Genomic DNA, 144,179 nt, shown 5'->3' on the forward strand with positions numbered 1-144,179 from the left:
TATCATAAAAAATTTTATACAATTATGTACACAAAATATTCTGTTTCGAACATAACATGGATAAAATATGTTGTATGGTATATATAATCTAATATAAGACCAATAACTGAAGCAAAACTAAGTGTTTTGCTTTGTGTAAAGGGCGATTGCTCACGTGACTGACAAGGAAAGATTAAGACTGTGCTGTGATTAATATTGTCTTTGCAGTCTCTAAGGCAAATCTGTCTCTTTTCCATACCTTACACAGGCTGATCGTCGCTAAAAATACTGGGTATTTCTGTTACACTTGTTTATGAAGGCGATAACATACCAGTCTTTACGTACAGTGTTGATCATCGGAAGCTCTATTTGCTGCTCTAATACACTGTTTCCCTCACATGATAGCTTCTATCTCTATCACATGACACCAGAGTAAATTTTGCTGATAACATGTCGTGTACACGTACGCATATAGAAGACATTGTGGTTATAATATGTTCGTGAGTTATGCCTGAGATCCTGACTAGCTGACCACTCTGTCCACAGAGCCATGGGTATCGACAAATACAAGGGACGTGTTGCACTGGTTACTGGCGCCAGTGCGGGCATCGGCGCTGCCATAGTGCAAGCGCTGCTGAAAGAAGGACTCACCGTCGTGGGAATAGCCAGGAGGGTTGACAAGATCAAGGTACACATACATACATACACGCATGTGTCCTAACTTGTATTCCTAGATACAGTCTTACAATGAGACCGTATAGCTGCCAGTTTGTTTATTATACTTTTAATTTTATGGAGATTCAGAACTGAAGGTCTTTCCGCGGCGGCGATGAGTTTGGCAGCACATTCAAATCTTGCATGCATGTGTTCCCTGGCCCAGCAGTGGTAGGATGGGAGTAGTAGTGCTGTGTATATGTTTGCTGCTGTTACTTGTGTTATTGTCTAGTTGTTGTGTGATCTGAGAGTGGTCTGAATGCTTACTATTACAGAGAGAGCGTTTTTAGAGGGCATGTGAGGCGGCAAATTGGATTCCGTTTTTCTGCTTCGAGGTGTCCACATCGTGACACTGTGCGTGATTTAATTCGCAAATTCCCGACTACAGGTTCAGTTCATGGTGCACCACGAACTGGTACGCCCACAATTTTGACAGAACGGAAGCTTCAGAGATTTATACCAATTAAATTAACAATCGACGGAGATGATCCTCCTTGGTACACAAAACGTGTTAGAACACCGTTGCAGAAACAACGAAACAAACATGCCAAATTTAAACAGACGCAAAATCCCCAAGATCGGCGATATTTTACAGAAGCTCGAAATTTAGCGCGGACTTCAATGCGACATGCCTCTAACAGTTTCCACAACGAAACATTGTCTCGAAACCTGGCAGAAAATCCAAAGAGGTTCTGGTCGTACGTGAAGTATGTTAGCGGCAAGAAACAATCAATGCTTTCTCTGCGTGATAGCAATGAAGATACTACCGAAGACAGTGCTGCCAAGGCAGAGTTACGAAACACAGCCTTCCGAAATGCCTTCACAAAAGAAGATGAAGTAAATATTCCAGAATTCGAATCTAGAACAGTTGCCAACATGAGTAATGTAGAAGTAAATATCCTGGGAGTAGTGAAGCAACTTAAATGACTTAATAAAAGCAAGTCTTCTGGTCCAGACTGTATACAAATTAGGTTCCTTTCGAAGTATGCTGATGCATTAGCTCCATACTTAGCAAACATATGCAACCGTTCGCTCAACGAAAGATCCGTACCCAAAGACTAGAAGGTTGCACAGGTCACACCAATATTCAAGAAAGGTAGTAGGAGTAATCCAGTAAATAACAGGCCCATATCGTTAACGTCGATATGCAGCAGGATTTTAGAACATATATTGTGTTCGAACATAATGAATTACCTCGAAGACAACAGTCTATTGACACACAGTCAACATGGGTTTAGAAAACATCGTTCTTGTGAAACACAACTAGCCCTTTATTCTCATGAAGTGCTGAGTGCTATTGACAAGGGATTTCAGATCGATTCCATATTCCTGGATTTCCGGAAGGCTTTTGACACTGTACCAAACAAGCGGCTCGTAGTGAAATTCCGTGCTTATGGAATATCGTCTCAGTTATGTGACTGGATTTGTGGTATCCTGTCAGAGAGGTCACAGTTCGTAGTAATTGACGGAAAGTCATCGAGTAAAACAGAAGTGATTTCTGGCGTTCCCCAAGGTCGTGTTATAGGCCCTTTGCTCTTCCTAATCTATATTAACGATTTTGGAGACAATCTGAGCAGCCGTCTTCGGTTGTTTGCAGATGACGCTGTCGTTTATTGACTAATAAAGTCATCAAAGACAAAACAAACTGCAAAACGATTTAGAAGCAATATCGGAATGGTGCGAAAAGTGGCAGTTGACCTTAAATAAAGAAAAGTGTGAGGTCATCCACATGAGTGCTAAAAGGAACTCGTTAAACTTCGGTTCATGATAAATCAGTCTAATCTAAAATTCAACTAAATACCTGTTGTTGTTGTTGTGGTCTTCAGTCCTGAGACTGGTTTGATGCAGCTCTCCATGCTACTCTATCCTGTGCAAGCTTCTTCATCTCCCAGTACCTACTGCAACCTACATCCTTCTGAATCTGCTTAGTGTATTCATCTCTTGGTCTCCCTATACGATTTTTACCCTCCACGCTGCCCTCCAATGCTAAATTTGTGATCCCTTGATACCTCAAAACATGTCCTACCAACCGATCCCTTCTTCTGGTCAAGTTGTGCCACAAACTTCTCTTCTCCCCAATCCTATTCAATACCTCCTCATTAGTTACGTGATCTACCCACCTTATCTTCAGCATTCTTCTGTAGCACCATATTTCGAAAGCTTCTATTCTCTTCTTGTCCAAACTGGTTATCATCCATGTTTCATTTCCATACATGGCTACACTCCATACAAATACTTTCAGAAAGGACTTCCTGACACTTAAATCTATGCTCGATGTTAACAAATTTCTCTTCTTCAGAAACGATTTCCTTGCCATTGCCAGTCTACATTTTATATCCTCTCTACTTCGACCATCATCAGTTATTTTACTCCCTAAATAGCAAAACTCCTTTACTACTTTAAGTGTCTCATTTCCTAACCTAATCCCCTCAGCATCACCCGATTTATCTTGACTACATTCCATTATCCTCGTTTTGCTATTGTAGATGTTCATCTTATATCCTCCTTTCAAGACACTGTCCATTCCGTTCAACTGCTCTTCCAAGTCCTTTGCTGTCGCTGACAGAATTACAACATCATCGGCGAACCTCAAAGTTTTTACTTCTTCTCCATGAATTTTAATACCTACTCCGAATTTTTCTTTTGTTTCCTTTACTGCTTGCTCAATATACAGATTGAATAACATCGGGGAGAGGCTACAACCCTGTCTCACTCCTTTCCCAACCACTGCTTCCATTTCATGCCCCTCGACTCTTATAACTGCCGTCTGGTTGCTGTACAAATTGTAAATAGCCTTTCGCTCCCTGTATTTAACCCCTGCCACCTTCAGAATTTGAAAGAGAGTATTTCAGTTAACGTTGTCAAAAGCTTTCTCTAAGTCTACAAATGCTAGAAACGTAGGTTTGCCTTTTCTTAATCTTTCTTCTAAGATAAGTCGTAAGGTTAGTATTGCCCCACGTGTTCCAACATTTCTACGGAATCCAAACTGATCTTCCCCGAGGTCCGCTTCTACGAGTTTTTCCATTCGTCTGTAAAGAATTCGCGTTAGTATTTTGCAGCTGTGACTTATTAAACTGATAGTTCGGTAATTTTCACATCTGTCAACACCTGCTTTCTTTGGGATTGGAATTATTATATTCTTCTTGAAGTCTGTGGGTATTTCACCTGTCTCATACATCTTGCTCACCAGATGGTAGAGTTTTTGTCATAACTGGTTCTCCCAAGGCCATCAGTAGTTCTAATGGAATGTTGTCTAATCCCGGGGCCTTGTTTCGACACAGGTCTTTCAGTGCTCTGTCAAACTCTTCGCGCAGTATCTTATCTCCCATTCCATCTTCATCTACATCCTCTTCCATTTCCATAATATTGTCCTCAAGTACATCGTCCTTGTATAAACCCTCTATATACTCCTTCCACCTTCCTGCCTGCCCTTCTTTGCTTAGAACTGGGTTGCCATCTGAGCTCTTGATATTCATACAAGTGGTTCTCTTCTCTCCAAAGGTCTCTTTAATTTTCGTGTAGGCAGTATCTATCTTACCCCTAGTGAGACAAGCCTCTACATCCTTACATTTGTCCTCTAGCCATCCCTGCTTAGCCATTTTGCACTTCCTGTCGATCTCATTTTTGAGACGTTTGTATTCCTTTTCGCCTGCTTCATTTACTGCATTTTTATATTTTCTCCTTTCATCAATTAAATTCAATACTTATTCTGTTACCCAAGGATTTCTATTAGCCCTCGTCTTTTTACCTACTTGATCCTCTGCTGCCTTCACTACTTCATCCCTCAGAGCTACCCATTCTTCTTCTACTGTATTTCTTTCCCCCATTCCTGTCAATTGTTCCCTTATGCTGTTCCTGAACTCTCTACAACCTCTGGTTCTTTCAGTTTATCCAGGTCCCATCTTCTTAAATTCCCACCTTTTTGCAGTTTCTTCAGTTTCAATCTGCAGTTCACAACCAATAGATTGTGGTCAGAATCCACATCTGCCCCTGGAAATGTCTTACAATTTAAAACCTGGTTCCTAAATCTCTGCCTTACCATTATATAATCTATCTGATACCTTTTAGTATCTCCAGGATTCTTCCAGGTATACAACCTTCTTTTATGATTCTTTAACCAAGTGTTAGCTATGATTAAGTTGTGCTCTGTGCAAAATTCTACAATGCGGCTTCCTCTTTCATTTCTTCCCCCCAATCCATATTCACCTACTATGTTTCCTTCTCTCCCTTTTCCTACTGACGAATTCCAGTCACCCATGACTATTAAATTTTCGTCTCCCTTCACTACCTGAATAATTTCTTTTATCTCGTCATACATTTCATCAATTTCTTCATCATCTGCAGAGCTAGTTGGCATATAAACTTGTACTACTGTAGTAGGCGTGGGCTTCGTGTCTATCTTGGCCACAATAGTGCGTTCACTATGCTGTTTGTAGTAGCTAACACGCACTCCTATTTTTTTATGCATTATTAAACCTTTTCCTGCATTACCCCTATTTGATTTTGTATTTATAAACCTGTAATCACCTGACCAAATGTCTTGTTTCTCCTGCCACCGAACTTCATTAATTCCCACTATATCTAACTTTAACCTATCCATTTCCCTTTTTAAATTTTCCATCCTACCTGCCCGATTAAGGGATCTGACATTCCACGCTCCGATCCGTAGAACGCCAGTTATCTTTCTCCTGATAACGACATCCTCCTGAGTAGTCCCCGCCCGGAGATCTGAATGGGGGACTATTTTACCTCCGGAATATTTTACCCAAGAGGACGCCATCATCATTTAATCATACAGTAAAGCTGCATGTCCTCGGGAAAATTTACGGCTGTAGTTTCCCCTTGCTTTCAGCCGTTCGCAGTATCAGCACAGCAAGGCCGTTTTGGTTAATGTTACAAGGCCAGATCAGTCAATCATCCAGACTGTTGCCCCTGCAACTACTGAAAAGGCTGCTGCCCCTCTTCAGGAACCACATGTTTGTCTGGCCTCTCAACAGATACCCCTCCGCTGTGGTTGCACCTACGGTACGGCTATCTGTATCGCTGAGGCACGCAAGCCTCCCCACCAACGGCAAGGTCCATGGTTCATGGGTGGACTAAATACCTAGGTATTACAATTACGAACAACTTAAATTGGAAGGAACACAGAGAAAGTGTTGTGTGGAAGGCAAACCAAAGACTGCCTTTTATTGGCAGGACACTTAGAAAATGTAACAGACCTACCAAGGACACTGCTACGCTACGCTTGTGCGTCCTTTAACAAATAAAAATATAATATAATAATAATAATAATATATAATAGTAATAATAATTTGTAAAATAATAATTTACACCGTGAATTTATCGAGCTTCGCACGTCCGAAGATGTACGGAACGTAGCCAGGGCTCATTATATTTTGTAGACAAAGTCTGCTATCTGACCTCAGCTTCAATCATGACAATGGAGTGACGGAAACTACTAAAACAGAGAAAAGCATACGATTAAATAAAACATATATTCATTACAACATATACATTGAGATATGAATGACACTTACGTAAAATTCTATCCAAATAATTGCAGATAATTCACAAATGAGAGCGACTTATTAATTCTGCGCCTCTTTTCTGCTAATAAATATCAATATGGCTAACTGTGGAGCCGCACAAAATATTACGTCCTTCTAGGACAACGAATGACATAAGAGTGTGCTGATGCCTACTGGCTGTGACAAGAGAGCGGTGTTAAATTCCTTTATTTTGCCTTCTCTTGTCTTAAAAAATCGATACATATAATCTAAGATAACTAAATTAAATTTGTCTGTGCGAGTGCAAATGGTTCCTTAAAGTCCTCTTTTAGACTACTGCTGCGTGTTGTGGGATCCTTATCAGATAGGACTGACGGAGTACATCGAAAAAGTTCAAAGAAAGCAGCACGTTTTGTATTATCGAGAAATATGGGAGGGAGTGTCACAGAATGATACAGGATTTGGGCTGGGCATCATTAAAAGAAACGCGTTTTCCGTTGCGACAGAATCTTCTCACGAAATTCCAGTCACGAACTATCTCCTCCGAATGCGAAAATATTTTGTTGACACCGAATTACATAGGTGGGAACGATCACCAAGATAAAATAAGGGAAATCAGAGCTCGTACAGAAAGATATAGATGTTCATTCTTTCAATGCGCTGTACGAGATTGGAATAATAGAGAATTGTGAAGGTGGTTCGATGAACGCTCTGCCGGGCACTTAAATGTGATTTGCAGAGTATCCATGTACATGTAGATGTTCACGACATTACAGACATCATGCTGCGGAGTTCAACAAATCAATGAAGAGATTATCGCAAGGTAGCTAAAATCTCTGGTTACGGCTTTTTGTGCACGTAGCAAAGAACTGGGGATGTATCCGTATAAAATTACTGTAGTGCACTAATTATGTTGTATGGACCATGTGAAACGAATAACATATTGTGAATGGTTTCAGATATTTGTTAACTGTCATGGAGTTGGGGTTTTAGATCGAACGTTTTTCACTGTTGAGGATTAGTTTCACCTATCTGGCTTCATTCATTCTCAAAATTCCAGAATTTTCTTATTAGAATATCCAAATTCCTTAAGTGAAACACTATTGCATCGAGAGAGAATCGGAGTGTGGTTTGCCATAACGCGAGCGCGAATTATAGGTAGTATCTTTTTCGATACTACCATCACTTTTGATATTTATTTCTCCCAGATAATTTATCCATTTATTGCTGTGCTGAACGAAAATGAGGTCAATGACTCATTATTCCAACAAGACAACGCTATTGCCCAGCAACGTGCTCGCAAAGGCGCGTTGTACTGAATACACTGTGGGTTGAGGCTGCATTGATGTCTGCAGTCGCTTTAGGGTGAAGGCTTCCTGTTTTCCAAGCAGCCTACTTTTGAAAAAGCCATCTGGAGTGTTCTCAGCAGTTACGTTGTTGTTCCAGAGGGGTCCAGTCTTCCTGAGAAACACATTTGAGAGAGTGCAAGAAAGAGTTGCATTGACATTAAATAAAAGTGTTCTCCATCGCAGAACGACAGGCCTATTGGAGGCGATGGGAGCATGCCTAATCTGTGGGTGGTCACCCCCTGACCAGGCAGGCGCTGTGTGGGGGTTGTGTCGATGTATTTCAGACGAACAATTTGCACTTGGAGCGGCCATCCTTTTATCTCTTGTTGTTTAGTTGACTATACACACTATTGTGTTGGCATAGGACCAGCTAGTGCAATGAGGCGTTCGGAGGAGCAGCTGGCCTTATGAAAAGGTCTGAGGTCTCGATTTTCGGCAGTTTGTAAACGTCTATCGATGAGAACACAGACTCAGACACCACCCCATCTGCAGCCTTTTGGGACGACGATTATCCCCAGCACATGTGTTGCCTTATGAGCCATTCATTAGGAGTGCTGGTTTACAACTGTGATGCATTTTTCCCAGCAGTTGAGGCAGCGTGTATTGGCTTCCGCTACCTGGGTTGCAGGGTGGCTTTTGAGCAAGCATCTGTAGCGAACTATGACATCAAACAACGATAGATATTGTGCTTAGCTGTATGCTTACAAGTAATACACTTCTTAAACTCTTCTCTGTCCAACACCAGCATCTCGGCAGTTGAACCTACTTTCCACCAAAATGAACAAAGATAGTACCTTACACCCCTGCCATTTTCCTTCCAGCTTGTAGGTGAAGGGTAGAGTTTGGGTGGTATTGCGAAATTTTTTCACAGCAGAATAATACCTGTTGTGTGACATCGTCAGTTTTAGCGAGTGTGCGATTTTTGGCCATCCTTTACCCGTGCTATGCATATACACTCCTGGAAATGGAAAAAAGAACACATTGACACCGGTGTGTCAGACCCACCATACTTACTCCGGACACTGCGAGAGGGCTGTACAAGCAATGATCACACGCACAGCACAGCGGACACACCAGGAACCGCGGTGTTGGCCGTCGAATGGCGCTAGCTGCGCAGCATTTGTGCACCGCCGCCGTCAGTGTCAGCCAGTTTGCCGTGGCATACGGAGCTCCATCGCAGTCTTTAACACTGGTAGCATGCCGCGACAGCGTGGACGTGAACCGTATGTGCAGTTGACGGACTTTGAGCGAGGGCGTATAGTGAGCATGCGGGAGGCCGGGTGGACGTACCGCCGAATTGCTCAACACGTGGGGCGTGAGGTCTCCACAGTACATCGATGTTGTCGCCAGTGGTCGGCGGAAGGTGCACGTGCCCGTCGACCTGGGACCGGACCGCAGCGACGCACGGATGCACGCCAAGACCGTAGGATCCTACGCAGTGCCGTAGGGGACCGCACCGCCACTTCCCAGCAAATTAGGGACACTGTTGCTCCTGGGGTATCGGCGAGGACCATTCGCAACCGTCTCCATGAAGCTGGGCTACGGTCCCGCACACCGTTAGGCCGTCTTCCGCTCACGCCCCAACATCGTGCAGCCCGCCTCCAGTGGTGTCGCGACAGGCGTGAATGGAGGGACGAATGGAGACGTGTCGTCTTCAGCGATGAGAGTCGCTTCTGCCTTGGTGCCAATGATGGTCGTATGCGTGTTTGGCGCCGTGCAGGTGAGCGCCACAATCAGGACTGCATACGACCGAGGCACACAGGGCCAACACCCGGCATCATGGTGTGGGGAGCGATCTCCTACACTGGCCGTACACCACTGGTGATCGTCGAGGGGACACTGAATAGTGCACGGTACATCCAAACCGTCATCGAACCCATCGTTCTACCATTCCTAGACCGGCAAGGGAACTTGCTGTTCCAACAGGACAATGCACGTCCGCATGTATCCCGTGCCACCCAACGTGGTCTAGAAGGTGTAAGTCAACTACCCTGGCCAGCAAGATCTCCGGATCTGTCCCCCATTGAGCATGTTTGGGACTGGATGAAGCGTCGTCTCACGCGGTCTGCACGTCCAGCACGAACGCTGGTCCAACTGAGGCGCCAGGTGGAAATGGCATGGCAAGCCGTTCCACAGGACTACATCCAGCATCTCTACGATCGTCTCCATGGGAGAATAGCAGCCTGCATTGCTGCGAAAGGTGGATATACACTGTACTAGTGCCGACATTGTGCACGCTCTGTTGCCTGTGTCTATGTGCCTGTGGTTCTGTCAGTGTGATCATGTGATGTATCTGACCCCAGGAATGTGTCAATAAAGTTTCCCCTTCCTGGGACAATGAATTCACGGTGTTCTTATTTCAATTTCCAGGAGTGTAGTTGAGTAATTAGGCCCGATCTTTATGATTAATTATGTAATTAGGACCTATCTTTACTTCAGTTCGTTAGCAAAAATTTCCTAAAAAATATCGCACATCTTTATTTTTAGTCTGGAATACCGTGGAGTACTTTTCAAAAGAAAATTCTTACCAGTCGTTACGAAAAAAAGTAAAACCTAACTTTACAAGACACTTTCAAGAAATATATGTTTTTATGAGAATATGTGAGAAAAAGTAAAACCGTAGCTGCATCTTGAGATTATCTTTATTGTCTCACACGACTAGTTTCGGCGGCACATTACCACCATCCTCAGGCCCACCACTGCCTAAAGAGTAATAGAATTCATTGGCGCAATTATTGTGGAATCGTTGTTACTAGTACAAGTGGGCTAGCTTTCCTCTCTACTCGACACCGTGTTGTCTCCAGTGCAACAAAGCCGAAACTAGTTTTCTCATATACTTCATCAGCAGGAGTCTCTCGGCCATGCAATAACATGGACATCGTTTTTTTATTACTTCTGTCAGAGGAAAAATCAAGAAACAGTAATATGTTTTCGGTAAAAAATTTAGGAAAACTCTAAAAGATTAAAGATATGTCTAGTAAATATTTTATTGCGAAAACGTAAAACTATTCATAGATAAAAAATAAAATAGCCCATGCAACTAAAATCGTCGTCACTGACGAATCTGCGTTGTCTTTGATCTTGTAGATAACTTCCAGAGTTGAAACTGTTATGAAAACTACAAAAGTAATTTTGGTAACATCTGAAACATAAATTAAAACTGTGTGCCGGACCGAGACTCGAACTCGGGACCTTGGTAGAGCACTTGCCCGCGAAAGGTAAAGGTTCCGAGTTCGAGTCTCGGTCCGGCGCACAGTTTTAATCTGCCAGGAAGTTTTATATCAGCGCACACTCCGCTGTAGAGTGAAAATTTCATTCAATCTGAAACACACATACTGTATCGAACGTGAATTATTTTCGAAAGTTTGCATATGTGACAGCGCACGAATATTTAATAGCCGCCTCGACGTTTCTAGTTCCAATGCCACGCCTTCATAGGACCGAGAATATTCCCCAAACGCCGGAGAGATTGTGCATATGGATCCGTATTACACTGAGGTGATAAAAGTCGTTGGATAGCGATATGCTCATATGCAGATTATGGTAGTATCGTGTAGGCTAGATAAAGTATGAAAGAGCGGAGCATTGGCCGATCTGGCATTTTTACTCACGTGATTCGTGTGAAAAGGTTTCCAATGCTACTACGGGCGCACGAAGGGAATTAACTTTCTTTGAACGTGGAATGGTAGTAGGAGCTAGACACATGGGACACTCCATTTCGGAAATCGTTAGGGAATTCAATATTCCGAGATCCACTGCGTCAACGAGAATACCAAATTTCATGCATTAGCTCACACTACAGGCAACACAGTGGCCGACGGTCTTCACTTAACGACCGAGAGCAGCGACGTTTCCGTTAGAGATGTCAGTGCTAACAGACAGGCAACACTGCGAAAATCAATGTAGGCCGTACGACGAACGAATCCGTGAGGACACAGGGGCGAAATTTAGCGTTAATGGGCTGTGGCAGCAGACAAGGATAAGAGTGTCATTGCTAACTGCACGACATGCCCATCAGCGGGGCTCTTCACCGTCTCGATTCTACCCTACACTGCTGGAAAACCTGGGCCTTATCAAATGAGTCTACATTTCAGTTGTTAAGATCTCATGGTAGGGTTGAGTGTGGCGTAGACCTGCTGAAGCCATGGACCCAAGTTGTCAACAAGGATCTGTTGGTGATGGCTCCATAATGGAATTGACGGGGTCCAAAGGTCCAATTCAGCAGATAATTGACTAGAAATGGTTATATTTGTCTACCTGGAGACGATTTCCAGCTATTCACAGACTTCATGTTCCCGTGTCAACGCGCTGTTTCACCGGATCACAATTGTCTGTGATTGGTTTGAAGAACATTCTGCACAATTCGAACGAATGATTTGGCCACCGGCATCGCCCGACATGAATCACATCGAATATTTATGAGACATAAAGTAGAAATCAGTTCGTGTACGAAATCCTGCACAGACAACACTTTCGCAATTACGGATGGCTGTAGAGGCACCATGGCTCAATATTTCTGCAGGGCACTTCCAACGACTTGCTGAGTCCATGCCACGTCGAATCACTGCACTACGCCATGCAGAAGTAGGTCCGACACGATATTAGGAGGTATCCCATGACTTTAGTCACCTCACGATATGTTAAAAGATGTTCTGTAGATACCCCACACTCAGTTTTGTGCTTGCTCGATCTATGCTTTTCAGATCTGAGAATGGAAACATAGTTTGCCGAACCCGGTTATAAGAACGAATGGTCTACTAAAGCTGCATCATGAAGTGAGTTGCTTCTGTTTTCATATCAGTCTAAGTCGCCTCTCTCACCCCACCCCCCCTCCCGAGTGAAATAATGTCGTTGACATATTTCTGTAAAGTAGTAGAAGAAAATGTTAAAACATTTATTATACGTGACACCAAGCGTTAGACAATCAGTGCCGCTCTGCTTTAGCTGTAACACTGCATTTAAAAGTCAAAGATATGAATGTGGAAACGAAAATTAATCAATAGAATCAAACGAATTTTTGATGTAATGTGTACCACTGACAGAAAGAGAATGAATGCGGTATCGAGTTTACATCTCGGTGATGTTGGAAATAGTCACATCCACCTTTTTTCATCTGGAAGTATCTGGAGATATGTTTTAAGCGATCAGATGCCTGATTTACCTTTGTCGAACAGTTACAGGCCAGCCTGTCCATCACGACCTAATGTAGTGTTGCAGTTGAAACCCACCTACTTTACTGTTGGCTGTATCGTGCATAGCCGAGCGGTTCTGGGCGCTTCAGTCTAGAACCGCGGGACCGATACGGTCGCAGGTTCGAATCCTGCCTCGGGCATGGATGTGTGTGAGGTCCTTAGTTAGGTTTAACTAGTTCCAGGTTCTAGGGGACTGATGACCTCAGATGTTAAGTCCCATAGTGCTCAGAGCCATTTGAACCATTTGTATCGTGCATCAGTACGCAAGGAGACGGTGGAGACAGAATGACTGCTTGAACGCAAAGCAGTGACTACTAAATATCTTTCATGTTGAAGATTTCCTTTAATTAATTTGTTTTCTTTGATTTGATTTGGATTTTGAACTCGTGCTGTCTTTTGGATTGGTTGTAACTAGGCTGTTGTTTAGCTTTGTGCATTTACAACTGCGAGAGAAACTATATATATCTACCTGCGAGAATACAACATGAATCTGACCCGGGTTTTCTAGTCTTTCTAAAAGAAATGTGCAAACTGATTAAATCCTGATATTTACAGTTAATATCTTTAATTAAACAAAGTGGTCCCTATACGTTAATGACCTGGCTAATAATACTGTTTATGAAATTGTCCCTGTGCGTAGATAATTCTGCAATGAAAATCTCGGTAATTTCGAAGAATGATTGCCTATCGAAGTCGCGTGGTCCAAATGATACATATCGAACGTGCCATCCTAAATCTATCATGAGACTCTGGTGGCGGGCGTTATGATCAGTTATTTGTGATCGTCAATTTTATCTGTTTTCTGTCGTTCCCTTAGTTGTTCAAAATTACATACCTCCGCCAATTATTTCTCAGTTGCTAGGGAAACCCAGAAGATTTATGTCGGTAGTGAGTGGGATGTCTGGTGTTCTTGACGTTTCTTCGGCGGATTCTCTCACATGGAATAATCTGATTCCATGCTTATCCAGCGTAGAAAATAGTTTGACTTTTTGTTGCGAATATGGAGCACTACCGGACGTGGAAACGAGGGACCGTGTAGACTGTGGTGGTGCGAAGTGTGTGAAACTTCGTAATAAGAGCGTCGATGCTGAAATACCGTTACAATTTCATTGCGGGCAGTGCGGAAAACGAACGAGTATAAGGAAGAATACATGGTTCGAGTCTTCTAAATTATCCATCCAGACCAGCGTAATTCTTCTATCTAGCTGGATTCGAGACTACACCTTGCAAGGAACAGCATCGGAAACTGAGTTATCTGCTAATACCGTGTGCGACTATTTCGGGTTTTGCAGAGAAGTGTTTTATGTGGTAGTGACGAACGACAGTGTACTGATTGGTTGGCCGAGTAAAGTTGTTGTAGTGGACGAATCTCACATAGCAAGAAGGAAGAACCAGAGAAGGCGACCTTTAAAGAGTGAAATCGATCATATTTGGATGTTTGGTGGAATACAAAGAGAGTCCCGAGAAAAGGTCACTTTAGTGCGTCTGATAAAGCACTTCCTACTGCCTGGTACTAAAGTCGTTACAGACTGGTTTAAGTCCTACAAGACACTCAGAGCAGAAGGATTCGACCACGACTTCGTCCACCACTCTGCAGAGTTCGTGTCTTTGGATGACCCCAGTGTCCACACGCAGAACTTCGAGCAGCTGTAGAAAACTGTGAAGTCTTCCATTAAAAGAGGAAGGCGTTCAGGACAGAGAGACGAACTATACTTGTTTCAGTACCTCTATTTCCACAAGTTGCGTTTGCAGGAAAAAGTTAGTGCATGTGACACTCTACCCGTATTCTTGCGTGATATTGACAGAGTTAACCCAGGCTATGGCAAAAAGGGAATTGATCCCGTAGCGTACACATCACATGGACTTTCACATGACGACAACACCGACGACGAGTAACGTAATTACAAGTATTTTTGTAACGCTCTTCTTTTGTCGTTGCTGTAGGGACCACCGTAAACATACTCATAACTCCCGCCATCAGCGTCGCATTATCGATTTAGGATCGCGCGTTCGATACGTATCGTTTGGACCACGCGACTTCGATAGGCAATCATTCTTGGAAATTACCAAAATCTCTTACCTCATAATATAATTGCTTGGAAACAAGGTGCTTAATGCTCTGCGTGCGCCAGCTGCAAATGTTTAACTACAGTTGCTTTGCTGAGAGCTTAGTGCAATGCTCCACAAAATAAGTAAACTATTTTATACATATTGTTGAATGAGACATTTCTTTAAATAAAAATGACTTGGATCGAGGATGTGGACAATGCTCTTAGGTGAAATATTCCTTTAACCAAGTGGTTTTAAAATATCTGGTATATTATCAGTTGTATGAGTGTTACAACACTCATTAACACTGACAAAGGGCAGCATTGATATCAGACTTTTACTCTCACAAATGTTAGACAAAGAATTGGTAAACATAAAAAAATACCTTACAGTGAAAATTAAACGTCTTTAAAGAAAAATCTTAAGTTCTCTAATATGGATGTGTCATTCAACAATAATTACAATGTACGCGCGATCGTAGTGCTACATAAATAAAAAAGTATTACCTTCGTTTCCTTCATACTATTTTCTAATCTCATTACGTCTCATTTCATTCTAAATCACTAACTGAATCTTTTTCCTCTGTTCCACAATACTGAAACACAAATAATTTTACTTAAACATCTTCTCGCTGCCAAGCAGCGATGACAAAAACAAGCACATCTTCCAGTGACACAGTTACTCTGACCAAAGACTGCACGCCAATAATAAGCAATACAAAATTGTCGCTTAGCGTTTGTGACATCCGAAGTATGTACAAACTCCATAAATGCAAATAACAAACTTCCAATAGACCTGTTTCAGTGTCATTGCCACTTTCAGGAGATGAAGTTTCGAAACTGTCTGTATTCGAGCTGGCTACGTTTGAGTGGACGTGTCATTGTACGAGTACTTGGCTAAAGAGGCGGTTACGCTCGACCATGACAAATACAGATAAGAAGTATCCGGTGAGTTCCTCGTAATCTGTATCAAGACGCCGCTGGTTCTCTTGTGACAGGAACTTGAGCTGAATGTCGCTCCCGGTAAACTTCACGCCATCGCCGGAGATGTGGGTGACGAAGGTAGCATCCTGTCTGTCTTCAAGTGGATTAAGGACAACCTAGGAGGTGTAGACGTCCTGATTAACAACGCTGCTACCCTTCCAGTCAACGGACCGATCGGTAAGGAAAATATGTATATAACATTTCATATTTCTTAAAACATTGGCGTAAATGGCTGTATACACTTGTACTGGTGGATAAGAAACGGTACGGCACATCGGAATTGGTCAACACGCTGCCAATCATTTAAAAGGATTGATCTACTCCCAAGCTGTGCAATTAATATCTGTCGAACTACACAAGAAGTCCCTAGACGTGTGGTGTACCTGTAAGTTAATGATCGGACAACTAATTTCGCTGAAAACAATTATTCGGACAATACACGCATAGACAAAAATCCAAGAATGGAACGTAATAAAATTCACTGTAGATCTAACAAAATAAATGACCGCTCGAAAAGGATGATCCAAGTTCTTGAGATGGTTGCAGTATTGAACTGTCTGTTCAACAGGGAAGAATTTTACATCGTTGTCATCACGTTCACTTAAGATGGGACAGTTAAATCAGTAAAACATTCCCAGCTGCCGTGGGCCCAATTCGAATTGAAATAGCGTGGCGTGGACTCTGGTCGGTGATGAGTCAGGGTCATGGTGCGAACGGGACGTGAGCAATTCACTGTGAGAGAGACGCGGGACGGTCGTGCTACGATTGGATCAGAATATGTCGTCTACATCATATGAAGATACTGATGCACTATATGTTTTTTAACTCTTGAATGCTGAGCAGCGAAGAAGATACTGCGCATATCCATTCTGATTGAAAAAAGAGAAGAAACATGGTATATTCGACGTAATGAAAGAACTGAGCATGTCTCCCAACCATTTCCAGAATTTTTACAGTGTTTCTCAAAAGCATTTCTATACTGTGCTACAGACAATGAAGGAAAGCATTCAGAGAAAAGCAACGAGACTAGAATGTTTTGATTATAATATTTGTTTTTTCATTTTATTCTCATTTGAACGGAAGCGTAAATGTTGGTTATTTTCTGAGAGATGTTTGGAAAAATGCCCTAATATTTCAAAGTCTGATCATCGATAAATATTTCACTGCTGCAGACTAGAAATGACAAGCTATAGATCATAGTTTTCTACCGTATGATACAGATTTTGCACTTATAGATAGGAACTAAATATTCTTTCACCCAGAAAACTGAAATCCAGTCATTGCCAACGCAAGGGACAATAGATTCCTTCGGTACAAGATGGGACCAGACGATTTCAACGATCTTAGTGCACTAGATGACGGGTTACGTAGAGGCACATTATGTCTGACTACGCATTTCATCTGACAATTCTTCAACACTAAGAGAAAGGAAAAGTTATAATATCCAGCAACCGCATATTTGTCAAGAGAAGCCGAGAGGCCCTGGGAAAAGAAATTAGCCGATAGATAACATTTCAGTTCTCCCTGTATCGTATGATAAAATTCTGTCAGTAAAAAAAAAGTGCCGAGAAGAAAGCCTTACTTGAGATGTGACAGTACACATCAGCTGAAAAACGGAATTTATATAAGCAAATACCAGTGACAGTACACATCAGCTGAAAAACGGAATTTCGATCAGCATGTACCAAGTGAATAGTGGATTTGCACGTCTGTCTGCCAAAACCCATTGATTGAGGGCGGTAAATGTAATGCTGTCTGCACCTGTTTAGTGTAATTGCAAGAGGTATAGTGTTAAATTTTTCCGTATTTTCTGCAGCTGCTCGTGCATATTTTTCAGTTAACGTTATGTGTTTTGATCTGTGTAGTTCACTTTCTTAAAATAAGGTTTCTATTTCTGCAATAAGAAGTACATAAAAAGCAGAGTGTTTCTGCAGCACAACGTTGTAACTGCACAGATTCAACGTCCAGAAAAATATTTTTCAAATATAACTTAAGTAATTGTCTAGTAACTGTTGCAGAAATATCCAAAATGGTGTTTTACCTCAAATACACTGCCTCCAACAACAAAGCCCAAATATGTAAGCATAAAATGCATAAGCAATTTGATAAGTATAAAATCATCTACAATATAGAATACTTTAGTTATAGCAATATCTGAATCCCATTTCTCATTCATTGCTCGCTGGAACACACGCCATTTGTTCGAGCCGTCCGCGGTGGTCTAGCGGTTCTAGGCGCGCTGTCCGGAACCGCGCGACTGCTACGGTCGCAGGTTCGAATCCTGCCTCGGGCATGGATGTGTGTGATGTCCTTAGGTTAGTTAGGTTTAAGTAGTTCTAAGTTCTAGGGGACTGATGACCACAGATGTTAAGTCCCAAGCCATTTGTTCGACAATATATGAACGAAAACAGTTGCTGGATGTTTCATTGTTCGGAAATTCCAGTTACAGGCTTCTAGGACTGAGTACATAATACGAGGATCACTCCAAAAGAAATGAACACTATTTTTGTAAAAATACAGTTTTCATTCTGCATGTGCGAAAGTTTTACAGTGTGTAGATACATCCTTCCCGCTTGTTTTCAAACTTAGTTCAACCTGTTCCCGTGAGTGGCGCCGTCACAGCATGTCTTCAAGATGGCTGCTACACTTGACATTCGTCAGAAGCAATGTACTGTCATAGAATTCCTGTGCTGTGAAAACGAGACAGTGGGAAACATCCACAAGAGTTTGAAAAAGGTGTATGGAGATGCTGCTGTCGATCGCAGTACAGTTAGTCGGTGGGCAAGCAGTTCACGTGATGATAACGGGCACGGCAATATTGAGGATTGTCCTCGGAGCGGCAGGCCTCGAACTGCACACGCTCCAGACAATATGCTGAGAGTCAACGAATTGGTGACTGCTGACAGACGTATCACAGTGAACGAATTGTCACGCTACGTTGGGATAGGGGAAAGAAATGTTTGCAGAATACTGAAAGTGTTGGCGTTAAAAAAGGTTTGTCCCTGGTGGGTTCCCAGAATGTTGATAGTGGCTCAGAAAGAAACAAGACAAACGGTATGCAGCGAACTCTTGGAACAGTACGAGAATGGTGGAGATGAATTTCTTGGAAGAATTGTGACAGGTGACGAAACATGGCTCCATCATTTTTCACCAGAGACGAAGAGGTAATCAATGGAGTGGCATCATGCAAATTCACCCAAGAAAAAAATTCAAAACCACACCATCTGCTGAAAAAGTTATGGCTACGGTGTTTTTCGATTCCGAAGGACTCTAGCTTGTGGACATCATGCCAAGTGGAACCACCATAAATTCTGATGCATATGTGACGACACTGAAGAAACTTCAAGCTCGACTGAGTCATGTTCGGCTACATCGGCAAAAGCAGGATGTTTTGCTGTTGCACGACAATGCACGGCCATATGTCAGTCAAAAAACCATGGAAGCGATCACTAAACTCGGATGGACAACACTGAAACACCCGCCTTACAGTCCTGACCTAGCTCCATGTGACTATCATCTCTTTGGGAAACTGAAAGACTCTCTTCGTGGAACAAGATTTGAAGATGATGACTCCCTTGTGCATGCTGCCAAACAGTGGCTCCAACAGGTTGGTCCAGAATTTTATCGTGCGGGTATATAGGCGCTGGTTCCAAGATGGCGTAAGGCAGTTGAGAGGGATGGAAATTATGTGGAGAAATAAATTCCTAAAGGATGTATCTACACACTGCAAATCTTTCAAACATGTAGAATAAAAGATGGATTTAAAAAAAAATGTGTGCATTTCGTTTGGAGTGACCCTTGTGTTTTGAACCCATCTGCGGAAACGTACCGATTCCGTGTTAAACCCATTTTAAAACATGTTTGCTAGGAAGGTATGCAACAGGGTAGTCATGGTGGGAGTTGCTTACGTCGGATTGGCCGATGTCATTTGATGTCTATCCTATCTCTCTGACCTGGTTCGAGCCTCATTCACTTGCCTGTGAGTGTTAGAGCGACATGGTTGAGAACACTCTCGTAGTCTTTCTCACCATCGTTACCCACAACATCTGACTCCATCGCATACCCTTTTCTGTCCATCCAACAAGATCGGGGGACTGCTGGGGAGTGTCAAAGACGACCTGTGGTTACGAAAACCAGGGATTTACAATATACCTTGTCAATGTGGCATGTCCTACATTGGCCAGACGACAAGAACTGTGGAGATCACGTGCAAATAACATCAGAGGCACACTAGATTAAGACAGGTGACTAAGTCAGCCATTGCTGAACACTGTCTAGAACTAGATCATGTCATGAAGTATGAGGATACCAAGATTCTAGCACAAACACCCAGATTTTGGGACAGTGTTATAAGAGAACCGATAGAAATTAAAATGGCTGATGATATTATGAACCGTGACACAGGGTACCAGCTAAGCAGAGCCTGGGATCCGGCTCTGGAATTGTTACAGGAGCAACGGGGCCAGCTGCAACACTACGCAAACAGAAGAACCAGAGACATGGAGATGGAAAACGAACCCCTGACGGACTGCCAGGCGCACCAGACCGAAGATGGAACACCCAGAAGTGGGACTGGTGGGCGCGGACCGCAGAGGGAACATCCAGAGCCGCAGCGGACGAAAAACGGAGCGGCAACGCTCCAGCAGGTCGCAGGGAATGGGCGCGGACCACAGAGGAAGCACCTGCAGCCGTTGGTGGAGGGGGAAGGCCATAGGCGTAAATATTGGACCAGGTCCACTCGAGGAGCAGTCTCAGGTCGCACCTGATGAAGGTTACGAGCTACGTGACCGAAATATCGTGCAAGTACGACGCTGATATCCGGCAGAGCACCCGACAATCCAAGATGTCATTAGATCGCCGGGAAAGCCTGAAGAGTTACAATTGTGAAATGGGTGATGTATTGTGTCTCGGCTAATAAATGACTTGTAAAAGTGGTCACGTTACCAACACGTTTTCAAACGGTTGTAGCACGGAAAGGCATGTTTCCGGACATAAGTTCCAGTTCAAGCTATTATCTGCTCAGTCCGCTCTACAAGTCGTAGATGTTAGTAACACGAATTTTCGAACACACGCTATAACTAACTCTGGAGCTGTATCTGCCATTCCTTACTTCTAGTTTCAAAATTAAAATAACTCTCAATGCCGCATTAATTTGAAATGAGATTGTAGCTGACTTCATAAATCACTTACGGAAGAGAAAGATAAAAAATCCGCATAGTGTGCGGCCAAAACGTCGAGTGTAGCGCGTCGTATCTCGTCGCGGTCAAACGTGAAAAATATTACTTATTTACTCGGGACTGTAAGTAGGTATCATTCTCCTTCCATCGTTAAAAACAATTTCGATATGTTATCTATATTTTGCACGCAGCAACCTATGTCCTAAAACCCACCAAATGTGAACTCGCCAGTGACTACAAATATGCCTGGTAGTTTACTTATTTGAGAAATATTACAATAACTATGGGGAATAATGGAAATACTCGTAAAACCTGTTCATTATCATGCTACGATGTCAGTGTATGTCGAAATATATTTGACGAAGAGTTTTCTCAAAATCGAATGAGAAAGACGGAGAACACGCGCGAATCCCAAAACAGTGTTTTTTTTCTCATTTTTATGCGAAAAATGAAGCTTTACTGACAAGGGAAGAACACGAAGTCGAGATAACAGAATTACTTCAATGTTTGTATACCATCATACCATTACGCACAGATATTTCTGCTATACAGGGTGTTTATAAATGATTGTCGGGGTTTTAACGCTTTGCAATATTTATTATATTAAACTTACAGTTATAAATGATATGTCAAATGAAAGAGCGACTGACACAGTTTTACCACGAACCTTATAAATGTTCAATGTGAGCACCATTTGTCACACGGCACACATCAAGTTTATAGCCGAGTTCTTCCCAAACGTCGATGGCTCAAATGGCTCTGAGCACTATGGGACTCAACTTCTGAGGTCATCACTCCCCTAGAACTTAGAACTACTTTAACTAACCTAAGGAGATTACACACATCCATGCCCGAGGCAGGATTCGAACCTGCGACCGTAGCGGTCTCGCGGTTCCAGACTGTACCGCCTGGAACCGCACGGCCACTCCGGCCGGCCAAACGTTGATAAGTGTGTCTTCAGTGAATGTAGCAACAGCTGCTTCAGTCCGGTTTCTTAATTCAGGGAGGTCTGCTGGTAGCGGAGGCACGTACACACGATCCTTGATGAAGCCCAAAGGAAAGGAAAAAAATCGCATGGCGTTAGGTCGGGTGAACGTGGTGGCCATGCAAAGCAAGTCCTGTCATTGGGCCGCTTGCGGCCTATCCAGCGCTTGGGCTATAAACTTGATGAGTGCCGTGTGACAAACGGTGCTCACATTGAATATTTATAAGGTTCTTGGTAAAACTGTTTGAGTCGATCTTTCGTTTGACATATTATTTATAACTGTAAGTTTAATATAATAAATATTACAAAGCGTTAAAACCCCGATATCCATTTATAAGCACCCTGTATAACAGATGCGTAAAACGTCTGTTGAGATATTCTCGGAATTGCCAGAGTAGTGCACTTTACTAATTTCATTCTTAGGAAACTGCGATGTAAAAAATGTTCTATATATGTCAAACCCTGGTTCGATGTAAGAGGTGGCCTTATGGCCCTAATCAGAACAGGTTAAATAAAGAAATACAAGTGTTACGAACGGTGGGGGGATGTGCAGCCACGTGAACAGTCGATTGACGAACTACCTATTTTGCTGCATTTTACAGGACATTAAGAATGGACTGAGAAGACAATCTTTTGGAAGGTGGGAATACAATATCAGATCTTACGGAAGGCGCGTTTACAATGCCAGCATGCATACATGCATGTACACAGCTGAAGCCCGTAATGGATGAAGAGATCGTGGCAGTCGTTTACTGCGTTGTCAACACGACAAACTTTTGTAAGAAAAGTTTAATAAATAACCGCACAAGAACAACAACTGAATATGTGGAATATTTTAAATGGGTAGATGATACATCGGAAACTATCGCAATATTTGTATTTATGAAAAGTATTCCGTAAATATACCGATTACCAATGTTTAATTTCTTTCTCTCACAATCAGATGGCAAGACAGAGGACTGGAAGAGCATCCTGGACGTGAACGTGCTGGGTCTGAGCATCTGCACCAGGGAGGCCGTGCAGGACATGCTGAGCAGGGGCGTCGACGACGGCTTCATCATCCACATCAACAGGTGGGTTACATCAACCCTACTGCAAAGTGAGATCACCTGCGTTCAGGACCACTTAGTGGCATCTGTCCAAAATGATAACTGCCTGTTAACAGCCATTAAGTGTCGAGTGATCCCCACAGCCATATCTCCTGTTGTTTTTCTTGGGGATCTTCATTCCTTACACTGAGTTGCTGCGTCTCTACACGACAGTCTATTCTGCGCAAGTGCCATCAACTCTGAGTAACTATTGCAACCTGTATCAATTTGAACCTGTTTACTGTAGTCTGGTGTTTGTCCCATTCTACACTTTTTTCCGTTTACAATTCCTTCAGCTACCACACTGACAACTCCTTAGCGCAATTGGATGTGCTCTTGCAAGCTGTTGTGACTTGGCAAGACAGCCGAGTCACTATGAGAGGAAGCCGAAAGGCACACGTTTAAGCTCACGCAGGCTGGCGTGAGGTCTGGAACAGTTAAAGGATTTGAGTCTAGCAAATAAAGTACGTAGCTGTTGGAATACTTAACTTTAATCCATAATTGGTGAACATCGGTCTGACGGTACATGCATCACAAGATAAATAGCAAATGATAATGGCGCCTTGCTAGGTCGTAGCAAATGACGTAGCTGAAGGCTATGCTAACTATCGTCTCGGCAAATGAGACCGTAATTTGTCAGTGAACCATCGCTAGCAAAGTCGGCTGTACAACTGGGGCGAGTGCTAGGACGTCTCTCTAGACCTGCCGTGTGGCGGCGCTCGGTCTTCAATCACTGATAGTGGCGACACGCGGGTCCGACGTATACTACCGGACCGCGGCCGATTTAAAGGCTACCACCTAGCAAGTGTGGTGTCTGGCGGTGACACCACACAAGCTATCCCTCCCTTTACTCAATTTGTGTTATGCTCTCATTAAATATCCCAGTGGTCATCAACTGTCCTTGCACAAGAACCAATAGAGACGTTGTGGGGTGGCACTTGGAGTCGTCGCTATAAACTGACGGTAATGGATCAGTGTGACTTTAGCAGATATATGCGCTAACCTTACCATGAAATCAGTGACTTTGGCAGAGAGCACATTATTGGCATGAGAGAATGTGATGCATCCATCTGCGGGAAACTGCGACTTTCGCAGGACGAAGTGTTTTAGCAGTGCAACGGATATGTGCACAATGGTTCACGGAAGGCCGTAAAATACGACCGACGAGGTGAGTCAGGTCGCACACCGCAGACCATCCCCCCCCCCCACTCCATATCCCCGAGAAGATCGACTTCTCATCCGAATGGCATTGGAGGACAGAACTGCGTCCTCCTCGGCTCTGGCGCAACAGTGGAACGGTGTAACACATCGTACACTATCAGGGCTGACAATCCGTCGCCGGTTATTACGGCATGCGCTACCAGCACGCCGTCCACTTTTCCACCTACCTTTGACGAATGTGCAGAAACATGCTATACGGCAATGGTGTGTGGTACGACGTCGCTGGGGAAAGGAATGGCACCAGATAGTGTTTTTGGACGAATCCAGGTTCTGTTTGTTTGAAAATGATGGCCACATTTTGTTTTGCAGCAGACAGTGGGAGGTGTATTCGCCCAAGACATACAGTGCCAACTCAAGGCCTTATGGTGTGGGGTGCTATTGGGTACAACAACAAATCACAGTTGGTGTATGTCCAAGGCGCCGTGACCAATGTGACCTACGTGAAAGACATATTGTGACTCGTAGCCATACCCTTTCTGCACAACACCGCAGACACCATTTTTCATCAAGGCAATGCACGACCACATGCTGTATGAACATGTGTTTTTTTGGTGTCACAGGATGTCAGCCTTTCGCCCTGGCCCGTCACATCACCCGACTTGTTGCCAATCGAAAATGTGTGGGATGTGGTGAAACGAAGTGTGCAGCACTGTGACACAGTGCCAACCATCACAGGTGAACTTTGGAACTAGGTGAATGCAGCATTGATGACTATACCACAGGACTCCATTCACACTTTATACGTACTGATGCCATCACATATGGTACAAGTTATCAGGGCTCATGACGAACCCAGTGCCTGTTAGATGCATGCTGAACCTGAACTCCTGACCATTTCTGCAGAACATACTAATGTACACGTCCTGTGAATATGAATGTCCCATCTTTAGTCATTCCATGCATTCTGTTTTTTCTGACCATGTACCATAGCAGCTGATTGGTATGAGTTGCGCACGTCTGTGGCTTGACAGTTCTGGAAGGCAAACAATGAAACATTTCCCCTCGAACATCATATAAACCCAAAGTGACCGAGCTACTTACCCATCTGCCTCTGAGGTGAGCAATCAACTGTTCTTACTGTTAGCTCTCAGCCAAATTCGTCAACATCAAGTAAAGTATAGCACATGTTAAAAATTGCTGTCTCTTTAAGAATTTGTGTTTGTAACTGAGCAGGAAAACAACGCTCTGAAGAAGCTCTTAACAGTAGTTGACGTTTTTGAATTCGGCTGTTACCTGCTAGATGCATATCATTATTAAGTATAGCTAACGACCGTGGGCCACACCAACACTTGATTCAGACTGCGTGCGGCGCGTAGGCTGCACTTTGACGATCAGTAAAGTATCTGATTTACCCATCCACTTTTCAGCGCTTTTAAATAGCACAACATTTTAAAAGGTTGTATTCTCTTCATGTCTATACTGTTTATCATCGACGTTTTACATCAGTACAACACTGCACTCAAGATAAATGCAAAAGATTCCTTTACACGTTTCTGTTTTTCATGAACACTTGGTTTCTGCACCTCTGCAGGGTGTAATGGGTATTAAGTGCAAATATTTTTACATCTGGTACCTTAATATGTACACACAACAGTGTGATGCTTGCTTATGTCTGTGTCGAACAGTCTTCCCACAAACATGTCAGAAAATTTACTACCTGATGGTTTCTGCATGGACATACTGCACCACTAATGAATAATGCCTGTCAGTATAGACTAACTATTTTACATCCATGTGTCTACTACTGCCCAGGTGAAGGGAAGCATTGATGGCTTACCCTTGACACATGTGCTTGGAGGTACTAACCAACCTAAAAGCATCTGAGTTGTTCAAATGGCTCTAAGCACTATGGGACTTAACATTTGGGGTCATAAGTCCCCTAGACTTCGAACTACTTAAACCTAACTAACCTAAGGACATCACACACATCCATGCCCGAGGCAGAATTCGAACCTGCGACCGTAGCAGCCGCGTGGTTCCGGACTGAAGCGCCTATAACCGCTCGGCCACATCGGCCAGCTCTGCTAGAGCTGTAAAAATGAACACTTGTTGATTGCATTCGAATAGGAAGTCATCAGACAGCAATGACAGTTGTTTATCAGATTCATTGTAAGTCATCCAATAGATATAAATAACTACAAGCACTTAGTTTACAATGGCGTCAGAAGTGTAAAGTAACATATTTAACTCACAGGAATGCATAGTTCAGTCGAGAGATCTTGTCACACCTACACATTTGTTAAAAAAGTGCAGTCAAGAAATATCTGAATCAACATCACCATCATTTTGACAATTTCCAAGCACTCGCAGAGCATATTGGATTACAGCCACTTCAATTTCCTCCAGTCTTTCCACAACCTCTCAGTTCTTACCCTGGTCTCGTTTTCTCCACTCTCCTGAATGCTTCTTCCACGCGTTTGAATTACATTGTCCCTTAGTCTTGCACCTGATCTCTTTTCAGAGGATAATATTTGCCACGCGTCATATTTTCGATAATGCCACACCTGCCCCCCCCCCCCCCCCCAGGTCGTCATAAATGGTGAACACTTCTGTGTTATCAGAAGAGCCAACACCGTGTTACGAGTGGAGGCCGAAATGCACGCGTTTTAGCTCATGCAGGCTCGCGGGAGGAGGGAAGCACTATACTGACGTGAGGTCTTTAACATGACAAGGAATGAGAATTCAGAAAGCGGACGTAATTAGTTTCATACTTAACTTTAATCCATTAATGATGAACGTCGCTCTTGGCGGTACATGATTCACAATATTATCTGTTCAGAATACATTCTTGAAGTAATTTTAGTAATTGAATATGGCGCCTTGCTAGGTCGTAGCAAATGACGTAGCTGAAGGCTATGCTAAACTGTCGTCTCTGCAAATGAGAGCGTATGTAGACAGTGAACCATCGCTAGCAAAGTCGGCTGTACAACTGGGGCGATTGCTAGGGAGTCTCTCTAGACTAGACTTACTGTGTGGCGGCGCTCGGTCTGCAATCACTGATAGTGGCGACACACGGGTCCGACGTATACTAACGGACCGCGGCCAATTTAAAGGCTACCACCTAGCAAGTGTGGTGTCTGGCGGTGACACCACAAACACCTCAGGGAGATCAGCGTTCGCTTGCTAGGTATGGGCTTGGCGAACCTTTGTTTTCTGACCTGGGAAATGGTGAGTGCCCCCAGTCCTCTGGAAATATAAGTTCTGCACACGACTCAGCTAATCACCGTGCAGAGTTACGGTGGAACGCTGTATGTCACAGGGAATGAGGATCTCGGTTTAACCACCCTGTTCGCTTGGATGTTACAAACCTCGATAAAAAAACCTCAGTGTCATGATGTGCTGCACGCTAATGAGATGCATGGCTGTTGAGGTGGAACAGTCGTTAGTGGGAAGTTCTGGGGAACCTGCCGCACCTCAGTTGTATAAGGCTTACCGAAGCATGTGAGGCTCTGTCTGCGTGGGCCTATAGGGTAGTGGAAATCAGTGTAAAGGCATGGACATTTATAGGAAAAATAACGTAGTCGGTTGCAATAGATGTGCACATTGTATATGCAACAGTACGAGATCCTGTACGCTGAAAAATGCAGTCAAATGGTAACCCATTAGATGTCAGATATCAACGATTCAAATGGTAGAGGGTAGAACTCAGTGCAGAGGCACTTGGCTCTGTGTGGTGTCAGTGTGTGCGTATGTGTCTTTACTGCAGAAAGGAAACAGACACCACTAATGACAGTGCTTAGTGTGAACATAAACCACGATTGCGAGGCCACACGGTAAACAGTTATCATGAGATGGAAAAGCAAAAACCTGCGAGTACAAGGAAATGGAACTCTCTAATTGTCAGATCGCCAAGAAGTTGAACCGTAGAAGTACAGCGATCGATAATATCGTTAGATCAGGGGCACGGTATGGACAGCACGTAAAATATTGGCAAAGTGGAAATTTATCTGAGGCATCTTGCGCAATCAAGGGCCAAAAACCGTTGTTCATCTGAACTCGTTTTTGACTTAAAATTTGTCGTTCGCGTTACCTAAAACTTTATCAAATGAAAACATCTCCCATTCAAGAGACTGCAGAAACCTCTTCTAACATCCAAACATAAACTGGCTGCATTGAAGTTTTCTGAGAAACGTGTGTCAGGGACTTCAGAATGGGATAAAGTGATGTTCAGTGATGACAATAAGTCGTGGATTTCAGTATTACTGGCGTGAACTGAGAACAGATCAGCAGGTAAGAGTGAGCAGAAATTTTTGGTGGCAGAAGAGTTACGATTTGAGCAGCCTTCTGAGCTAAAGATAAATCACTCACTGCTTGACTGAGCAGAACAGTGAACTCTTGCATGAACAGTTGGATTATAGAGACAGAATTGATTAGAATGTATGAGAACATGGGGAATGAAATTGTAACGTTTCCGAAAGATAATGCATCTGTGCATGTTTCTGCTACATCTAAAAGTGCTTTGAAGATAATATTGACGTGTTGCCGGGGCTGCGTGTAGCCTGGATATGCATACTATAGAAAACCGTTGCGGAATACATGAAAGGTGTATTTATCGCAATTGGGAGGCAATGTGAGGCCGTATGTGAGCTGAAAAGTTCAATGCGAGAAGAGTGAGCGACAAACTCACAACAAGAACTACAAGAATTTTCGAGTAATTAGGAAGAACGGAAGTTGGACAAAGTACTAACAGTGGAAAAACACAACAGGCAAGTGAGTGTCTTTATACCAGTTTCCACCCAGGAAATGCAAAGGGGCTTATTTTGCTACTCATGTATGAAAGAAACTATGTAATTGCGTGATGACGGTTTATGTCTTATTTTATCTACTACTTTTCTAATAAATTCAATATAGTATGCTACGAACGTAGGCTACAACTTTCGTACGAACTCCCATTTTATACTGATTTCCACTACTGTATGTCGCTATCTAACCGTGGGAACGTAGTGTCGAATCATTTTAATAACTCCACTCCTAATGCAATAGAATTACCATCTCGGAGTACTCACATCCACTCATCAAAACAAATGAGCGAGCCTAGTCCTTGTGAAAAATCAGATTATTTTTAGCAACAGGGCTCAAGGAGTCATAAATCAGAATGTGTCTGTAGTGTTGAAGCGGAAGGATGGGACATTTGAAAAAGTGTCCCCTTTTTACAGGTAACGGGATGAAGCAGCTGGAACTTCTTAGGAAGTCACAAAAACTGAGTCACTATGGAAAGGGGAAGCATCTTTGACTAGTAATTTAAATGTTCCTGTTCTCGGGTTCGAACCTTGCTACTGCTTACATTTTAAATAAAATCATCAGCAATGGCAACTGATGACTTCCGGCATAAGAGACATAATGTGTACCCACAGGATATGTGGTCTGTAATTGGAAAAGTGTCGCGACGATTTCTCCGTTGGCAAAAGATTCCGTACTAGTCTTTCACTCAGATCTCTGGGTGGAGACAGCCAAGGGAGAAGTGATCATGAGAAAAACATTGAATTACCAGCAAAACGGTGCCGTTGTGCCAGTCGGTGTGTGCAATATCAGAAGTCTGAACGTGGTAGCAAATTTAGAAAATCTGAAAGGGAAATGCTAAATTTAATGTAGATATTGTGGTGTCACCGCTAGACACCACACTTGCTAGGTGGTAACTTAAATCGGCCGCGGTCCTGTAGTACATGTCGGACCCGCGTGTCGCCACTGTGTAATCGCAATCCTAGCGCCACCACATGGCAGGTCACAAGACACGGACTAGACCTCGCCCCAGTTGTACGGACGACATAGCTTGCGACCAGACGTACGAAGCTTTCTTCTCATTTGCCGAGAGACAGATAGAATAGCCTTCAGCTTAGTCCAGAGCTACGACCTAGCAAGGCGCCATTTGTATCAGTGCTTATAGCTTACTAATATTCAAGAGAGATGTATTCCAACAAGAGAATAAAGTTAAGTATTATAAAACTACGTACTTTTCTTTAGTGCATTAATAAGTCTCCTGTTCCAGTACTTCAAGCCCGTCTGCGTTAGTTTAGCGTGCACCTAGCTACCTCATTGTGTCTAGACTGTATGGACTAGACACAACATTATTTGGCGACGAGCAAAAGAGTTTGTATTAATTCGTTTGTGTCATGGCTTCGCCACAATCTCCAGATGTACTGTCCGAATTTTTTCGCTTGCAGAATCAGCAGACGCAGGCGTTATTGGAAGCCCTTGGACAGCTCGTCCAGGGTCAACGTGCGCTACAAAACGATGCGGCAGCCGCCGCTTCTTCGCTACCGCTGCCACAAAACGCTGTTGCACCTCCCTTTCGGCCATACGTGGCGGCCGATGAGACCTGGCAAGAGTGGTCTCGCCAGTTCAACTTTCACCTAGCAGCATACAGAATTCAAGGTAATGAGCGGCAGCCGTTTTTGCTTTCTTGTGTCGGTGTGTCTACCTACCGTGTGATAGTGAAATTATTTCCCCGACGCGACGTAGCAACTCTGTCCTACGCAGAAATTTTGTCTGCTTTAGATGCCTATTTCAAAGAAACAGTAAATGTAGTTGCAAAACGGTATACGTTCTTTCGTACAAAACGTACGGCCGGTCAGACTAATAGGGAGTGGGTAGCAACTTTGCAAGGACTTACTAGGGAGTGTGCATTTGAATGTGACTGTGGACTTCCTTATTCAGACACTATGGTGCGTGATGCAATAGCACAGAACGTTTCTGATGTTCGCATAAGGGAACAGATTTTGAAACTAGTTAATCCCTCCCTTCAACAAGTGATAGACATATTGGATAGGCAAGACACACTTGACTTTGCTCAGGAATCATTTGAAACTTCGCCAGCCGTGTGTCACATTAACCGGCCCGCCGGCCGCGCTGCCCGGGACGCTACACGGCCCTCGCGCCCGTCCGCACAGCAGCGGCAGCCTAGCTCGCAAACACGTGCGCCGCGTAAGCAAGCAACTGCAGTGAAATCATGCCCGAGGTGTGCAACTAGACATTCGCGTGACAATTGCCCGTCACGCCAAGCTATTTGCTTTTACTGTCAAAAGAAAGGACATGTTCAAAGTGTTTGCCAGAAAAAGCTTCGATCAGACAATCACACAAATTCCAGGCCTTTTGCTTCGCGCCGGAATCGACTCCAGGACAATCAGGCTCGTGGACCTTCGCCCATGGACATTCATGTGGTTCATTCCCACCCGTCCAGTGACACTTTAGCTAACAGTGACTGTGTTCGTCCCACCACAAATGTGCGTCGACGTCGCCGAAAATCACGTAAAGTCGCAAGTGCTTCTGTACCTGTATCAGTCCAAATTGCTCTCATCTGCGCAAAGAAATTATTCACAAATAGAGAAAGAAGCTTTAGCTCTCATGTTTGGTGTTACCAAGTTCCATGACTTCTTGTATGGTCGTCACTTTACCATCATCACGGACCACAAACCTTTGACATCGCTTTTTCATCCGAACAAGCCTGTACCTCCACGTACAGCGCAGAAATTCATTCGCTGGTCACTTTTTCTCTCGCAGTACCGCTACGATATCTTGTATCGGTCCACTGCTAAGCACGGAAACGCTGATGCGTTGTCCCGTTTGCCTGTTGCTGAGGATAAAGCATTCGATTCTTCCGAACTTGCTTGCATGTTCATTGATTCGGAAGCCGATGACGTGGTCGAATCGTTTCCGATTGATTTTCGTCGTGTCGCTACAGCCACAGCTGCTGACCCTGTCCTTGCTACTGTTTTGCGTTTTGTTGCTACGCAATGGCCCTTGTCAAAGTCACGGATCGAGGATCCTTTGGTTCGCCGTTTTTTTGCTCACAAGGAGAGACTTTTTGTACGACGTGGTGTTTTGTTGTTGCGTTCCGATAATGATCAATCCAGAGTCGTAGTCCCACGTTCGTTACAGTCCTCTGTCTTAAAGCTTCTTCACCAAGGACATTGGGGTATAGTGCGTACGAAACAACTTGCTCGTCAGCACTGTACTTGGTTCGGAATCGATGCTGCGATTACAAATGTGCTCCTCTTGCGTGGCGTGTGCCGAACAACAATCCGCACCGCCGCGGAAATTCTTTGCATGGCCGAAAGCCACTTCCCCTTGGCAACGCTTGCACATCGATTTTGCTGGTCCATTCTGGAATGCTCGATGGTTGGTTGTGGTCGATGCTTTCAGTAATTTTCCTTTTGTTGTCCGGATGTCTTCCACGACGTCTTCTGCCACAATCCAAGCCTTGTCTGCCATCTTTTGCATTGAAGGTCTTCCGCAGTCTATTGTTTCCGACAATGGCCCACAATTCATGTCCGCAGAATTTCAGTCATTCTGCAAGGCCAATGGTATTCAACATCTGACGTCCGCGCCGTTTTCGCCTCAGTCCAACGGTGCCGCGGAACGATTGGTCCGGACTTTCAAGTCACAGATGTTGAAATTGAAAGAATCGCATTCTCGGGAGGACGCTTTGTTACTCTTTTTGTCATCGTATCGCTCTCAGCCCCGCGATGGTCGCTCGCCGGCTGAATTGCTCCATGGTCGATCTCATCGAACCCTGATGTCTGTGCTGCATCCGCCACATCAGGTTCCTGTGCAGCGGCAGACTTCTGCTTTTGCTCCTGGCGACGTTGTCTATTATCGCAACTATCGCGGTTCACAGCGTTGGCTCGCAGGGCGCATTCTTCGCTGCCTCGGCCGCGCGATGTATTTGGTATTGGGGGCCTCTGGTGAGGTGCGTCGGCATCTCAATCAGCTGCGCCTCTGTCGTCGCCTGGGTCCTGCCGCTCCCCGTCTGCTTTCAGCGACGGTGCCGTCAGATCAGCGCCTTGGGGACCCATCTACTGGCTCGCCTCATCCCCAGGTGTTACCGACGCTGCCTTCCATTTTGCCTCATGGCGTCGCGCCGCCGCCGCAGCCGCCGCCGGCGCCGCCCGCAGCGGACGCTTCGCTGCAGCCGCCTGGCGCCTCCCTGGGTCACGCGCCGCCGCTCGCTTCCCGTGACCAGCCGTCCTCCGCCATGGACCTCTTGCCCGCTCCGGACCAGATGTCGTCTTCGCCCGTCGGGTGCTCCGACCACATGGAGGTCGACCCTTCGGCCCCTCCTGTCTCATTACGTGCGCATACACCTCATGTCGCCGTGCACCCTGGACTAGGTTTGCAGGCGTTTCCTAGCTCCCCTCGGACCGAATGGCCGGGTGCGTGTGGCACAGCCTCGCCTGTTGTTAGGCTCCCCACCTCATCGCATGCGTCAACATGGGGTCCTCCCCACGGCGGGCGGAAGCCTTATCTCACGACCGTTCGCCGATTTGCGGGGGAGGAATGTGGTGTCACCGCTAGACACCACACTTGCTAGGCGGTAACTTAAATCGGCCGCGGTCCTGTAGTACATGTCGGACCCGCGTGTCGCCACTGTGTAATCGCAATCCTAGCGCCACCACATGGCAGGTCACAAGACACGGACTAGACCTCGCCCCAGTTGTACGGACGTCATTGCTTGCGACCAGACGTACGAAGCCTTCCTCTCATTTGCCGAGAGACAGATAGAATAGCCTTCAGCTTAGCCCATAGCTACTACCTAGCAAGGCGCCATTTGTATCAGTGCTTATAGCTTACTAATATTCAAGAGAGATGTATTCCAACAAGAGAATAAAGTTAAGTATTATAAAACTACGTACTTTTCTTTAGTGCATTAATAAGTCTCCTGTTCCAGTACTTCAAGCCCGTCTGCGTTAGTTTAGCGTGCACCTAGCTACCTCATTGTGTCTAGACTGTATGGACTAGACACAACAGATATAGTGGGGGTCAGTGAAGTGAAATGGAATGGACAAGGAGTTACGGTCAAAAAAGAGTAGGGTAATATCGACAGCAGCAGAAAATGGTGTAAAGGGACTAGGAAACATTGTGAGTAGGAAGGTAGGGCAGACAGAGAGTGCGTCACTGTGAGTAGTTCAGTAATAGAGTTGTTTTCATCAGAGTCGACAGCGAACCATACCGACAACAGTTTAGGTATACACACCGATGTCGCAGGCAGAAGATGAAGATTTAGAGGAAGTGTGTCAGTATATTGAAAGGGTAATGCAATACGTAAAGGGGGATCATAATTTAATAGTCATTGGCGACTGGAATGCAGTTCTATGGGAAGAAGTAGAAGAAAGGGTTACGGTAAAATATGGTCTCTGTAACAGGAATGAGAGGGGAGAGAGACTAAGTGAGTTTTGCAATAAATTTCAGCTAGTAATAGCGAATACTCTGTTAAAGAATTACAAGAGGAGGACGTACACTTGAAAGGGCCGGGACTTGTGGGAAAATTTCACTTAGATTAAACACGATCAGAGAGAGATTCCGAAATCAGTTATTGGATTGTAAGGGATACCAAGGCGCCGATACAGATTCAGATCACAATTTGGTAATGATGATCACTAGGCTGAAGTTCAAGAGACTAGTCAGGAAGAGTTAGTGTATAAAGAAGTGAGATATGGAAGTAGTAAGGAATGAAAAACACGCTGCAAGTTATCTGAGCCTATAGGTACTGCGATAATAAAAAACATAGTAGGTTGTTCAGTTGAAGAGTGATGATATCTTTAAAAAGAGATATCACAGAAGGTGGAAAGAAAACCATAGGTAAGAGCAAGATAACTGCAAGGAAACCATTGGTAATAGAAGAAATACTTCAGCTGATAGATGAAAACCGGCCGGGGTGTCCGAGAAGTTCTATGCGCTACAGTCTGGAAGCGCGCGACTGCTACGGTCACAGATTCGAATCCTGCCTCGGGCATGGATGTGTGTGATGTCCTTAGGTTAGTTAGGCTTAAGTAGTTCTAAGTTCTAGGGGACTGATGACCTCAGAAGTTAAGTCCCATAGTGCTCAGAGCCATTTGACAGACGAAAGAAGGAAGTGTAACAGTTCAGGGAAATTCAGGAATACCGAAATATAAGAATACAGAAATACAATTCACTTAGGAATGAAATAAATAGGAAACTCATGGAAGCTAAGGCGAAATGGGTGCATGAAAAATGTGAATAAATCGAAAAATAAATGATGGTCGGAAGGACTGACTCAGTATGTAGAAAAGCGAAAACTTCGATAAAATTAAAAGCAGGGCGGTGACATTAAGGATACAGGGTATTTTTCCGGCTCAATATTATGTAAAAATCACCTATATGTTTCAGGCACTGTTTATAATGTATATGTTTTACAAATTTTTTGTTGATATCATTTAATTCAGCACACTTTCTAAACAAATTAGAAATATTTTGAATATTTTTGAACCTGCTTAAGGTTATAAATAAATTACAAAGAAATTTATGCAATTATTTTCCAAAATGCTTCCTCAAGTTGAGGTACCATTTAATCCATGTTATACACCTGAAGGAGACAACATTTTTACCAGATATGCATGACATGATGGCTGAGGTACTAGATATATTTAATTCCACCTATTATGGATATTAGAAGGATAAAAATATCACATATTAAATTTTAATTTTTATAACTTTTTTCCGAATAAAAATGTTATTTTTTCTATAATTTAGTTGATTCTGCAGTAATGCTTAGGTCTACCACTAAAATATTGACTATTTCAATTCACAGAAAACAAATTAGAGTAATGCTTTACAAACTTCAGGATGTATTTGTACCTCAATTCGTAAAAATTCAACGTGTGGGAAATTGTAAATGAAGAAATGGGTCCAATTAAACTGCGCCTCAGAACATTCCTGAAGCATAGTCTTCATCCTGCAGCATTTCTTCATCTTCAAGCTTCCTCTTGGCATTCGTTTTAGCACTTCTTGCTTCTTTGATAACTTGAAGAGCGAATCTTTCAGCTTCATGCACCTGTTGTCTGTCACACACAAGCAACTGATCTTCCATATTAGAGCCACATTTTATGCCTAAATTTCTCAGTACATCCAACCTTCCTGTCACTCCATCATTGAAACATATCATTGCATATAGTACACCAACTTTTAAAGTATTTAGTCCTACAAAAATATTCTTGAGTAATCTTTCCCATATGCAATGATTGAAACTTTCAATGGTGACATTTACTAAGCAAAACAGGGTCACTCAGGTCTCTAAAAGTTGGTTTTATTTCATTAATAACAGGCTCAGGAAGAGAATGCTTGTGATGGTATATTTGACCACTTTATTTTGCTTTTTGGTAACCACACCAAGAATCTGTTCCTTTAGGCAAAGTCTGTCAACAGGGTGGTTATCTGTGGACAACTTATGAAAGTAGGTGTCCCATACAGATTTTCTCATTGCTGTAACATCATTCATAGGTGCAGTTCGTCTAATGGCCAGTCCATAATAACTCTGAAGAAGGTCGATTTCAGTTTCTGTCAATCTGCCTCCGCCAGACAGAGATTTTCCATCAGATAGCAACTTTCCTTTCATTTCTGTTCGTAGCTTCCTCAATCTAGCACCCATCCTCATTTGGACATGTCCACAACACTCCAGTTTTGTTATCAAGGTATCACCATAATCATTGAATTCATTAATTTTATTCAAAGCCTTAGTCTCCATCCCCTAGGTACTTCGTATATCTAACGTTATAAACGGGTGCCGACCTCTGAAATATTTTTAGAGCTCCATCACACTCCATACCTCCACTGTAACCATCATAATTCATTGAAAACTTATGTTCAATATGTCCTTCAGTGTTACCATGGCAGGTGTGCCAGTTCTTAGGTAAGCACTCAACATCAACAACTTTTCGATTCTCCAGAGAAGTAGCACTTACAACACCATTCAAGGAACGATGTCCTCGACGTTGCCATGTCCCATCAAGTGCAACAGCAGTGTCCCTGGTTCCACTAATATATACAGTTTCGTCTACTGCACGTTTCATATATGCTTTAGACACAACTGTGAAGGCACCTAAAAGTATTTATATGTGCTTGTTGAACCTACTGGGAGGAGGAGGAAGGTCCATCGAACCACAAAACGTTTGAGCAGCCTTTTTTCCTTTTCCTATTGCACGCATTGCATACACTAACTTCAGATTCACGTCATATGAATTATGCACAATGTTCGAAGTCGTTTTCGAGGTAGATTTATTGCAGGATCTACACAGAACTACTAATCTTGACGCCAAGTCCTTCCTGCTACTTTGTTGTTCAGTTATTTCGAGACAGCCTACACCATCAAATTTTATACATTTCACCACTTCCTTTATCAAAGAAGATAAATTCCCACGCCAACAACAACAAATCCACTACAAACAGCATCAATGTTAACACAAAAGTTTGAATCATCAGGAGGCGTGCCATGTGGGAGTTTCTTCCCTAAAGAACAGTGTGGCTTGCTTTGTTTGTGAACTGGTTACCACGGAATTTCCTTTTATTGAATCCCTTGATGCGTGGCATAGTTCGTATTTATTGCACACTAAAGGATGTGTACTCCCACAAATATATGTAGCAATTGGGCAACAAACATTCAGTAACAAGTGAACAAACTGCTTCAGCGAAAAAAAGTAAATACTAGCAAAGATAATCATTTACAGACACTAGAAACCCACACTGTTGCCAACATATACAATATATCATACGTATAAACATTGGGAACAGAAACAGAAACAGAAACAGAAAGGTCACAGTTCTTTTCGACATAATACTGGTTTCTGTAACATAAATAAATGGGGCGTGGCGGCATACATGACTGTAACATTAAGATTTGGTATATATAGGCCATTTATCATTTGAAATCCTATAATGTATATATCTATGTAACCAGGAAAGACTATATAATTTAATAGACATAAAAATTTAGATTTTTCCACAATTGATAAGTACCCTGTGTCATTAAGAGTACAATGGGACTTTTACTGTTAAATGCAGAGGAAAGAGCGTATAGGTGGAAAGAGTACACTAAGGTCTATATGAGGGGGAGGACTTGCCTGATGACATGACAGAAGAAGAAACAGAAGTCGACAGGGAACAAATAGGTGACACAGAATTTAAAAGAACTTCGGTCGACATATGATCAAGTAAGGCATAAGGGATAAATAACATTCCTTTGGAATTTGAAAAATCATTGGGACAAGTGATAAAAAAACATCTATTCACTTGGTGTGTAGAATGTATAAGACTCGCAATATACCATCAGACTTTCGGAAAGACATCATCCACAAAAGTCTGAAGATAGCAAGAGGCAGCAAGTGCTAGAATTACCGCAGAATCAGCTTAAAAGATCACGCATCCAAGCTGCTGACATGATTAACATACTGAAGGATGTAAAAGAAAATTAAGCGTTTGTTAAATGACCCTTAGGCTGGCTTTCAGATAGGTGAAGGCACGGGAGAGTAGTTCTGATATTGCAGTTGATAATGGAAGCAAGAATGAAGAAAAATCAAGACCAATTTATAGGATTTGTAGACCTGGAAAAATCGTTTGGCAATGTAGAATTGTGCACGATGTTCAAAATTCTGAGAAAAATAGGCATCAGCTATAGTGAAAGATGGGGAATATACAGTTTGTAAAAGCGCCAGCAGGGAGCAATAAGAATTAAGACAAAGAACGAAGAGCTCTGATTAAAAACAGAGTAAAACAGGGAAGTAGTCTTTCGTCCCTACTGTGTAATCGGTACGTCATAGAAATAAAGAATAAAATAAATAAAAATTTGGGGTGAAATGATATCAGTGGCAAGATTCGCTGATGACCTTACTGTCCTTAGACTAATGAGCAGCCGGCCGAAGTGGCCGTGCGGTTAAAGGCGCTGCAGCCTGGAACCGCAAGACCGCTACGGTCGCGGGTTCGAGTCCTGCCTCGGGCATGGATGTTTGTGATGTCCTTAGGTTAGTTAGGTTTAAGTAGTTCTAAGTTCTAGGGGACTAATGACCTCAGCAGTTGAGTCCCATAGTGCTCAGAGCCATTTGAACCATTTTGAACTAATGAGCACAGAATGTGGATTGAAAGTAAATCGAAGAAAGACGAAAGTAATGTGAAGTATCAGAAATGAGAACAGTGAGAAAGTTAATATCAGAATTGGGAATCGTGAAGTAGACAGAGTTCAGGAATTCTGCTACCTGGACAGCAGGGTGGACGAAGAATGGAGGACAAAAAACTCAGACTAGCACTGGCGACAAGTGCATTCCAGGCGTAAGGAAGTCTACTAGTATGAAACAGACCTTAATCTGAGGAATAAATTTCTGAGAACGTAGCAGTATATGGCAGTGAAACGTGGACTGTGGGAATACCGTAACAGAAAAGAATAGAAGAATTTGAGATGTGGTGCTACAACACAACGTTGGAAAGTAGGTGGACCGACAGGGTAAGGAATGAGGAGGTTCCCCTCAGATTCGCGACGAAAGGAATACGTGGAAAACACTGACAAGAAGGCGGGACAGGATAATGGGAGATCTATTAAGAGATCAGGGAATAAGTTCCATGGTACTAGAGCAAGCTACAGAGATTAAAAACCGTAGAGGAAGACAGAGATTGCAATACATCCAAAAAATAGTTGAGGATGTATGTTTCAGTTGCTATTCTGAGTTGAAAAGGTTGACCCAGGAGAGAAATTCGTGGTGGTTTGTGTCACACCAATCATAAGACTGATGACTCGAAAAAAGAAATGACGTAAATTTTTAGTTTCATGAATGTCTCAATTTAAGCTAAGGTGTGATCATATGCCTTGATAATATGGACATCTCAGAACTCAAACAAGAATGGGCTTTACAGGGGACAGTAGAAGTGGAACAAAGGAACCGAACGAATAGTAGGGAGATAAGGAATAATGGATTGAGAAGACTGCCACTTTTGTTGTGATCTTCAGTTGTCTGACACGACCTGAATACATCATGGCAGGGCTCCTCCGACTTACTGTTAGCCTTGACATATGTACCCCGTCCCATGAGCTGTTTCAAATGGCAGTGATTTGGCCTCACAACACTGAGATGTGGAGGTGAAGCAGCTTGCAGAAAATGTGAAAAGGTAGCCAGTGTCTGACACTGACTGATTATCTCCAGCAATGTGCATCAACTGCTGTGGGAGTCACCCTGTCTGGAGCCGAGAAAGGCAGATTTTCACTCAGAAACGAAAAATTGACGAAATGAAGGTGATCAGGCACATCTCTTATGCTGAAGCCAAAAATAATATAAAGCAACGAAACCTCCACTCTTTTGCTCTCCGTCAGCTTATTTGGTGAAGAAACTTACCTGCAACGTAGACGCTTTTACACAGATGGTGTCGAGTGAACCATAATTTGCCGCCAGCACCTATACTTGCACCTGTACATACCAAAGTAAATATTGCCAGTGTTACACAAAACTGCCTCACACATTACATTTTACAGCAAAAAATAAATTGCCCCATACATTGCCATTTTATAGCAAAGTTGTAACAAATTGCTCCATGCATCACAATGTTACAGCGAAACTGTAAGAAATTGCCCCATAAGCCAGTACGTTGTAGCAAAATGGTAAGAAATTATATCATATATAACGGTGTTACAGCAAAATTATAACAAAATGGCCTTCAACACCGTTCTGTTACAGCAAATTGTAACGATGTGCGTGACACATCGCTATGTTACAGCAAAACTGTAGCAAATTACCCCATACAGACCACTGTTAATAAAGTTGTAATAGGTTGCTACTTACATTGCGGATGTATGGTATATACAACTGTACAATGGTGGTCAGTATAATCCTGAAAACAGTGACTACATTTCACTGAATGCTTAGTGCATGCAATTCTGGTGGCATGATGGCTAGTTGATATAGTGACTGCCATTAACCCAGATGCAACTGGAACAACTATGGTCAGTTGATACAGTGAGTCCCATCATCGCAGATACCATTGGGTGCAACAGCGATGGTCAGTTAACATAATTACAACAGCTAAGCCACTGACTGTGACTACCATTATCAAAAATACTTTGTAAAGTGTACCATAACCTGACAGTGTATGTCAGCTACTGGCTATTTATGTATAAAAATCTTAGTACAGAATCACCTCTTATAAAATCATGACGTCATTTCCAGATATACCTCCTAAATTCAGAACACATCTCGACTTGTGTGAGAGAAGGCTAGCTAATTATACTCCCATGTCAATTAGTAGTTTTTTCTGTATCATTGTTACAAATTTACTACAAAGTCCTTGTGGAGAGGGTGTTTCTTCCATACAGTCGTTTTATTGTGTGTATGATTATGCTGGTACGCACTAGATTTTATAGAGTAGGTGCACCACACACACACACACACACACACACACACATATATATATATATATATATATATATATATATATATACACTCCTGGAAATTGAAATAAGAACACCGTGAATTCATTGTCCCAGGAAGGGGAAACTTTATTGACACATTCCTGGGGTCAGATACATCACATGATCACACTGACAGAACCAGGCAACAGAGCATGCACAATGTCGGCACTAGTACAGTGTATATCCACCTTTCGCAGCAATGCAGGCTGCTATTCTCCCACGGAGACGATCGTAGAGATCCTGGATGTAGTCCTGTGGAACGGCTTGCCATGCCATTTCCACCTGGCGCCTCAGTTGGACCAGCGTTCGTGCTGGACGTGCAGACCGCGTGAGACGACGCTTCATCCAGTCCCAAACATGCTCAATGGAGGACAGATCCGGAGATCTTGCTGGCCAAGGTAGTTGACTTACACCTTCTAGAGCACGTTGGGTGGCACGGGATACATGCGGACGTGCATTGTCCTGTTGGAACAGCAAGTTCCCTTGCCGGTCTAGGAATGGTAGAACGATGGGTTCGATGACGGTTTGGATGTACCGTGCACTATTCAGTGTCCCCTCGACGATCACCAGTGGTGTACGGCCAGTGTAGGAGATCGCTCCCCACACCATGATGCCGGGTGTTGGCCCTGTGTGCCTCGGTCGTATGCAGTCCTGATTGTGGCGCTCACCTGCACGGCGCCAAACACGCATACGACCATCATTGGCACCAAGGCAGAAGCGACTCTCATCGCTGAAGACGACACGTCTCCATTCGTCCCTCCATTCACGCCTGTCGCGACACCATTGGAGGCGGGCTGCACGATGTTGGGGCGTGAGCGGAAGACGGCCTAACGGTGTGCGGGACCGTAGCCCAGCTTCATGGAGACGGTTGCGAATGGTCCTCGCCGATACCCCAGGAGCAACAGTGTCCCTAATTTGCTGGGAAGTGGCGGTGCGGTCCCCTACGGCACTGCGTAGGATCCTACGGTCTTGGCGTGCATCCGTGCGTCGTTGCGATCCGGTCCCAGGTCGACGGGCACGTGCACCTTCCGCCGACCACTGGCGACAACATCGATGTACTGTGGAGACCTCACGCCCCACGTGTTGAGCAATTCGGCGGTACGTCCACCCGGCCTCCCGCATGCCCGCTATACGCCCTCGCTCAAAGTCCGTCAACTGCACATACGGTTCACGTCCACGCTGTCGCGGCAGTGTTAAAGACTGCGATGGAGCTCCGTATGCCACGGCAAACTGGCTGACACTGACGGCGGCGGTGCACAAATGCTGCGCAGCTAGCGCCATTCGACGGCCAACACCGCGGGTCCTGGTGTGTCCGCTGTGCCGTGCGTGTGATCATTGCTTGTACAGCCCTCTCGCAGTGTCCGGAGCAAGTATGGTGGGTCTGACACACCGGTGTCAATGTGTTCTTTTTTCCATTTCCAAGAGTGTATATATATATGACTTCTGTGTTTCTTATTATTTATAAAGTATTACAAGTTGCAGTATATATGATTCATAGTGTAAGAAATTACACATCACTTAACAGTACTTAATGATTTTTTTATATAAAGTGTTACATGTTGCAAGATATATAAATAAGCTTAAGCATGATTACAGTTCAAGACCCACATTTGGTGTGGCGAATTCATGCATATTGGCATGCATTGACACACAACATGTTTCAAAATAACCTGTTGTGTGTTCAGATGTAGAGTGTATAGTTTGATGTGTATGTTTCATCCACTTGCTTCATATAGTTTCATAAAAACTAGACCTGTATGGCTGCCAGCTTACCCTTTCGTCTGTAGGTCTTGTTATAGGGTAGCAAGTATACATTAAATTCTCATTGTTGCAGATATGTGGACTCTGTTTCATTTACGTTTTTCACCTTATGCAAGAAATTGCTAGTGCAAATTGTATGTTGATATAATTCCCCCTAAGAGGCCACTGTATTTCTGTTAAACAGTAGCACTGAATTATGATGTAGTCGCTTCCATTTACTGGAAAATTATGTCACCATATCAACTGACCTTCATTGCCCCAACCAATAGTATCTAGTGTAAGGGTTGTAACCATTTCAACTAAGAATAATTGAACCACCTAATAGAATCCTGATTTATGGCAAGCAACTCTATCAACTGACCATAACCGCCCCATCCACTAGTATGCCAGTCACCATATCAACTGATAAATATTGCCCCAAATCTGCATTTAGGTTAATGTCACTCACTGTACAATGACAATTACTGATCCCTCAATGGTATTCACCATGCATTTGGTTTAATTCATGTCACTTCTATTGTGATAATGGTGTCCATCATTGCACTAGTTGTGTCCAGTATGTGTTTGCAATGTGCGTGATACATCTTAAGAATTGGTGTAGCAATGATGACGAATGAGGTACAGTATTCTATAGGGCGATTTCTTAAAATTCTGTTGTAACATGACTATGTATGTGACACTTTGTTTCAATTTATTTTTATCTGTTGCCAAATGTAAAATGGGTCAATTTGCTACAATTTTGCTGTAACACGGTGATGTATTGGTCAATTTGCCTCACATTTGCTGTAACTTAGTGATGAACATGCACAAACTGTCTTGTAGTTTATATTGTGCATTAGCACTAATTAGCATTATCAGCAGAAGGTGAAGAATGTCTCTTGGTATAAGATAAAGATAATATCATAGCATGGGGATCAATACAATGCTTTACTGAATTTGATAAACTTTTTAACTAAACAAAAAGATACATTTTTGACTAACAACACACACAATTTAGACATGGGAATAATATTGTTACTTCTGGTACGAATAGAACATTATTCTGATCAATAAGCTCACTTTAAGCTGTGTGTTAAATTAGCGGAAGTGTAATATTTTGTTGTATTGTCACTGAACAATTATATATGTATTTTGATAGTTAAGACAGATAAGTTAATTTTGGGGCATCGACGAATTTTCAGTAATGATTATGAATCTGTAATTAGCCTTGCATATTACGATAAAAAACCATCATTTGTTCTGCACTTGAAATCTTCAGTTATTGTGATATATGATTTTATTTTTATGCAAAGCTAATGCTTTTTATATATCGAATTTCCTCTCTCTATGTTACTTGTTCGATATTTCCCTCTGGCCATGTTATGTTTTGACTGCATTCTGTATTTTGTGCAATACGAAAGTTATACTTTTGTATTATGAGAAGGTATAATTTAAGTGATATAACAAATTTAACGCTTTGTGAAAATACATCAGTTTTAATACAGTTTCTTGTGATAAAGTGTTGGGAAACATGAAGTCAGTGTACTGAACAGCAGATATGTCCAATTGAAAACAGTCATTAAAATCTAAATTAGCCAATCTACAATATTGGTTATATTTTTCTAGTGTAAAACATGATGCGTTTTTTTCTTACCTCCTAAAATGTGCTTGATGAGGTGAAGCATTGTTTAAAACTTTGAAAAATGAAAGATGATCAAAATTCCATCTGTTTATCCTCAGTTACATAGCACCACGTGTACCTGAGATTGAATGCCAACATTCTTTACATATTTTGACACATACTTTAGGCATGAAAGTAACGTTGTGATACTCAACATAAAACAGTGTGTGGGTTGCTGACAGTTTTTGATATACATTTTGGACATAAAAGGAGTAGCTCACAACACTTCTATGTACTTTGATCAACATTTCGAAAATGAAGATAACTATCTGACACTTGACATAAACAATGAGTACGTTTTTATCCTATTCCTCCTAAAAAGGTTATCGATCAGGTTCGTACTCATGAAGAGTCCGATTTTGGGCCACCATGAAGTGTCAGCTGCCTGAGTAGCATGGTACTTTAGCAAAGTACTTCCGTTTTGTATAGTTACCGAACAATTTACATTCCATACATACCTTGGCAGATAGTTTAGAAGCAAAATAACATTGCGACACTTGACTTAAACATTGTGTTGCTAATATGTTTTCAGATACAAAAAAATGGTTCAAATGGCTCTGAGCACTATGGGACTTAACATCTGTGGTCATCAGTCCCCTAGAACTTAGAACTACTTAAACCTAACTAACCTAAGGACATCACACACATCCATGCCCGAGGCAGGATTCGAACCTGCGACCGTAGCGGTCACGCGGTTCCAGACTAAAGCGCCTAGAACCGCACAGCCACACCGGCCGTCTTTTCAGATTGGAAGTGACACCATGTAGATATATGGAAATAACATTATGAAAAATAATAAAACTTTCTGTATGTCTATGCACCTAATGCATCTTTTACATAGTGTGTGTGTTCACACATATGGCTATGAAATGTTGATAAATAATGCAGACAGTCTGGATGTAGATGTATTTAACTTGTGGGCTCCATTGTGCTTTACACCAAGTATGACACCAAGATCCAACAATCTCTTTGACGAGTGCTACTTAGTTTGCCAAGTTACACCGGTATTGGCTATATCTTTATACTTTTTTCATAATTAATCGATTGATTTTAAACATGATGCATTATTAATATTGGTTGTATACGACTCAACAAGGGCAAGGTGGACGCTCAACAGCTACATTGTGATTAGCTATTTCTTTTAAATGGGCAGTAAAGTACTGTGATGTCATTGGCTACTTCATGTAATTGGCCACCATTGATCCAAGAAAGAGGTGTGAGTTCTACGATTGTGACAATATAGAAAGGGGGAACAGCTTGTGACATCATTGATATGGCAATGAGCTGTTCTCACGGCTGCATGTAAATAGGCAAAGTGCTGCAGAAATCCCATATCAATCCTACTTATAGCCACTGTTTGTTTGCTGGATATGTTACAGTTTCACCAGAGCTCCCATTTGCTGCCACTCTTCAAGGTTCCTCTGAGCTTTCATAGCAGCAGTAGGTCATGGACGCCAACTGTCCACGACTGGAACGAGAAGTTGGACTTTGGAAGGCATATGTGATTAAAAAGTGCAGGGTTTCATCGTGAATAAAACATATGCAACGTCTAACAAGTATTGGCTTATGTATTGGCTCGTTAATCGGCATGAGATTTTCTATTCTTGTTAATGAGACAAATCGCGAACCAGTAGGAGAACAGTGTTCTCATATGGATACATTACTTCATACCTGGATCCATAATTTAGATCAGTGCAATGTCACTGACAGCAACAATAGCAGACACAAACAATGTCGTATCGATTTGGAGGATAGACAAATTAATTGAGGGAAGTCAATGACATTCTTTGATTTAGTTTAGTGTTCACTAGATTGCAATACACATGTGAATACTGTGAGCGATATGTTAGAGGCAACTTGTACAATCATCAGAACGCAGTTCTCGAAGTCCAAGGACGTGAAAAGGGCAGTAATTGAGAGTTAGATAGGTTTGAAAAGGTAACTGGGAGAAATGAAGGCAGTAAAAACTCAGAGAGAAGTAATACAAGTTTAATGGCAGTGTAATTCTGTTGGAGACGATAAAGCACTTTGGAGATGAGTTAAACTGAATGGATAGTGTCTTCAAAAAAATTATAAGGTCAAAGAAATGAAAGTAAAACACGGGTAAGTGAGTGTACTCAAATTAAGTAAATCGGTGCACAGGGAGTTAGGTGATAAAACTAGATGTAGTGGACAGATTTTGATCTCTTGCCTTCAAATACCTGATGATGGCAGGGAAACTAAGTTCTTTTCAAGAAGAGAAATATGTTCCCATGAAGATATAAATTTTGGCGATAGGAAGCTTTTTATGAGGGTATAAGTTTGGAGTGTAGCCTTGTATGTACAATAAACGTACAAATAAATGGTGATGATTGATGGTGTTAGTCATCAAGCAATACTGAATCGAATTTTGGAGAGAAGAGATTATTGGCATCATTTGACTGAAAGAAAGTATATATTTATAAGAAGTATCCTGAAGTATTAACGAATTAGTAATTTAGTATTTGGACAGAGTTTAGAACTGTCAAGACTGCAGAGGAATTGGACGCCTAAATTGTGTACGCAGGTTCAAGAGGATGTCCAATTTAGGTTCAGCAGGTATCCTGCTATGAATAGACTTATACAAGGTAGAGTAACGTGGAGAATTGCATCAAGCAGTCTTGATGAGTACAACAACATTTGATATGTAACAGTGAAATATCGAGCCGATGACTTTTCATTTGAGAAATGTTCTAGTTGCCTGTACAGACTGCTCAAGAGTAAAGTTTTGGAGTGCAGCTTTTCTCCTGATCAGGCCGTCGACTACTACGTCCGAGTCCTGCAACCATCTGTTCTATTTTCCAGCCTCTCAGGACATGTACCGCCACACATTGCTGGAGCGGCGATGTATGCTGCCAGCAAGCACGCAGTGAAAGTCTTGCTGGAAGGGCTGAGGAAAGATCTCATCGCCAGGAGTAGCCAGATACGAGTTGGGGTAAGTCATCCAATATGGTCTGATCACAACAATACAGCAGATGCGTACAAACCCTACTTCTACACTGAGTGAACCTAAATAACGCTAGGGCAGTCTGAAGAAAGTATCATTTTAATATTCGTTCATCTTGCTATGATGAAACTGCACTGCTCGTACAGCTTGACACACAGCACGCTAGCTTATAAGACAGGGAGGTGAACTGCGGCTCTACGGATCTGGTGGGAACAGTTATTCATTCTTTTCGTAATTTTTTTCCCCAAACGATGCAGTGAATCCAGGAATGCTGCGCCTAATAAGAAATTTGAACGTAAATCAATAATGTAGTTTCTTCAAGATAGATATTTCCAAAAATCTGATGAGCAACGCCACTGCAAGAGGAAACACCCTCAATATGAAACCCAGAAACTGAGGAAGAGGAAGGTGATGAAGGAAAGAGCAAACGGAAGAGACAAGCAGTTCAGCCACTGCTACCACTTTCCCAGAAATAAAAATGTGCTCTGCATGTTTCAAAAAGTGGCAACCGGGAAAAAGCAACAGATCAGAGTGGAGAGGATGGTATTTTCAAACTTGGCAGTGTGAGATGTTTTGATTGTAAGAGACTCTTTTTGCCTTACTTCAGAAAATAATTCTTTGAAATGGTGTCATATTTACGAAATGCAGTAATTTGTCTTAACTTGTAACGTAACTATTGCAAATTTTCACATTTATCTATGTTTGTCAACAATTTCATCTCTGTAAAGAATAGTAAACAGCAGTGAGACAAATTCAACTATTTTGTACACTTTACAGCCTAAAAAGGGTTTATACAGCATTAGTTAAGTAAACTGAAATAATATTAATTAAATCTGTCAGCAAACACATATGATAGATGACCTACAAAAGTGTATAGCGAAAACAAGCAAAATACTAATATGATCACGTGTAGTACCTGCCAAAACATGAAAGACTTTTGAACTAAACACACTTTATAAATTTGGTTTCAGGTCTCTATCACAAAATGAAATAAACAATTAGCCAACTATTAAGTAAAACCACATATCTTGTCAGTTTCCGTAGGAGTCAATTAAGTTTTACAAAAATGTGCTCTCCAAAAATCAGCAAATTCTAAAGTAAATAACAAAGACAAGAATAACTTTATACAACAACAGTGGCAGTTAAAAGTATTAGTCAAATAAAAGTAGCTTTAAGTAACAGTTTTACTATAATGTGAATAGATTCTGTATTTCGACATAACTGGCATCGAGGAGTGTGACTGAATGATATTTAAAATGTTTGACACCACAAACGGTCGTCAAGCCACAGTCACTAAAACAGTGAAATTCTTAAAAGGTTACATAATTAGTTTAGTTGCACTGAGTCATCATTTTCAAATGTAATCACAAACCTAGAAAACTGCCTTAATAATTGCAAGCACACTTCCCTGAAATATTATGAAGAATACATTAAAACTAGCAAACCTATGCAAAGGCAGCAAAAACGGGTCACGAGACATCATGAAAATTTTTAACACATCAGTCATTTCACACCTTAATGCAGTGTAGACGAAAACAGCATCTGCACGAAAGATATTATATGAGTAGCCCCTATGCAAAAGCTGCTAATGCATTTTTTGTTGATTTTGAGTTGAGCACACTATAATAAAGATTTCTTCTGCGGCGAAACGATGGAACAGGTTTCACTATGCTAAAACTGCTATATACCTATGAAGCTGGCTGTAGAAAATCTTGTTAGATTGCAAAAGCCTCTAACTGCTCGTTGTCTTCGGGTACAAACTCCGCTACATGTCCAAAGTCTGCAAAACGCGCCAAGTTCAATAGGCGTGGAAGTTGCGTGCCATCTCCGGACGCAAGGAACGCCAACTGACATCTGACATCAGACTTACCAATCTAGACATTCAAAGCTAGCTTTCAGTTTGTTACGATTCTAAAGGACATTTTTCTTATTCGGAGTTAGGTTGGCTACGCTGTAACGAACGCGTACTCAACAATGAAGCTCTCGCAGCCCATGCATTGTTGAAATGTGCGCTGGTAAGCACAGTTCAGCTGGTCACTGGGATGTTTTTTGATGTATTTGCTTGATTGTTTTGAAGAAAACAAGTTACACTCCTGGAAATGGAAAAAAAGAACACATTGACACCGGTGTGTCAGACCCACCATACTTGCTCCGGACACTGCGAGAGGGCTGTACAAGCAATGATCACACGCACGGCACAGCGGACACACCAGGAACCGTGGTGTTGGCCGTCGAATGGCGCTAGCTGCGCAGCATTTGTGCACCGCCGCCGTCAGTGTCAGCCAGTTTGCCGTGGCATACGGAGCTCCATCGCAGTCTTTAACACTGGTAGCATGCCGCGACAGCGTGGACGTGAACCGTATGTGCAGTTGACGGACTTTGAGCGAGGGCGTATAGTGGGCATGCGGGAGGCCGGGTGGACGTACCGCCGAATTGCTCAACACGTGGGGCGTGAGGTCTCCACAGTACATCGATGTTGTCGCCAGTGGTCGTCGGAAGGTGCACGTGCCCGTCGACCTGGGACCGGACCGCAGCGACGCACGGATGCACGCCAAGACCGTAGGATCCTACGCAGTGCCGTAGGGGACCGCACCGCCACTTCCCAGCAAATTAGGGACACTGTTGCTCCTGGGGTATCGGCGAGGACCATTCGCAACCGTCTCCATGAAGCTGGGCTACGGTCCCGCACACCGTTAGGCCGTCTTCCGCTCACGCCCCAACATCGTGCAGCCCGCCTCCAGTGGTGTCGCGACAGGCGTGAATGGAGGGACGAATGGAGACGTGTCGTCTTCAGCGATGAGAGTCGCTTCTGCCTTGGTGCCAATGATGGTCGTATGCGTGTTTGGCGCCGTTCAGGTGAGCGCCACAATCAGGACTGCATACGACCGAGGCACACAGGGCCAACACCCGGCATCATGGTGTGGGGAGCGATCTCCTACACTGGCCGTACACCACTGGTGATCGTCGAGGGGACACTGAATAGTGCACGGTACATCCAAACCGTCATCGAACCCATCGTTCTACCATTCCTAGACCGGCAAGGGAACTTGCTGTTCCAACAGGACAATGCACGTCCGCATGTATCCCGTGCCACCCAACGTGCTCTAGAAGGTGTAAGTCAACTACCCTGGCCAGCAAGATCTCCGGATCTGTCCCCCATTGATCATGTTTGGGACTGGATGAAGCGTCGTCTCACGCGGTCTGCATGTCCAGCACGAACGCTGGTCCAACTGAGGCGCCAGGTGGAAATGGCATGGCAAGCCGTTCCACAGGACTACATCCAGGATCTCTACGATCGTCTCCGTGGGAGAATAGCAGCCTGCATTGCTGCGAAAGGTGGATATACACTGTACTAGTGCCGACATTGTGCATGCTCTGTTGCCTGTGTCTATGTGCCTGTGGTTCTGTCAGTGTGATCATGTGATGTATCTGACCCCAGGAATGTGTCAATAAAGCTTCCCCTTCCTGGGACAATGAATTCACGGTGTTCTTATTGCAATTTCCAGGAGTGTATTTTGCGTACAGTTTAAGTGCAGAAGACGGTACAAACATAGCGGGAGTAATTGAAACAGTAAGAATTCTGCAAGGAGTCTAACCTGTCGTAGCAGTTGCAAATGAACAGACAGAGGACGACGGCCCCTCATGGAAAAGGACGAGGCAGCCTGATCAGTGAGAGAGAAACGTTTCCAGAACAGGAAGTTAAAGAACATGAAAAGTATTACTAAAGCAGTGTCATGCAATGAACACAGTGTTTACACTAATTGTTATGACATACGTGGAAGGATTAGGGAAAGTAGCTGGACTTTCCAGATTCAGAAAGTCAAATAATTGTGTTCACGATAACCATAAACAAGACGATTTGTCTAGTTCGTGGAGAGCCTTTCTACAGCTTTGAAGATGGGGCATCCTGAAAAGGGGAAACATTTCAGCAAAGGAAACATTCCAACACCAATCACAGTTGTGTAAAACTTTCAGAAGCCATACTCGGAAACACCAAAAAGATGTTATAGCTCCACTTTGGTGAAGACTGGGAGACCAACGACAAACTCGCTCCTGCCGCTGGCAGTCATCTGAAGATGCGGGAAGCGATTTTGAGTTGATGGTTAGTATTGAGGTCGATGTCACTTGAAAGCAATTTCCAGCTAATTTCATTTTGTAGAACTTTTTGGTGCTATTTTAACTAAGATGCAACTTTCCGCCACTTTTATTATTTTCCAAAATTATTTCCGTGTTTTACTAAGATGCAATTACAAGCTTATTTTATATTCTACTATATCTTTTGATGTCAAAAACTGGATGGTGTACTTTTTATCTAAAAAAACGCAATGTTGAACATTCATATCTGTTCTTTTTTGGCGTTAAATAGGTCAGTTTTTCCCGGTAAAATAATGTCCCCTTCTTATTTTTATAAGCCAATTTTGTAGGATTTTCAGATTTCTCTTTGAAATAAAACGTATTCCAATTATATTCGCAATAATTAAATTCCACCTTCAGGTCATTCCTAACGTAGCAACGAATAGCGAATTTTGCAACCGAATGTTTGTTTTGTAATTGGATCGATACATTTGCAAAATCCGCTAACTGTATAAATCTGGTGCAAAGACAGCTAAGTCAGTATTTCACTTAAGATTTTAACGTATAAAACATAATAACAGATTTCAGCCTCTAATATGGTGTAATTAATTATTTTTTTACTTATTTTTAGAAAAGAAATGAAATCTTTAACTTTAATAGTTTGGGTGGGAAGAGTTTTTCTGTATTATCTCAGTTTCGCTTATCATACAGTTAGCGGGTTTCACATCTGGGTTACTCTTACAATTTTGTATTATGTCCTGCAGTGATTCAACTCTCATTTTTGTGTTAACCCAAGTGGGAGTGCATCGTCTTTGTAATATTTCAGTAGCAGAACACAGTACGATTGCGTGCTGATTTCTAGGTTTGGGCTTGCTGCACGTTATAGGAGTGGGACGTGTGCTCCTACCTTTGCAAAATGATCGTTGTATCGCTCTTCAAATAATTATCGTGCGACATGAATATTTTTTATACTCTGGACAAAAGATTGTTAACCAATTGCACATCGTAATGAAGAGAGATGCCAACAGAAAATTAAAATGATAATTGTGGGTCAAGGTTTCACGTAGAGCGATTAGATGGACCCTTGGGAGGGTAACGTTGCACATGTGATATTTTTGTTACATAAAGAGAATTATCCATTGTATCTCCTCTAAAAACTCAAAAACGTTGCATATGTAGTTTTTTTACACCTGTATATTGCATAAAACTGCATCATTCTTCACCTTCGTGTTATAACCGAAATCGTATTCCATCGATTTCCATTGAAAGAACAAATATGCTAGTTGTAACTAAGTAATGAACATTTCATTGCAGCAAATATCCCCTGGACTGGTGGATACCGAAGGAGTGAGGAAAACGTTGCCAGAGCTCGACTTGCCCGAAGAAGTAAAAGAGTCGCCTTTCTTACGTCCAGAGGACATTGCTGACGCTGTTGTTTACATGCTGTCGCGGCATCCACATGTTCAGGTCAGTAGTGCTGCTTTTTACGACCTGCAATCTTGGTTTCACACTCCGAGTAACTAAATTAAGCTATCAGGGAGCAGCTCTGGTATCAAGACCAGTCACATAAGAGGGAACACATAGCAACGCGGCAGGCGGACATGCACTATTCCGCCACCTAACACCTGTATTACAAGGTTAATAACTCTTTGTTAATTCCTTCCCCTTCACAGCTAAAGAACGTGACTCCACTTACCATTTGTTACTGTGACACTTCTTATTTGGGAACGGACATGAGCAGGATTACTTTTGGTTGAATTTAAAACCAGTTTTACGGGTGATACAGTCTGAATATTTTCATAAAGATATTTGAAATTTAGCACATATTTATAAAATTCACTCCATGTACCAATAACCATCGTCATTCCGCTTCATACTGAGCCCCAGCGCTTCCGCGATCAGAGAGGGCAGACAATCAGTCTGCTGTGGGAGCATATAATGAGGAAGTTGATGTCTTACCGAAGCAAGCTGCATCTACAGGACTGTTCTCGATTCAGAACTACCGTATGCATACTACTTGCGTGGAATCAAGGGCCATGGAAAACAGCAATGGCAACAAATGTGGAATGTGTCCCAAAAAACGAAAGGTGGGTATCATACGGCAATGCAACGTGAAATTACTGTAAGGCCGTGGTTTGCGAGGGTATGTCTGGACCGATCTGCGATTTCCAGCAACATTAGACTCCTCCATAATCATGCATTTTTTCCTGCACAACCGTACAGAATCAATGTTTCTGATTCCCCTGCAACTGAATACAGTTCGCAGTCAGAAGATGATGGAAACGATATCTTGTTTTCCTGATCAAAATTTGGCAATGAACGATCGGAATTTAAGAATTAATTTTGCAACATTTTTAAGTAAAAGAAAAATAACCATAAGCCTTAAATGTTAAGTAGCTGAAAACACCGGTGCCCATCAGAAGCCTCCAGGAAGGTCGGTCTGCCCTCGTTCAACTAGGCGAGACAGGTGGTGAGCCCAACTACACTTGATCCGTCGGAACCCAACCAAGGGACAGCCACGGACCGACCGAGAAAACGACTTGCTTGCCACCAAAGCGGTAGATAAGAACTCAAACGCAAAATGTTACGGACGTAATTATCCACAATCAAATATGTACAAACACTCAGTGTTGCTCACAGGAAAACCTCCCCAACAGCGAACCACCGAAACGAACCACAGGCTTGGATACTTGAAACACCAGCGACTGCACCGCGCGGAGACATCTTGCCTGGTCCGCAGCAACCGACCTACTGCCCGCTGCTCCGTCCGCGACTGCTGCTCCGTCGCGACTGCACTGCTGGTGCGTCGGCCACTCACTTGCAGACACACGACGGCAGAAATACTGGCTCGGACCCAACCATGCAGAGGAAACACGCCCACTGGCTAAACGACATCCCTGCACCAGGAAAGGACGGGCCCAAGATCCACAAGATGGTAATTGAAGGGGCCCACAAGCGCTCAGAGAACCAGTTACACGTCGCCCAATGACACGACCGACCTCTCAGAGCCACCACGCCGGCAATATTTAAAATAATCGTCAGTGGGACTAACGCCAACTACACACACAACCTGACAAACACTTGCACGAAGACCTGAACGATACGCAACAGTAACTAAGCAGGCACGAAGACAAATCGGGAGTCGATGCACACACACGCAGCCGACTCATGAACGATCGGCAAAACGCGTCGTCCGGTAGGACGACCGACCGACGATCCACCAAGACCGTGGCCCGGCTCAAGTGATGCGTGGCGGCAATGGTCGGGCGAGCCATGTCGGCGCAGACCTCACTGCTGCTCCAACCCGAATGCATTAGTGCCTCATTGCAACTCCCTGACTCGCAGGTCCGGACTGCGCCCCAGACGCGTTCCAACCAACTGGTAGACCCGAACTCGCGACATAAACTCGCAACCCGAACTCTCTATCCGAACTCAACTATGACAGACAAGGATAGGGAAGTAACAGCAGTCGAGCAAAGGTACTACGAGAGGGGATATATCGATACGCTCTGCTAACGCCGCTCGCGGTCAGTCAAAGCAGCAACTCAGTGACAGTAGCAATTTAAATTAACGTAGTGAGGTGGAAATACGTTAAAAAAACAGGGTATAAAATAGATGATGGCGGAAATACGAGCCACGCACGGCTCGCTTCTGTCCTTGCACGAAAGGCAATGATCATGCCCTTTTGGACGACAGATAAACATTCTTATAGTCTCCACTGCTCAATGCTCTTACCCTTGTCCCGAAGGCAATGATCATTCCTCTTTGGACGTCAGATAAATCGATCCGTTTCCGCTTTACGATAACGACGGCAGTTTTTCCGCTACTCCTCCCCTCCCTCCCGCGGCACCGCTTTTTTACCCTCCACTGCTAGTGCTGCCATCTTCCGTCTGTGAGTGTTCATTGCACGTTGGCGTCGAAAGTAGGCTTTGGTCACATTAACGTCACTAGCCGATTAGAATGCCATCCCTTTCTTTTTCTGTTAGTGGCTTAGTGTAATGCTAGTGTAGGAGCGAAGTGGATACTTGCATTTCTTGATTATGCCAGGTAAATACTAGTGTAATAGAATGAATTATTAGCAACAGATATTAAAATTGCTGTGCTCCAGGAAAAACGTTTGAGGTTTTGTATCAGGACCAATAGTTTTCTACTCTCTCCTAATATGCTCGACAGTTTGGCATGCATTATTTTGTCGAAGATCTCCGTAAAATCTGTGAAAGACGTGATTGCGTCCGAGTCTTTCAGCATAAAAGGTGCATAACACACTGACACGACCTGAAACAATATACACAGTTTGTAAATAATACAGGATGAGTATGTACAGATCAGTTACTAACACTAGATTTCTAGAAAGTGGTTGGTCGGCGCAGTACCGGCGGTATATGTGCGAACCTGGAGATGATTCGCTATTGTGAAATACGGGGTACCAAAACTAATGTTCCACTTTCAAGACGGTATAGAAAGAGAACCACTGCTCACAATAACCTCAAATTTGAACAGCATATCATTGACGAAGGGGAAAACGACATGTAAAACAAATATGACCAATAAACGGCGCTGTAAGCTACGGAACATGCACACCAAAACGCGCTCTGCTGGTAAAGCCCTTTAACTGGGCCGTGACTGTGCGCCAGTAGCCCTCCAGAAGTTCTGGACACCCAAGGGTACGAATAATGCATTGATCTGATGTCTGGTAAGCGTCAGGAGAAAATGAACTCAGAATTCGTAAAGACAGGTTCTTCTGAAGTGAAATGTGGCAGAGGAAGGAAAGCACCACATGTAGAAAGCCTCTATTCTCTTTTTGTATAAACTATTTACCGTCCACGTTTCACTTTAATACATGGCTACACTCCTTACAAATACTTTCAGAAACGACTTCCTGACACTCGATGTTAACAAAATGGCTCTGAGCACTATGCGACTTAACTTCTGAGGTCATCAGTCGCCTATAACTTAGAACTAATTAAACCTAACTAAGCGGTCGCTCGGTTCCAGACCGTAGCGCCTAGAAGCGCATGGCCACTCCGGCCGGCTCGATGTTAACACATTTCTCTTCCTCAGAAACGCTTTCCTTGCCATTGCCAGTCTACATTTTATATCCTCTCTACTTCGAACATCATCAGTTATTTTGCTCCCCAAATTGCAAAATTCATTTGCTTCTTTAAGCATCTCATTTCCTTATCTAATTCCCTCAGCATCACCCGAATTAATTAGACTACTTTTCATTATCCTCGTTTTGCTTTTGTTGATGTTCATCTTATATCCTCCTTTCAAGACACTCTCCATTCCGTTCAGCTGCTCTTCCAGGTCCTTTGCTGTCTCTGACAGAATTACAATGTCATCGGCGAACCTCCAAGTTTTAACTTCTTCTTCATGTATTTTAATCCCTACTCACAATTCTTCTTTTGTTTCCTTTACTACTAGCTCAATATACAGTTAGAATAACAGCGAGAATAGGCTACAGCCCTGTCTAGCTTCCTTCCCAACCACTGGTTCCCTTTCATGCCTCTCGACTCTTATAACTGCCATTTGGTTTCTGTACAAATTGTCAATAGCCTTTCGCTCCCTGTATTTTACCCCTGCCACCTTCAGAATTTGAAAGAGAGTATTCCAATCAAACTTTGCAAAAGATTTCTCAAAGTCGACAAATGCTAGAAACGTAGGTTTGCCTTTCCTTAATGTATTTCCTAAGATAAGTCGTTGGGTCAGTATTGCCTCACGTGTTCCAACGTTTCTATGGAATCCATACTGATCTTCCCCGAGGTCGGCTTCAACCAGTTCTTCCATTCATCTCTAAAGAATTCGTGATATTATTTTGCAGCCGTGGCTTATTAAACTGTTAGTTCGGTAATTTTCACATCTGTCAACAGGTGCTTTCTTTGGGGTTCGAATTATTATATTCTTCTTGAAGCCTAAGGGTACTTCTCCTGTCTCATACATCATGCTCACCAGATGGTAGAGTTTTGTTAGGCCTAGCTCTCCCAAGGCTGTCAGTAGTTCTCATGGAATGTTGTCTACTCCCGGGGCCTTGTTTCGACTTACGTCTTTCAGTGTTCTATCAAACTCCTCACGCATATCATATCTCCCATTTTATCTTCATCTACAGTCTCTTCCATTCCTATAATATTGTCCTCAAGTACATCGCCCTTGTATAGACCCTCTATATACTCCTTCCACCTTTCTGCTTTCCCTTCTTTGCTTAGAACTGGGTTTCCATCTGAGCTCTTGATATTCATACAAGTGGCTCTCTTTACTCCAAAGGCTCAAAAATGGTTCAAATGGCTCTGAGCACTATGGGACTTAACTTCTGTGGTCATCAGTCCCCTAGAACTTAGAACTACTTAAACCTAACTAACCTAAGGACATCACACACATCCATGCACGAGGCAGGATTCGAACCTGCGACCGTAGCGGTCACGCGGTTCCAGACTGAAGCACCTTTAACCGCACGGCCACACCGGCCGGCCTTTCTCCAAAGGTCTCTTTAATTTTCCTGTAGGTAGTATCTATCTTAACCCTAGTGATATGCGCCTCTACATTTTTACATTTGTCCTCTAGCCATCCCTGCTTAGCCATTTTGCACTTCCTGTCGATCTCATTTTTTAGACGTTTGTATTCCTTTTTGTCTGCTTCATTCACGGCATTTTTATATTTTCTCGTTTCATAAATTAAATTCAGTATCTCTTCTGTTACCCAAGGATTTTTTTTGTGGCGGCGTTCGTAGCGACAAACAATTCGCTGTAGAAACGGCTTACGAAGTCACCGCCACACTTTTAATAGCGGGCCGACCGGTCCGCTGGAACAGTGAACAGAAGGATGAAAACCCAAACACTCTGATTAAATAAAAGTCGGTACTTATCTTTATTAACGAAGATACAGGAACACAGTAGTGAACTCCGTGTCTACAGAAATCTGTCTAGTTCGAGTCGGAGCGGCTAGGTCAGCGTCGGCTGACGACAAACAACAACTCTGCTGCGATGAACACACAACTGACTAGCAAGTACACAATTCGGTGGCGAGTATACAACTGAGCGGCGAGTACAGAACTGTCCTAGCGCTCGCGACTCCAGCGCTTAAGAAGCCAGAAGCCAGCGGTGGCGCGCGCAGACTTGCGGCGATTTCCTGTCTCGCTGGTGCTGCTTATGCGGACGGCGTCCGGACTTTGATGCTGCCAACCTTTTGGCAGCGGGCTCGGGTGGCATTACTGGCTAGGATATAACATTTTTTTTAGCACTCGTCTTTTTACCTACTTGATACTCTGATACCTTCACTATTCATCTGTCAAAGCTACCCATTCTTGTTCTACTTTATTTCTTTCCCCCATTCCTGTCAATTGTTCCCTTATGCTCTCCCTGAAACTCTGTACAACCTCTGGTTCTTTCAGGTTATCCAGGTCCCATCTCCTCAAATTCCCACCTTTTTGCACTTTCTTCATTATTAATGTACAGTTCATAACCAGTAGATTGTGGTCAGAATCCACATCTGCCCCTGGAAATGTCTTACAATTTAAAACCTGGGTCCTGAATCTCTGCCTTATCATTATGTAATCTATCAGATACCTCACAGTATCTCCAGGCTTCTTGCATGTATACAACCTTCTTTCATGATTCTTGAACCAAGTGTTAGCTATGATTAAATTATGCTCTGTGCAAAATTCTACCAGGCGGTTTCCTCTTTCATTTCTTAACCCCAATCCATATTCACCTACTACGTTTCCTTCTCTCCCTTTTCGTACTATCGAATTCCAGTCACCCAGAACTATTATATTTTCGTCTCCCTTCACTATCTGAATAATTTCTTTTATCTCATCATACATTTCATCGATTTTTTCATCATCTGCAGAGCTAGTTGGCATATAAACTTGTACTACTGTAGTACGCTTGGGATTTGTGTCTATCTTGGCCACAATAATGCGTTAATTGCGTTCATTATGCTGTTTGTAGTAGGATCCCCTTGCTCCTCTTTTTTTATTCATTATTAAACCTACTCCAACATTACCCCTATTTGATTTTGTATTTATAACCCTGTATTCACCTGACAAGAAGTCTTGTTCCTCCTGCCACCCCACTATATTTACCTTTAACCTATCCATTTCCATTTTTAAATTTTCTAACTTAATTAAGGGATCTGTCGTTCTACGGGTCGGAGCGTGGAATGTCAGTTTCCTTTCTCCTGATAACAACGTCCTTCTGAGTAGTCCCCGCCCGGAGATCAAAATGGGGGACTATTTTACCTCTGGAATATTTTACCCAAGAGGACGCCATCATCATTTAATCATACAGTATAGCTGCATGCCCTCGGGAAAAATTACGGCTGTAGTTTCCCCTTTCTTTCAGCTGTTCGCAGTACCAGCACAGTAAGGCCGTTTTGGTTAGTGTTCCAAGGCCAGATCAGTCAATCATCCAGACTGTTGCCCCTGAAACTACTGAAAAGGTTGCTGCCCCTCTTCAGGAACCACACGTTTGTCTGGCCTCTCAACAGATAGCCCTCCGTTGTGGTTGCACCTACGGTACGGCTATCTGTATCGCTGAGGCAGGCAAGCCTCCCTACTACCGGCAAGGTCTATGGTTCATGGGCGGGAGGGGGGGGGGGAGGAGGGGAGGACCTAGTATTTACGTGGCTTAATCAAGAAACGCAAGTATCCACTTCGCTACTACACTACCATTACACTAAGACAGTAACACAAAAAGAAAGGGATGGCATTCTACATTGGCCAGTGACATTAATGTGACCACCTCCTACTTTCGACGTCAATGTGCAATAAACACTCACAGACGTAAGGAGGCAGTTCGGGGCAAGAGTAAGAGTATTGAGCAGTGAAGGGTATAGCAATGAGGTCGGGGGGGCGGGGGGGGGGGCAGCATGGCGAAGAGAGTAACGCTTCAGTCGTATCGTAATGCGGAAAGGGAGCGATTTATCTGACATCCACAAGGGCGTGATCATTGGCTTTCGGGGCAAGAGCAGTAGCATTTCCGAAATTGCTAAGATTGCAACATTTTCGTTCGCTGCTTTGGTTAAGATATACCAGAGGTGGCAAAATCGTGCTATGAAAAACCGATGATGAGGCAAATGTGGCACACCATCAGCCAGAGGTGGCAGGGGGGAACGAACGATGCGGATAGAAGTGCAACTGTTGAGCAACTGATCGCCCTCGTGGACCAAGGGGTTACCTACAGTGTCTCCTCCACGACCGTTCAACGAACGTTGCTGCGTATGGGTCTCCGCAGCAGGCGCCTGGTTCGTGGACCCACGCTGACTGCTGTTCATCGGCGAAGGAGGTTGGAATTTGGATATACGTACAGGAACTGAATGGCGAAAGATGGGCTTTTCAGCTAAATCACACGTTACGCTCCAGTGGAGGATAGCTGGCCGTTGGCGCGCACGCCCTGGAACAGTTATCGGAAGGGTCCAGGCCGGAGAAGCGAGCTTTAAGGTCTCGGAAATGTTTCAGTGGCATTGCCTGAGTGATTTCGTCGTTCTTGAAGGCACAATGCGTCTATCGCTGGATACCCCTATAAGCAGTTTGTTTTTCCTCAGCTCGATGGCACCTACCACCACGACAATGCAACATGTCACACAGCTCACCGTGTAGGTGCATGCGTCGAAGGGCACCAGCATGATTATACTGTACTTCCCTGGCCACAAAATTCCATGTATTTTTACCAAATCGAGAACTGTGGGACCACCTCGATCGGGCTGATCGCTCTATGGATCCTCATCGGGGAAGCTTAGCGCAGCTGCCGCAACGCTGGAGTGGACATGGCTCCACATCCCTTGTCAGTACCTTCCAGAACATCATTAACTCTCTTCTTGCAGGACTCGCAGCGATCCGCACTGCAAAATGTGTTTATTCAGGTCTATGACAGGTTGGTCACATTAATGTGAATGAACAGTGTAATAGGGACACCAGAGTTCGTACGAAATTCAGCCATCGAGATCACATGTTTATATGGAAGGCACAATTGTAGAGAAAAAAATATATAAATGCATATTTAGAGAGCTGAAAGCTCGAGACGTCAAAAAATATTATTCCACAATCAAGTTTTAACAAACAGCATGATAAGTAAACTAGACTTTTTATGTTATTAATCCACATTACTTCTTAAATTTAATGATAAACAATGCAGATAAAACAAAGTATGAATACTGTTATAATCTACCAGTTTTTTCCTATCCTCGCTTCACAAAGGCGAATGTTCTTAGTAACAGAGACGGGTTTAACTGGGGGAGGAGGTAAACAGCACTCATCAAAGTCTTCAAAAATTCCGATCGTTCATTGCCAAATTTTGAACAGGAAAACAAGATGTGGTTTCCATCATCTTTTGGCTGAGAATTGGATTCAGTTGCAGGGGAATCAGAAATACTGATTCTGTACTGTTGTGCAAGAAAAAATGTCATAAATAAGGAGGAGTCTAATGTTGCTGGAAATCGTAGATCGGTCCAGATACACCCTCACAAACCACGGCCTCAGTAATTTGACATTGCATTGCCGTATAGTACCCACCTTTCGTTTGTTGAAACACATTCCACATCTGTTGCCATTGCTGCTTTCCGTGGCCCTTGATTTCACGCAAGTAGTATGCATACGGTAGTTCTCAATCGAGAACAGTCCTGTAGATGCAGCTTGCTTCGGTAAGACATCAACTTCCTCATTATATGCACCCACAGCAGACTGATTGTCTGCCCTCTCCGTTTACAGCGAATATATTCTAGCTGCACATCCAAAATATAACGGTTAGTATCTTTATTCCATCTTCGGTGTTGAATATTTTTAATAGGACTCTGGCTGTCGGACGCGAGTAATATCTTTAAGAAGGAAGTTGAAGATACAAAAAATGATTCCTTCCGAAATTGCCAGTCTCCGCCGTAAAAACTAAAGCACTTTGAAGTAGATGAAGCCTTTATTGTGCCCTATATGAGTGGGCAGAACTTCTTATCCAGTATAATCCTCTTTGTATAATTTTGGAGCCATCGGCATATGTACAGATTTAAACAGGCCATCGAACTTCAACGAGACGATTAAACCTGCACTTCACATTAACACCCACGGAGCTTGGTATATTATAATAATGAACTGGAATCTGGCAGCGGATTGTGCCAAGATTATATTCAAGCAAGAAAATCGCTTAGAATGTACGATAGGGGACCGGTAGTTAAATTTGGTACAGACGGTCAAAAATTTAGTTCTTTCCTTGGAGCCAATCCGTACTTCGTAAATGCACTCTCTACTGTTATTGACAGGACTATCCCTGAATGCCACATCTTGAATGAAAAATTTGTCTGACAGCATCTGACGTCTAATGCTGAATGGCATCTCTCCTGCCTACAATTAAACGGGATCTGTAGGCGTCGAACGGATGCCTGCTAAACAGTTGCGAATGGATTTTCCCGAAGAGTAATTTGATAAGTGTTAAGCGTACTGTGATACAGTGTGCAGCCATAGTCCAATCTAGATGGAATAATCCCTCGGTACGTTATGGGTAGAATACTTTCATGTGCTCTCGCCACACACGGAGTGAGAGAGCAAATTACATTTAATCGTTTTTCGCACACATCAACAGTAGATTTCATGCAAAGCGCCCAGCTGAGCCGAGAGTGTAATAGTATTTCGAGGAATCGAGCATTAGATTTTGCGTATCAGGAGAGTGTCCTTTTGCATGTGGCGCGACCAACAACGTGAGTAGCGTACCGTTTATAAAAAAGGTACGACAACCGATTTTAAAGCTGAAATCACCACTACAGTGCTAGACAACCAGTCACCAATATGTTATATAGTTGTAATTAGTTTGTGTGTGTGTGTATGTGTGTGTGACTGAAATTACTAATAATCAATGAACAAAAATTCTTTAATAGTAACTAGTTAAGAATATACTTAGTATTTAATGGGCCTAATCGCAAAACATTAATCTGCTACAATCAGATGATAGCGGTCACATGTCCTTCGGGTTTAGTTCCAGTAATTACGTATACAGAAATGCACGATAATATTCACTGGGAGAGTAAATGTGCGCCCTGCAATATTGGAGGAAATGGAGGGAAAAAATGCAAAGTTATGTGCTAGTCGTTATGGGGAAAGTGTCACATATGTTGTACTGTTTCGGGGAAAATATCCAGGTGACCCATAAAACTCAATCCCTTCAATAATCGTATTGTATTGTACTGTATTGTATTGAACATATTACTTTAGAGATTGCTTTGGTGATAATCGTTAGCAACATTTTAACCTGTTTTCTTTTTTTGGCAGGTGTATGACATGGTGGTCATCCCAACTGCAAATGCACTATAAAACTGACTGGCCTTCTCAGCACCTTGTGTATAGTACGTTTATCTACAAGAAGACATGGTAAAACTGATGTAATAATTCTGTGGAATTTGCTTAGTGAAACAAAATAAGAAAGAGGGAGCAAAATATTGCACGTGTTTCCCCTGCTACTAAATGTAAACCGAGCGAGGTGGCGCAGTGGTTAGACACCCGTGATTTCCCTAAATCGCTCCAGGCAAATGCCGGGATGGTTCCTTTCAAAGGGCACGGCCGACTTCCTTCCCCGTCCTTCCCTAATTTGATGAGACCGATGACCTCGCTGTCTGGTCTCCTTCTCCAAAACAACCAACCAACCAACCAACCAACCAACTAAATGTAACATGTCTAAGACAGTTCTCGTCTTGCACTTTGCACGCAATGAAACTTTCTAATAAAAGTGTCTGATGAAGAGATGTCGTTTAGCTGTTCTTTCCAGCTGTATGAAGTTCTCAAATAAAGACGACATGTTGAATTCTCCTGTCTACATTTTAAAAATTTAATAAACTATACTAAAGGCGTGACAGCTGTGAGATGTAAACACTTTCTTGTACATGATTGGTAGTTTACTGACGAGTGGACCAGTAACCGACTACTTATCGAAAAGAACGTCATTACGAATCACCGAATAGCGGGCGTGAGTATATATTCAGTATTGTTGAGAACATTTTAGATCAAAAGATCGTCTAGATGTGTGTAGAACCTTCTATTTCATATCATCTGCTAAGCAGTAACATGATTCCCATGTAAAGGATACACATAAAAGTTTCTGTTACAGCAAAAGATTACGATTGCGGTTTCTTAGATCAAAAATCATAAGAAGTATACTCTTATGAATACAGATATTTGCCATATCTGTTATACATTTTCGTTGTAGCATCACCAACTGCAAACGATATCACAGTCTCTAGTCTGCCAAACATCAACAGATTGATCAAGTGATAATTTTTATTGTGGTTGGAGCCACAGTCATGGTAAATTTTTAATGGTCCTGCCGCCATTAGATTGAAATAATTTTTATTTTTTGTTATGCGATTCAGATTTCGGTCTTAGGCCATTTTCAAGTACATAAATCGATATTCACCTCGGGTATCTGTGGCAAGAGCAGTTCCGTTTTCGTTTCCGTGTTTCTGCGTAATGCTACACTTTTCAGCGCAGACGGCAGTTAATTCAGAGTACATGGCTCTTCAGAAGTACTGTACTCCTTGACCAAATCACCAAATTTATAAGTGACAGCAGTGTACGAAATATGAGCCTGTTCGTGTAGTTTAATCCAAGTTTCGGCTCAGTGGTCTTAGAGGTCGTCCACACGGTTGTTTGTGTGCGCCGCATCTAGAATTTAGCAGTTACGCATTATTCGTAACGTCTCACGTAGCGTATTACACAACTGCGTTACGTGATAAGTACTAACGATTACAGTTCCTTAAGTGTGTAAAAAGTATAAACAATGGCAACGTACCCTCAGAAAAAGGCAGTGAACTGTAATTCAACAAGGACAACGAGCGGCCAATAGTTCTCGAAATTTATAGGTGGATTAATACTTTCATGAGACTAGAAAACATTGGCAGTTCCAGATTTGTACGCTTGGGGCGCTGATGCAAACTCGTATACGATAAGTGTGTCGTGCAGTACCGGCTTAAGAAGAGGTACGCTGGTAGTGTGCAAATTAATACTGACAAGTCAATCTACTATTTCAATCTTCGCACTACATTTATGTAAGTGATAGTAATCTGTAACGTAACTTTAGCAACAGACTCTGTCTCAAACTCTACATTTAGTCTAATAGAAGGCAACTTGACAAATATGGGGGTTTTTAACATTCTCATGGAAGTTGTAAGTGAAGGAATAAAACTCAGGTTGCTCACCTATGGAAAAGCTCATGCAATTCGAAACTGATTTTTGGTAGACTGTTTACTCGCCCCCTGTCCGAAATGCAATAAGAGCTATAAAAATGTAAGTTAAAGAAACAGATCGCACCACTAATGAGCACTGGGTGCTATCAACCCCACGTTACATAGTGCGGTAACTACCAGCATGCTTCACTTGCTGTGGAAGCAATCAGGATAAGATGACGACACAGAGCAGCGGGAGTCGGGGGAGTGTGACCCGGAAGACAACTATGATAATGCGAGACAATTACAACAAGCAAAACCGAGCTATTCATCTCCCGTGCTACGATTTTATAATCAAAATTGAGTAGCGTTACAAGTCGGACCTAATCCAAGGACAAACGTCCAGTCTATTTGGGAATTAAAACAATTATTTCGACCTTAGATGTTATCGTATCTCCTGTCAGAGGCCAAAACCGAACATAAAATTCTATGGGAGGCCCATCCAAATACGGCGATTTGCAGGAAGCGGAGTGAACTACAGTGTCAGACACCTTAGCGAGGTCAAAAGCTGCCAAAAATTCCTCGTGGACATCTGGCGTAACAACACTGTCAAGGTTGGGTTGGGTTGGGTTGTTTTGGGGAGGGGACCAGACAGCGAGGTCATCGGTCTTGCCTTTTCAAAGGAACCATGCCGTCATTTGCGTGGAGCGATTTAGGGAAATGACGGAAAACCTAAATGAGGACGGCCGGACGCGGGATTGAACCGTCGTCCTCCCGAATGCACTATCAAGGAGGGAAATCAGGTTGGGGTGATCACTCAAGTTAGTAGAACGAATGGTACTAACACGCTTCCTTTGCATTCAAAGCTGAATTAGATGATACAAAGACACCAACTCACCGGGGAGAACCGAACGTGGGTGGGATCGCAAACGAAGACCCTTTAATTGTAATCTTTTAAAGTCGTTGTAGGTGGCAGATAAGCTGGAAAGCTGGTTCCCTTCTTTTACACCAAAAGCTGTCTATCCGCGTTTTTTGTGCCATTGTGGGGCATTTTTTACTCTGTTTCCCATCTTTTACTCTACCATAATTTTGACATTAGATCGCGAACGATGTAGATTTGTATTTACTTGGGCGACGACTGACCTTGTATCTGTTTATTGTATTGTCCATGGATCTATTTTGTTTATATCGTGGCAATGGATAAAACTTTCACAAGGGATCAAGGCGACCATTAATTCCATGTATTTTCCTATCTTCCTACAAATTTTTAACCGATTTGCACATATCTGAAATATATAAGTGGCGCGCACATAAAAACTCACAAAAAAGTGTTTATTGCAGGTAACATCCGAGTGAAGCTGAATTTTTGAGCAACTTTTCCATTTTATGGTAAGAATACGTTTTAAACTGTTTCCGCGTAATCAGTCCAAATTTGAATGGTTTCTTCATGTTACATTTAACTCGACTTTTTAGCATAGTATCTCAGCAACCGATAAAGATTGCTGGATACGAAGAATATTGAATTAAAAAATTTTCGTTTTGGGCTTATCTATTTATCTACCTACAAAGTTTGACCCGATTCGTACAAGTTTAAAGTATAGAACTAGCGCGCTTCAAAAACCACCCAGAATATGGTTCTTTCACGTAAAATCCAAACGGAGGAAGATTTTTTTTCAAACTGTGAAACCTTATATTCGGCCGAGATTCGATGCGTTGGTGGACCAAATTTGAACCATCAGTCTCGCTCTAGTCCGGACAATATATAAGGCTGACTGTTTTCAAACGTAAAATCCGAACGGTGCACATACGAGTAGTGCCATTAACTGAGCATTAATTTCAGCCCAGTTAACATCTTTTCCAAAAGCGCACAGTCTGCCTAGACCCCAGCTCCGCTTCCTCGTCCAACGGAAGGGTCGCGGTGTTGTAGTGACGGAAACGCGTTGGGACCCGCGGAGCGGCCCGCGGACAACAACATAACGGGAGAGGACGGACACGACCAATCAAGGACCTTACAACACGACAAGAACAGACAACAGAGTAACGGACCAAACAAGACAACCACGTCCACTGGAATAGCAACACGAAAGTAAATACGCCGAGGCGATATGTCCTGAGACGCACGCGATGTTAGACTGCTGGCTGAGCGCGATGCTTAAGCGTAAGTATGATATCGGGGGCGCCGCTATTGGCCGCTTGGACCACGTGTACCACTGTGCCGCCGTCACAAAGCAGGCCAGGAGACGCGCGCCGCCACAGCTTACGGCGCGATGGTGCAGAGACCTCTATGGGTCTTCGATGTCCATGACGCCTGGCGCGGATTCAAATTCCGCGGCGCGCAGTACCAGAGTTAGTACGCTGGACTCGCAAGCAGGAGGACGACGGTTCAAACCCGTCTCCTGCCATCATGATTTAGGTTTTCCATGATCTCCCTAAATCGCTTCAGGTACATGCCCAGATGGATCTTACTCCCATGGGACCGACGACCTCGCTGTTGGGTCACCTCCCTCAAATCAACCAACGAACCAAGACAGCTGATCGAATAGCGACACAACAGGGCGCTTGTCCGGGCCAAATCAAAAACATATTACCCCATGTTCAGAGTTCAAACAGGAATCGAGCACCAAGGTCCTCCCCTCCACCCCCCCCCCCCCCCCCCCACCCGAGAAAAAGCACGATTCTGTATGTGGTCTTCTCAAACGTGCTTGTGACAGTGGCCAAGTCCCGCCAGTGACACAAACTGTGATTGCTATCTGTTTCGAAAATAATGCTGCGACTAAGATGTCTCTAGCAAAATGTAATTCCATTAGATATCAAGTGCGTTGTGCCAAAAAATCTTTGAAATATAACACAGTAAATACACTACTGGCCATTAAAATTGCTACACCAAGAAGAAATGCAGATGATAAACGGGTATTCATTGGACAAATATATTATACTAGAACTGACATGTGATTACATTTTCGCGCAATTCGGGTGCGTAGATCCTGACAAAAATCAGTAACCAGAACAACCACCTCTGGCCGTAATAACGGCCTTGATACGCCTGGGCATTGAGTCAAACAGAGCTTGGATGGCGTGTACAGGTACAGCTGCCCATGCAGCTTCAACACGATATCACAGTTCATCAACAATAGCGACTGGCGTATTGTGACGACACAGTTGCTCGGCCACCATTGACCAGACGTTTTCAATTGCTGAGAGATCTGGAGAATGTGCTGGCCAGGGCAGCAGTCGAACGTTTTCTGTATCCAGAAAGGCCCGTACAGGACCTGCAAAATGCTGTCGTGCATTATCTTGCTGAAATGTAGGGTTTCGCAGGGCTCGAATGAAGGATAGAGAAACAGGTCGTAACACGTCTGAAATGTAACGTCCACTGTCCGAAGTGCCGTCAATGCGAACAAGAGGTGACCGAGACGTGTAACCAATGGCACCCCATACCATCACGTCGGGTGATACGCCAGTATGGCGATGACGAATACACGCTTCCAATGTGCGTTCACCGCGATTTCGACAAACACAGATGCGACCATCATGATGCTGTAAGCAGAACCTGGATTCATCCGAAAAAATGACGTTTGGCCATTCGTGCACCCAGGTTCGTCGTCGGGTACACTATCGCAGGCGCTCTTGTCTGTGATGCAGCGTCGAGGGTAACCGCAGCCATGGTCTCCGAGCTGATAGTCCATGCTGCTGCAAACGTCGTCGACCTGTTCGTGCAGATAGTTGTTGTCTTGCAAACGACCCCATCAGTTGACTCAGGGATCGAGACGTGGCTGCACGATCCGTTACAGCCATGCAGATAAGATGTCTGTCATCTCGACTGCTAGTGATACGAGGCTGTTGGGATCCAGCACGGCGTTCCGTATTACCCTCCTGAACCCACCGATTTCATATTCTGCTAACAGTCGTTGGATCTCGACCAACGCGAGCAGCAATGTCGCGATACGATAAAGCGCAATCGCGATAGGCTACCTTTATCAAAGCCGGAAACGTGATAGTACGCATTTCTCCTCCTTACGCGAGGTATCGCAACAGCGTTTCACCAGGCAACGCCGGTCAACTGCTGTTTGTGTATGAGAAATCGGTTGGAAACTTTCCTCATGTCAGCACGTTGTAGGTATCGCCACCGGCGCCAACCTTGTGTGAATGCTCTGAAAAGCTAATCATTTGCATATCACAGCATCTTCTTTCTGTCGGTTAAATTTCGCGTCTGTAGCACGTCATCTTCGTGGTGTAGCAATTTTAATGACCAGTAGTGTAAAACATATTACCACTTGTACCTGTTTTACTCTAAAAACTTTTAAAAGGTGTATAAGTATTTGTAATACGTGGTTTGTTCAAAAAAATTTCTGAACTTTCTCCGCCAAATTCATCTACAGTTACTTTCTACTTCCTTTGCGTGATCTCCTTCGGATTCTCTCCTCCGCAACTGACTCACCGCTCCCATCACCTCTCCCAGTCTTGGCACGCCTCTTGCTGGATTGCGCGATGTGACGTCTGCGAATTTTATCTCGTCTATCGTTCCAAATCTTCGTGCTTTCAACGGGGATTTCAACTTTGGAACGCAATAAAAGTCCGCAGGGCCAGGTCTGGAGAGTATGGAGGATGAGGCACCTTGATGATTTCGTTTCTTGTACAATAGAGCGGCACCAAAAGGGAAGAATGTAAGGATGTCTTGTCATGATCCAGGATCCATGAATTATCTCACCTTATTTCGGGCCGTTTCCTTCTCACATTTTCTCGAAAGCATCGCAACACATCCTCATACTACCGTCGATTAACAGTTTGTCGCTGTGGCACGAATTCATGGTAATCTAATCATTCAAAGTCACAGAAAACTGTCAGCATGGCTTTGACATTTGACCTGATGAACTTTTTTTTGGTCTTGTAGAACCTTTCCCACACTATTGCGAAGATTAAATCTTGGTCTCATCATCATAACTGTAGACCCACGTCAATTCAGCAGGTTATTATTGTTGTGATCTTCAGTCCATTGACTGGATTGATGCAGCTCTCCATGCTACTCTATCCTGTGCAAGCTTCTTGATCTCCCAGTACCTACTGCAACCCACATCCTTCTGCATCAGTTTAGTGTACTCATCCCTTGGTCTCCCTCTACGGTTTTTACACTCCATGCTGCCCTCCAATACTAAATTGGTGATCCATTGACGCCTTAGAATATGCCCTACCAACCGATCCCTTCTTCTAGTCAAGTTGTGCTATAAATTTCTCTTCTCTCCGATTCTATTTAAGGAACGTAGCGTTCTCACTTGCGCGATCCAAAAGCTCTTCACTGATTGCGGGGTGGAGGTCTTTCTTATCTTGACTCTTGTGGGACGAACTTGGCAGCAACACGATGCATTCCAAGATGCTGTGTCAGGATTTCATGATATGATCCAACTGAATTGTTACATTCTTCTGAAATCTCTCGGACAGTCAGTCTTCGATTGGCACGCAAAATTTTGTCGGAGTTCCTGACATGCGCGTCGCCAGCAGACGTCGAAGGGCGTCCTATACGAGGGTCATCTTTAGCTTCCGTCCGACCATTTTTAAACTGTGTGGACGATTCGTAACACCGAATACGTCTTAAGTACTCGTCTACAACATTTGGTGTGTCTCTGTCAAGATTTTGTTGAGGTTCACGCAAAATGTAATGCAAACGCGTTGCTTTCTAACTCGGGCGTCTCGAAATTCGTAAATTGTGCGACGCAGCTTTCAACGCAATTCAGCACTGACTAACATAAGTACGACAATTAAACTCCGGGAGTCACACGTTAAACACAGGCGGGTACAGGGATGCGAATAAAATTTCGCTCCAACTCGCCATTGGCACGAAATTACGAATGTTCCGGAATTTCTTGAACACATCTCTTATATTATAAAAAATAATGCCGGGTCACTACAATCTCTAACTATATGTAGAACTATGGGCAAATTAACTGACCATTAGAAAAAAATATGTTTCTATAGTAAATCATACATTTATATAACTAGCCATTTAACTTTGGCAGTCATTACTGAGTTTGCTTCGGCAAGCACTTGTATCACTTGTACTCTCAGCCCCTCAGTTATCTTTTACACCCTGTATTATAGCCTTTTAATTTACACTCCTGGAAATTGAAATAAGAACACCGTGAATTCATTGTCCCAGGAAGGGGAAACTTTATTGACACATTCCTGGGGTCAGATACATCACATGATCACACTGACAGAACCACAGGCACATAGACACAGGCAACAGAGCATGCACAATGTCGGCACTAGTACAGTGTATATCCACCTTTCGCAGCAATGCAGGCTGCTATTCTCCCATGGAGACGATCGTAGAGATGCTGGATGTAGTCCTGTGGAACGGCTTGCCATGCCATTTCCACCTGGCGCCTCAGTTGAACCAGCGTTCGTGCTGGACGTGCAGACCGCGTGAGACGACGCTTCCTCCAGTCCCAAACATGCTCAATGGGGGACAGATCCGGAGATCTTGCTGGCCAGGGTAGTTGACTTACACCTTCTAGAGCACGTTGGGTGGCACGGGATACATGCAGACGTGCATTGTCCTGTTGGAACAGCAAGTTCCCTTGCCGGTCTAGGAATGGTAGAACGATGGGTTCGATGACGGTTTGGATGTACCGCGCACTATTCAGTGTCCCCTCGACGATCACCAGTGGTGTACGGCCAGTGTAGGAGATCGCTCCCCACACCATGATGCCGGGTGTTGGCCCTGTGTGCCTCGGTCGTATGCAGTCCTGATTGTGGCGCTCACCTGCACGGCGCCAAACACGCATACGACCATCATTGGCACCAAGGCAGAAGCGACTCTCATCGCTGAAGACGACACGTCTCCATTCGTCCCTCCATTCACGCCTGTCGCGACACCACTGGAGGCGGGCTGCACGATGTTGGGGCGTGAGCGGAAGACGGCCTAACGGTGTGCGGGACCGTAGCCCAGCTTCATGGAGACGGTTGCGAATGGTCCCCGCCGATACCCCAGGAGCAACAGTGTCCCTAATTTGCTGGGAAGTGGCGGTGCGGTCCCCTACGGCACTGCGTAGAATCCTACGGTCTTGGCGTGCATCCGTGCGTCGCTGCGGTCCGGTCCCAGGTCGACGGGCACGTGCACCTTCCGCCGACCACTGGCGACAACATCGATGTACTGTGGAGACCTCACGCCCCACGTGTTGAGCAATTCGGCGGTACGTCCACCCGGCCTCCCGCATGCCCACTATACGCCCTCGCTCAAAGTCCGTCAACTGCACATACGGTTCACGTCCACGCTGTCGCGGCATGCTACCAGTGTTAAAGACTGCGATGGAGCTCCGTATGCCACGGCAAACTGGCTGACACTGACGGCGGCGGTGCACAAATGCTGCGCAGCTAGCGCCATTCGACGGCCAACACCGCGGTTCCTGGTGTGTCCGCTGTGCCGTGCGTGTGATCATTGCTTGTACAGCCCTCTCGCAGTGTCCGGAGCAAGTATGGTGGGTCTGACACACCGGTGTCAATGTGTTCTTTTTTCCATTTCCAGGAGTATATATATATATATTGTAAAACAGACAAAAGAATTCTTAAAAACACTCCGCATCTGGGTGTTGCATTCGCAATTTCGCAAGACATTCTTGGCTCCGTAATCGAAGTAAATCCAGTAAACAACAGACTAATGACAATTTCCATGAAATGTGCAAATAAAATGTACTGTTAAATTAACGCACACTTGCCTATCAACCAGGAGAATAAAACAAATCCAGAAAAAGGAAATAAGTCATGGGAAGTGTTAGAGAATACAGTCTCCAAAATTCCTCAAAATTATGTAAAGATTTTAATGGGTGATTTTAATGCGCAGTTAGGGAAAGAGAGAAAATTTATAAAAACGGTCGGTGAATTCCCTGCACATAAATGGACCAATCAAAATGGAAAGAGGCTGGTAGAATTTTGCAGAAATTTCAATCTCAAAATTATGTCAAGTCATTTTAAGAAAAAACCTTCAAAACAAAAGACATGGCGATCACCTAACAAGGACATAGGTGAATTCCAAATTGACCATATTGCAATCTCGTATCCATGTCACAAAGAAATTTTAAATGTTCAAGTTCGTAAAGGCGCCAATATTGACTCAGACCATTACTTAACCCGTGTGAAACTAAAGCTAAAACCCCAAAATTTCAACAAAAGGACACCATTAATCCCCAAATTTGACACCAGTAAAATCCAACCATCATTATTAGCAGACGAATTTGACAAAACAAGTGCACAAAATTGGGAACAACTCAAACACAAGATTATCAAAACAGCTCAAGATCAAATTCATTTACGAAAACACAAGAAACATGCTTGGTGGAATGAAAACTGTGATCATGCAATTAAAGCCAGACAAGAGGCATTTAAAGCATGGAATAGCAACAAGACAGAAGACACATATGATACATTCATGGCAACTAGAAAAGACACTTCAAAACTAATTAGACAAACAAAAAGACAATATGAGAATAGTCAACTCTTAGAAATTGAAGAAGATTTTCAGAAATACAATACCAGAAATTTTTATAAAACTTTTAAAACCAAAATAAAAGGGTACCTACCCCAGAATCTTTGCTTCAAGAAGGAAAATGGACAGTTGGCTCTTAACAACCAAGAAAATTGCAAAGAACTTTCTAAATATTTTAAGAATCTTCTAAATTGCCCCGAGCCCACAGAAAGATTTCCACCAAAAATTCCCCAACAATGCAATCCAGTTTCACTTGCACCAAATGAAGAGGAAATCATTAAAGAAATTCATAGGTTGAAAAACAACAAAGCATCTGGTGAAGATGGAATTGTTGCAGAACTTTTAAAGGCAGCTGGTCCAAAAACCGTTAAAGAAATTACTTCAATCATGCAAAACATTTGGCAAACTGAAAAAATTCCTGATGAATGGAAAACCGCCTTGATTCACCCACTTCATAAGAAGGGAGACAAAACTGATGTTAATAATTACAGAGGAATTTCTCTTCTTCCAGTCACATACAAAATCCTCTCTCAATGTCTTCTGAACCGAGCACAACAGCAACTTGAATGGAAAATTGGCGAATATCAAGCAGGTTTCAGGCCAAATAGATCTTGCCCAGAACAGATTTTAGTCCTCAAACTAATTCTCAGACATCAAAAAATTTACAATAAAAAACTAGTTTGTACCTTTGTAGATTTTAGAAAGGCTTATGACTCAGTGGATCGTGAATCTCTTTTCCAAATTGTGAAAGAACAAGGCCTGGATCCTAAAACCACGGCAATTATCAGAGACACGCTAACTGGTACAAAATCAAAAGTACAGTTCAGAGGAGAAATTTCAGAATCCTTTGAAATAAAAACAGGCGTGAGGCAAGGTGATGGACTCTCTCCGTTGCTATTTAACTGCGTTCTAGAAAAAGTAATACAAGAGTGGCGCGAACGAAAATTGGAGTTCAAAATTGACCAACCAGTGAAATTAGGACGAACAAATATTCGAATAGACTGTTTGGCCTTTGCAGACGACTTGGTTATTCTAACGCAGGACATCCAAATTGCTCAGAAACAAATAGAAATCCTTAAAGAAACAGCAGAAAGAGTAGGTCTCCAAATCTCATTTGAAAAAACACAGTATATGACTAGCAACAAACTGGCACCCAAACTTTTGGAAACTAAGTATGGAAAAATCAAAAGAGTTTCGCAATTCAAATATTTAGGTGAAACAATCTCAGAGACTGGTCTAGAAAAAATTGGAAATGAAATTCGTTGTCAAAAGATGGAGACAGCTTTTAGACTTACAAAAGACATCTACAACAAAAAATGTCTCTCGAGGTACTCTAAATTGAGACATTACAACACGGTCATAAAACCAGAGTGCCTTTATGGGGCTGAAACGCTAATTTTAAACAGAAAAAAGGACATTCAAGAAATCCAAAAAAGAGAAAGAAAAGTAATCAGAAAAATTCTAGGTCCAAAATATACTGAAGAAGGAACATACAGGCTAAGAGCAAATAGTGAAATTCAACAATACACCAGCATATATTCAGATATGAAAAAACGCAGATTAAAATTTTATGGGCATATTAAAAGAATGGATGCTACCAGACTAACTAAACAAGTAGTGGAATTCTACGAAAATCGAAGTAAAGCTAAATTTGAGACAATAAAATGGATTGCTGCTATAAAAGAGGACACGAAAGAGGCAGATATAAAACAAGATGAAATTCAAGACAGAAAATTATTTAGGCAAAAAATTCATGACTGGGTAGTTGGTCAAGCTGAAAAACCAAAGAAAACTGGAACCACATGGTCTGATGAAAGGAAAAGAGCTCATTCCGAGAGAATGAAAACAATTTGGGCAGAGAGAAAGTCTAAAAGAAAATAACTGAATGCCCCGTGATTGTACTTCGCGTGGTCCAGTAGGGCGCAAACGTGAATAATAATAATAATATATATTGTGAGGCTACAGTGAACATCTCTAGGTCTTTAAGTGTCTGCAGGATGATCTTGGATGAGCTCCAGCAATTATTCTGATTACACGCTTTTGTGCAATGATCACTCTTTTACTCAATGATGAGTTACCCCAGAATATGATGCCATACGAAAGCAGAGAATGAAAATACGCGTGTTAAGCTAATTCACTCAGATGTATATCGCCAAAATTTGCAATGACCCTAATAGCATAAGTAGCTGAACTCAAACGTTTCAGCAGTTCCTCAGTGTGTTTTTTCCAGTTCAGCCCCTCATCAATGCATACACCTAGAAATTTTGAATATTCTACCTTAGCTAACGATTTCTGATCGAAGTCTATATTTATTAATGGGGTCATTCCATTTACTGTGTGGAACTGTATATACTGTGTTTTGTCAAAGTTTAACGAGAGCCCATTTGCAAAGAACCACTTAATGATTTTCTGAAAAACATCGTTTACAATTTCACCAGTTAATTCTTGTCTGTTGGGTGTGATAGCTATACTTGTATCATCGGCAAAAAGTACCAGATTTGTATCTTCGTGAATATAGAATGGCAAGTCATTAATATACACTCCTGGAAATGGAAAAAAGAACACATTGACACCGGTGTGTCAGACCCACCATACTTGCTCCGGACACTGCGAGAGGGCTGTACAAGCAATGATCACACGCTCGGCACAGCGGACACACCAGGAACCGCGGTGTTGGCCGTCGAATGGCGCTAGCTGCGCAGCATTTGTGCACCGCCGCCGTCAGTGTCAGCCAGTTTGCCGTGGCATACGGAGCTCCATCGCAGTCTTTAACACTGGTAGCATGCCGCGACAGCGTGGACGTGAACCGTATGTGCAGTTGACGGACTTTGAGCGAGGGCGTATAGTGGGCATGCGGGAGGCCGGGTGGACGTACCGCCGAATTGCTCAACACGTGGGGCGTGAGGTCTCCACAGTACATCGATGTTGTCGCCAGTGGTCGGCGGAAGGTGCACGTGCCCGTCGACCTGGGACCGGACCGCAGCGACGCACGGATGCACGCCAAGACCGTAGGATCCTACGCAGTGCCGTAGGGGACCGCACCGCCACTTCCCAGCAAATTAGGGACACTGTTGCTCCTGGGGTATCGGCGAGGACCATTCGCAACCGTCTCCATGAAGCTGGGCTACGGTCCCGCACACCGTTAGGCCGTCTTCCGCTCACGCCCCAACATCGTGCAGCCCGCCTCGAGTGGTGTCGCGACAGGCGTGAATGGAGGGACGAATGGAGACGTGTCGTCTTTAGCGATGAGAGTCGCTTCTGCCTTGGTGCCAATGATGGTCGTATGCGTGTTTGGCGCCGTGCAGGTGAGCGCCACAATCAGGACTGCATACGACTGAGGCACACAGGGCCAACACCCGGCATCATGGTGTGGGGAGCGATCTCCTACACTGGCCGTACACCACTGGTGATCGTCGAGGGGACACTGAATAGTGCACGGTACATCCAAACCGTCATCGAACCCATCGTTCTACCATTCCTAGACCGGCAAGGGAACTTGCTGTTCCAACAGGACAATGCACGTCCGCATGTATCCCGTGCCACCCAACGTGCTCTAGAAGGTGTAAGTCAACTACCCTGGCCAGCAAGATCTCCGGATCTGTCCCCTATTGAGCATGTTTGGGACCGGATGAAGCGTCGTCTCACGCGGTCTGCACGTCCAGCACGAACGCTGGTCCGACTGAGGCGCCAGGTGGAAATGGCATGGCAAGCCGTTCCACAGGACTACATCCAGCATCTCTACGATCGTCTCCATGGGAGAATAGCAGCCTGCATTGCTGCGAAAGGTGGATATACACTGTACTAGTGCCGACATTGTGCATGCTCTGTTGCCTGTGTCTATGTGCCTGTGGTTCTGTCAGTGTGATCATGTGATGTATCTGACCCCAGGAATGTGTCAATAAAGTTTCCCCTTCCTGGGACAATGAATTCACGGTGTTCTTATTTCAATTTCCAGGAGTATATATTAAGAACAGCAGAGGATCCAAGACCGAACCTTGCGATACCCCATTCTTGATTGTTCCCCAGTTTGAGAAATCACCAGTTTTTTGCATATTATGTAAACTGTTTATTTCAACTTTCTGCACTCTTCCAGTTTGAGCACTGTCCCATTCATACCACAGTACTTGAGCTTTTCTAGAAGTATTCCATGATTTACCCAATCAAAAGCCTTTGATAGATCACAAAAAATCCCAACAGGTGACAACCAGTTACTCAGAGCATTTAATATTTCATTAGTGAAAGTATATATAGCATTTTCCATTGAAAAACCCTTCTGGAAACCAAACTGACGTTTTGTTAAAACTTTATTTTTACAAAGGTGTGAAGTTACTCTACAATACATTACTTTTTCAAGAATTTTTGATAAGGCAGTCAGAAGAGAGATTGGGCGGTAGTTGTTGACATCGGGCGTATTCCCTTTTTTATGCAGTGGTATAACAATGGCATACTTCAGTCTATCTGGGAAAATACCCTGCTTCAGAGAGCTATCACATATGTGGCTAAGAATCCTACTTATTTCTTGGGAACTAGCTTTTATTATCCTGCTGGGAATGCCATCAATCCCATGTGAGCTTTTATTCTTGAGAGAGTTTATTATCTTCCTATTTTCAGATGGAGAGGTGGGTGGAATTTCTGTTGTATCAATTGGTGTGGGTAAGGCCTCTTCCATTAACTGCCTTGCTTCTTCTGATAAACATTTAGATCCTATTTTCTCTACAACATTTAAAAAATAATTATTCAAAATGTTTTCGACTTCCAGCTTGTTGCTTATCAAGTTTCCATTCACTTTGATGGTGATGCCGTCATCCTGTACTCTTGGTTGTCCTGTCTCCCTTGTAATAATATTCCAAATTGTTTTGATTTTCTTATCAGAGGTATTAATCTCAGACATGATGCACATGCTTCTGGACTTTTTATTAACTTTTCTTAATGTAGCACAGTAGTTTTTATAATATTTGTCTGTTTCTGGGTTATTACTCTACCTTGTTGTTAGATACAGTTCCCTTTTGTGGTTACAAGATATTTTTATTCCTTTAGTAAGCCAAGGATTTTTGCATAGTTTCTTATAATCAGATTTAACTACTTTCTTGGGGAAACAGTTTTCAAATTCTCTTACAAGTGTATCATGAAATAAGTTATACTTTAAATTAGCATCAAGTTCCTTTTACACCTCATCCCAGTCTAACTGCTGAAGATTTTCTCTGAAATATCTAATTGTTGAGTCATTATTTGAACGCACAACCTTGGAGGGTAGTTTTGAATTACTGAATGGAGCCTATGTCATATACTGTAACTAGCTGAGCATCATGATCAGAAAGCCCATTCTCAACAGCACAAGAATTTATGTTTTTAAACCTATCTTGGTCTATAAAAGTGATATCTATAAATGTGCTGCTGTCCTTTACTAGCCGAGTAGGTAAATTAATGACAGATGTCAAATTGAAAGAACTGAGCAAGACTTCCAGGTCATTCTTCCTATTACACTCTTTCAATGAATGAGCATTGAAGTGCCCACAAATAATAATTTGCCTTCCCCTATCTGACAGATAGCACAACAAGGCATCCAAGTTTTCCAGGAATAAATGAAAGTTTCCTGAAAGTGACCTATATACTGTTACAATTATAAAAGAGCCCTCCTTCAGTTTACGTTGACAGGCACATGCTTCTATATGTTGCTCTAGACAAAACTTCTTTGTATCGAAGCTTTCTACACAGTGAGGATGGGAGTATTACTTTCTCGAGAAATTTCACCTTTGTGAATCTGCAGTTACGTAAAAGTGAAGACTTCGTTTATCACTTCTACTGTGTCTCTCTGTATTTCATTTACAAGTATGCATGGTTCTCATTTTTTATGTTAAGTAATACTGTAATTAACTGATTTAATTCAATACTCATCAGCAGCAGGAGTGTCAGATTACTTCATAAGTAATCTTAATTTGGACTTTCCATCTCCACACTCTTTTAAATCCTATTTGGATGTTCTTTGGCAATATATGTAACCCATCCAAATGCATTTTTTGCAGTTTCTGATGGAAACACTACCACAACAACAACAACAACAACAACTACTACTACTACTACTACTACTACTACTACTACAACTACAACTACTTATTGTTATAAATGTGCATTTACTGTCACATTCAAAGTAATTTTTGCATACATCATTACACAAAGCTGAATACTTTTATGTAAGTCATTGTTTTATACAGTATATTTCAGATAGATGTAGGTTCTAATGAAAACGATTCTGTGGGACAATCCAGAAATAGTGGAATATATGTAGATGATAATAATATCGACTTTGCAGAAGAATCGGACATTGTAGTTGAAAACCAATCACCAGCAGCGACGAGTGTAGGGCAGAATGTTGCGTCAAGAAAAAGAAAGAAATGTGAAGGAGATTATCCTAGTGGGATTCAGTTGATTGCTGAAAGACTGTAGTCCAATACCAATGATGGAGTTGATACATTTGTTAAGTACTTAGCCACAGGAATGAAAGCCATCAGAAGTCACAAAAGGAGGATGCTTGTTAAACAACAAATTTTGAAACTTGTTTGTGATGTAATAATCAGTCAGTAAATGTGTGAATTTCATGTACAGTTTTTTTTATTCTTTCGTGTATATACACAAAATCCTTCAAACTTCCTTAGAGATAAGTGTATCTATATGATACCAGGCTTATCAAAATGATCGTCAGCAGTAATAAGGTACATTTGAACTGCCAGATCACTTTAAAACTCTTCTATCATAAGAACTGTATGGTTTTGTGTCGGTGTTGTCATATTTTGATCGTCATTTATGGGAAACAGCTGTCTCAATTCATCCTTTCTTGAATTTGTCAATTATTGGTGTGAGTTGCACAATAAGAGTTAAAGTGGTACAGAGTATGCTAATATTCAGAAATGCTGTATAAATTGTACACCATAACTATTGGACCAAGTGAAATAAAAAGGCTGAATGATTTGTGTGTACATGCAACAGTACTTCAGACTGTATTTTGAAAGGTAAATCATTGCACAACTGGAATTAAATATGGCTCTAAGATTTGTGTGTATTTGCACCACAACTCGCACTTATTGTATAGGTTTTAAAAGGCAAATAGGTTAATTTTTTATAGTTGCCAATTTATTAGAGGAATATCAGTGAGTATACTTTTTACATATGAATTTGTTTGAAGTCACAAGTGATTGCTGTAGTGTTCAACCACAATATTTTACAGCGAATATGAGTATGAGTACCTAGAGGCAATGGCTAACCTCCAGCATTTCATCTTCATAACTAGTAGAAACAAAAAATTATTAATTATTACAAGTGCAACAGTTAATAATTTATAACACAGTAAGTAGTAAAACAATGAAAAACTTAAAATAATCAAGTAAAAAAGATGGAAAATGTTTTAGGACTATAACTGGTTCAAATTCAGCCTCAGATTTTCACAAATACGAGAGAATTAAAAGTTTGTCATAGGACTGTCATACAAAACGACTGTATAGCTGAGAAGAACTGCTGAGCTCTTTTTCTCTTATACTTCAAGTGAAGTAAATGTATCCTTAACCCAAAGCAGTATTCCCTGTCTATATGATGGTGTCAGTTTACTATTCTATGGATCATTTGCATGCTTTTGAAATGATTTAGAACAAGTCATTTTACATATAGATTGCAGATTCATTTCTAAATGTGGTTACATGTTGAACACTTACATATATATATATATATATATATATATATATATATATATATATATATATATATATATATATATAATTTTCTATGTTTTAGTAATTCCTACACACCACCTTTTACACATTATACAAATTCTTCTACAGAATGGGAGTTAAGGAGCAACTTTTGTTTTCAAATTTTACTTTGCTATCTGTCAGACATCTTAGATCACTGGGGTAAGTTACCAAAATTTTTGTTTCAGCGTTGTGCTTTCCTTTTGCGCTAAAGAGAACGTTAATATGAATATAATTTTTCCTCCTTGCACTGCAAATATATACATCATAGTTCCTTTTGAGCTGCAGTTAATTATTTACAACAAACTTCATGACGGAATAAGTATACTGCGAAACAGTTGTCAGACTCACCCACTCCTTAAACAGATGTCTACTAGAAGATCATGGGTATGCACCACATATTACTGTAACAGCATAGTTCTAAACAACGAAGACTTCCTTTCTTAAATGTAAGTTACCTTAGAACATTATTCCATGACAATATACAAAATACATTGTCTTACTAATTCTTCTAATCTCAAACAGTGATTCTAGATGAAAATGTCACTGAAATAAGTAAACTGGTAAAATTAAAAACTGATTAATATGGACATTGATGTGAACCAGTATTCACATATCGCTCTTCAACACTTTTTGAAGAATAATTCAGTGTTCCTGGTAAATGATTTATGTTGGTCAGGGATAAGACTGGCCAAGTACTACCAAACTGTGGAAGACTTTCAGAAAATAACATCAGGAATATTTATCATCCTTGGTTCTAACAGAGCAGAGTTCAAGAGCTCATATATTTCTCAGATCTATTTCACGAAATGCGTTACTGACCACTGTGCACTATTTCGTAATAGTGTGTTGAATGTCACTGTAGGGAACAAACCATAGATGGACATCAGTAACTATGTGCCTTCAATCAGTATTATTATAGATGGAATAAATATTGAAGCTACCACCTATGATGTAATAGTTATTTACCTTTACCCTCCTCTAGAACTGTGAGTGACAGCACAATTGCTAGACAGCTAACGGTCAGCCACATGTCATTCCAAATATCTTCCTTTGCAGCATGGAAACAGCATTTCTCATAGTAACTGCTGTAAATCTTTACTATTGTGGAAAACAATAAAATTTAATTTTTTTCCAGTGCCAACAAAAACAACTTTTATGACATGTATTAAGAGTGAAAAAGTACACTAGATTGTTGATTATAATTTATGTGTATAATGCATGTTGAATGCAAAGTGCAGAATAGTAACATTCGATGATATACAACAAATTTAGTTCTTATGTAATAAGTAGAAAACATGAATTTTTAATCACATCCAAATTTGTCCTAAAATATATCACATAGAAATCGGTAGTGTTTGTTAGTCACCACCTCCCAGCATCGATGGTCTCTTCTTGCCATTGGACAGCACCTATGGAGTTGAAATACATCTTGAAGTCATCTGTGGCTTTCAAAGCATCTGCAGCTGGTTGCTTTCCATTTTCTCTCAGAATCCCGTCCATCCCAAAATCCATAGACGAGTTATGTACGTCTCCTCGAACATACCATCTCCGATTCTTCTGCTAGAAGATAAGATTTTGCAGAACACAAGTTCTTATGATTGTGTCGAACTTCTTTGGAGCTAAACAAATGGGGTTTAGCAGAACAGCAAATTTATTGGACATTATGCCAAAAGCATTCTTCACAACTCTTTGGGCTCTACTTAATCTATAATTAAACACCTTCTGCTCTTTTGACAATCCTCTTTCTGGAGAGGGCTTCATCATATACAGTTTGAGAACAAAAGCATCATATTCCAGAAATAGGTACGGCAGGTAAGGCCAACCAAAACACTCCACTTTCTCATGAGTGGGACACTCATGTTATTGCTCTATAAGACGTCTGACAGTGTGTTGCAGTTAAAAACTGCCCCACCTTTTAAGTCTGCTATTGGCACCAATGTTAGTATAGAAGAACCTGTAATTGGCAACAACGACTGCCAGTTTCACAATGCTGTAGTGCCCTTTGTAGTCTCTGAAGTAAGCTCCTGCTGATCTCAGTGCCTGGAATTAACCTATTTATTGTCAACCTATATAATGAGGGAACTGCCACAATAAATTAAATGAATGTGCTGCTTGCTTCCATAAGTGATAAACTACTACTCATATATAAGTTATCTGCTACAAAGTGTGAATTATTGAATGAATGTTGTACAATTAGGACCAACATATTGATGCAGTGCAGTTATTAAGACACTGGCTTCATATTTGAGAGGATGGAGTTTGACCTGTTCAGCCATCCTGATGTAGGTTTTCTTAAATCATTTCAAGCAAATTCTGGGATTATTCCTTCAGCAGGGCCACAGCTGAACAGCTGTCCCATCCTCAGAAAAATATAATTATATATTCCGTATGTATGTACATTTTAGCTACCTTTCATTGTATTATGATGACAAAATGTACAGTGTTACTGAGAGATGGTCGCAATATGTAAATATGTAAGTGAATAAACACACAGACATGACTACTACCAAAATCGGGCAGCACGATATACTAATACATTACTCTTCCTGTTGCACACAGAACTGTACAATAAGATTACCATACCTAATTAGTGAGTAAATACTTTATGTGTGAGGTAGACATTACCTTTGTGCTCTTGTTTTCCAAATTATTAAGAAGTGCTTGCTGTTTTGGGAGCGATTTTTGGTAATGTATTTGGCGCAATTTTCATTTCATAACCCAGAGACTGGAACGTTTCTCCAGTCTCCACAAATCATAAAAGTAATTGCCAATTTACAACAAAATAACTGTAAGCATAACAACATTACACAGAAGCTATTTTTGCTACTAACAAAGATTTATGTAGAAGATACTTACCTATCTCTTGGTATTATTGATTCTCTCATATTCGTATCTATCATTGTTAATTACACTCAGTAACTTGGAAACATGTCCTCATCCATTCTGGTGAAGTTCCAAAAAGACTCTAGGTCTTGAAATCTAAGTGACAAAGTAAGTCACATTAGAGCAGTAATTCTGTAAGGCTTCGAGAAATATATAATTATTCATGCAAAAGCTGACGGTTGACACTATATTTTAACTGTATCCAACACGATCCAGAATGTCTCACAAATTTGTGCTGTTGAACAATTGCTGCCATTGCGTACCTCAGCTTATTGTGAAGCATATGAATTGTTCCTCTACCATCATCACGCTGCCAAATCCAGCGACGTATCCATAGACTTCTGCAGGGATTTCTCCGCTCGTCTTCCACAGCAGCCTACGAGGCTAATATTGTTAATTCAGTTGGATCCATTTTGACCTTCAAGTACATGTGCTTCGCGTGACAAGCAGACAGTTAATGTTTCGTACACCAAAGAAATTCCAGAACTGCCACTAGAGACCGCTGAGCGTGAAATCACGTTAACCGGCTCATTCCGTGTGCGACGGCGCTGTCTCTCGTGACGTGGGATTTCTCGTGCGCGTCCACGTCAACGTTCGCTGCCTCGATCGGTCTGTTGACGACATTACCGTGTATTCTAGAATACAAGTTACAGGCTGTCCACGGCCGTCTTCTGCCTATTGGAGGCTAGGGGTGCATTAAGATGTTAGGGCCCCTATAACCTTGACAGAGCACTATACGGTTAGAATTGGCAAAGGAAGTAGATATCGAGGTTTTAGATATATTTTTATTTCTTTGCAGTAACATTAAATGAATAGGTAATATAATCCACAAAAGTAACTCTTTTAGCATCCATAAGTTAATGCTTAATAATCTACGTTGATTGCAGAGGTACCCTTCTAGATTTGAGATGGGCAAAATCGTTAAACACTTCTTCAAACTCTATATTTTTGAGCATATTGCATTCTATGGATGTCAGCGATAAACTGGTTAATCTCTCTTGCAGCCCTGCACTTCTTAATTCATTTTTTATTCTTTTCAATTTGGAGAAGGAGCATTCTGCACTGCAGTTGGTTACCATCAAGCTTAAAAAGATTCTCAATGTGATTTCTACGTATGGAAACGTGTATTCAATTTTCTTTTTTTTCAAAATCTGATATATTTCCAATATACTATTAGTTCACACTTTCTGAGCCATTTCAATAAACTCTGTTGCCTCTGCCCAGCAGCCTGGACACCTATCGAGTGTAGTGTATGTCCCACACATGGGACAAAGGTGGCAAAGTCACATTTCTCTTTGATTCTTGCTTGCAGATCAGTATACTTCCCTGACGTATTTAAAGTATTGTCGTAGCTTTGTCCCCTGCAATCTTTTAGGGAAATATCATGATTCTCTAAAATATTCAAGATAGTTTCCGCTAAATACTCAGATTTACGGTCTTTAATAGGTACATATTTCAGGGACCTTTCAACAAGAACATAGTTTTTACGTATCGTATTATAAAAGTTAGCTGTCAACATGAGACAGATCGAGCGTACTGTCAACGCTAATGGAAAAATATTCTGGTACTTCAACTTCATTTATAATTTTTTACCCGTTACCTCAACCTCATTACAGATATTCGCTGATAAATAAAAAGTGTTACCTTTTCCAGGAGTCCCAAACTTTCGTAAGAGATCTGCATGAAATGGATCGAATTCTCTCAATTATTCTACACATCCCAAATAATTTCCATTGTTGGAACATCCAAGGATTTCATTGTCACCGCGAAATGGAAGCCTTCTCGTTACCAAAAATTTTACAATAGCTTCAATCCGTTTAAGTACATTTCTCAAATAATCCACCTCTTTTTGATGTTGAGATAATAAGTCTATATCTTTTCTACCAACCGCTTTATTTTGTGTCAGATAAGTCATCATAGATTGTCTATGTGCTGGGCTATTTTCATGTGTTACAGCCATGTGATTGATGTATTTCCAATCACTACAGTCACTTGGAGAGCATAAATTTACATCAGGAAGGTTAAATAAGCAGCATCAAAAGGCTAGTATAACAACTGTTTTCTTTTGACACTTTCATTGTTCTTCAATTTGCGAATAAATATTGCTTTGTTCAAATACGTAATTACTGATTTATTACCATCTTTTTAGCTTCTGGATGCCTCAGAATCTTTATTTTGAAAATATACAATTTCGTTACGAACCAATTTTTTTCGATTTCTTTATGTAAACTTTTTATGAAAGTAATCAGCGGGATCTTGTGATATTTCTTCTGGGTAGGAAAACTGTTGTTCAGCTGCCACAGTTGCCGGTGTTGGTGAAGTCACCGAAACCATTGTAGTTTCGTTATAGGAACGGTTGCTTTCTGATTCAGTCCCTTTTTTTAAATGGGTAGAAATCTGAAACTGGCGTAGAACATTAACATTCAGAAATTCCTGCAATTTGTGATCAACACGACTCATCATGTGGAAGATTTATTATTTGATTGCTACTTACAGAAGTTGTTCCAATAGTAGTAGTAAAATATGCTGTTAATTTTGGTAACTTTTCAGTTACTTTGTTCTGATGTACAGCTTTTTTCCTTTTCGCAGATCCACTAGGATACGACCGTTTCGACATTTTATATTATAATTCAGTATTTATTTTTACACCAAAAATAGTCGCTAACGTAAGAAAAAAAAACAGGCAAACGACGATTTAATCAAAGAATACCTCAGAGCACAGTCAGTAACGACTACAAGCAAAACAAACGTCGCAACACCGCAGACAAGTACAAGGTAATTCCCGATTGTCGAGTCGGTTTAAGTCGGAGGGTCACGCTTAATTTTACGTCGCTATTCGGCCCATGCAGCACTGTACGCTGCGCAAAGCTAATATGCAAGTGGTTATTGTAACCAGCCATTATCATTCAATTTGTTTCGAATCAAATTTGTTTTTCGGTGATAAATATCGGTTATCGTTTGATGATCTGGGAGGAACTAGGGGGCCCCTGTCGAGTGCGGGACACAGGGCACATGCCCAGAAAGTCCAACGGAGAAGAGGGACCTGAAACCGTCCCTACAATGCACGATAGTTCTCGTTCTGATTGTTTTCGGTTACGTTTACGTAAGAAAAACTCTAATAAATCGTAATGTTCCTACAGTTCCTTTTTTCCTTATTTTTACTGTTAGTGAGTAGAATATGTCACATTCGGAATATTTTTGTTAGGTGGAGCCCGGTAGAACATGAAGATTTCCTAGACTTTCCAATAATTAAAGCAGAAGACAAAATTGTTAAGGCTTTCGTGGCCACTTGTTGACAAACTGCCTATTGGCTTCTGTCTCGGGTTCTTCGGCCGGTCACCACCGGCAATGGAGGGTGAAGCTTTGACAATGCCAGCCACTCGTGCTGGCGAAACGTCAGAAAAATCATTAGATGAACGTCGGCCGAAGAACGCGAGACAGAAGCCAATAGGCAGTTTGAGTCACAGCTTTCCTTTCAATCTCTTCTGCTTCACAATCAACTCGAAATTTTGAGGAAAGCGATTCGGATTTCAGTGAGGAAGAAATAATAAATGCTGACCACGATTCTGGAAGTAAAGTTGAGGGCGGTGACTGAGAGGGAGAATATGAAACAAGAGCTTGTAAAGGAACAACCTTCTATAGCATTACATTTCCTCAACAGAAGTAGTTGATACCCGAACTAATTTTCAAATTTGGAACAGGTCAATATTAACTCAGCTGTTTTTCTAAAATAGTTTCATACGATTTTGTAAACGATATGTTATACTTCGAGCTAAAATCTATAAAAAGAAATTACTTTATTTTCTTTATTACAGTCGACATGTACTAACTCTGAAAGGACAGTTGAAATTATTATTTTTGGAAACATATGAAATTACGAAATATTTGGCACACTTAAACTGTCTATTATTAATTACACAATTTGGTGCTATTTATTAAGTTTATTCCTGGATTCATTTATAGAAACTACTAGGAATTCATTTGTCAAGAATGATTGTAAACCATTTGGAATATTGTTATTACCACAGAGTGAAGTAGGAGTGGGCATGCCTCCGATGTGATCAGACGTGTTTTTGGCTTTGGAAGAACAATGTAGTTTTGGCTTTGTTAATGTGAAAATTCAAAAGAGAGTGTGATATCGTCAAATATGAGACAATAAATTATCGTGAAAAAAATTTGCACAGGCGATCTTCCATGTTAATTATGTCTATTGGAAACACGAGAATTAATATATGAGAAATTCAGCTTCAAGAATCAGACCCCTACACATGAAGAACTGGAGCCAAATACAAGAAAAGAAGATAAGTGAAAAGTTTATTGTAGATCTTATTCCTCTCATATTTCTGAAAAAAGAGATCTTACCATCGACAACACTAGTGACAATTGTGGGAGGGGGATATTACAAGTTGAAGAATTTTGTGCTTCGTTCTTTCGATTTGATGATAGCATAACCCACCAGGAAAGAAGGTAGCTTGATAAACTTCCTGCAATAAGATGTATAAAATTCATTTGTTTGTTTCGTCATATCATAAAAATTTTAATACAACTATGTACACAAAATATTTCATTTTGAACATAAAATGGATAAAATATGTTATCCGATACATATAATCTAAAATAAGACTAAAAATTGAAGCAAAACAGAGTGTACTTTGTGCGAAGCGCGACTGCTCACCTGACAGATAAGGGAAGGTTAAGAGCGCGCAGTGATTACCGTCGTCTTTGCATCTCTACGATGAGTTTGTCTCTTCTCCATATCTTATCCAGGATGATCATCGCTAAAAATACTGGGATTTTCTGCTACACTTGTTTATGAAGGCGAAAACATATCCGTAATTACGTGAAGTGTTACCTCACGACAGCACAGAAAATTTTGCTGATAGCTTATCACGTGCATGTGCACATATATAAGACAGTGTGGTTATAGTCACTCTGTTAGTTGTGCCTGAGATACTGACTATCTAACCTCTCTGTCCACACAGCCATGGGTATCGAGAAGTACAAGGGACGTGTCGCACTGGTTACTGGCGCCAGTGCGGGCATCGGCGCTGCTATTGTGCAGGCGCTGCTGAAAGAAGGACTCACCGTCGTGGGAATAGCCAGGAGGGTTGACAAGATCAAGGTACACATACATACATACACACACCATGTGTCCTAACTTGTATTCCTAGATACAGAGAGCCGGACGGTGTGGCCGAGCGGTTCTAGGCGCTGCAGTCTGGAACCGCACGACCGCTATGGTCGCAGGTTCGAATCCTGCCTCGGGCATAGATGTGTGTGACGTCCTTAGGTTAGTTAGGTTTAAGTAGTTCTAAGTTCTAGGGGACTGATGACCTCAGATGTTAAGTCCCATGGTGCTCAGAGCCATTTGAACCATTTGAACCTAGATACAGTGTTACAAGGAGACCATAGGCCAATCAGATTTTTTATTTTATGGAATTTGAGAACTGAAAGTCTTTCCACAGCGGTAAGTCTTGTGTGTCTCGCCATGTCATGCACATAAACTTGGCAACACATTCAAGTCTTGCCTGCATGTGTTCCGTGTGCAGCGATAGGGTGGGAGTAGTATTGTTGCGTATATGTTTGCAGCTGTTAGTATTGTTATTGTCTAATTCTTGTGTTATCTGAGTGTGGTCTGAATGCTTACTGTTGCCGAGAGAATTTTTTTTTTGGTGGAAGCGGTTTTCCGTGCAGGAGAAAACTTTATGGGAGCATGTGAGGCAGCAAACTAGATTGCGTTTCCCTCCTTCGAAGTGTCCACATCGTGACACTGCGCATGATTTAATTCGCAAATTCCCGACAACAGGATCAGTTCATGATGCATCACGAGCTGGAAGGCCCACAATTTTAACAGAACGGAAGCTTCACGACATTTCTGACATCGTGTTGCGGAGTCCAACAAATCCGTGAAAAGTTGTCGCAAGAGGCTGAAATCTCTCCTATGACAGCAACAAAGAGCGGGGGATGAATCTGTACAAAATTACTGCTGCATAACAATTATGTTATATGGACCATGGAAGACGGATAGCATATTGTGAATCGTATCAGATAACTGTTAACCTCATGACTGATGAGGCTTGGTTTCACCTATCTGACAGCTTTTTTTTTTTTTGTCATCTGACTGGTTTTATGCGGTCCGTCACGAATTCCTCTTCTCCTCAGAGTAGCACTTGCACCCTACGTCCTCAATTATTTGCTGGATGTATTCCAATTCTGTCTTCCTCTACAGTTTTTGCCCTCTGCAGCTCCCTCTAGTACCATGGAAGTCATTCCTTCTTGTTTTAACAGGTGTCCTATCATCCTGTACCTTCTCCTTATCAGTGTTTTCAACATATTCTTGTCCTCTCAGATTCTGCGCAGAACCTCCTCATTCCTTACCTTATCAGTCCGCCACATCTCAAATGCTGCGATGCTCTTCTGTTCCGGTTTTTCCACAGTCCATGTTTCACGACCATACATATTCCACACGTACATTCTCAGAAATTTATTCCTCAAATTAAAGCCGATATTTGATGTTAGTAGACTTCTCTTGGCCAGGAATGCCTTTTTTGATGTCCTCCTTGCTCCATCCGTCATTGGTTGTTCTACTGCCTAGGTAGCAGAATTCCTTAACTTGATCTACTTTGTGACCATCAATCCTGATCTTAAGTTTCTAGCTGATCTCATTTCTACTACCTCTCATTACCTTCGTCTTTCTTCGATTTACTCTCAATCCATACTCTGTACTCATTAGACTGTTCATTCCGTTCAGCAGGTCATGTAATTTTTCTTCACTTTCACTCAGGATGGCAATGTCATCTGCGAATCGTATCATTGATACCTTGAATTTTTATTCCACTACTGAACCTTTCTTTTATTTCCATCATTTCTTCCTTGATGTACAGATCGCACAGCAGGGGTAAAAGGCTACATCCTTGTCTTACACCCTTTTTAATACGAACACTTCGCTCTTGGTCGTCCACTCTTATTATTCCCTCTCGGCTGTTGTACATTATCAATATGACCCGTCTCTCCCTAAGGCTTACCCCTACTTTCATCAGAATTTCGAACATCTTGCACCATTTTACACTGTCGAACGCTTTTTCGGGTTGACAACTCCTATGAACGTGTCTTCATTTTTCTTTAGTTTTGCTTCCACTATTAACCGCAGCGTCAGAATTGCCTCTCTCGTGCCTTTACCTTTCCTAAAGCCATCCTGATCGTCATCTAGCGCATCCTCAATTTTCTTTTGCATTCTTCTGCATATTATTCTTGTAAGCAACTTGAATGCATGAGCTGTTAAGCTGATTGTGCGATAATTCTCGCATCTGTCAGCTCTTGCCGTCTTCGGAGTAGTGTGGATGATGCATTTTCGTAAGTCAGATGGCATGTCGCCAGACTCATATATTTTACACACCAACTCGAATAGTAGTTTTGTTGACACTTCACCCAATGATTTTAGAAATTCTGATGGAGTGTTTCTGCCTTTTTGACCGTAAGTCCTCCAAAGCTCTTTGAAATTCTGAATCTGATACTGGACCCCTCTCTCTTCTAAATCGACGTCTGTTTCTTCTTATATCACATCAAACAAATCTTCCCCCTCATAGAGGCTTTCAATGTATTCTTTCCACCTATTCGCTCTATCCTCTGCATTTAAGAGTGCAACGGGAATTCCACTGTTAATGTTACCACCCTTGCTTTTAATGTCACCGAAGGTTGTTTTAGACTTTCCTGTATGCTAGTCTGTCCGTCTGACAATCATTTCTTTTTCGATGTCTTCACATTTTTCTGCAGCCATGTCTTAGATTCCCTGCACTTCCTTTTTATTTCATTCCTCAGCGACTTGTATTTCCGTATTCCTGAGTTTCCCGGAATATTTCTGCACTTACTTCTTTCATCAATCAACTGAAGTATTTCTCCTGTTATCCATGGTTTCTTCACAGTTACCTTCTTTGTACCTATTTTTTCCTTCACAGCTTCAGTGATGCCCCTTTTTAGAGGTGTCCATTCCTCTTCAACTGTACTGCCTACTGAGCTATTTCTTATTGCTGTATCTATAGCCTTAGAGAACTTCAAGGTTCTCTCGTCATTCCTTGGTACTTCCGTATCCCACTTCTTTGCGTATTGAATCTTCCTGACTAATGTCTAACTTCAGCCTACTCTTCATCACTACCATATTGTGATCTGAGTCTATATCTGCCGCTGGGTACGCCTTACAATCCAGTATCTGATTTCGGAATCTCTGTCTGACCATGATGTAATCTAACTGAAATCTTCCGGTATCACCCGGTCCTCTCCAAGTATAAGTCCTCCTCTTGGGATTCTTGAACAGGGTGTTCGCTATTACTAACTGAAACTAGTTACAGAACTCAATTAGTCTTTCTCCTCTCTCATTCCTTGTCCCAAGCCCATATTCTCCTGTAATCATTTCTTCTACTCCTTACTCTACAACTGTATTCCAGTCCCCTATGACTATTAGTTTTTCATCCCCCTTTACTTACTGTATTACCCTTTCGATATCCTCATACACTTTCTCTATCTCTTTATCTTCAGCTTGCGATGTCCGCTTATATACCTGAACTATCGTTGTCGGTGTTGGTTTGATGCCGATTCTGATAAGAACGAACCTTTCACTGTTCACAGAAACACACTCTCCGCCCTACCTTCCTATTCATAATGAAACCTACTCCTGTCACATCATTTTCTGCTGCTGTTGATATTACCCCATACTCATCTGACCAGAAATTGTTATCTTCTTTCCACTTCGCTTCACCGACCCATATTATACCTAGATTGAGCCTTTGCATTTCCATTTTCTGATTTTCTAGTTTCCCTACCACGTACAATCTTCTGACATTGCACGCCCCGACTCGTAGAACGTTATCCTTCCGTTGATTATTCAATCTTTTTCTCATGGTAACCTCCCCCTTGGCAGTCCACTCCCGGAGATCCAAATGGGAGACTATTCCGGAATCTTCCGCCAATGGAGAGAGCATCATGACACTTCATCAATTACAGGCCACATGTCCAAAATTCACGAATTTGGTCATCAGAAAATCCACGTGTCTTAAGAGAAACATCATTGCACGCAAAGAATATTGATGTGTCGGTGCCATAATGCGAGCGCGAATTAGAGGATCGATCTTTTCCCATACCACCGTCACTTCCCATATTTATTGTTCCCACAAAATTCATCCATTTACTGCCATGCGAATCAAAATGAGATCAACCATTCATTTTTCCAACAATACAACGCTGCTCCTCACACAGCACACCAGTCCCTACGACTTTTAGATGAAATCTTTGGAGACAGAGTAACTATGGAAGGTCTTTGGCCCCCACACTCACCGGATCTGTCTCCACCCGACTATTTCCTTCAGGGTGTGGCTAAAATATATATGTAACAGAATAACTAAAAGACAATATAGGAACTGGAAACAGCGGTAATTGATTATCTGCATTTGATTACATGTGAAACATTGGTAAAGATGTTCGCAAATAAATCTAAATGTGCTGAACTGTGCCTTAAGGAAAGAGGAAAACATTTTCAGCACTGATTGTGATATTGGTGAGAACAGTGTATTTAATTGTAATTAATATAATTAATTAATTTCATTGTAATCATGTTGAATCCCGTCTCCAATATAGCTGTACCAATAGCAGTGAATCCTGGATAGCAGTTTATACAGTGATATGAATGTGTTGAAAACCTTACGCGTCCGGCGGAGAGACTTTGCGGATACACTGTATTACTTAACCAAAGCAGGACTAGGCGACTCTCAGATATTCTTGAAAGAACGGACTTTGAAGTTTTCCGACCGTCTTTAATATCCTCAAGCAAGGTCGATTTTTGTCATAAGGAAGCTTGGTTCTGTAATAGAATGCCCATCCGTCTTGTGCAAAGAAGAAATGTATACAGCCTTGCTCGTCTCTTTTCTTTACTGCTTTTATTTTTTTATATTTAATTTTAATTCACACAAAAGACAAAGTTATTAGCTAATAGGCAATAAGGAGTGCAAATTTTCTGAAGAGTATTACTTTTGAGTTTTTTTTAAGGGTGTTAGGATGTCAAACCGGTCGACTGGGGGTAGGAGAGGCACCACAGGAGTTTTTAATTCCCACTGTTCTGAATATAGGTTTCATGGCTTCCATTACATAATACACACGTCTGAATTCCATAGTGCGAAATACAGTGACGTGCGATAGAACAATGCTGTGTGCACTTTCGCTTATTTAAGACCAAATAGTATGTCTTACGTTTTCTCAAACACATATAATTTATACATTAATCACTTTAGAGAGACTAGCTCTACAAAATGAACGTATTTTTCGAAAGTCGTTTCTTTTAATTTTTTTACGTTCTATCTCAATCGCTCGAGTGGGAGGGAGGGATATGCGTGATGGATCCAGCTTTTGCCCCGGTTAGGAAGTATCGTAGATCCGGGGCTGGAAATAACTGAACAGTTCCTAACTAACCTCTGATGTAGATGCACGTGACCAGGGGGAGGAATTTTGTTTGATCATTATTTTTTATAGACCTACCTACTTTAATTAAAATTGTCGGTACTTCAATTTGACGATCGACCGAAGAAAACTGCTGATGATCCGTTTAATTTCTCACAAGTTTCCTCCACTCGACCATCTTTTCGAAGTTACTATGAGGAAAAGCGTTGCAATTTTCTCGCAAGCAAACTGTTCGCCTCGAAGTAACGCCTCAGAGGTGGCAGCCGCTTGCCTGCCACGTGACTACACGTGTCCACGTCTCCCCCGACCCCTGCCTCCTTTCCACTCACTTCACCACTCACCACGCTGTAGAGGCAGGAAGAACTCAGCAGAGTCGTCCCACCCCATTTGAACCGGTCTGTCTGGAACACTATGCTACGCAGGCCAGGTCTGCACAATCGGAGCTCTGCAGCATCATTAATAAACTTTCATAGCGGGCAGATCAGAGAGATCATTCATTGCTACTGCATCAAAAGTGCTATAGTAGATGTCACGAAAGTAGGCAGGTCATCTCTGCCACTTAAATTAATGATGATTTCAAATGTTAGCAAATTTTAGTCGAGGATATAGTGGATTAATTTCGAAAAGAAAATTCTTTCTAGTCGTTACGACAAAAAGTAAAAATTGACTCTACAAGAAACAGTAACATATTTGCGGTCAAAAAAATGTAAGAACTTTCTAAAAATTTATAAATGCGTCTAATACATATTTTACCGTGAAAACGTAACACGTATGACGAACGTATCCTTTAGGACAGTGTGGTGAAATTTGGCGCTAACGGGCTATGGCAGCAAAAAAATGGTTCAAATGGCTCTGACCAGTATGGGACTTAACTTCTGAGGTCATCAGTCAACCAGAACTTAGAACTACTTAAACCTAACTAACCTAAAGATATCACACACATCCGTGCCCGAGGCTCGATTCGAACCTGCGACCGTAGCGGTCACGCGGTTCCAGACTGTAGCGCCTAGAACCGCTCGGCCATCCAGGCCGGCGCTATGGCAGCAGACGACCGACCCGAGCGCCTTTACTAACTGCACGACATGAACTGCAAAGGCCCCTAGACTACTCGAAAATCGTGGCCTTATCAGATGTCCCAGTTTCAGTTGTTGAGGGCTGATGATGAGGTTCGAGGGTGGTGTAGAGCCCACGAAGCCATGGACCCAAGTTGTAAACAAGGAACTGTGCAAGCTGGTGATGGCTCCATAATGGAATGGACTGTGTTTACGTGAAATTGACTGGGTCCAATGGAGCCGATCACTGAGTGGAAATTGTTATGTTTGGCTACTTGGAGACGATTCTCGGCTATTCACGATCTTCTTGTTCCCATGACAATGCACCGTGTCACCGGTCCACAGTTGTTCTCAACTGGTTTGAATAATATGCTGAACAGTTCGAATGAATGGTTCGACCACCCAGATAGACCGACGTGAATCCCATCAATCATGTCACGAAAGTAGGCAGGTCAGTTCGAGCACAAAGTACTGCACCAACAACACTTTCGCAATTAAGGACGGCTGTAGAGCCAATATTTCTGCAGGGGACTTGCAACGACTTGTTGAGTCCATGACAAGTCGACCTGCTGCCCTACGCTGGGCAAAAGGAGGTCCGAGTCTACAGAGTATGTGAAAGATGTTCTGCAGATACTCCACATTCAGTTTTGTGCTTATTCGATCTATGCTTTTTAGATCCGAAAATGGCTATATAGTTAGCCGAAACGGGTGATATGAATGACTGGTCTACTGAAGCGGTCGCGGCTTCATGAAGTCTGTTACTTGTGTTTTCATATCAGTCTAGGTCGCCTCCTCTCTCTCTCTCTCTCTCTCTCTCTCTCTCTCTCTCTCTCTCTCCCCCCTACCGCCCCAAACACACAGAGCGAAAAAAATGTCTTTGACAATTTACGTAGAATAGTAAGAGTAAAGGGTTAAGCGTTGGACTTACCAGTTCCGCTCTGCATTAGCTGTAACACTGCATTCAAAATCAGTGATATGAGTGGGAAAACGGAAAATAATCAATATAAACATAACCAACTTTTGATGTAAACTCGATACTGCATTGATTTTCTTTCGGTATGTGATACACATTGCAACTCGCTGATGTTCGGAATAGTCACGTCAATCTTTGCTCTTCCGAAAGTATCTGGTAAAATTTTTTTAGCGAGCAGTTGCCTCATTTACCTCTGTCGAATATTTGCTGGCCAGCCTGTCCTTCATGACCTAGTGTAGAGATGCAGTTGACACCCAGCTACTCCACTCCGCCGGCCGAGCGTTTCTAGGTGCTTCAGTCCGGAACCGCGCTGTTGCTACGGTCGCAGGTTCGAATCTTGCCTCGGGCATGGATGTGTGTGATGTCCTTAGGTTAGTTAGGTTTAACTAGTTCTAAGTCTAGGGGACTGATGACCTCAGATGTTAAGTCCCATTGTGAAAAAAAAAATACTCCACTCCACAATCCACACTGAGACCGTGGAGAGAGATTGAGGGTTTGAACACAAAGTGGTGAGAATTAAATGCGTTAAACTCATTGCCAGTTTCAGGATATGAAATTTTGAAACTGTCAGTATTCGAGCTGGCTATCTTTGAGTGGATCGTGTCAATGTATGAGTAGTTGGATGAAGAGGCAGATAACGCTCGCCGTCAACAAACACAGATAACAGGCGTCTCGCGAGTTCCCCGTAATCTCTGTTATGACTCTGCTCTTTCTCTTGTGACAGGAACTTGAGGTGAAGGGCGCTCCCGGTAAACTTCACGCCATCGCCGGAGATGTGGGTGACGAAGGTAGCATCCTGTCTGTCTTCAAGTGGATTAAGGACAACCTAGGAGGCGTCGACGTCCTGATTAACAATGCTGCTTCTTTTCCACACAACCAACCGACCGGTAAGGAAAATTTATTATTAATACGAGGGTTGGAACTTAAATAGGGGCAACTATTTATTCACAACCGATACGAAAGAGTTTCATATTTGCACCTGTTACTGTCCTTCAAAGTAGTCACAAGCGTTGTGTAGAACCCGTTGCCAGCGATGTGGAAGGGGCAGTATACCGTTAGCACAGCCTGTTCTGTTGATGGTGGGATTGGAGCGATCTCCTGCCTGTCGAATCTAAGGAACAGTTCTGAAGCGAATGCCACGAAGTGGTTCCATCTTATTCGGAATCAAATCAAAGTCACAAGGGCTTAAGTCCGGGGAGTATGGTGGATGGCACAGTACTCCCCAGTCCCATCGAATGAACAGAGCAGCCACAGCTTGCGCTGTATGCGGCCGCGCATTGTCGTGCAAAATGAGGGGTGGGTTGCGCAGAAAGTGTTGCCGCTTCTTTCGCAAAGCTGGTCGTAGGTGATGCTTCAAAACCGAACAGTAGTACTGTGCGTTGACGATCTGCCGTGGGGGAACGTAATGCGTTAGGATAACACCATCACAGTCGTACACGAGAATCACCTTAACTTTCACCATACTAGGGGTCCGATGCACTTTCGACTTTCGCGACGCCCCATAATGACACCATTCGTTGGATTGGCGTTTCGGTTTTGGTTCGTACGATGTGGCCCATGTCTCATCCAGTGTTACGATACGGCGTAAGAAAGCTTCTCCTTCGCTCCAAGTGCGTCTGAGCAGTGTCGTAACACATTCATTTCTGCATTTCCGTCAAGTCATGCGGAACCCATCATTAATTTTTGGCATGCCCAGGCGTTCCTTCAGGATGTGAAGCACAGTCGTATGCGCTAATCCGGTTTCGTGGGCGAGCTCACGAATCGTATGGCGTCGATCACTGTCCACTAACGCGGCAACAGCATGCACTTCTTCTTCAGAAACGCTATGACGACCTGCCCGATGCAAGTCTGCCACAGTTTGCCGGTCTTCGTTGAAGACTTTTACCCAATGTGCCCATGTTCTGTACGGCAATGCCGATTCCCAGCACGCCTCTTGAAGACATTGATGCCACTGTCGTGCTGTACGACAGTCAATCTTGATCCAACTCCGTTGTTCCTGTTTCGGAAACATAGTGACACGGTTACGTTAGACCGCTCGCTCACAAGTGACTGTGTTTCCATCGATTGTGAGCACGCCGGTGACGTGGGACGGGCGAGTCCATTTGCTCGGAGGAAAGGTAGGTATGTCAACAATGTGTGCTATCAGCGACAGTAGTAGATTCCGTGGAGTAGTGTCTCCACAGTTGTGTTGCCACTATTTAAGTTCAAATCTACGTATTTTATATTTCTTGAAATATTGGTGTAAATAGCTGTATGCACTTATATTAGTGGTTAAGAAACGGTACGGCGCATCGGAATTTCTGTACACACTGCCAAACATTTAAAAGGTCTGATCTACTCTCAAACTGTGCAATAAATATCTGTAAAACTACACAAGAAGTACCGAGACATGTGGTGTATCTGTAAGTTAATGACCGGGCGACTGATTTCAGTGAAAACAGTTTTTCGAACAATACACGCAAAGGCAAAAATGCAACAATCGAACGGTAGATTCGTTGGTTGATTTGCGGTAGGGGTCCAAACAGCGAGGTCATCGGTCCCATAGGATTAAGGAAGGGTGGGGAAGGATGTCGGCCGTTCCTTTTCAAATGAACCATCCAGGAATTTGCATGAAAAGAATGGAACGGAACGGAACGGAATTTAGTACAGATCTACCAGAATAAATGATCAGTCGTAAAATGTGATCCAAGTTCTTGAGATGGTCGCAATTTTGCACTGTCTGTTTCACAGGAACGAAGAGCATCAATCTCTGTTCGTTATCATGCTCATTTAAGATGAGACAGTTAACTCAGTAAAACCTTCCCAGTTGCCGTGGGCCCAATTCAAGCAGAAATGGCGTGCGTGGACGCCTGGAAGCGACGGATCAGGGATTTGGCGCGGATAGGGTGGTTGGTTGGTTGGTTGGTTGTTTGGGGGAAAGAGACCAGACAGCGAGGTCATCGGTCTCATCGGATTAGGGAAGGACGGGGAAGGAAGTCGGCCGTGCCCTTTGAAAGGAACCATCCCGGCATTTGCCTGGAGCGATTTAGGGAAATCACGGAAAAACTAAATCAGGATGGCCGAACGCGGGATTGAACCGTCGTCCTCCCGAACGCGAGTCCAGTGTCTAACCACTGCGCCACCTCGCTCTGTCTTAGCGCGGATAGAACGTTAGCAATTCACACTGAAGTGGCGCTGTCAGATGCGAAACGGTGCTGCTACGAATGTATCAGAACATGTCCTCTTCATCAGACGAAGAGATTGATGCTCTGTATGTTTTAAAACTAGTGAATGCTGAATACAGCCATACTGTGTACATCCATTCTGGATTACAAAAAAAAGGGAAAGAAATATGGTACATTCGAAATAATGACAGAACTGAACATGTGTCCCAGAAACTTTACAGTTTGTCTCAATAGCGTTTATATACTGTGCTACACTCAGTGATGGAAAGCATTCAGAGAAAAACGACGATACTAGAATGTTTTGATCATAATACCAGTTATTCATTTGATTTTCATTTGAACGAAAGCCTAAATGTTGCTGATTTTCTGAGAGATGTTCGAAATATTACGACACTTCTCCAAAATCTGATCGTCCGTAAATATTTCACTACTATAGACCACAAACTCCTACAGGTCACTTTTCTACCATATGTTAGAGATTTTGCCATTATAGAGAGGATCAATATATTCTTTCACGCACAAAACTAAATTCCAATTATTGCCTAGCCAGACACAACGGATTTCTTCTGTGTAAGATGTAATCAGAGGGTATCAGGGATCTTAGCGCACTAGACGACGGGTTACATAGAGGCTGATTCAAAATAACAGATTACGGCAGGCTACACATTTCAACTGACAACTCTACTACGCTAAGGGGAAGGAAGTCATATCATCCAGCGACCGCAGGTTTCTCAGAGCATTGCACAGAAGAAGAGGCAGTTGGGAAATAAATCTGCCGATAGATAACATTTCAGTTTTTCTTATCTCCTACGATAAAATACTCCGACTAAAAATTAGGTTCCAAGAAAAAGCCTTACTAGACATGTGACAGTATACCCCAGCTCAAAAACGGAATTTCTATCAGTAAGTACCAAGTTAATAGTGGATTTTCATGTCTGCGTGCCAAAAGCGAATTGATTAAGGGCAGAAAGTGTAATGGTGTCAGTAAATGTTTAGTGTAATTGCAACAAAAATAGTGTTAAAGTTTTGCATATCTTCTGCTGCTGCTCTTGCAGATTTGTATTGCAGTAAACAATGTGTGTTTTGACCTGTGTTATTCTACTTTCCCAAAGTAAGGCTTCTATTTCTGCAATAAATAACACAGAAAAAGCAGAGCGTATCATCAGCAAAATGTTGTAACTGCACAGGTCCAACGTCCAGGAAAATAAAAAGAGAGTGCTACTTTCAAAGATAACGTAAGTAATTGTGTAATGAATGTCACATAAATATCCGAAATTGCGTTTTACCTCAAATACACTGCCTGCAGCAAGAAAGTCCACCTATGTCAGCATAAAATCTGTACACTAATTGGTAAGCATAAAACATCCAGAATACAGAATACTTTGGCTATAGCAATATCGAAATCCCATTTCCCATTCATTGTTCGCTGGAACACACGCCAAACATGAACGAAAACAGTCATTGAATGTTTCATGAATGAAACTGTTAGAGTAGACGAGAAGAAAATTATGTATTTAGGATACAGATTCTTCGGAAATTGCTGTTAGAAACATCTACTCCTTGTAGAATTAGAACTGAATGAGAACACATGTCAGGAAACATATACAGACGTGCTTTAATAGGGGACAGGTGGGACATTCTGGAGACGAAACTGTATAATGTTTTATATAAAAGTAACCTACGGCTGTGTCGTAGGTCAGCATTAAATGTATGTTCCAACGGATCAAGTGCCTCGAAACGACTATCATCTTGTGGATGTCGGTGTACTGCAAGAATCTGCTGAGATTTTTCTTTTTTTTCTTTAATTGAGAATGTGAAATATGAATACAGGATGTTCAGGCCTGGGTTCGACTCCCGGTCAGGTGGAAATTTACTCCACCCTGGGACTGGGTATTGTGATATCCTTCTCTTCATTTGTACTTTTTTAAGCTTTTTGAGCTTTGTAAGCTACATTTGATAGCCAGTTGTTCCCGCAGTATGTTAAACGGCGTTTTACATTTACTTATTTTACCGATTGTGTTACTTAGTATGTCTCAAAAAAGAACTTCATTATTGGGACACAGAATTTGAATTGGAAATTACATTGTACTTAGAGGTTCTCAGAAAGAATAGGCGAGATACATTACTATGATATGGCACTGATGTAGATTTTACTACGAAGTAAGGATACTTACAATACCGTCAAACAAGTCATCATGCAAATCAGATCGTCGTCTACTGGACATGTTGACATCACAGTCCAAATGATGAAGATTATTACTGGTCCACTAATTCCCCAAGGCCTGGAAAACGGATTAGTTAAACCACTACTAAAACAAGACATTGGCACTGCACCTTCTGATTACCGAACTATTTGCTTACTTCCTGCACCTTAGAGTATACAGTCCACGACCAGCTAACAAACTTACTGACTACAAACAATATACTAGGTGAATACCAGTCGCCTTTCTGTGAACATGGTAGCACAAAATCTGCCTTAATGAAGGCAACAGATCATCTGAAGCTCGATATGGATGCACCAGAGGTGACTATCATGTACCCCTTATAGTTTAGCAAAGCCTCTGACATTATCGACTTCGACATTTTACTTGCCAAACTTAGCAGCCTAAATTTCTCGGCAAGTGCAGTACAATGGTTTCGCTAATACTTGACTTTTCGCCGTACCATAAAGTCACAATGGAAGCAGGGTCTATCAAGCGTACCCCAGGGTTCAGTGTTATCTCCTGTACTCTTTTCATTGTATGTAAACGATGTGTTATCAGTTTTGTCCTGTAAAAGTTGAAAATTTCCCAGCGAATCAACAGTTCAAAAGCCTTGTTCGGCTCCCCTAAAGATGGCTGGCAGTTTTCCAGCCGAAATATCGTGCAATGAAGTTTACGACGACCGGTTGCAGGCCTGAAATCTTTTTGAACAGTTTTGTCCTATTGCATTTACCACAAGGACCCTAATGACGTGGAATTGTATCTAAGTGCAAAACCAACATACCTTAAGACATCCATTGAGAATCACAGTACCGACCTATGTTCACTTTCAAAATAGCGGCAGGATCGAAGGTCAAAACACAGCCCATCCAAAACCCAAGTGGTACTGATTGGTCTGTCTAGGCTCATTAGCCTGAAATGTCGGGAATCTCTTCCATCTTGAGCCCCGAATGTGACAAATATCAGATTCTCCCATTAGGAAATGTCGAGTAGTACTAGTAGATGGGAATACACATTGGACTGAGCACATAACTGCAGTGTCCAATGTGCAAGAGGGCATCAGCATCTCTCCATACCTTACAAAAATATAAAAAGCTGTTCCCTCTTGACCTGAAAAAGAAACTTGTACAAACACTTATACTTCCGATTACAGATTACAGCAATGTTATCCTCCATGGGCTTTCTCAAGGAAGCTTACAGGGTCTGGAATTGGTTATGAATGCTTGCGTTCGTTATGTAAGTGATGTTCGACTATTTGACTATATTAAACTGTCTTATACACAGATATCCTAGCTGTGGGCGGACAAACGCAGAGATTTCCATACCCTATGTCTCTTCTACTCTCTTATCAACGGATACTGTCTTCTTATCCTTCCTTGACATTAACGCATTACTTGAACAATATGGCAGGAATACTCGTTCCCATGAGAGAAAAATCTTTTCTGTCCCACTCCATCGTTCAACGACATTCTCGAAATCCTTCTCAGAAGCAGGAACCCGACTCTGTAACGACTTCCCTCATTATATTACGGAACTGAATCACATCTCCAGCATCGGAAGACAGTTAATGTATCCACTAAAGCAACAATAAGGATTACCATTGTCCTTGTACACTCCTGGTATTCCCTTACATTCTTCTTCCCAACTAGATCTTTCTCTTTTCAGTATCTGCAACATTTCGGCCGATCGGCGAAGACAGACTCAAGGCGCACGCCCTGAAATCTTTCTGAAACTCTTTTACGGATACTATTCCGTAAAAAATTTCACTTTTGCTTTAGCTTTATATGTCAGTTTCATAATGTGTAACCATCATTTCGTTGATGATTATAGTTATCGCGATATTTATATGGAAGTAAGATACTCCGAGAAATTCGAAAAAGTTTTCAATGAAAACTGGGGGTTGCTACAGTTTTGCTTTCGACGCATGTTACATAATATGTTACTGCGTACGAAATTTATTTAACGTATCAAATTTTTCTTTAGACTTGGATGGAGGTCTGAATATGCAACCAATAACGAGAAAATTGATCTTATGTAGCATAATCTTTTGCTGTCACGCAGCGCCATCGATAAAACCAGATTGAAATATCCATACATTCCTCATATTTCGTAAACCATTTGAGATATCGAAAAGAGATTATGGTGAATTATAGCACTCAAAGATGAGAGCATTTCAGCGTAAGTTTATTGTTCAAAACATAATTATCTATTGCGTTATTTCATGAACACGGACTTATTTAATGGTTATTTACGTTTAAGGGCCATTGGCAGTTAGTGAAAGAAGTGATGCAGGTTTGGGAACGATATAAGGGAAAGTTTACATTTATTTTGAACCGAGGATGTGCTTTTTAATAATATACTGGCCTCAGTTTTCCTCAGTTCCTCACCTAATAAACTGAATAAATCAGCGTTTCAGAACTCTCTAGCAACTGCTCAACATATTAGTGAGGTAACATTCTGTAAACTCGGCTGTGTTTTGGTAATAGAAGGAAATTTTAACATGGAAACAAGAGAAAAGTGTAGATTTTAATCAAGATTCGCCACTCATGGTGCTTGTCTGAAAGTTACAAATGGTTAGTGAGTCAAGCAAAAACAAATCACTGTATTTTCAGCAGAATTTTATTTAGTTACTAGCTGAAGAGGAGGTGACAGATCCTATTGAATGACCTCCATGCAACTGTGGATGTGGGGAAGCCCTGCTTAATATTTACAAAAAATGTGAGTTTCAGTTGAGAATGCCCCTACCCCTCCAGCGCTCAGCATTTCCCCCACCACTACTGCTCTCCCCATGCTTGTCCTGCCGACTGCACATCTGCCGGCCACGTTATTCTATGCAGTCTCAGACATCCAAAAATTCCTTCTACGAGGGGGTGTTTAAAAAAATTTGTGCAAAAATAAAATCTACTTATGTGTTTGGGTTAAACCTTTTTTATTTTTCGACATAGTCTCCTTTTAGACTTATACAATTCGTCCACCGCTGATCCCATCCGAATAATAGGAATTGTCCAAGGCTACAAAATAGCTATTAGTTGCTGCAATCAGCTCCTCGTTTGAATAAATTCTTTGGCCCACCAGCCATTTCTTCAAATTGGGGAACAAGTCGGGAGAGTAGGGGGGATGTGAAACGAGTTAGAATCCTATTTCCATTAATTTTGCGACCACAACTGGTGAGGTGTGTGAGGAGTAATTGTCGTGATGGAACAGGACGTTTTTTCAGTCCAATCGCCAGCGTTTTTTTGGAGTTAGGTTTTCAAACGATCCAATAACGATGAATAATATGCACCTGTAATAGTTTTATCCTTTTTCAGATAGTCGATGAGGATGATCCCTCGTGAATCCCAAAAGGCAGTTGCCATAACCTTTCTGGCCGAAGGAATGGTCTTCGTCTTTTTTGGTGCAGATTCTCCCTTGGTAACCCATTGTTTAGATTGTTGTCTGGTATCAGGAGTATAGTAATGTATCCATATTTCATCCACAGTGACGAAACGACGCTTAAAATCCTGCCGATTCTTCCCGAACAGCTGCAAACCAACCTTGCAACACTTCACAGGATTCCGTTTTGGATCAAGCGTGAGCAATCGCGGAACCCACCTTGCAGATAGCTTTCTCATGTCCAAACGTTTATGCAAAATATTATGTACCCATTCATTCGAGATCGCCATAGCACTAGCAGTATCACCATCAACCATCAACATATCATGGATTTTATCAACGATTTCTGGAGTCGTAACGTCCACAGAGCGTCCAGAACGTTCAGCATCACTTGTGCCTATATGGCCACTCATAAATTTTGAAACCACTTATAAACTGTTCTAATCGAAGGTGCAAAGTCACCATAATGTTTATCAAGCTTCCCTTTAGTCTCCTGAGGCATTTTGCCTTTCATAAAATAATGTTTAATCACCACACGAAATTCTTTTTCGTCCATTTTTTGACAATTACTCGAATTCCTTGATTCACACGAATGCCAAACACAAAGAAATAGACCAATATAGCTTAAACTTGGTGTGCATTCTTTCCAAAGATGCTAGTAGCTAAACGTGACCTCGATACGCGCCGATGGTGCCACCTCTCGGACGTATATCTGAAACTATCATCATTGTTATTATTGTCATTATTATAATTATTATATTATTATTATCACTATAGTGGCAGCAGCTGCAGCATTAACTTCATCACTTATAGACAGTAATATTTACTTAAACTGTCACTTCAGACACTGAAATCATTTTAATACTAATTGTCATATCAAAATTGTTATTTCTTAGGAAACTGTGGTGTAGAAAATGTACTCTATTTGTCAAACCCTGCTTCGATGTAAGAAATAGCCTGATAGCCCTAGTCACAACAAGTTAAATAAACAAATACAAGGATTATGATGGGTGGAGGGATGTGCACCCAGGTGAACCGTCGATTGACCAACGACTTACTTTCCTGCATTCCAAGACATATGAATGGACTGAGACGACAATCTTATAGAAGGCGCGTTTACCGTACCAGATCTTATGGAAAGCGCGTTTACGATACCAGGAAACACTATTGAGCAACTTGCATACATACAACTGAAGCCTCTGATGCATGAAGAGATCATGGCAGTTGTTTACTGCGTTGTCAAAACGTCAAACTTTTGTAATAAATTTTAATGAATAACCGCGTAAGAATAACAGCTGAATATGTGAAAAATTTTAAATGGCTGGATGATACATCGAACACTCTCTAAACATTTGTATTTATGAAAATTATTCCATAAATATTCCGTTTACCAATGTTTAATTTCTTTTTCTGACAATCAGATGGCAAGACAGAAGACTGGAAGAGTATCCTGGACGTGAATGTGCTGGGTCTGAGCATCTGCACCAGGGAGGCCGTGCAGGACATGCTGAGGAGAGGTGTCGATGACGGCTTCATCATCCACATCAACAGGTGGGTTACTCCACCCCTACTGGAAAAATGGGATCACCTGCATTCCCCATCACTTAGTATCACCTGTCCAAAGTCATACAGCCTGTTAACAGCCATTAAGCGTCAAGTGAATCCAACATCCATGCATCTCTGTATGGTAGTCTATTCTATGAAAGCCCCATCACCTCTGAGTAGCTATTACAGCCTGTATCTATTTGAAACTGCTCACTGTAGTCTGGTGTTTGTCCCCCTGTTCATTTTTTGCCATTTACAGTTTCTTCAGTTACCACATTGACAATTCCTTAGCGCATTTGGATGTGGTCTAGCAAACAATTCCTCCCTTTACTCAGTTTGTGTTATGCGCTCATTAATTATCCCAGTGGTCATCAACTGTCCTTGCACAAGAACCAATAGAGACATTGTGGGGTGGCAGCTAGAGTTGCTTATGTACTGATATTATTAATTAGTGATAACCTACATAAAGTAGTATGTTATGAACCCCTAATAGACTAACCACGGAATTGACACGACAAACTGACCACCGACCCTCTAGGACTTACCGCAAAATCTCGGCAGCATTCGAAATGCTTCGTTTCGACTGTTCTCCTTTTTATATTGCTGCGAGCCACAGAGACCTGAAAGTTGTCACACTATAATTGCCTGTTGTGGTGTTGTTTTTGTTATGGTGTTGTCTGTGTGAGTGGATGACTAATGGGTTAATGATAGTAATCTGACTTATATATAAAAGCATTGGACAATTTCAGACCAGATGATAAATGTTTACCGAATGTTCGGAATGTCTTTTTCTTCTACTCCTTGCGTTGTGCTATAACAGCCTTCATTTAATTTCATATTCCTTGCTACAAATATGTATCACATTTGAAGATGAGTGTCTCTATAATGCGCAATCACAAACCCACGTTACCTGCGTTTGAAATTTATACACCCACGTTCAGAAAAAAACGGAACACCATGAACGACCAGAGATAGGATGTTGATATTCACAGGACATATACATTAGAACAGTCTGCAGAAATGATTAGCATCTCAAGGACCAGGTTCAAGGTCAATATCGACAACATGGTACAACACCACTCACCGGTAAAATATGCATGTGGCTCTAGTTGTCGCTATAAACTGAAGGTAATGGATCGGTGTGATTTGAGCAGACGTGCATGATGCCTCTCAGAGGTATGCGCAAACTGTACCGCCAAATTAGTGAGTTATTGGTATGAGAGCTGTGATGCATCCATCCAGTAAATTGCTGCTCTTGTAGGACGAAGTGTTTCGGCAGTGCAACGGATGTTTGCACAATTGTTCATGGAAGGCTGTAGAATACAACGAGATGGGTCAGGACGTACCACACAGACCACCCCCGAGAAGATTGACATCTCATCTGAATGCCATTGCAGGGCATAGCTGTGTCCTACTCGGCTCTGGCGCAGCAGTGGAACAGTGTAACACATCGTAGACCCAGGGGTGACAGTCCGTCACCGTATGTTATGGCATGGGTTTACGTGCACGTCGTCCGCTTCTCCGCCTAACATTGACGAATGTGCAGAAACATGCTAGGCGGCAAGGTGCGTGGAATGACGTCACTGGGGACGGAAAGGGGATCAGATAGTGTTTTAGGACAAATCCAGGTTCTGTTTGTGCGATAATGATGGCCGCATTTTGGCTCGTGGCAGACAGGGGGAGCTGCATTTGCACGAGACATACAGTGCCATTTTAAGGCTTTGTGGTGTGGGGTACTATTGGTTACATCCAAAAATCACAGTTGGTGCATATCCAAAGCACTGTGACCAATGTGACGTACGCGAACGACACCCAGTGACTCGTAGCTGTACCCTTTCTGCACAACACCCCAGACGCCATTTTTCAGCAAGGAAATGCACAGCCACTTGTTGCTCTATATGTGCCTTTTTGGTGTCGCAGGATGTTAACCTATAGCTCTGGCCCAGCTGGTCACCCGACTTGTTGCCAATCGAAAATGTGTGGGATATGGTGAAACGACATGTGCAGGACTGTGACCCAGTGCCAACCATCACAGATGATCTCTGGAAGTGGGTGAACGCGCCATGGATGGCTATACCATAGGGCGCCATTCGCCCATTACATGCATTGATGCCATCACATATGGTACAAGTTACCAGGGTGCATAGCCGACCATGTGCCTACTAGGCAACAGGACACATGCTGAACCTGATATGCGAACTGTTTCTGCAGAACATACTAACGTACATGTCCTGTGAATATGAACATCCTATCTCTAGACGCTCAAGGCGTTCTGTTTTTTTCTGAACATGGGTGTACCATAGCAGCTGATCGGTATGAGTTGCGAACATCTGTGACTTGTCAGTACTGGAAGCAAACAATAAAACATTTCCCCTCGAACATCGCCTAACCCCAAAGAGGCAGCGCTACCTACCCATCTGCTCCTGACGTGAGCAGTCAACTGTTCTTACTGTTAGCTCTCGGACAACTTGGTCAATGCCAACTACAATAAAGCACACCTTAAAAATTACTTTCTATTTAAGTATTTTTGTTAGTTGCTGAGCAGGAAAACAATGTTCTGTAAAAGCTCTTAACAGTAGTAGACATTTTTGAATTTGGCTGTTAATTGCTAGATGCATTTCATTATTAAGTATAGCTAACGACTGTGGACCACACTAACACTCGATTCGGATCACGTGCAGCCTATCAGCTACAGTTTGATGACCACTAAATTAACTCATTTACCCATCCACAACTTACCCATTTATGTAGCACAACATTTTAAAAGCTTTTATTCTCTTCATGTCTACACTGTTTATCATCCATGTTTTACATCTGTACAATGCTGCATTCAAGACAAATACAGTAACGAAAGATTCCTATAAGCATTTCTGTTTTTCAGGAACGCATGGTTTCCGTAACTAATGAGGAGGTATTGAATAGGATTGGGGAGAAGAGAAGTTTGTGGCACAACTTGACTAGAAGAAGGGATCGGTTGGTAGGACATGTTTTGAGGCATCAAGGGATCACAAATTTAGCATTGGAGGGCGGCGTGGAGGGTAAAAATCGTAGAGGGAGACCAAGAGCTCAATACACTAAGCAGATTCAGAAGGATGTCGGTTGCAGTAGGTACTGGGAGATGAAGAAGCTTGCACAGGATAGAGTAGCATGGAGAGCTGCATCAAACCAGTCTCAGGACTGAAGACCACAACAACAACAACATGGTTTCCGGACCTATGCGGGGTGTAATGGGTATAAATGCAAATATTCTAACACGTGGTACCTTAACATGTATATACATCAGTGTGATGCTTGCTTTTTTTCTGTGTCGAACAGTATTCCCACAAACAAGTCACAAAATTACTTCGTGATGATTTCTGCATTGACATACTACATCACTAATGAACAACGCCTATCAGTATAGACTAACCGTTTTGCATCCACGTGTCCACACTTCAAGACCTGACCTGCTGTCCAGGGGAAGAAAAGCATTAATGGTTTGCTCTTGCTACATGTGCTTGGAGGTACTAACCAACCGAAAACCATATGAGTTGTAATGGCTATAATTATTGGTCTGAAAATGATGTAAATACTGATGTAATGATGTTCAATACACTTTACTCATCCGCCAATAAAAATATCGGCACTTACACACGTTACACCCTGCATTTATTAAGATTTTTTGTTTGGTGCATTGTCCTGTACTAGCTGCACTCTTCTGTACCTATAATAGTTACACCCTTGTACACGTGGGCTACTGTAATGGGCCTGTCTTGGTTGTGATAAAACTACTAGAGTAATATCCGGGGATGGCTTTTAGAGTATGGAACTCTAATCAGAAGTTAGTTGTAGGCTCCAGTGAAACATAAAATGCCTACATCAGTATTGTTTCTGAGCAGTCACAATAATGCCAAAATCACAGCAAAAGCTATAAAAATGAGAACTTGTTAATTGTGTTCGAATAGCAAGCCATCAGACAGCAATAACACGTGTTTATCACATTCATTGTCAGTCATCCCTTAGACATAAATTAGAATGAGCGTTTGCTTTACAATGGCGTCAGAAGTGTAAAGTAACTGTTGTGTACATAGTTCCGTGTACACAACTTTCCCACTAGAGCGCGCCTCGCTAAGCACAACAGCGCAGGCGCAGCGCTCGCCCGTCTCCGCACTACGAGATGGCGCTGTCTTAGCGACGGACCAAATTCTGCTTCCTCCGATCCGCGTATTAATATGTAATGCAGCCAATGAGATTGCTGCTAACGTAGAACCTTTTCTCCTAGCGGATCACACTCGCGCAGTGATACCTGAACGCTCGAGGTATTATAACGAGTGTACAGGCCTCTGATTAGTCACTCTGCATTAGTCTGCATTAGTCTGAATTAGCCTATAGTCAAGTTTCAGTCTGCGCCTAATAAGATTATCATATTCCTGTACATAGCCATGAAGAGAAATGTATCGACACTTTGTCAAGTATCAGAGATATGTAAGAATAAGATTAACGTACAAGACCAAAGGAACTTCAGATTCTCAATTGTAAACAGCATGCAGAATCAAGTTACGTAATATCTATGATTTTTATTATTTTAATAAATGTGTGTGAAAATTAATCAAGTTCTGTTTAAAGTTGGTCACCGTCAATCTGCTACTCTAAGCGTGCAAGTGGCATTTCTATCGTCTGTCCTAACGGCATAGATAAACACGCCACGATAAACCACGAGACATATTGCTGACACCCGCCTACATCGTTAGAGCGACAAGTCAAATAATCTGATGGTGTCTGTACCGAAGGTTTTACAGTACGCACACCCCAGTAACATTTAATTCTCAGGAATGCGTAGTTCAATCGAGAGACTTTGTCTCACATACACGTTTTTTAAGACATATCTGAATCAACATCATCATCATATTGTACAGTTTCCTTCCACTCTTGGATTACAACTCCTTCCATTTTCTGCAGTCTTCCGATCACCTTTCAGTTCTTACCCTGATCTCGTTTTCTCCTATCTCCTGCATTCTGTCCTCCGTGCGTTTTAATTACATTATCCCTAGGCCTTCCTCTTCATCTCTTGCCAGGTGTAATATTTGCCACATGTGTCTTCCCACCACCCCTCAGTTCTTACCCAGGCCTCATTTCCTCTTCTCTCCATAATACTTTCTTCAACCAGAAGTGTACCGAGCGAGGTGGCGCAGTGGTTAGCACACTGGACTCGCATTCGGGAGGACGACGGTTCAATCCCACGTCCGGCCATCTTGATTTAGGTTTTCCTTGATTTCCCTAAATCGCTCCAGGCAAATGCCGGGATGGTTCCTTTGAAAGGGCACGGCCGACTTCCTTTCCCATCCATCCCTAATCCGATGAGACAGATGACCTCGCTGGTTGGTCTCTTTCCCCCAAACCAACCAACCAGAAGTCATATTTTCGATAATGGCACCCCTCCCTCCGCGCTCGTTCTAAACGGCGAACACCTCAGGGAGATCAGCATTCGCTTGCTGGGTGTGGACTTGGCAGACCTGGGTTTCCTGAGCTGGGAACTGGTGAGCTCCGCCCGTCCTCTGGAACCATAAGCTCTGGATATGATTCAGCTATCACCGTGCAGCGTTACGCTGGAACGTTGTATATCACTGAAAGTGAGGATCTCGGCTTTGCCGCCCATATCCTGAGGATGTTACACACCTCGTCAAGAGAAGCCTCAGTCGCAAGGTGTTCTGCACGCTGATGAGACGCATGGCTGTTGAGGTGGAACAGACATTAGCGGGCAACGTCTAGGAAACATGCCGCATCTCAGTTGTATAAGGCTTACACAAGCATGTAGAGCTGTGTCTGCGTGAGCCTATATGCTAGAGGCAATCAGTGTGAAGGCATGGACGTTTATAGGAAAATTAACGTAGTCGGTTGGAATAGTTGTGCACAGTGTATACGCAGCAGATCGAGATCCAGAATACTGACAAATGCAGTCAAGTGGTAACGCATTTGATATCAGAAGTGCGGACATCAACGATTCAGATGGTAGAGGGTAGAACACAGTACAAAGGCAGTCTACTCTGTCCGGTGTTAGTGTAGGAAACAGACACTATTAATGACAGCGCGTGTTGTGAACATAAACCACAATTGTGACAGTGCCACATGGAAAGCAGTTATCATGAGACGAAAGAGCAGAAATTGGTGCATACAAGGAAATGGAACATGGAACTCTCTAATTGTCAAACCGCCAAGAAATTGAACTGCACATGTACAGTGATCGATAATTTCGTTAGATTGGGGGCCCGGTATAAACAGAACGTAAAATACCAGCAAAGCGAAAATTTATCTGAGCCATCGGAACGGTTCCTTTTGCGCATAATGAGGGCCACAAACCGTTATTGTTCTCAACTTGCTTCTGGCTTAAACTTGTTTGACTTGTTTGTGACTTAAAGTTTTCGGTAGCTGCCAGACCCGAACAACAAATTTTATCAAATGAAAACGTGTTCCATTCAAGAGACTGCAGTGACTTATCCTAACATCCAAACATAAACAGGCTGGATTTAAGTTTCCTGAGAAACGTGTGTCAGGGACTTCAGAATGGCTGGCTCTGAGCACTATGGGACTCAACTGCTGTGGTTATCAGTCCCCTAGAACTTAGAACTACTTAAACCTAATTAACCTAAGGACATCACACACATCCATGCCCGAGGCAGGATTCGAACCTGCGACCGTAGCAGTCGCACGGTTCCGGACTGCGCGCCTAAGAACCGCGAGACCACCGCGGCCGGCTCTTCAGAATGGGATACAGTGATCTTCAGTGATGACAAGAAGTTTAATTTACATAGGCTGGATGGATTTCAGCATTATTGGAATGAACTGAGAACAGATCAGCAGGTGAGAGTGAGCAAAAATTTTTGTGGCAGAAGTTTTATGATTTGGGCAGCCTTCTGCGCTAAACATAAATCACTCACTGCCTGATTGAACAGAACAGTGAACTGCTACATGAACAGTTCGATTGTAGAGGCAGAATTGATTAGAATGTATGAGTTCATGGGGAATGAAAGTGTAATGTTTCCACAAGATAGTGCAACTGTGCATGTTTATGCTACATCTAAAAGCGGTTTGAGGATAAAGATATTGATGTCTTGCCGTGGCCTTTATGTAGCCTGGATATACATACTATAGAAAACCGTTGCAGAATACGTGATAGGCGTATTTATCACAATTCGAAAGCAATGTGCGGCTGTATGTGAGCTGAAAAGTTCGATACGAGAAGGGTGTGCGACAGATTCACTACAAGAACTACAAACCCTAACGAAATCGATGCTGAAAAGAATTTTAGAGGTAATAGGAAGAGCGGAGGTTCCACAGAGTACTAACAATACAATAACACAACAAGCAAGTGAGAGTCTTTATACCAGTCTCCACCCAGGAAATGCATACACCTTATTTTGCTACTCGTTTTATGAAAGAAACTATGTAATTCCGTCGTGCCTGTTTATGTCTTATTTTATCTACTACTTTCATAATAAATACGATACAGGATGCTACAGACATTGGCTATTACTTTAATAGGAACACCCCCTATATACTGATTTCCACTACTGTATGTCCCTAACTGTTCGTGGGAACATCATGGCAAATCATTTTAGTACCTTCACTCCTAATGAGATCCAATTAACGTCTGGGAGTACTCATATCCACTAATCAAAACAAATGAGGGAGGCTTGTGAAAAATAAGATTGTATTTAGCAACGGGGCTGAAGGAGTCATAAATCAGAATGTATCTGTAGCGCGGAAGAGGAAGAATGGGACATTTGAAAATGTGTCCCCTTTCTACGAGTGCATTCATAAACGGTTAGGCAGAGCTTGCTGATACCTTAAAGACGATTAAACGGTTACGAAATACTAACTTGTTGTTTAAGACTAACGGACTAAAGCAACTGGAACTTCTTAGGAAGTCACAAAAAGTGGGTGACTATGATAAGGTTTAACAACTTTGACTAGTAAGCTAAACGTTGTCGGTCTCAGGTCGAATCTTGCCACTGTTTACATTATGAATAAAATCACCAGCAATGGCGGCTGATGACTTCCAGCGCGAGATGTTACCTTCGTTCTGTTACCAGTTTTGCCAAAGAAGGCAGAGGAGCGGACAGAGGTTCAGGGCACTCTCTTGCACTTGAAGTGGAAAACTGTCTGTAAGAGGCGGAAGAATCAGCAATGATCAATGGCATGAGAATATAGAAGGCAGTGGAAACTATTGCATTAAGGATGTGTAATGTATACCCACATGGTACGTGAGCTGTAATAGAAAAAGTGTCAAGACGATGTCTCCATTCGCAAAAGATTCCGTACTAGTCTTTCACTCAGACAGCCGAGGGGGAAGTCATCATGAGAAAAATATTGAAACACCAGCAAAACGATAACGTTGTACAAGTCGGAGCGTGGAATGTCGGAAGTTTGAATGTGGTAGCGACCCTAAAAAATCTGAACGGGAAATGTAAAAATAGTGAGGGTCAGAGAAGTGAAGTGGAAACTAGACAAGGATTTCTTGTCGAAAAGTGTGGGGCAATATGAACAGCAGCAGAAAATGGTGTAAAGGGAGTAGGAAACACTGTGAATAGGAAGGCAGAGCTGAGACTGAATTACTGTAAACACTTCAGTGATAAGGTTGTTCTCATCAGAATCGACAGGAAACCAAATCGACAACAACGGTTTTTGTATACATGCCGATGTGGCTGGCAGAAGATGAAGACATAGGGGAAGTATGACAGGATACTGAAAGATTAATGCAATACGTAAAGAGAGATCAAAATTTAAAAGTCATTGGCGACTGGAGTGCACGTGTAAGGGACGAAGTAGAAGAAAGGGTTACGGCAAAATATGGACTTTGTAACAGGAATGAGAGGGGAGAGAGACGAATTGAGTTTTGCAAGAAATTTCAGGTAGTAATTACAAATACTCTAATCAAGAATTACAGGAGGAGGAGGTACAATTAGAAAGGGTCGGGAAGTATGGGAAAATTTCAGTTAGATTAATTAAGATCAAGCAGAGAGTCCGAAATCACTTATTGGAATGTAAGGCATACCAAGGTGCCGATACAGGTTCAGATCCCAATTTAGTAGTGATGAAGAGTCGGCTGAAGTTGAAGAGACTAGTCAGGAATAGCCAATGTGCACAGAAGTAGGACATGGAAGTACAAAGAAATGAAGAGTACGCTTCAAGTTCTCTGAGGCTACAGACACTGTGATAATGACGAGCTCAGCAGGTAGTTCAGTTGATGAGTAATGACATCTTTAAAAAGAGAAATCACAGAAGTTGAAAAGAAACCCATTCGTAAAAGCAAGGCAACTGCAAGGAAACCATTCGTAATAGAAGAAATACTTCAGCTGATAGATGAAAGAAGGAAGTACAAAAATATTCAGGGAAATTCAGGAATACAGATGTGTAAGTCACTTAGGAATGAAATAAATAAGGAGTACAGGGAAGCTAAGGCGAATTGGATGCGTGAAAAATGTGAAGAACTCGAAAAAGAAATGGCCATCAGAAGGACTGACTCAGTATGTAGAAAAGTGAAAATATCATTCGACAAAATTATAAGCAAGGGCGGTAACAGTAAGAGTGCAATGCGACTTCTACTGTTAAATGCAGAGGAAAGAGCGTGTAGGTGAAAAGAGTACATTGAATTTCTCTTTGAGTGGGAGGACTTGTCTCATGACATGATGGAAGAAGAAACAGTAGTCAACGGAGAAGAGATAGGTGAGCATCAGAATTTGAAAGACGTTCGGTCTACTTAAGATCAAGTAAGGTATAAGGAATAAATAACATTCCATTGGAATTTAAGAAATCATAGGGACAAGTGGCAACAAAACAACTATTCACATTGGTGTGTAGAATGATTGAGACTGGCGATATACCATCAGACTTTCGGAAAGACATCATCCACACAATTCTGAAGATAGCAAGAGCCGACAAGTGCGAGAATTCTCGCAGACTCAGCTTAACAGAGCTGTTGACAAGAATAATATACGGAAGGATGTAAAAGAAAATTAAGCCTCTGTCAGATGACCGTCGGTATGGTTTGGTGCAGACACGAGACAGTAGTTATGATACTGCAGTTGATAATGGAAGCAAGAATGAAGAAAAATCAAGACACATTCATGGGATTTGACGACCTGGAAAAGGCGTTTGACGACGTAGAATTGTGCATGATGTTCGTAATTCTGAGAAAAATAGGCATAAGCTATTGCGATAGACGGTGGTGGTGGTGGTGGTTAGTGTTTAACGTCCCGTCGACAACGAGGTCATTAGAGACGGAGCGCAAGCTCGGGTTAGGGAAGGATTGGGAAGGAAATCGGCCGTGCCCTTTCAAAGGAACCATCCCGGCATTTGCCTGAAACGATTTAGGAAAATCACGGAAAACCTAAATCAGGATGGCCGGAGACGGGATTGAACCGTCGTCCTCCCGAATGCGAGTCTAGTGTGCTAACCACTGCGCCACCTCGCTCGGTTGCGATAGACGGTTGGTTGGTTGGTTGTTTCGGGGAAGGAGACCAGACAGCGAGGTCATCTGTCTCAGCGGATTAGGAAAGGACGGGGAAGGAAGTCGGCCGTGCCCTTTGAAAGGAACCATCCCGGCATTTGCCTGGAGCGATTTAGGGAAATCACGGAAAACCTAAATCGGGATGGCCGGACGCGGGATTGAACCGTCGTCCTCCCGAATGCGAGTTCAGTGTCTAACCACTGCGCCACCTCGCTCGGTGCGATAGACTGGTAATATACAGTATGTACAAGAACTACCAGGGAATAATAATTCTGGAAGACCAAGAACGAAGAGCTTATATTAAAAAGGTGTAAGACACGGGTGTAGCCTTTCGCCCCTACTGTTTAATCTTTTCGTCATAGAAACATTTAAAGAAATAAATAAATAAAAATTTGGGGTTAAAGGTTATCAGTGACGAGATTCGCTGATGGACTTACTGTCTTTTGTCAAATGAGTACAAAATATGGACTGAGAGAAAATCGAAGAAAGACGAAATTAATAAGAAGTAGCAGAAATGAGAACAGTGAGAAGGTTAGCATCAGAATTGGGGATCATAGACAGAGTTCAGGAACTCAGGTACCTGGGCAGAGGGCTGGACGAAGAAAGGAGGACAAAAAAATCAGACTAGCACTGCCAAAAAGGGCATTCCTGGCGTAGGGAAGTATACTAGGAGGAAACAGACCTTCATCTGAGGAAGAAATTTCTGAGAACATACGTTAGGAGTGTAGCAGTATATGGGAGTGAAACATGGACTGCTGGCATACTGTAACAAAAGACAACAGAAGCATTTGAGATGTGCTGGTACAGTAGAACGTTGAAAATTAGGTGGACTGATAAGGTAAGGAACCAGGAGGTTCTCCACAGAATCGGCGAGCACAGAAACGTGTGGAAAACACTGACAAGAAGAAGGGACCGGATAATAGGATACCTCTTAAGACATCAGGGATTAACTTCCATGGTACTAGAGGGAGCTTCAGAGATTCAAAGCTATACAGGAAGACAGAGATTGGAATATATCCAACAAATAGTTGATGATGACTCAAAAAGAAATGACATAATTTTTAGATGCATAACTGTCCTATTTCAAGCAAGGCTGTGATCACATACCACGATGTTATAGACATCTCAGAACTCAAACAAGAATGATCATTACAGAGGATAAAACAAGTGGAACAAAGGAACCAAAGGAATAATAGAGAGATAAGAAATAATAGAAAGATGAGACGACTGCCACTTTCGTTGTGACCTCAGTTCTCTGAGACGACATGAATACATCATAGCAGGGCTCCTCCGACGTATAGCTAGCCCTGATATATGTACCCAGCCCCATTAGGTGTTTCAAATGCCGGTGATCTGGCCACATAGTGCTGAGTTGGGGAGGTGAATCAGCTTGCGGCATATGTGAAAAGGCAGCCAATGACTGACACTGACTGATCATCTCCAGCAATATGCATTAAGAGCGGTGGGAGTCACCCTGTCTGAAGCCAAGATGGGCAGATTTTCGCTCAGAAACGAAAAATTCGCGAAATGACGGTGATGGAGTACATCCCTTCGCTTAAGGCAAAAAAGAATATAAAGCAAAGAAACCTCCACTCTTGCTCTTCTTTAATTACTTCATGTATGTATGTGCCAAAGTAAACATCACCACTGTTACATGTAAATGTTATGAACAGCCTCACACATTGTATGTTACACCAAAATTATAACATAGAGCCCCATACATTGTCATTTTACAGCAAAATTGTAGCAAATTGCTCTACACATAATGATGTTATAGCAAAACTGTAAGAAATTGTCCCATATGTCACTATGTTACAGCAAAATTGTAACAAATTATATGACACATAACTATGTAACAGCATAATTGCGACAAAATGGCCTCCTACACCATTGTTTTACAGCAAAATTGTAACAAAGTACCTGACACATTGCTATGTTCCAGCAAAATTGCCCGCATCTCGTGGTCGTGCGGTAGCGTTCTCGCTTCCCACGCCCGGGTTCCCGGGTTCGATTCCCGGCGGGGTCAGGGATTTTCTCTGCCTCGTGATGGCTGGGTGTTGTGTGCTGTCCTTAGGTTAGTTAGGTTTAAGTAGTTCTAAGTTCTAGGGGACTTATGACCACAGCAGTTGAGTCCCATAGTGCTCAGAGCCATTTGAACCATTTGAACCAGCAAAATTGTAACAAATTACCTTGTACAGACTAATGTTAACAAATTAGTAATAGATTGCTCCTTACAGTGAAGATGGTAGAATGCACTACTGGGTCAATGATGGTCATTATAACCCTGGCAATAGGACTACATATCACTGGATGCTTAGTGGATACAATTCTGGTGGCAATGATGGTCAGTTGATGTAGTGACTGTCATTAGCCCAGATGCAATTGTGATTGGATTGGATTGGATTGTTTGGGGGAGGAGACCAGACAGCGAGGTCATCGGTCTCAACAGATTAGGGAAGGAAGCCGGCCGTGCCCTTTCAAAGGAACCATCCCGGCATTTGCCTGGAGCGATTTAGGGAAATCACAGAAAACCTAAATCAGGATGGCCGGACGCAGGATTGAACCATCGTCCTCCCGAATGCGATGCAATTGTGACAATTATTGTCAGCTGATATGGGGAATCACAGCACTTCAGATACTATTGGCTACAACAGTGCAGATCAGTTGACATAGTTACAACAGTTACCCCACCGAATGTGACTACCATTATCACAAATGGATTGTGATGTGTACCATAACCAGACAATGTGTATCAGCTCAGTCAAACAAAATCTATACATCACGTGAGACCTTGGTGACTAAGCATATATACACATCTTAGAACACAATCCCTCTTACAAAATCATGATGTCATTTCCAGATACACCTACTACATTTAGAACACATCGCAGCTTTTGTGAGAGTGTGCTAGCTGATTATATTCCCATTGGAATTAGTAGTTTTTTCTGTATTATCGTTACGAATTTGATACGAAGTCCTTGTGGGGAGGGTGTTTCTCCCATTCACTTATTTTTTAACTATATGATTATGTTAGTATGTACTAGATTTTATAGGGTAGGAGCCTATAAACACACACACACCATAGCTTCTGAACTCCTTTTTTTTTACAAAGTATTACATGTTGCAATATATATGATTCATAGTGTAAGAAGATGCACATTACTTAGCGATTTCTTTTTGTTTATGAACTATTACATATTGCGGGACACATGAATAAGCTGAAGTATGATTGCTGTTCCAGACCCACATTTGCTATGGTGAGTTCACGTGTATAAGCATGAATTAATGCACTGCATTTTTCAGTATAATCTCTTGTGTGTTCAGATGTAGGTTGTATAGTTTCATGTGTCAGTTTCGTCCATTTGGTCCATAAAGTTCCAAAAAAAAACTAGATATGTATGGCTGCCTGCTTAGTCTTTCGTCTGTAAATCTTTTTATAGGATAACAAGTATACATTACATTCTTAAACGTTCATTGTTGCAGAAGTTTGGGCTCTGTTTCACTGAAGTTTTTCACCATATGAAAAAAATTGCTAGTGCAAATTTTATATTGTTATAACGCCTCTGAGGAGGGTTGTGTATTTCTGCTAAACATTAGGACTGAATTATCATGTAATGGCTCCCATTTACTGGCAAACAATGTCACCATGTCAACTGACCACCCTTGCCCCAATCAATAGTATCTAGTGTAATAGTTGCAACGATTTCAGTTGACAATAATTGAACCACTCTACATAATTGAGGTTTATGATGAACACCATTATAAATTGAAAGTAACTGCCCCACCCATTAGTATGCCAGTCACCATATCAGCTGATCAACATTGCCCCAAAAATGAATTATGGTTAGTGTCAGTCACCATATCAACTGACCATTGCTGATCCCACAATGGTATCCACCATACTATTGGAGTAATGCCTGTCACTAATATTGTGGCAATGGTGTCCATCATTTCACCAGTTTTATCCAGTATATGTTTGTGATGATTGGTGTAAATGTTAAAAATCAACGTTGATGAATGGGATATAACATTTTGTAGGGCTATTTGTTACAATTTTGCTGTAACATGAAAATGTATGCAGCAATTTGTTACAATTTATTTTGATGTTTATCTGTAACCAAATATGAAATAGGAAAATTGCTACAATTTTGCTGTAACATGGTGATGCATAGGGCAATTTGTAACACAGTGATGTACAAGGACAAACTGTCTTGAAGTTTACACTGTGCAATAGCACTAATTGTCACTATCAGCAGAAGCTGACAAATGGCTCTTAGTTAAGATATAGAATGTCATTGCAAGGGGATCACTACAATGTTTTTTGAATTTGATAAACATTTTAACTAAACAAAGACGTATTTTTTACTAACAACATACACGAATTACACATGGGAATGACATTGTTACCATTTGTACAAACAGAAAACTACGAAACACATATTAAACTTCTAATAACCTAACATATTGCTTAATGTGAAATTATGGTTAGAATAATGTTACAAAACAATTCTGTATGTATTTTGATAGATAAGACTGTCAAGTTTTTTTTTTTTTTTTTTTTTTTTTTTTTTGGAGCAAGAACGAATTTTCGTTCATGATTATAAATCTGTAAATACCCTTGCATATTAAGATAAGCAACCAGCATTTGTTTTGTACTTGAAATCTTCACATATTATAATAAATTATTTTTTGTGCAAAGATAATGCTTTTTAGATATCGACTTTTCCTCTCTGTATGTGAAGCTTCCTCCATAACTATCTCTGGTCACGTTATATTATGACTACAATCTGTATTTTGTGTATCATGAAGTTATACTTGCACACTACGAGAATATAAAGTTGAAGTGATGTAACGAATTAAGCACTTTGTCAAAATGCATCATTTTTAGTACAGTTTCTTGTGATAAAGTGTTGGGACACGTGACGTCAGCGTACTGAACACCAGTAGACCATAACTCCAGATATGTCCAAGTGAAAAAGTCATCGAAAATCTGAATTAACTAGTCAACATCATTGGTTATATTTTCTAGCGGCGCGACTGCAACGGTCGCAGGTTCGAATCCTGCCTCGGGCATGGATGTGTGTGTGCTGTCCTTAGGTTAGTTAGGTTTAAGTAGTTCTAAGTTCTAGGGGACTGATGACCTAAGATGTTAAGTCCCATAGTGCTCAGAGCCATTTGAACCATTTTCATTTTCTAGCGTAGAGAATGATGCATTCTTTGCTATCCCCTAAAACAGTGCTTGGTGGAGTGAAGCATTATTGAAAAACACCTATAAATGTTTATCTCCAGTAACATAGCATCACATGTACCTCAGATTAAATGCTAACACTCTTTACGTTTTTCATGGATATTTTGGCAATCACTTTAAACATTCTGTTGATAGTTTATTTTCACATACTTTGTAGAAGTGGTATTACTGGACGTTACATCATTTACATATTGTAGATGTGGAAATAACATTATGAAAAATAAAAGGTGTGTACATACCTGCTGTGTCTTTTGCATACCTTCCTTTTAGATATGCAAATAATGTTGTTCACCAGATGTAATATGTCTGTGTGTGTGTGTGTGTGTGCATGTGTGTGTCTGTACATATTTGTGGCTATATACTTTTAATAAATGATACAGACAATCTGGATATAGATATATTTAACTTATGGGCTCCATTATGATTTACACCAAGTGTCGTACAAAGATCCAACAATCTCTTTGACAAGTGCTGCTTAATTTGCCAAGTTACACTGGTATTAACTGTATCTTTGTATTTTTTCATAATTAATCGATTGATTTTAAACGTGATGCTGTATTGATTTTGGGTGAGTATGTTTGAACAAGGCGAAGGTGGAGGTTCAACAGCTATGTTGTGATTAACTGCTTCCCTTTAATGGTCAGTAGGATACTGTGATGTCATTGGCTGTTTCGTTCCATTTGCCACAGTTGTTACAACCAAAGAAGTCACATCTTTTATCTTGGAACATCATACAAACGGATCATAGCTTGTGACATAATGAATATGGTAAATGACCTGTACATATGGCTGCAGGTTTGTAAAAAAAGTGCTGCAGAAATCCCATGTACATTCTACTTAGATCTATTGTTGGTTTTCTGGGTGTTTCACAGTTTCACCAGAGCTCTGATTTGCTAGCACTCTTCAAGGATCCTTTGAGCTGCCATAGCAATTATAAGTCACGGACTCCAACTGCACACAACTGGAATGAGAAGTTGGACTTTGGAAGCCATATATGATAAAAAGTGCAGGAATCCATCATGAATAAAACATATACAACGTCTATTGGCTTATATATTTGCTTGTTGATCGATATCTCGAAATACCGATAGGAGGCAGTAAATCTTCTGTTTTCATTAATGAGACAAATTGCGAACCAGTGGGAGAATAATACTTCTCATAAGCGTACATTACTACATACTTAGAGCCATAATGTATATACCACTGCAATATTATTTACAGAAAAGTATCGAGTGGGAGCATTGATTCTTCATTTAATTTTGTGTTCAATAGAATGTGGTACACATGTGAGTCCTGTTAGTGATACGTTAGAGACAAATTGTACAAACACCAGAACGCAGTTCCAAGAGTCCAAGTACATGAAAAACACAGTAATTGAGAAAAGAATGAAATGGGTTTGAAACTCATCTCTAATGCCACTCAGTCTGAACGTTGCGGAAACACGAAGGGAAACTAGGGAGAAATCAAGGGAATTAAAATTCAAACAGAAGTAATCCACGTTTACCGTTGGAACTGTAATTCGGTTGGAGACGGTAATGGGAGATGAGTTAAACTGAATGGATAGTGACCTCAAAAAAATTATAAGGCAAAAAGAAATGAAAGTAAAACATGGGTAATTGAGTGTATTCGAATTAAGTAAAACGATGCAGAGGGAGTTACGTGATGAAACAAGATACTAAAACTAGTGGACAAGTTTTGGTCTCTGTGCATCCAAATAGCTGATGGCAATGGAAAAAAAGCTCTTTTCAAAAAGAGAAATATGTTGACATAAAGACATAAATTTGGTGACAGGAAGCTTTTTATGAAAGTATTAGTTTGTAATGTAACCATGTGTGTACGAGAAATGTGGGGAACAAACGGATAAACGATGATGGTTAGTAGATGGTGTTAGTAATCAGGCAATACTGAGTCGAGTTTTGGAGACAAGAGGTTACTGGAATTACTTGACCAAAAGAAGGGATAGATTTATAGGAAGGATCGTGAAGTATCAAGGAATTAGTATTTTAGTATTTTAGTATTTGAGCAGAGTGTAGGGGAATCAAGATTTTAGAGCAATCAAACGGCTGAATAGCAGGTTCAAATGGATGTCCAATTTAGATTTAGCAGTTATCCTGCTATGAAACTACTTATATAATGTAAAGTAACATGGAGAACTGCATTAACCATTCTTCAAAGTGATGGCTACAACAACACTTGATATACAAAAGTGGAATATCAGGCCTATGACTCTTTATTTGATAAATGTTTTAGTTGTCTGTACAGGCCGGTCTAGAGTAAGGTTTCAGAGTGCAGCTTTTCTCCTCATAAGGCAGTCAGCTACTATGTCCAAGTTCTGCAACTATCTGTTCTATTTTCCAGCCTCTTAGGACACATACCGCCGTTCATAGCCGCAGGAGCGATGTACAGTGCCAGCAAGCATGCAGTGAAAGTCTTGCTGGAAGGGTTGAGGAAGGACCTCACGGCCAGGGGTAGCAAGATACGAGTAGGGGTAAGTCACCTAATATAGTCACAACAATTCAGCAGATGGGTACAGACCCTGTTATTGCACTGAGTGAACCTGCATAACGCTAGGGCAGTCTGAATTGTCATTGCAATATTCGTTCCACTTGCTGTGACGAAACTGAACTGGTTGTACAGCTTCACACGTACACACTAGTTTGTAAGACAGAGGTGAACTGGGGCCCCAAAGATGTGGTGGGAACAGTTATTCTTTCTTTTCTTTAATTTTTTCCTGAATCATACAGTGAATACAGGAATGCTGCATCTAATAAGAAAATAGAAAGTAAATCAATAATGTAACTTCTTTAAGACAGATGAGCAACGCAACACCACTGCAAGAGGAATCACTCTCAATATGAATCAACTAAACTGTACACAAATGTGCTCACCAAAAATCAGCAAGTTATAATATTAAATTACAAAGACTCGAATAACTTTATATAAGAATAGTGCCGAAAGTTACAAAACAAGCAGATGATAAAATCACAACATTGCAACATTTAAAAGAATTTGTCAAGTGAAAGTAGCTTTAAGTAACAGCTTTAGTATAATGTGAATAGATTTTGTATTTCGAGATAACTGTCACCAAAGAGTGTGACTGAATGAAATTTAAAATATTTGCTTTACACCACAAACAGTCGTGGGGCCACAATCACTCAAACAACAAAATTTTTAAAAGTTTACATAACTAGTTTCGTCACACTGAATTATCATTTTCAAATGTAATCACAAACCTGGAAAACTGCCTTAATAATTGCAGCCACACTTCTTTGAAATATTACGAAGAATACATTAAAACCTTAAACTGAAGCAAAGCCTTCTGTGAAATATGATGAAGAATACATCAAAACCAGTAAACTTACGCAAAGTCAGCAGAAACGGGTCACGAGACGTCACGACAATTTTTGGTCGATAAGTCATTTCACACTTTAGTGCAGTGTAGATGAAAACTGCATCTGGACGAAAGGTATTATATGAGTAGCCCCGATGCAAAAATAGGTTTCAGTGCGCAAAACTCGTTACAAACCTTTGAAATTGGCTGTAGAAGATGTTGTTTGGTTTGCAAAAGCCGCTAACTGCACGTTGTCTTCGGGTGCAAAGTCTGCTAAATGTCCAAAATTTGTAAAACCTGCGAAGTTCAATAGTCGTCGCAGTTGCTGTTCCACGTCCTGATGCAAGGAACGCGAACTTACACCAGAGTTACCAATCTAGACATTCAAAGCTACCTTTCAGTTTGTTACGATTCGAAGGGACATTTTTCTCATTCAGAGTTAGGGTGGCTATGCTGTAACGAACGTGTACGCAACAATGAAGCTCTCGCTGCCGATGACTTGTTGAAATATGCACTAGTGAGCACAGTTCAGCTGGTCAGTAGGATGTTTGTTTGTACCATCTGCTGCATTTAAGCCGCCCACAAAATAACTTGCTTTCTTCAAAAGACTCACGCAAATACATCAACAAAGTTTGCGTAATTGAAACAGTAGGAATTCCACAAGAGGTCGAACCTGTCGTAGCAGTTGCAAATGACCAGAAGGAGGGTGAAAGCCCCTCATGGAAAAGCGAGAGGCAGCCTGATCAGTGAGAGAGAAATGTTACCAGAAGAAAAATGTAAGAACATGAAAAGTATTACTAAAGCAATATTATGCAAAGAGTACTGTGTTTACACTAATTGTTATGACATACGTGGAAGGATTAGAGAAAGGTATTGATAAGTGACATTTCCAGATTCAGAAAGGCAAAAAAAAGAAAAAAAAAAAAAATAATGGTGTTCACGAAAAGCATAAACAAGATGATTTCTCTAGTTCGTGGAGAGCCCTTCTACAGCTTTAAGGCTGGAGGCGGGAAGAGTATCCTGAAAAGGAAACGGCCAACACCAATCACAGCTGGAATAAAACTTTCAGAAGCCAAACTCGGAAACATCAACAAGCTTTTAAAGCTCCACTTTGGTGAAGACTAGGCAAACCAACAACAAACTCAAATTCTAATCGAGGTTTTACACGAGCAGGCAGGGATACCGCTGCACCTGAAGATGCGGCAAGCGATTTTGAATTAATGGGTAGTGTTGAGGTCGATGTCAGTTAAAAGCAATTTTCAGCTGATTTCATTTTGTAGAACTTTTTATTGCTATTTTAACTAAGATGTAACTTTCCGCCAAGTTTATTATTTCCCAAAACAATTTCGGTGTTTTACCGAGATGCAATTACAAGCTTATTTCATTCTCTGCTATATCTTTTGATGTCAAAAACGGAATGGTGTATTTTTTGTAAAAAAAGACACAATGTTGAGCATTCATGTCTGTTCTCTTTCTGACATTAAATTAGTCAGTTTTTCCCGGTAAAATAATGTTCCCTTCGTGTTTTTATAAGCCAATTTCGTAGAATTTTCAGATTTCTCTTTGATATAAAACGCGTTGCTTTTATACTCGCAATAAGTAAATTCCACCTTATGTCATTCGTAACTAACACCGGATAGCAGATTTTGCAACCGAATATTTTTTAATACGTAACAAGATCGATACATTTGCAAAATCCACCAACTGCATAAATCAGGTGAAAAAAACAGCTAAGCCAATAATTCACTTAAGATTGTAACGTATAAAACATAATAACAGATTTCAGCCATTCATACCGTGTAATTAATAATTTTTTACCTATTTTTAGAAAAGAATTGAAGTCTTTAACATTAATAGTTTGGATGGGATGAGTTTTCGGTATTATCTGAGTGTCGCCTATCATGCAGTTAGCGGCTTTTATTAATGCATTTTTCCAAGTTCGCGATTCCATTTGAAAATGACGACTGAGTGCGTCGAAACTAGTTACGTAACCTTTTAAAAATTTCGTTGTTTTGGTGATTCTGGCTTAACGAACTTTGAGATGTCAAATAAACGTTTTAAATGTGAGTAGATTTGTTTAAATCCCCGTACTGGTAGATCTGAAATTTATAGCTGACGCTCTTCTGTTGGTATACGTACACGAATAAAATTAATATCTTCAAATTATAAACCTACGTTATGAATATTTTTTATGCTCTGGACAAAAGATTGTTATAACCAATTGCACATCGTAATGAAGAGAGATGCCAACAGAAAATTAAAATGATAATTGTGGGTCAAGGTTTCACGTAGAGCGATTATATAGACCCTTTGAAGGGTAACGTTGCACATGAGATATTTTCGTTACGTAAAGAAATTGTCCATTGTATCTCCTCTAAAAACTCAAAAACCTTACATATTTAGTATTTTTACACCTGTATGTTTGCACTCATTTTTATTGTAAAATTGCATCAGTCTTCAGCTTCATGTTATAATTACAATCGTATTCCACCGATTTTCGTTCAAAGACCAAATTTTAGTACATGGCTATGCTAGTTGTAACTAAGTAGTGAACATTTCATTGCAGCAAATTTCCCCTGGACTGGTGGATACCGAAGGAATGAGGAGATCGGTGCCACAGCTCGACTTGCCCAAAGAGGTAAAAGAGTCGCCTGCCTTGCATCCAGAGGACATTGCTGACGCTGTTGTTTACATGCTGTCGCGACATCCGCGCGTACAGGTCAGTAGTGGTGTTTCCTACGACCTGCAATCCTGGTATCACATTCCGAGTAACTAAATGAAGCTATCAGGGAACAGCTCTTGTATCAAGACCAGTCGCATAAGAGGGAACACATAACATTGCGGCAGGCGGACAACGCACTATTCCGCTACCGGACACTTGTATTGCATGGTGAATAACCCCCTGTTAATTTCGTCCCCTTCACTGTTAACGAACGTGACTCCATTTACCATTTATTGCTATGACATTGCTAATTTCGGATCGAACATGAGCAGGACTTTTTTGACTGAAATTAAAGCCAGTTTTGCAGATGATACACTCTGAATATTTTCACAAAAATCGTACGAATTTAGCATGTATTTAAAATATTTACGCCATGTAGCAATAACCACCGTCATTCCGCTTCATACTCAGCCCTAGCAGTTCCACGAACAGACTCGTACTGCACTGTACTGCCAGCCGTTACATCCAGCTCCCCTTCCGTCACCATCAATGTCACCCTCTCCGCGTTATTATTAGACAAAGGTCTGCCAGATATGACGGAAGACGCTATTTTCATTCGAAGCTTACTGCAAAGTGACGTCAAAATGGCGTCTACTCGTCCAGCCCATTTGTCGACAGCTGTCAAGTCTCTTTGTCACATCGAGTTTTCTGAAAGTCGTCATTTTGACGTCAGCTCTCAATAAGCTTTGAGAGCTCCTAATAGATATGGCACTTCACTCAGCAGAGCTAAAAATAAAATAAAAAAGATGTCAAAACCCTCATAGCCCGACGTGTAAGGATCCGGGATCCACATAATGCATCTTGTTTAGGATCGCGTCAGTGGCCGGCACTAGAGCAAACCGCAATCTGGAGTGCTGTTTTAATATTTCGAAGATTGTCGCTTAGACGTCAAGCTATGGAATTCTACGAAAAACTGAAAGCGGTCACGACACAGCGAATGCACTGACAACGTCATTAGGAAAGTTGCCTACCGTTTATCGATGAACGAATTCGTTATTATTTAAATGGCTTCAATACTGTGCTGAGTTGCGAATGACATTTGATAACACAACATCGCCAGATCAGGCACTCCTATTTGAAAGTTATCTCTACATGACACCAGAGAGTATCATATATTAAATTCATGTACAAAAAGATAATATTTTGTTTGTATGCGATGACCAACAAGTGAAAAAATAGTACTTAAAAATGTATCAAATTTGTTGTGTTTTTTTTTTGTGTTTTGCCGGCCGGTGTGGCCGTGCGGGTCTAGGCGCTTCAGTCTTGAACTGCGTGGCCGCTACGGTCGCAGGTTCGAATCCTGCGTCGGGCATGGATGTGTGTGTTATGTCCTTAGGTTAGTTAGGTTTAAGTAGTTCTAAGTTCTAGCGGACTGATGACCTAAGATGTTGAGTCCCATAGTGCTCAGAGCCATTTGAACCATTTTTTTTTTGTGTTTTCATCAAATTAATGTTTGACTTAAACGTGATGCTGTGCCAGATATGTAAAATGTAATAAGGCACTTGATTAATTTTTTTTTACCGATTAAAATGAAATTCGTCAATCCAGAACTATGTCTACATATCTTCACATTATCACGATATCAAAACGTGATTCTTAGATTATAGTTAGTTTCCTGATCGGTACCTAATAGATAGCACTCACGAACCTTCATACTAGCTATTTTAAATGAAAAATTCAAGAAAACTGTCTTCTTTGAAATACAAAAAAGTAAATGGATCCTTTTTTATACCTCCTACACAGCATCCTATACTGCAGACAGTATTACTTGCAATAGGGATGTTAGGTTCAACACCACATCTAATAGATGTAGTGGTCCTATAGACGTAGTGATTCCAGTTATTAGCAACATAAAAAATTGCATTCCATCATTCTCATTTTTGTATTTCATCAAAACAAAGTTGTGACGTCACTGGTTGTAACATAAGTTACTGGTCACTTACCTTCTCCTTCTCTACTAAAAAAAAAAACTACCATGAGAGAACATTATTAAATCCATATCTTACAATATTAAAGATAGACGTTATTTAGTTCACATTTATGGCCTTCCATCGCACGTTAGTAATGCATATTATACAATTCATCGGATATTCCTTGAATATTTAGCCCGGAACTTTTTCTTTTTTTCTTTGGTTTACAGCTTGAAAAGTGTTACCATGTGTTGCACTACAGCAATACTCAATCCTCTCAGCTTCCATAATCAATTCCATTTCTTGTGCGTGTCAGTACTTTTCTCTAGAATTCGCGTGGCCAGACGGATATTACGTAGCATTTATGGAAATAAATTATACGCAGTTGCATTCTGCACTGCGTAGACAAAAGACAACGAAACATAAATTTACAACTTTGTATATGTACGCATTCGTGTGCACGGCTATAGGTTGTTACCACATGTGTGTTTCCCGCAAAATTCAGGACGACTTAGACGAACAAAAGAAAAAAACTGGTCCCTCAGAAACGATGTTATCACGTACACTTAATGTTTAACATCTTTTAGTATTAACTTACGGATTCGAATTTCAACATACCTACTGCTTGGATTTTTAATAAAAATCAGTCTTTCGATACCTGCAAGTAGTGAACACATGTTGCGAACGTCTCAGGCCTGACTGCATACTTAGGACGTATACTGGATGAAAGCTAAACTGCTTTAAAAATTTGATCGTCTTTCGTCTTGTTATTCAAGCATTCCTCAAGCGACTTCTGGCGTCATTCTTGTACTCAGTCTTCCAAGGTCTTCTTTGATAGAGGGTCGGAATCTCGACGTTTTCGGAGTCAGCCAGCTTTCGAAATACATGTAATATGATCACTCCATTGTCTCCTGTATTCCCTTAATTCGTTCAGCACGTTGTAAACGTTTAATTCCTTGCGGATATCCCTGTTTCTGATCATGTCTTTTCTAGAGAACCTCTCACACAGCTCGCAAGTGCCTCAGTCTAGTGGTCTAGGGCTGTAATCGCTATTCTTTTGTAAAATTTTGTTCTTGTAGCCTTCCTCGAATTGTTTCTCAGGAATTTTTGTGTTGGGCCACACATGTGACTGAACTTTCTGTTTTGATCATGGCGTCAGTACCTAAAAGTCAAAATACATTGTAGATATCTGAAACCTGAAAAGTGTGGCACTTATGATTTATTAGCGCTGTTTTGGCTGGTACAAAATTTTTATCCACGAAGTCTATATTACGTATGTGTTTTGCTTTTCAATATTGATAATTCATTACCTTGAAACGCCATTTTGAATTCGTCGTATAATTACCAAATCGTCGGCATTCAAAGGAGAATTTAAGATTGTGTCAATATTAAAACAGGATATGGTTGTTGTTTGGTTATTTCACTCTCGTCCGTATAAATATTATAAACAATGGGAGTTACACAGCTACCTTGTCTCATCTCTGTTAGTCACAATTTCTTTTGTTATATGACCGTTTATGTGTACGTTTGGTAGCGTATTTTGGTAGACATAACTGCAGTGCTCCCAGTGGTGTATGCGATACCCTCTCCGTCACATTACTGCCCCAGTTTAGCTTTCGATATATTGTCGACATATTTTCGGAAGTATCACGGGACTTCAGAAAGTAAGTAAGTTTACAGTATCACTGTTCAAAACATTTGTGGACTATTACGACAGCTATTTCGGAAGATCTCCATTTTCAAGTGCGGCTACGTTGTTCTGACGTATGCATAACATCCGGTGTGACTATATCTGGTGACTGTCCTCGTTATATTTCAAGTGAAATTCTAAAATATCGATGTTACGTACATTTTGAACTGTTTTATACAGCTTGGCGTAGTAATTTGATATAATATTGTAGACATTTCCTACAGTTTTTGACAGTTCATGCCATACATGTGAACTAGATGACTATATATGACACACTGCGCTTTCGCCTAAAATCTAGATCTGTAATAAGAGAGACAGATGGTATTATGCTCGGTGCTGACCTTCTTCCTCTCATTCATTTATTACTGTTTTCATAAAAGAGATAAAATTGAAAGGAAAATTTACGACTGAAATTTAAGTCCTGAGTGCAGGAGAACAAATTTCTCCTGTTAACTATCTCATGGAAGGGGAGGGGGACCTCACAGATCCACTATTGTTCGGCGACATTTTTCTATATGAAGAAAGATTGCCATCGTGTGGCATTAAAGTAATTACCCCAGTACACTCCGCTACTGCAACCTGTAACATTGCCCTCCCACACATCACTATTAAAATTCTCCGTCTTTGCATAAATTTTGAAAGCTTTGCGAGGCGTAAGGTATACAAAAGAATAACTTTTTACGTATCTTCATTGTCTCTTTGTCGTTGTCGATAGCTCAAAGTCTTGTATAGGGGTACATTCTTGCAACTGAAATTTCGAATTTGTAGATTCTTGATGATTAAATAACAGAATATGATTTTCCTGTATTATTCTTGAAATTTATTCTTCATCACACCTTTCAACATCTCACCGGTTTTACATTATCCACATTAAGATAAAACCAATAATTACATTGTTGATGACAAACTTAGAAAACGTACGCTTCCATCAGAGGCATTTCCACCACCACTTACATTCGGCGATACTCACATTATTCCAAAGAGTTTACAAAGCAAAAGAGTTTACTAACTTTCTTTGCAAAAGAAGAATCTTCACAAAATTATATCTTTAGTTTATAAATAAATCCAGAAATAAATTTCGTAATTAGAGATACATTGCACCATTAATAACATGAATTTTAAGTATGCCAGAAATTTCGTGATTTCGAAATATTTTTAAAAGAAGAGTAATTTTAACTGTTAGTACATATCGACTGTAACACATTAATTTCTTTTTCATAGATTTTAGCCGGAAATATAATACATCGTATATAAAATCATTGCAAATCTTTTAATGAAACAGCTGAGATAATCTTCACCTGTGCAAGAATCGATAGTATACATAGTACCCGTTATCTCCATAAAAAAAAGATAATGTTAAAGGCGAGTGATTCATTATAAACCCTAAGATCTCTATTTTTACCTTTAATTTTCATATCTTTTATGAAAATATTAATAAATATCGTTAACTAAGCATTTTTACGGTTTACTTGCAATACAAGTAAAATAGAGCCTGAAGATTAAAAAGGAAGGTTCCACGCACGCTCTCAACCCCATGATCCTCGGATTATCAGAAATTTTCCACTACGAAAACAGTTTCATAGGACGTGCGCTAACATAAATGGCTCATGTCTCGCCATACCCACGCCAGTAATACCGGTTTCAAGGTTCTGTACCTCAGTCGGTACAAACTGGTCTCTTGAAGACTGGTCTGTTAAAAACCATTTTTCTTAGGAAGGGTAGACACATCAAGTTGAAAGTCATGACACATATTAAGAGCTACAGGGCCTTGGCGGTGTAACAAAATTGGATCTACCACGTGAATGCAGTCAACAGTTACGGCCATTTATGTCACATATTATGATGGTTGCCAATTCACTCATCAAAACCTAAAGAATACTTCCCGGTGACCTAGTATCATGTGTGTGTGTGTGTGTGTATATATATATATATATATATATATATATATATATATATATTACTCAGTAGACGTAAAGGAAAATATCAGAAAACTTTAAATCTATAATTACATTACGTGAAGAAAATATATTTTAATAATTTGTTATCCACCTGACTGCCTGACTGTTAAGAATCCTTTTTCTCAGGAATGAGTGGACGTATATAGCTGAAATAGACATCACTTGCTAAGGTCTCTGGTCCCTTGGCGTTCTAAGAAATTTATCCTTGTAAGTCAACATAATCAGAGGATAAGGCTATTTATGTCACTTATTTATACATTCGCAAACTCAATCGAACCGTACAGGGTACTTCTCGTTGACCTATAGTCAAGAAATTTGGCGTGTAGCAATATTTCATAGTAGAAGTGAGGAAATAAATCCGAAAATTTTTAATTTGTAATTATATCACATGTAATTATATCACAACAGGTACGTTTGACATTTTATTTCGGTTGTACCAATGTGATACATGTACCTTTGTGAACTTATCATTTCTGAGAACGAATGCTGTTACAACGTGATTATCTGTAAATACCACATTAATGCAATAAATGCTCAAAATCATGTCCGTCAACCTCAATGCATTTGGCAATACGTGTAACGACATTCCTCTCAACAGCGAGTAGTTCGCCTTCCGTAATGTTCGCACATGCACTGACAATGCGCTGACGCATGTTGTCAGGCGTTGTCGGTGGATCACGATAGCAAATATCCTTCAACTTTCCGCACAGAAAGAAATCCGGGGACGTCAGATCGGGGAACGTGCGGGCCATGGTACGGTGCCTCGACGACCAATCCACCTGTCATGAAATATGCTATTCAATATCTGTTCAACCGCACGCGAGCTATGTGCCAGACATCCATCATGTAAGTACATCGCCATTCTCTCATGCAGTGAAACATCTTGTAGTAACATCGGTAGAACATTACGTAGGAAATCAGCACACATTGCACCATTTAGATTGCCATCGATAAAATGGGGGCCAATTATCCTTCCTCCCATAATGCCGCACCATGCATACCATACATTAATCCGCCAAGGTCGCTGATGTTCCACTTGTCGCAGCCATCGTGGATTTTCCGTAGCTCAATAGTGCGTATTATGCCGGTTTACGTTACCGCTGTTAGATTTTTTGCACGCGTTCTATTTAGTGACGAAGCGTCATTCACCGTCATCGTCCCGTAATTTCTATTGTTCCCAGTGGCAGAACTGTACACGACGTTCAAAGTCGTCGCCATGCAATTCCTGGTGCATAGAAATATGGTACGGGTGCAATTGATGTTGATGTAGCATTCTCATCACCGTCGTTTTTGAGATTCCCGATTCTCGCGCAGTTTGTCTGTTACTGATGTACGGATTAGCCGCGACAGCAGCTAGAACACCTACTTCATCATTTGTTGCAGTTCGTGGTTGACGTTTCACATGTGGCTGAACACTTCCTGTTTCCTTAAATAACGTAACTATTTCGGCGAACGGTCCGGACACTTGGATGATGTCGTCCAGGATACCGAGCAGCATACATAGCACACACCAGTTGGGCACTTTGATCACAATAGCCACACATCATCACGATATCGACCTTTCCCGCAAGTGGTAAACGGTCCATTTTAACACGGGTAATGTATCACGAAGCAAATACCGTCCGCAATGGCGGAATGTTACGTGATACCACGTAATATACGTTTGTGACTATTACATTGCCATCTATCACAAAGAGAAAAAAGTGATCGAACTAAACCATTCATATTTCTTTACATACTACACGAATATGTAATAAAAAATGGGGGTTCCTATTTTAAAAAAAAACAGTTGATTCGCGTTTGACCTATGGCAGCGCCATCTAGCCGGCCAACCATAGCGCCATCTGGTTTTCCCCTTCAAGCTAGACGAGTTTCGTTCTTTGTAGTTTTTTCGTTTGATGCTTATTTCGTGAGATATTTAGCCCGGTCACTTTCAATGGAGCACCCTCTACATCTGTGTGTGTGTGTGTGTGTGTGTGTGTGTCAGAAGTGATGGCCAGTAATTCATACATAGAAAGTACAGGCCTATTTTTTGTAGAATTTACTTTGTTGATGATTGTTAGCAATATTTCAATTTATTTTGTTTTATTTGCAGGTCTATGAGATGTTGGTCTTCCCGACTGCAAGTCCACTATAAAACGAACTCGCTTTCTCATCACCTCCTGCATAATACGTACATCAACCAGAAGATATGGTAAAACTGACGTGATAATTGTGTGGAATTTGCTTCGCGAAAGAAAATGAGCAAGTGGGAGCAAAATATTGCACGTGTTTCCCCTGCTACTAAATAAAACATGTCTAAGACAGTTCTCGTCTTGCACTTTGCACGTAATGAGACATTTGTAATAGAAGTGTTGCATCGGGGCTTAATGAAATATAATGCAAATAATTTTAATTTTTTGATTTAGTAGCTGTATCTCCGATTACGTAGTCTCGTAAACGGTTGGCCCTGATTAGTATTATTACGCAATCTGACTGCATAGAACAACAACAAAGAATGAAAGAAAATTTCCGTTAACACAATTAATTAATTAATTAATTAAGTCCCCAGCAACTATAAAACCTACGAAACCAAAGCACAAGTATAACTGTTCTGTGTGTGGAAATGTGATTCAACGTACGCATCTGGCACGGTTCTTCTTCAATAACACAATAAATTTTAAATATCATTTATACTGAAGTAATTAAAGAAAATAGAAATACCATAATTACGCAAGAAAACCAGAATTACACTCTAATCCAAGAACACAAGCCAGATGCTTTGTTGACTGAACCTGTAATGACGCATTATTCAAGACATTGAAATAATGAAAAAAAAGCGAGTTTTGTTACCTTCATATATATTGACGAAAAGCACTCTAATCATTAGAATATCTCCATTGGAACAACATCTGCTGTATAGCCCATCAAACAACTGCATAAAACATGGAACAAGCACTCACTACTACAACATCTCCACACCGACTCGCTACTACCACATCTCGACAAGAACTCTCCTACTACGAGTCCTCGACAAGCACTCTCCGCTACATCTCAATAATCACTGCCTACTACGAGTTCTCAACAAGCACTGCCAGTGGAGGTGGCGAAACAAAACTCTCTGGCGCGATCTCTGGCGCTGTGGCTCAGTGTAGCCACCTTTCAGTGTCTCATGAAGAGATATCGTTTAGCTGTTCTTTCGAGTTGTATCAAGCTCTCGAATAAAAACGGCATGTTGAAACCTCCTGTCTGCGTGTTATAAATTTAATAAACCATATTAAAAGAGTTCACGTGTGTGCACGTTCTTCTGCGTGATTGGCTGCTTACTGACGAGTGAACCAGTAACCGACTACTTATCAAAAAGTGATGCTAAATGCTAACTTACATATCCTTTGTAGAACGTCATTACTAATCACTAAATAGTGGGCGCAAATATGTATTGATTATTGTTGAGAATATTTTACATCAAACGATCGTCTATATGTGCGTAGAACATTCTATTTAATATCGTTTTCTACGTAATAAATGTGATTCCCATGTATGGATAACCATAAAAGTTATCGTTATAGCAAACGGTTACGATGGCGGTTTCTTCGATCATATATCATAAAAATACTCTTACGAATATAAACATTTGCCGTATGTGTTACATGTCTGCGTTGAAGCATCACCAACTGCAAACGACATCACGGTCTCAAGTCTGCAAAACATCAACAGATTGGCCAAATGATAATTTTTATTTTGACTGTAGCCACAATCATGGTAAATTTTTTGAATGATGCTGCCGTCATTTGATCGTAATAATTTTTATTTTATTGTTATACAATTCAAATTTCGGTCTTAGGCCATTTTCAAGTACAAAAATGTATTTATACGTCAAAAGACATCAGACTTGCATCAAATAGCAAGTCCTTGTCGGAAAAGCATGTCTGGTCATGTAGGCCAGTTTTGTTATTAGTAAGTGAGCATGTATCCAAAACTTCCAAATACAGCGCAAACTTTCATTTCTGGACGCTGTAGGACAGCTGTTATATGAAACTGCTAAACAATAAACAGGCATATGTGACACTGCTGTGTCGCCCGCACTTCTATTCTGATCAAAGAGCTGCTCCACAGTGCCTTAACAGTGGAACCTTGCGTGTAGCTGCAATCGATGCTCACCTCGGATGTCAGTGGCAACAGCAGTTCCGTATTCATTTCCGCTTTCCCATGCAATGATCCACTTTTCAGAGCAGACGACAGTTAATTCGCAGTCCTTGGATCTTCAGAAGTACGTCGGCCGGTGTGGTCGAGCGGTTCTAGGCACTTCAGTCTGGAACCGTGCGACCGCTACGGTCGCAGGTTCGAATCCTGCCTCGGGCATGGATGTGTGTGATATCCTTAGTTAGGTTTAAGTAGTTCTAAGTTCTAGGCGACTGATGACCTCAGATGTTAAGTCCCATAGTGCTCAGAGCCATTTCTTCAGAAGTACTGTCCTCCTTGGCCAAAGACTGTAGGGTCTGACGAAGCTGTAGTTTGTCCCTTCATACCCCAAGGCAACCAACCAACGAACCAAAGACTGTGGCATTTCCTTCTTTGCTATCCAGACAAGTCACCAAATTTATCCTTGACAGCAGTATAAGAAATATGGACCTGCTCGTATAGCTTAATTCAAAAGTTGGCAGTTCCAGACTTGCACGCTTGGGGCGGCATTGCAGACTTGTATACGACACGTGTGTTGTGTAATACCTGCTTAAGAAGAGATAAGCAGATAGTGTCTAAACTAATACTAACGAAACAGCCTACTATTTTAATCTTAGCTCTACGTTAATGTAAGAGCTAGTAATCTGCGAGTGCACTGGTAACTTTAACAACAGACTCTGTCATAACATTACAGTTAGTCTAGTCGAAGGCAACCTGATGAATTTGCGAGTTTTTAACATTCCTGAGGAAGTTCTAAAGAAAGCATAAAACTCAAATTGCTCAGTTATAGAAAAGTTCTTGCAATTAGGAGTTAATTTTTGATACATTTTTATCCGCTCCCTGTCTAAAATGGAATAGGATCTATACAAATGGAAGTTAGAAAAACGGATACAACCCGTAATGAGTATTGGGGGCTATCAACCACACATTAAAAACTTGCGGTAACTACCAGCATGCTTCATAAGTAATGAAAAAAATCATATTGAACAGCACGGTCCCAGAAGAAAGTTTCGTCTTGAACTCGACCTAACTAAACGCACACCCTTGTTTGCCGACCTCGTGGTGGGAATGACCTATCAAAATTATGAAATTTGTTATATAAATCTGCAACATGGGAGTACAACAGTGATATAATACGAAATAATTGCTACAACGGAGGAGAATTATTTTTAACAAGAAGTAAGAATTTCAGTTTCTACAGAAGGTAAGTCATTGGAGTTAACGCAGAATATCAGAATGCTTTATGTTTTTTATAGAACAGAGAGTGACACAGACATAAAAGAATTTCAGAAGAAGGCCAGATTACTTTAAATTTTAAGAGTAAACGAGTCTATAGTCATCGAAAGTCTTTATTATTTTACTACTGTTTTTCCTTCCATTTTCACCATATGAACAACTTCCCTTACTAGTTAATTTACTATTAAGAAGATCTTTAATTTAAGCAAAATATAAAAAATAGCATTTGATAAAAAATAAATCATCAGATCAGACAATTTGTTAATCAATTATTTTCTGCTTTACTTCCGAAAAACTATGATTTTTAAGAAACAAGATGAAATAAAGAAGTCTTGTCACATAACAAGAAGTACCCATAATAAAACGGCACAGAAGCCAGAACGAGAAGGCAACTAGAGGTGAGCTAAAGGAAACGGAAGTGAAAGACTCCTCCCCGCTAAAAACATAAATAAATAAAAACTCACACCGCAGTGGATGAATGACCGTTGTTCTGATGCTCCGGCCAGCCTGCGTGTGGTTTTTAGCGTTTTTTTAACGCTCTGTTTGGAAAATGCTGGGGTGGTTCCCAATCTCTGCCACAGAAAACACGATAATGAAACAGCTACAGTATGACAAGACAAGGAAAAAAAAACTTTTTGCACGATTTTCAGACGGTTGGCGTACGTTACTTTCGTCCTGGAAATTTCACTGAACTATGCAGCTACTCCGTATCCTAGGTATAAAAGAGTGTATCTAATTGAAACTTACATCCATACTGGTAAAATGTCGAAGATGAAAGTGGTCCCACTCCGAAAGGAATACGTTGTAAAACTACTGTTTAGAAAGACAGAAAGTAGGCTACGGAGTACGTACAGTGACTAAGTGTCTATTGTTATAAACATTGATCGCCAGTGCACAGCTACACCTGCAGGTACTTGATTACTCTGCACATTGCACGTAAGTGTTGGCAGAAGATGCATAGTACCACTTTCACAATATTTATCACGTTGTAAAGGTGAATACCTAAATCTTTCCGTGCGAGATCTGGTTTCTCTTATTTTATCATGGTTGTCACCTTTATCTGTATAGGTGGTAGTGAACAAAATATTTTGCCGTTCAGGATGGAAATTTAGCAATCAAAAATTTGTTACTAGATCTCACTGCAACGGAAAGGTGATTTCGAACCAGACTCGCATATCCCATCCTTGACACTCTCATCCCCATTAGGTGATAACGCAAAACGAGCCGCCCTTCTGTTAACTTTGTCGGTATCCCTCGTCAGTGCTACATGGTAAGGATCCCATACGGCGCAGCAGTACACTAGAAAAGGACGGACAAACATGGTTCGAGTGTTAACCGTGGAATTGCCCCAACCTGCGGGGTGCACGTTCCTGACACTCTTGGTTGTTCTCTGGTATCTAGAATAGGAATTGGTTGTTGAGGAGTTACGGTAGTTTTCTACAAAGAACCGTACACCAGTGTTTTCAGTGCTTTCTGCCTCTTCCTTGGAGCAGCCTCCCGTAATCCAAAAAGCCATACCGCGCTAATAATCGTATCTGCAATTACCCTTTCAAATTATTTGTACCAGTATTCATGACTGGAACTGTCCATGAGGAGTTTGATTACAGAGTACTGATACTTCCAAAGATGATGTATTTCCTGAGCCTCATGAATTCCTTTCGGAGATGTATATAACAATGATTCGTCTTTGTCAAGTAATAAATCTATTGTTGATTTTTGAATCTTTCGGTATTCTAATGCACCGCTAAGCCACATGTAATCAGCACCCCTCCACCTCATACTGTGTTCTATCACCCTGATACACGCAACACCCAGAAAATTTGACAGAGGTCAAAATAATTAACAACGAGTTAGTATATTCCCCACTCACATTTCGTTTACGTGTCATCTTTCTGATTTCAGACATGCCGGTTGAGAAGTCAATCTTCATCATCCGAGGTACCGGCTGCTCATAATAAATGTTGAAATTACGTTGATGTATGGGCTGTTTTTGGAATATGAAGCGATATTAATGGCTGATAGGCATGCAGGTCGTTGCTGTTGATGGATACAGCTATGTAAGTCTGGATATTACCTCCTAATAACCGCATCCGAAGTGGGGTTATTATTATCGAAGTGTTGGTAACTTCGATAACACCAGTCTTTCAGCAGTTGATGTGATGGTGATTTTGTTTTGATCACACAACAGCTGTTAACAGATGGTAATCAACTAATTGTGAAGATGGAAATCTGAGTGAAGTGGTTTAGTGTAGATAGCATAAGATGTTGGGTACCTTCATTCATTCATAAGTTAATTTGCTTTGTGTCGTTTTATTCATTGGGAGATGATTAGTATTCAGCGCATTGTTGTCTAATTGTTTTGTCCATAGCATTAAGCCTGTACAAAATCAAGTAAGTTCTTGCAGCAATCAATTTTTTTATTTCAAAACTGCGAGAATTAGCTTGCTTTGCTGACACTTGTCCACGACACCATTAATGTTATCTTTTTTATATTTCTGAGCATTATTTGAGTAGCTTCTTGATTTCATTTTGGCTGGAAAAACTTTTTCTCAGTGTACAGCTACAATAGCAGGGATGTCAGAAGTGTTGCTAACGAGTAAATTTTGTGCTCAGCATGCATTGCTTGCAAATATTACTAGCTGTTTGCCTGTGTGTGGCCATTCGTAGTTCTATTCTTTGATTGTGTCAAATCTGGACTGCGCAGAAGGTGGGTGTTGATCCGATTATCCTAGGTATTCAGACACATGCAAATAATAGGTGACTAACTGAGAGAATTTTTGTTTCCTGCTACAGTCATGTCAACGGCTGGCGGGAGTGTTTGAAAACAGCGCCAACAATCTGAGGTGCGTCATTGTAACAAACCTGAGTGATGCCTATGAAGAAAGCAAATGAGTTGTGAACGTTGTATTTCTGTTACAATGAAAAGTGCAACGAAAAAAGTGCACCCCAAGATATTGGTGAAATCTCGGACATAATGGACTTCTGCAAGTGAGCAACGGGTCTAACTCTGAGCAATTATAAAACACAGCTCTTGTGGCTTACTGAATGTGTAAATCCCACGCGCCAGCTGTTGTGGCCGAGCGGTTCTAGGCGCTTCAGTCTGGAACCGCGCGGCCGCTACGGTCGCAGGTTCGAATCCTGCCTCGGGCATGGATGTGTGTGATGTCCTTAGGTTAGTTAGGTTTAAGTAGTTCTAAGTTCTAAGGGACTGATGACCTCAGATGCTAAGTCCCATAGTGCTCAGAGCCATTTGAACCATTTTCGATGCAGACGTGTGAAGCAAACAGGGAAACAAGTCCCAGAATACACTCGTGCTTCCTACGGCTAACTGAACAACTTTTAGAGGGGTCAAATTGTAGCCTTCCGAGTGGCGGGATAGTCCTTCCGGAGAATTGCCACACAAGCGTGACGTGCTGTGCCGATTTTGCAATGAAGCTGTTATTAGTGGTCACGAGAACATTCTCACATCTACAGACAATGTCAAGGATAGTCACACAGCACAGACGCCCACCATCGTATCGAAAGGACAGCAGTGGCAGATCGTACAGTCACCACAGTAAGCACTCTTGCGGA

The 144,179-nt window shown here is 41.7% G+C and overlaps 2 protein-coding genes across 2 annotated transcripts; both read left to right on the forward strand.

The window, feature by feature from the left end:
- Positions 1-529: 529 nt before the first annotated feature.
- On the forward strand, positions 530-64,291 carry LOC126235558 (dehydrogenase/reductase SDR family member 11-like). Its single transcript, XM_049944275.1, has 6 exons — positions 530-667; positions 15,788-15,950; positions 22,879-23,008; positions 47,665-47,794; positions 53,195-53,347; positions 64,125-64,291. The coding sequence occupies exons 1-6, from the start codon at positions 530-532 to the stop codon at positions 64,164-64,166; spliced, it is 756 nt and encodes a 251-aa protein (XP_049800232.1). The 3' UTR covers positions 64,167-64,291.
- A 25,774-nt stretch (positions 64,292-90,065) lies between these two features.
- Positions 90,066-137,586, forward strand: LOC126234796 (dehydrogenase/reductase SDR family member 11-like). The gene is made up of 6 exons (XM_049943545.1): positions 90,066-90,236; positions 98,307-98,469; positions 107,741-107,870; positions 125,957-126,086; positions 129,496-129,648; positions 137,305-137,586. The coding sequence occupies exons 1-6, from the start codon at positions 90,099-90,101 to the stop codon at positions 137,344-137,346; spliced, it is 756 nt and encodes a 251-aa protein (XP_049799502.1). The 5' UTR covers positions 90,066-90,098; the 3' UTR covers positions 137,347-137,586.
- The last annotated feature ends 6,593 nt before the right edge of the window (positions 137,587-144,179 follow it).

This window comes from Schistocerca nitens, chromosome 2 (assembly GCF_023898315.1).
Source record: "Schistocerca nitens isolate TAMUIC-IGC-003100 chromosome 2, iqSchNite1.1, whole genome shotgun sequence".
Lineage (NCBI taxonomy): Eukaryota > Metazoa > Arthropoda > Insecta > Orthoptera > Acrididae > Schistocerca > Schistocerca nitens.

Excerpts from the sequence above, each read along its gene's own strand:
- LOC126235558 (XM_049944275.1), top strand. The coding sequence starts at position 530 with ATGGGTATCGACAAATACAAGGGACGTGTTGCACTGGTTACTGGCGCC. Across the intron at positions 23,009-47,664 it reads TTCATCATCCACATCAACAG|CCTCTCAGGACATGTACCGC; the intron begins GTGGGTTACATC and ends TCTATTTTCCAG. Across the intron at positions 53,348-64,124 it reads CGCGGCATCCACATGTTCAG|GTGTATGACATGGTGGTCAT; the intron begins GTCAGTAGTGCT and ends TTTTTTTGGCAG.
- LOC126234796 (XM_049943545.1), top strand. The coding sequence starts at position 90,099 with ATGGGTATCGAGAAGTACAAGGGACGTGTCGCACTGGTTACTGGCGCC. Across the intron at positions 126,087-129,495 it reads GTAGCAAGATACGAGTAGGG|CAAATTTCCCCTGGACTGGT; the intron begins GTAAGTCACCTA and ends ATTTCATTGCAG. Across the intron at positions 129,649-137,304 it reads CGCGACATCCGCGCGTACAG|GTCTATGAGATGTTGGTCTT; the intron begins GTCAGTAGTGGT and ends TTTTATTTGCAG.